Source organism: Pieris napi, chromosome 13 (genome assembly GCF_905475465.1).
Source record: "Pieris napi chromosome 13, ilPieNapi1.2, whole genome shotgun sequence".
In the NCBI taxonomy this organism is placed as follows: Eukaryota; Metazoa; Arthropoda; class Insecta; order Lepidoptera; family Pieridae; genus Pieris; species Pieris napi.
This window is the reverse complement of record NC_062246.1, coordinates 4,373,305-4,496,002: the sequence shown is the minus strand read 5'-3', so window position 1 is coordinate 4,496,002 and position 122,698 is coordinate 4,373,305. Positions and strand designations below refer to the sequence as shown.

Below are 122,698 nucleotides of genomic sequence, written 5' to 3'. Positions count from 1 at the left end.
TGTTTACAATTTTACGGTGACATCTATAAGCCTAAGGCCCAGCGACCTCTCATTCAATAAACATTTATTATAAAAGAAATAGCCATGAATAGTATATAATTAAAACATGTAAATAATTAACACCTTATCAGTGAAATGTAAAGTCTTAGCTTAATCTTGTATTTGTAACGCATTATAATAATTAGTGTGTATAACTAAGCGGTAGAGTTTAAATTATTCATTGTTTAAATTTTATGAAAAAATTATATTTTATTACCGAATAAAAAGATTTACGAAATGATTTCAAATAATACAACGAATTTTTACCAAATTAATAGTCTCGTCTTATTCGAATTAAACATAATAGTCTCGGCAAATAAATTGTCCAGGAGATACGCGCATTTTAATACGTAGTTAGTATTTTTAGTAGAAATATCCTTAAAACCACATCTTACGATAGTGGGCAAAGTATTTGCCGAACACTGTTTTATCGTATTTAACAAACGAAATAAAATCAGTACCGTTCAATTAACCGTGGTACCCTTTTAAATATAGAATTAAAAACGGTACCGTGTACAAAAAAGTCTTTAGTCCACATGTTTTAGCGCGTAATAAAGCGGGCCATAGACGGACCGCATGTTGCAGTCAAGAACGACTGCAACGTGCGGTTTGCTCAGGAGCTGCTCGAGCGGTCCGTGTATTGCGAATATGAATTTAGTATGGAAACTGCAGATCGCCGTGCGGCGACCGCATGTTGCAGTCAGTCTTGACTGCAACATGCGGTCCGTCTATGGCCCGCTTAATTCTTGTATTCAGTTGATATTTCAATTATTATGTAAAAATATCTTAGTCACACTTATAAAATTTAAAAATCAATTATTCTTATTAATAAATAGTACCTATAAATGTAAATACTTTCTAGTTATCTAGTCAGAGATGAGTGCATCTAGTCATTTGTAAATAGTCGACTGCGGTCGTAAAACTAACATAATTAAATTAAGTTATGTAAATAGTTTATAAGTAAACATAGAGTTAGTTTAACCAAAGACAATTTATTAAATATTGTCTTTATTGAAAATACTGCCATGACTTGTCAATGTTGTAATAATTTTAGTTGCTTTCCTATAATCCATGTTGTGTATTGGTTATTAGTCGTTCCTCAAAATCATTGATCGTCATAAATCTTAGGCGTGAATCATAATACTTTGATTTACTTTCTTTCTGTATTTAGCTCACATATATTGGCTAAACTATATTAATTACAAGAAAAACCGACGTAGAACTTTGTGTAGCGAATTATAGATCTCACTTCCTAATAATCTCAGATTTAGATAAATTTAAACAAACAAGATTATGCTATACGTCGCAAGATAATTTTAATCTATTTGTCTTCTTTCTTACATATATTATAACATACCTATGTTTATGATACGAAAACCGTAGATAAAGAATATTCCTAAAAACATCTCAAGATAATTAATTTAAATATTGTCAAATTACTTCAAAACATGTTATAATGTTATACATACATAATAATATGTGAAATATATTATATAGAAATTACGTCATGCAATGACAAAAGTATAAGTTTTAGGGTCTGTTTCACGATGTATGGATAAAGCACCAAATAGCTATGCAACACATAAATTATTTGGAAGATAAATTGTGCTATTTGACACTTCATCGGACTCGTAACTTATGAAGGACTTTATGTGACGAATAGCGCCATCTGACAGTCGTGAAACGCAACAATAGTGTTTATCCTACCAATAAATAATAAATAGCTAATTTGGAACTTATGTAGAACTTACCCGTACATTGTGAAACAGACCCTTAGTTACATAAATAATTAGTTGTCACCTTCTTTAGATGCATAAACAATTGAATTTTTGAATCATAAATCACTGTAGTTTCTCATTAAAGTAAGCGTTAATAATTTTGAGGAATTTTACGTTCTCTATCTCTTCTATTTTATTTACGTCATAACGGGTCTGTAGATAGAAACTATTAAGGAATCGTTAAGATTACATTTTATATTTAAATTATTATTAACAAATGGCGGTAGAAACTTCTTTAATGCTAGTGTACCTCGCTGAATTGTGATCCGGTTATGTTACACTGCCCGTCAAGCTTTTGTCATTTGATTTAGGTTCGAGATTACGGCTTTGTTTAAATATTCGTTTGTTTCATATAGCGTCAAGTTAGATTAACTCGTAAAATATATATTAAAAATAATTGAATATTTATTTGTCTCTAAAGAAAATTACAGTGAAATGTTAGTCTAGAGATGGAAATCGTTTAGTGTATGAGAGGAAAGTTTTTTAAAACGTTTCTTCAATACATTGTGCTTTACGTACTAAATGGACGATCCTTTCAAATATATCAGAATTTTTTATAGGCATGACTAAGATTATGGATAATTTAAGGCATATCCATAATATATTGATGGTTCGCAGCGTCGCATTCACCATGGATGTCTATTTTTTTTATTTGCGTAATCAACACTCGCTGGTAATGTGAAGGTATACGTGAGAAAGCCGTAGCAAGACCTAGTCCCAAAAATCGACGTCAGACACTGATGTCAGATCACATACTTTCATATAAAGAAAAACTGATGCATTCTGAATTAAAGGGTAGCACATATAGACATACAACCCTTTAATGTAGCGCCTCTAGATTATTATTTACATAGACGTACAGGCTTCTACTTACCTATTAGATTGACAATTGATCACGAAACAGGCACAGAAATTTGAGGCCCAAGACCTAAAATGATTGTAGCGGCACTGATTTATTTTATTATAAAATATATATTTTTAGCAAAAAAATATTTTTAAACATTGGTATTGAAGAAACATTCTAGAAAGTATATTAAGGAAATTTTAGTGTAATTTATGTTAAAATGTATTTGCATATAAATTCAACAAATGGCAATCAAAAAGTTTCAATACTAAAATATACTGCATACTTTTTGTGTGGTATTTAATAATTTAATATAAATTACGCCAAAATTTAGATTATAGTACGAAGTCAGAGCACGATGGATGTTACAAATTTGTGTAGGAATAGGATACGTGTTGCAAAGCACTAGGTGGGACGCACTTGCAATATAAAAATATAGTTTTAATTGTACAAAAAAAATATATATATATATAACATTTGAATATTATCAGTATTATGTACGTGTTTACAATAAGTTTTTTAAGTTTATAAACGCTGAATTGTTTCAGGATTTTATTGGCTTAAATATCTTTGTTCATCACAGCGTAAACATCAATTCTTATTTCTGAATGGCGATAAGCGCTCTTATACATTTTTGAAATTTGAATATGGATGTCTACTTTACTTTTTAAAAAAGAAATAGTTAGTAATAATATTTATAACAAATGTTTTCTTGGTCACTTTATACTTTGTTTTTTTATTTTAAATATGTATACTACAAAATTAATATAAGAAATAATTGGCTTTCACAATGATCTCAAATGTCTAGTAGTTTGTAATATTATCTCTAACATGAAAGTATGTTAAAATAAAATAATATGCACCTACTTATCATTCATTTTACCTTGGAATACAATACAGTAAAAAGCAGATATCATATCTGTATACGAAAAATATTATACCTCGTGTATAATAGGTGCAAAGATAAAAAAAATTTAATTACGTTTCATAAATTGTAACAATTGTCAAAAACATTTTTATATAAAATTAAGTTCAAAATAAACCTTAATTATACGTTTATAGCCTTTAGGACACGTAGAGCGTAGCATTTTAGTTAAAGCACAGTTTGTATCAGATTTTATTTGTGTTTTGTTTATACATTTAGTCAATTTAAATGAAAATAAAATGATTACTGTAAGAATGTTTATATAAAGTTTATTACTCATAGCATGTGAGTTCTACAGCTTCATACCAAAGATAAAATAGTTGTAAAATATTTGTAAAAGTTTTTTGTACATAATACCTGTATATACAATCTTCAATCGCTATAGATAAGCAACACGAATAAATTGTTTTATAAGTATTAAAGGTATCTGTATATCCGTAATCCGTATATCAAGCATGTCGTTTACTAGTCACATTATACAATCTATAAGAACTCTGGTATTAACCACTTGTATTGATCCCTCGATAATGGTAAATGAAAAGTATTATTATCAATATTAAATTGTGAATCGTCACATGTTGATTACTGTATGTATGACGTATGAATAATATTTGGTATTACATAACAATTAATTTAATATCGGTTTTAAACCTATTTTTATTCATTCCGTTTATAACCTAAATCAATAAATGTGTTAATTATAAGGATCATTATATCAACAGAAATCAGAATACAACTCGTAAACTTAATTTATACATTTATAAAAATATTAAAATAAAACATGTGGTATACAACTATAGTCTGTAAATAAACGATGTACTTGGTAAATCAGTAAAGTCCGCAATTTTATTGTAAAGTAGTGAGAGTTAAGAAATTAAAGAGTAATGTACGCAAGTTGAGTTTTATTTTTTTGTATAATTTCTTCTATTTTTTATCGAGATTAATATCAAAATCGTAGAGCAAGATATACCTTGAAAAATCTATTTCAGAAATATAGTGTACGTACGTTAATAGATGTTATTATAAGATATTTATATATTTTTTATTGCGTAGGTATATACACTCGGCGTCAAAAAAATCGCACCTTTTCTAAAATTCGTGTCAAGCGATTATAACTCCGAAGATCCTTCCTGTACCCTATCATTATTAGTATCATTTGAAAGCTAATGAAATCCCTTATTTGAAAACGGAAGGAAATTGGTAACCACCCCCATAAAAAAAGAAAATTCTGGGAAAATGTGAAACAATGTGTATTCTGATCAAAATTACAAAGAAAATGAACAATACAAAAATTCAAAATAAACAATAACAATAATTAAAAATTAGTCTTAAAACCTAGTGTTTCCTCCTCTAGCCCTCCGGCCAGCTTCCAAGCGGCCAGTCATGGACCTGATGAGCGTCACGACGTGTTCCTGGGGAATATTGTCCCACTCCTCGATGACGGCATCTCGAAACTCATCGAGAGTGGCAGAAGCTGGATTACGGGCCCAAACTCGCCGTTTCAGCTCGTCCCAGAGGTGCTCGATAGGATTGAGGTCTGGGCTTCTTGCTGGCCAGTCCATAACCTTGATGCCAACTCGACGTAGGTAGTCCTTCACAATCAAGGCTGTGTGGCACCGGGCGTAGTCGTGCATGAACTCGAAGTTGGCGCCGACAAAACCTGCACATGGGACCACAAGCTCTTCCAAAATCTCGGTGATATACCGGTGGGCAGTCAGAGACCCCTGGCCGCGACCATCTCCAGCTCTGGAGACGCACACGAGGTCTGTTTTGCCGTCGATAGAAATGCTGCCCTAGAACATGCAGGATCCTCCTCCATACCCGACGGTTTCCACGGTGCAGGCTGGTGTGAAACGCTCCCCTGGTCGCCTGTAGACTCTCTCACCCATGTCTAAGCTGTACAGGCACACTCGGGTTTCGTCGGAGAACAGGACATTCCTCCACTGGTCGAATGTCCACGGCACGTGCGTTTCGTAAAATCGCTTCCTGTTCGTCCGGTGGATGGCAGTCAGTTGGGGGCCTGTAGCAGCTCTCCGGGGCAGCAAATTCTTCACTCACAGCCTTCTTCTGATAGTGGAGACGCTGTCTGCTGTCCTTCGAGTAGCTCGAAGCCACTGCTGCAGCTCCACAGCGTCGGAGAAGCGGTTCCGCAAAGACGTCGAAAAAAGTAGCGAACATCTCTGACGGTAGTGCAGCGACGTCTACCGGATCCATGTCTCCTCCAGTCCTCCAGATGTAACCTCCAGTCTCTTGGAACCGTTGGTATACCCGTTGCACTCGAAATCAGCTAATTTTCAGTTGCCGAGCAACTTCAACCTGCCGTAGTCCGGTTTGAGGTAGGGCCTCCACTTGAGCTGCTTCTTCTGCCATGGTATCCATTTTCACTGGGTTTTTTATAGTCGAAGTTCTTCAGGTGTGACCTCTGTGACGTCTGGATAGCGAATAACCCATAATTGACTTTTACTCCCTCGTTTTATACGCGTCCAGGGTGGTACAATTAGTGAGCCTCCAAATGCGTACATCGCCACTTTTTAATCAAAGTGCTGGCGATTTGTGGTTTTTGATTTTACGTAAACAAATGATTATTTTTTTGAAAGCTTATTAATTGAGCTTTTAAATGATATTAATAATGATAGGGTACAGGAAGGATCTTAGAAGTTATAATCGCTTGACACGAATTTTAAGAAAGGTGCGATTTTTTTGACGCCGAGTGTATAACAGATATGTCAACTCTAAAGTCTATAGAACAAAAAAGTAATGCTAAATGTCCCAAGGCTGACAGTATTTAGTGTCAAAATTTTAGTGTTGGATAATGAAGAAATTTACTAAAAAATAATAGTGATATGGGCATAACTAAATTTTAGTGAAAAGATTTGGATTACAAAATTTATTTTTTGATCAAGGTTATATTAAGGTAAATAAATCCCCTACAAATACTTTTTTTTATAGAACCTGTTCTTACAAGCAGCAAACGGGCAGGAGTCTCACCCGATGTTAAGTACTCGTAAAAATCACGGAAACTCTGCCAGAAGGCTCGCAATTGCGTTACCGGCCTTTTAAGAATTGGTAGTTCAAGTAACAACAGTTTTTATTGTTTTTTTTTCAGTTATCATTATTAATGGCGACCGCCGCTATTTGTCTAAAGTTTACATCTCTCGCTAAAAATAGATCAAAATGTTGTCTTGAGATAGTACCAGAAGTTACTAATTTACAAAATATCGACCAAATAAAATGGAAAGAGAGCACTGACTCAATCGAGTATTTGGTCCCCATTACATATAAAATTATACTAAAAAAACACAATACTCTAAAAGACAATGACGCAGTGAGATTTTATCACTCTTGCGTCGATTTAGTACCATCATGGTCTCATGAAGATTTAGCTTATGGCGATATTTCAAGGAACATAAGTGACCATTTAATCCATAGAAGCTATAATAAAATAAATGCATGTGTATCTCTATCTAGGCCAAACGCTTTAAATATGTTAAATGAAAAACCTAATGATCTAGGAGATTTAGAAACAAAACTTGATAACATATTACATAATATACACGGTAAAGTACTGATGAGTTTTATTTTTATGTAATTTTGTTTTTACTTATTTATTTTTGTTTTTACAGTTAAAAGAGATTTTGGTACATGTATAAGTGAAAGTCAATTTGAAAACTCTAAAAAAGAGAGAAACTCCACTCTTGAGTTGAATAATAAAACCACCATTGGTACATTGACGGATGCCATACCGCAACTGTCTTCCAATGAAAGAAAAACCTTAACAATAGTTCCCGTTTGCAAAATTGACACATTTGAAGATATAGTTAATAAATATCCCCCACAAGCGTTAGAATTACCTAAATCCATCGTTCGTTATAACCCCTTAGCAAAAAGTAATCCAAAAGCAGAAAGAAAATTTGTATGTCAACCTCCGCTGTGTAATATTTCGTTCGATTGTAATCCAAATAGCATTGTTAACTTAAACGCACGTGTATCTTATTTCAAAAGTGTTATGGAGAAAGAAATATTACCTCTTAAAATAATTTTACAAGATATTATTACAAAATGCAGTACATTTGGGTTACTTCACAATTCTAATTACTCTAAAAATAAATGTATAAATGATAAAATTGCACTTGAAAATAAGAATCATTGTAATCGTGTAGTGTATTCTATCGTGTTTGATGAATAAAATTAAATATATGCCATATTTTTTCATTTCTATTCCTTATCAGGAACGGGTAATTTTTCATTACGGGTATTTTATAAACACAATTACTTACATTTTATTTAGTTTTAGTAGTCAGTTACCTTTGATTCTTTCAGGGAAATGGATTCTACATTCAACAAATTAGTTGAGAATTTATCATTCCAAGTGGTGGCTGGACCTTGCAATCAAAATATATTTGACGATATAACTCCAAAATCAGTAGGTACGCCGGTTAATGTGAAAGTAAAATTTCGCCATAAGGATGATGTCCATAGAGGAGTTATATCCGTTCCTAAATTTGAGAACATTAAAATGTCTAAAAACTTACGGTTAATTAATAGTGATCAAACTATATTGTCGTTTGATTTTCTTATGGATATGAAATCATCCGAAAGGCCAGCTAAAAAGTCGCAAAAGAAGGTTTTCCAAATTTTTAGACCAGGTATTCGTATAGTTCTCAAAATAGATTTTGAAAGTAAACTTGAGCTACTATAAAGCATAAATATTGTTTTGTCATAGAGTTTTTTGGTTTGTTTACATGTTGTGATGGTTTCAGGCATCTGTTTAGGATCCAAAAATAACAATGATGATGATGGATATCCATACGTACCTCCTATTGTAGAAAATGAAAATACGACATTTAGCGCAACAAAAGTGAATCTCACGAATAATGGAAGATGCTATGGGTTAAAGAAAGATACTGTACGCCAGCCGCTTGATACTAATCGAGCTCAAACAATGTTTCTAGGAAAATGTAAGCCAGGTTAGTATAAATAGGAAATAGTGTTAATTTTTTTAAATACAACACATACTATCGCTACTAACATATCAAATTTTTATTGTAGGAGGATGTCTTGATCCCCCTTTCGGTGAAGAGAGATATGCTTATGAACCAATCTTAGATAATGATGACATTGTAAAGTACCAATCCCTAGATGATGTAGAAAATTATCAAGTATCAAGTCGGTCTTACAATGCGCAACTACGTTCAAGAAGTCCGTTAATAGAAAAAGATAAAGATGTAGAAAGTAAATTATTTGATGAGCTTCTTATAACATACCCATCAATCCAAAATTGCAACAATGACAATCAAAACATTTTAAGGACTAATAATACTATAGAAAATAGGTCAATAATAAGTGCTGATACATGTATACAATCTTACTATAAACCACCTAGAAGTAAAGAAACTAGTATATCAAGTAACATGGAAGGACAAGAGATACAAAAAATTATAGATAATGAAATGAAAATAGAACCAACCAATATTATTGCCACAAATTTCAAATCGCCTTCTAGGGACAGTATTTATATACAAACAGGCTGTCCAGCAGAACCTGTTCTACCCAAAATGGTAAATTTGTCTCCAATCGAAAGTGGTTTAACATCTTTTGAAAATAATCTACAATCTGACATACAAGAAAATGTAGAACACATCAAGGAATGTTTGGGAGATCAGAACATTTCTAAGTTTGAGACTGGGGCTGGACAAAATCAAGAGGAAAATCTTTTACAAACACCAGATACATTTTCATTGTTAAAAAATTCACTTGAAAAATCTTCTATAACAAATAATATACGTATACATGAAGACATAAAAACATCTCCTGAGATAATTGATAGTATTCAAAATAAAAAAAACAATATACAAAATGAAGCTCAAACAAACAAAAAACAAAGCATAATTGTGATTACTCCAGTCAGGGTAAGTACAGGATGGTTCCCCTTTTGAAATGTATTCATAATCGAATCAATCAAAACATTTTACACAATTTGAAACTATGGTACAACGTAAAGTAAACAAATCTAATTTGATTTCTTTCAGGATCTTGAAGAAACATTGACAAATGATGATGATGCTGAATATTTACCAGATTTTTATGACGAAAATGGAACTGATCGCCCACCTACTGAATTTAGCGAGAGTTACAGCGATACACAATACTTCAATCAGAAAAATGATATGGTTGACAAATCCGAAAGTCAACTTTTATTAACTAATTTGCAACAAAAATCATCAATACTTCAAGTAAATGTTAGTAATGTGCCGATTAACAAAGCTATTTTACAAAACAATCAAATATTCCTTTATTCATTTCAGAAATTAGAAATTAAAGAAGATGATACTAATAACTTAAAAAGTAACCTTGCTAGCCAAAGTAATATTACAAATATATCTTTGGGATCTAATCAAGTAAATAATTCATCTATTGTTATACTTGAGGACAGAATTCGTAATGTGGAAGATTTTAAAATTAAAAACGATGGTGAAGGATCACAAAAAGTTTACGATCTCAATATGTCACCAAAAATAAGCGTAACGGACGACAAGGAGTCAAATTTAAAAGAAAACATATTATCCGACAAGGATGTCGAGAATCGGAGTACAGTAAGAGAAGAAGCACACGGAAGCGTAGCCAGTGTAAATAATATTGGAAAATCTTTTAAACCCAACCAACAATCAATTCAAAATATTTCGTTAACATCTTCAAGACATAGTGTGCCAGAAATAATGTTTAATCAAACTCTAGACCATGTAGAATCTACAACCCAAATTACTACATCACAAACCCTACCTGTTTCAACAAATATAATAGTTGATTCTCCTCAAGCTACACCGCAAGAATTGCAGAAGAGATACGATAATGATAATCTTACTATAAAAAGTTCAACACAAGGAATTATAAATAAAAATTATTTGGAAGATGATAACATAACGAGAAAAAAAGTATCAAACTTCTCTAATTCTAGCATAAAAACACCTAAAAATAAGACGATGTCTAAAAGTCGTGAATCGAGTTTAATTAAATTTTCTGAAAAGTCTTTGAGTGAAATCATTAATGACAAACATGAATCAAACATAGAAAATAAAAATAAAGAAATTGATATGATTAATGATTCTTTTAGAGACACTAATATTACACAACACAATAATTCTCAAATTACTGAAATTTTCCCGATTCCTGTAATTACAGATTCTATAGAGAAATTAAATCATGGTGGAACCAAAAAAGATAAACTATCAGAAAAAAATTCCCAGGAAATTATGGAAAAACCAAATACTTTTAAGACAGAATTGGGTGAAGTAGTTACAACAAAATTAAGTCAACATTATGAAACACTAAATGACATGAAAGAAAATAATGCTGAAGCATTCATAAAACCTCAGTTAATACTTAAAAATTACGCCAGTATGGAAAACGGTTTCCAAAAAACGAGTAAACTTAATATAATTTCTAATGAAAATATTCATGCACCGTTACCTAGCGCGAACAACAATAAAACAAATGAAGACACTAAAAATGATGAAATCAAGTCTTTTTCTATAAAAAATGAATCGAAGCACTTGGAATTGAAACCGACGACAAATACCAATAGTTCAAAAGATCGTTTAAAATTACTTTATAACAATCCTAATGACGAATTTAACAATAGCGATGTATTTCAACTTGATTTTGCATTGCAATCTTATGTTAACAATGACAAAGAAAGAGCTTTCAAAACAATAGACTCGGCTACTGCACGTGACAACGATAAACAAGAGCCTATATTATTATTTAAGTCAAAATTACGAGTTAACGAAGACGAAATGAAACTACCAATAGATCCGTACACGGATTTTGTAGTTTTATTAAAGAGAAATAACCTTATAAACACAGAGGATGCAAAAAAAATACTTTCTCGGGGTATACAATATACATATACAACATTCTTAATTAAGAACTAACTAATATATTTATTTTAACTTTACAAATTTTCAGAGGCACTTCACATTAAAAAGGAAAAACATTATGCGCGCGTTTTGAACGAGTTTCAAGAAACTATGTCGAAGGTTTACGAACAGACTTTGATTCCCGTACAAAACATGTTACAAACTTTGAAAGAAGAAGTTGACATTTTAGCTCGTAACCAGATTGTAATCCGAGAAATGTTGAGAAATAAATCGAAACCGACAAGGCTCATAAACGTCAATAGAAGATGTTCATGTTATCGCAAGTGAAGATGACATCTTAATTGTATATATATCACAAAATGTTTTAAGCTTTTTATAATTATTTGATCAATATTCCTTGTTGTTATAGATACATCACAAGCATGGAAATATATTAAATGACAAAACATAATACTCCCTTTTCCTTACGATATCTATTAGTCTTTTATTATCTTCATTAAAACATGTTGATATCGGTAATATAAAAACATTACTGATAAGTATACTGTACTGCGGAAAAAACGTAATTATTATATTATTAACAGATTAGTTTAACAACGCGATTTATTATACAGTGCTTAAGTGGATCGGTCGCTTTACGCCATCTGCTAATATATTTTTACTATACGATATAATATTGAAAATGTACAGTTATAATTTGTGCAGAAAATATTATTTTTAAGTGTATTAATTAGTGTGAATGTGGAATACATTTGGACTTAAAGATGGTTAATGAATTAAAAACAGTTTCCGGTGATGTTGCGAATAAAGAAAAAATTGCAGTCGATATTGATTATGCTCTAGATGTAGCGGGTAAGTTGAAAATATTGTTTTGAATATTTTTTAAATCAATTATATATATAAATACATTAAAAAAATTACTATCTTTGACAAAAGTATCATAAAAGTAATTCGTAGTCACGAACTAAGAGAAATATGCAAAAACTGTTAATTGTTTTTTGACATATTTTAAATAAAATAAAAACATGTATGTTTTTCTGTGCTTTATTTTATTTGACTTGTACAGAAATATGACAATTATGATTGTGGGTCAACACATGAAAATGGAAGCAACATTGTCTCCACTGGCATCTCGATAATTTTGTTGCTAATCATAATTTATTTAATTGATAAGACAGGCGCAAGCTTATTTATGTAGTATTGTCCTAAATATATAAAAAATATCATTTTAAAATTAGCTGACACAATTTCATATTGATTGGACATAATCTTATTATCGCTTACGACTCATTACTAATCACAACTACGTCTACTATACTTTTGCTCTTCACGTGCTATCATCTATAAAAATATTTAAAATAGATTAACTAACCAAATCACAATGCCACAGAAGAAAAAAAAGATTCGTATAAGCTTTAATTAAAGAAAGGGACATTGTTTTATAATATTTGTGAAGCAGTGATTACACCTCTGTGTAATCTATATTTACTCAAACGGATATTTGACGACAGTTTTACATAATTGATCATTATAAACGTTTATCTCCTCTGAATAGTGAATACGTAGAATGATCATAACCCTGAACGGTACTTTCTTCTTTTATTTCTAAGGGATTATGACCTGTTTTGCGTTTTAATAACCCTTGTATAAGAAACCCGTCACTTTTAATAACTGGTGGTATGTAACCTGTAGGTAGGTAGTAGATACATATAACTAACAAGGGAAAACTATTTTGGAATATTATGAGAATGCATAAGTCAGTTTTTAACCGTCTTTCCATATAAATATCTTTTTAATATCAATCTATTATCTATAGAATATTAAATTTTTAGAAAGTGTACTATGGAGTGTTGTTTGTGTTGATCCCTCCTGCCTCACTGTACGAGTCGTATTAATTCAAAATGTCATTCGCATCACCTTGATCAGTCTTCCACGGTTCGCTGGGAGATACGACCTCCATTTGTTTAAAGAAAGAGTATGCTCCTCCCTCAAGGGCCCGCAACCCACTAAAATGGGTGCCCATAGGCTGCAATGACTATCCTTTTTAGGCGTCGCATAGGCTCGTCTGGTTATATCCCACAAAGAAAATATAACAAAAATCATGTAAATAATTTTAACGTAAATCTATAGGAAAAATGATAAATCTCAAAACAATTGCATAGTAGCACCTTTTAATGTTAATTTTATTCTAAAGGAAAATGTATTAACTCTATAATAACTGTCGCATAAATCTTACCGCTATCAAACTAACAAATGTTTAGATTACTCATCATGTCAAATATAATAAATCACAATGTATACACCATTGCCTTATATGTATAAAGTACATGTTTTAATCTCTGGTTTACTAAGATAATGATGATGCTAAAGACATATTATCTAAAATGTCGTATTAGGAAAGTAGTTTGGTAACAATCTTCTTGGCAGGGAAAAGAGTTCCCGCGTACGTCTAGTAGATACACAATTACAAATATGAAATTCTTCACATTGCATCTATATGAATGTTGACACTATATGCAGATTTGAGGATAAATAAAAAAAATGGGTGAAGGTTTCACTTGAATGTTTTGTTCTCGTATAGGTTGTAATGTTTGCTATTGGTGTTTTATTAAGGTTTTTTTTAACATAATTCACTTCCAGTCCCTATTCGCTTAGCTCCTTCTCTATCTTCCTTTAAATTTCTTCTGTAGAAACATTACCTGTCCACATCGTATCCCTAACTTTAATAATACCCACTAACTGACATGAGACTGATCTTAAATTAAATTCTTAAATTAAATCATAATGATTCATGTGCACTTTTTATTATTAGGTATTAATTTTTTTTTTCATGTGTCCTTTATTAGTTTGCTTTTTTTGTTCGTGTTTAATTTCTTTTTCTCAACAACTATATGTAATACATGTATTTTTGCACTTCTTGCCTACCTTATGTAAGGTAATACTTTTTTTTCTCAATGTGGTTGCCTGGAAGAGATCGCTCGAAAGCGATAAGTTGCAGTTGCTCTCCTTTTTATTGAATTAAGTCAGTTGTACTATATTTATGTATATTCAACGAAGTGTTTATAAATAAATAAATAATTTGTAGGTCTCGGGTGGTATAACATTCGCTACAGTCTCTGCCTGGCTCTCTTTCTCATCGCCGTTATCATAGAGCCTTTAGGTTACGCATACATTCTCCCGGTAGCAAGATGCGATCTACAGATGACGGAGACTCAACGTGGGTTCATAGGATCCATACCGTACATCGGTAAGATCTTTATAACATTCACAAATAACACATGACCGAAGAAAAAAATATTCTTTATCTCTACACTAGTGGACCCGACAGACGTTGTCCTGCATGATATTTCAAGCAATTAGTAAAGCAAAGTATGAAAGTACCGACTGCAGCGCCATCTGGCGGGCTGATTTGTGAATCTAAACCATTCCCAGATCCCCTTGAACACACACAAAAAATTTCATAAAAATCGGTCCAGTCGTTTGAGAGAAGTTCAGTGACATACACACTCACAGAAGAATTATATATATAAAGAAAGATACGCACACTTTTAATACCATATTTTGCCATAGATATTTTCACTCTTTATTTCTGATAGATTAAAAAATTAACGTATTGCTTAATGTTAAACACTTATCCATCTTAATTAAGACTTAATTTTAGACTTAATTAAATGAAACATGAACTTTTTAGGCATAGCACTCACGTCGTTTCCATGGGGCTACGCGGTAGACACGCGGGGCAGGAAAAAAATGGTTGTGCTTAGTTCAGCAGTAGCAGGCTTGTTGGGTATCCTATCGGCTTTTATGCCAGATTTAATCTCATTTACTGCTATTAAGTTCCTCATGTCTCTCTGGTAAGTTAAAAAAAAGGGTGCGTGTACTTATGTACGCGCGTAAGAAGTTCTTTGGCATTATTAAAAATAGTTTTTGATTGCATGCAAATAATTAATTACAATTAAATAATCAAAGACTGGAAAAGGAAGTCAGTATAGTCAATAAAGTTCAGTTTACATTTGAAAAATTAAATAAATAAATATTTATTATTATTCTCTTACATTAAGTGTAACATAAATTCTATTATTATTCCAATGTTGTTTTTAAATTATGTCCAATGCCGTAGCATCTTCCGTGGGCAACTTCATGTTAATTTTGTGTCACGGTGCGAGCGCATCGTAAAATTTCACTCTCATCAATTTTTCATAACGCGTCTAAAGAAGTATAACTTCAAAAATTTACTCCAAGGCATACGTTACAATTGTGAAATCGGCAAAGTATTAAGCAATACTTTTCAAGTAGAGTAAAAAATCTTAATAATATGCAAATTTTTAATTTTATATAAAAGTATATAATTTCAGCCTGGCTTGTCCCGCCGCAGTGCCCTATTCGTTTATTGGTGAGATCCTGCCCAGCAAGTACAGAGATGTTACTCTATCAGTAACCAACGCAATGCAGATATTTGGATCAGTTTTTGTTCCTTGTAAGTAGCAAATACTGTCAGCTTCATTCACAGAGATCTAAGATGTGTGATATGAGAAACGTTTAATATGAAAGGAGTTGTTGAGCGTAACGAGAATACTTCGATCTCTACCAAGAGTCTGTTAAGAGAGAGACTGTCTTTGCAATACGATTTGCAAAGGCTTTCCTATTTTCCAATAATGAGGCAAAGTTTTCACTTGCTTTATACAACTAGTTACATCCCCTGTAGCTACATCTCTACTGGCCCCTTTGCTTTGTTCCCGGCTAGTAATTTGATAAGAGATGTTAGGTGCGCAGAAGTAATTTGTTGTCAATAGTAAAACCAAAAAACTTGGCGATTAAAGAGTGGCGGAGAGTTTATTGCCAGTTCTTCTCTTCCGTTCTACGCCCTTGAGAACTGGCAGTTAATGTCAAATTAGAAGCATTTAATGTATAGTTCTTTTTTAGACGTTCATAAGTGTACATTGTGTTACCTATATGAATAAATGATTTTGACTTTGAGAAATGCACCACCATGCAAGAATCTTGACACCAATACTTGACTTATCGTCGAAAGAAAGAATTTCAATACTAATTATGCCTAATTTTTCGACTTTTGTGTAAAGGATATAGAACAAAGTATGTTTGTTTAACAATTTTTCGTGATATTTATATATTATATCTTTAAGATTAACTATTTATTTTCAGTATTGGGATGGGCAATCCTACCTCTCACGTTTAGAGTTGATTTTGGCCTCTACGAGTTCAAGCCATGGCGACTTTTAACTGTTATCTACGCACTTCCGTTTCTATTGGGTGCCTTCTTGATGTATTTTGGCCCGGAAAGTCCGAAATATCTCATGTCCCAAGGCCGGCATGATGAATCTTTAGAAGTATTGAGGACAATGTATGCGGTGAATAAAAAGAAATCACCAGACGACTTTCCAGTAAGATTTCTTATCACCTATCATAATTAATAACAGTGCATCAATGAATTTTCCATTTTCTTGCTAAATACGCAATAAAATGTTATTAATTTATTTATAAGTCCTAAAACAACATGTATGCTTAAAATATACTAGAAACTATGACATCACAAATTTTACACAATAATTATAGAAGATAAAAATTTAACACAAGCAAACAGCAAAATAAAACTTAAACCAAACACAAACTAAGTAGAATGATTGTTGTATGTATTTATTGTATATAAATTATATCAATATTTTCATTAATCTTAGTAATTAACTTGTAAGAGTTGTATGCAATTTACATTAGATGAACCCATAATAAAACCAGCTTTAAATTAGCGACATGCTAGTACAAAAGGATATCCAAATTAGACTTGTGGGTATCCGACTATAGGTAAATATTTAATAGGTAAATATTTACAGATAAAATATCTACGGATGAACGAAGTAAAGGAGGAAAAGCCACCGTTCTTCAAATCATTAGCCATACAATCGGCGCCATTGTTAAAGCCACCATATATAAAATGGATGGCCTTAATAGGATTTCTGCTATTAGGAATTTTCGCAAAGTAAGTTTCTAATAACTCATGAGTGACTCAGAATAAAAATTATATAATAGAATTGAATATTCGTAGATACTTAAATACGTACGTTTAGTATGGTTTCGGCTATTAAATTACTCACACATTACTATATACATTATACATACATATACTATATTATAATATTATTGTAGACTAGATGACCCGGTGAACTTAGTATCACCTACATATATTTGTGTCAAAACTTAAAACAATTTTTTTAAAACAGCCGAAGATCGGATCTCGATATCTACAGCTATTAAACACAAATTTTAGAAGCTATCTATAAATATATGACTCAATTTTTGTTAGTATTTTCTTTTAATTATTATTTGTTGCCCACCGTTTAAGCCTTCTATTAACTTCCACAAATATTTCAAGATCATATTTAGTCAATTCTGTCCAGCCATTCTCGAGTTTTAGGGAGACAAACGAACAGCAATTAATTTTTATATAAAAATTAATCTTCTAATATATAAAATTGTCGTGTCATAATGTTCGTTCCCACACTCCTCCGAAATGGCTCGACCGATTCTTATGATTTTTGATGCCTATTCAGTAAGTCTGAGAATGGGCTACTATCTATCTTTCAAACTCCTAAGTGATAAGGGTTGTCCAACCCAAACAATTTTTTTTATTTTTTAGATATTATATATTTTTTGTTTTTATTTTTTTATGATACAGTATATAAAATACAAACAACCCTTAATTTTCATCTACCCTCTACGATCAACCCCTATTTTTTATTTGTTAGTTAAGTTATAACTTGTAAACTTATAACTTGAACTATAGAGAAATATCACAGAAAAACCTAAAAAGTTTTGTTTCCGGAAAACCAAACAGTCTCTGGAGTAGCATAGCAAAATGTTCCATGTTGGTATGTACTAAAAAGGTAGGCTAGGCATTAAGGAGAAACGAATTTCGCGGGGGCAGCTAGTAATAATATATAGTTTAATATTTGATTTTTTCATCAGACGATGGTACGGTTAATAATTTTTAGTACACTCTTATTATACACACTAGGTTACATATAATACAACATATATGAAATAAATGTTATATATTTTAGCTTAAATGGTTTATACGTATGGTTACCTGCTGTTTTGAATACCGTATTGACTGGCGGAGGAGACGGTCAAACAGCCTGTCAAGTACTTGCTGAAAAACGAAATCAGGTAATTCTAAAAAATATCATCTGATATATAGGTCGGTTATCGAAAGCTGGCGGGTTCACAGTACTCACACTAATGCAATTTCACATACAGTATGTTTCAAAATATGATTTTTTTGCCATGCTATACATTTTAGTCCACTCTGGTTTTAGTAAGGTTGGGTGGGTTGTAAATAAATAAAAATGTGTCAAATACATATAAATATTAGGTGCATACGAGGGTGGATCCAAAAGTTCTAAGCCAGACCAAGAACGTGAAAGAGTAGTTCGTGTAAATCATTTTTCATTTTTCGACATAAGCTCCATCTAGCTCAACACACTTCACTTTTACTTCACTAACTATTCTTTCAATACTCCTCTTAGAAACCCCAGTCGCATCTGATGTCAAATTAAATATAATTTTTTTTTCATTAAACTGTTTTTATTAAGATGCTTAAAATAATTAAAAACATTGTGCACCATTTCACGAGATTGCCCTGGTAATGTTTGAAAAAAGATCAACATGTATAAAATAATAATAATATAAAACAGTAAAGATCAACATAAACAGTAGCAAAAGAAAAACAATAACTGTCTCTTTTATACTCATAAGCTTGACCGAGCGCGGAAGAGACGGACAGTCTTTTCGTGATGTATTTGTGATTGTATTTCAGTTTGACATCACGTCTCGCGCTTATTCACAGACACTACACAAGCACAAAGTGTAAATGTGTTGAAGCCGCCAGCTTTAGATAATATACCTATACAAACACCACCTAAATGAAGGCACAAAGTAGTTAGTTTAGTTTATTTAATCCCGCAAGTGCATCAATGGACTTTTCTTCCTAAGTGCGAATCTTACACTCGCTTGTACTATAAATGAAATTATCGTGAGAAAATCGGGAAGCCTTCACCTTAAATTTTAAGTAAATTTTAGTTTTAAAGACCGGAACGCATCCACTAGTTAAACGATAAAATATCTTCCCTTTTAGACAGACGTTGGTGTGGAATGCATCGAAACAATTGATTCAATGACGTTCATCATTAACGCCCTCTCCAGTCTTGCGTGTGCTGTTATTGCAATAGGAGTCAGTAGTATAGTAAAGGTTATTGGGAAGAAAAATCTCTTAATAGCTTGTTACACACTCATTGGATGCGTGTGTGTAGGCATTAATTTTGCGACGAACCAAATTCTGTTTGCAATTCTGGTGTCTTCGTTTCCTATCTTGGGTCTGTGTATTGGACCAGTTAACGCTTTCGCTGTGGATATTTTCCCGACCAAATTGAGGTAAGTTTAAAAATGCGTATGTGCCTTACACGCAAAATCCGGCCAATTTATATGTCATAATATCTATAATTTTAGATGGTTGCAAATTTTTTAAGTTATACTTCTTTTGGTGCATTAGGGAAAAATGATGAGAGAATTTTTTACGACGCGCGCGCCTTCTCAAAACACCGACCTTGAAGTTAGCTATTGTCAACATTTTAGTTTTTTCTATTGTTAATATCGTTTTTTCTGCAAACGTAGAATAAAACTTTTGAAAAGATTTTTATCTTGTTACGACAAAGAAGTATAACTTCTAACGCGTGTACATACTCCACTCCAAAAACCCAAAGGAGGAGTTCAACGTGCAATTCTTTTGAATGCTTAGTTTTTCTTTATACTTATACCTACTTAATCGTTGGATTTTTTACTGAGAAATGGGTTAATATTTTCTTTACTTATCTGGTAAATATACAACCGAAATCATGATTTATTGTTTGCTTTATCCTATAATATTACACGTACATATTAAATATATAGAAGAAGTACTGATCCATTATAAATATTTTGCAGAGGTATGGCCGTCAGTTTGTCTATGATGGTTGGCCGTTTTGGGTCGGTCGTCGGTATGAATATTGCTGGAACATTGCTCAGTACGGCCTGTGAAATCACGTTTTATGGATATGGAGGATTATTGTTCTGTAAGTTATACTTCTTTACTACATAATTTTCAGCCTGGATTTGGGGTCATAAAGTAAAGAATCTCATTGTCAAAAATGGATGTAAACAAGTTTTGTTTATTTGGACCTGACTTGACATGTTCCTATGTTAAGTACTAAGCCCTGACTTATATTTGAAAGATTTAGATTGCAAGAGCCTTTCTTTTTTTCAGTATGTGGGTTGCTGAGCTTTTTACTCCCAAGACCAACAGCGCAGCCGAGGCAAGATACAAAAACTATGTCAACAAAGTTGTAGGGAGAATCAACAGGCTTGCAAAGTTAGCAGGCACTTTGACAGTTGACATCTTTAAAAGACGCTCCAACATCTAGTAGGATGTAATAAGCGAGCACCTTTAACAGCCGATTGGTCGTTGTATAAAGCTTTAATGTGATTTGTGGACGTTAGTCGATTTTTTATGCCCCTATTTTACCTATTTAGTGAAACAATGTTTAAATTTATATTAAATGTTAAATTATATTGGTACGTCGAAGTATTATATATACAATATAAAACCAATATGCCTCATATTTGTATTATATTTTAATAATACTTTGATTACCTACTACATACTCACTACTACGTCTTACTTTTTGTGGGCACCACTACAAATGTTAATTAAGTAATTATAAGGTAAAACAATCCTCATTGTACAAAGAAGATTTAGTGTATTAGATGTCTTCAGTTTCTACCATACGTCGTGTTTTGTTAAACACTGTTGATTATGTACAAATAAATGTGAAATATAATGTTTTATTTCATTATTCCTTCAATGAACATCAACAAATTCGTGCGACGTTATTCTAAATCCAACCCTTCCTGTTTTCGGTGGAGTGGAAATGTTGGTGTTTATTTTGGTGTAGTTAATGTTTTCGTTTTGCTTCTATTTATTTTCAGACTAAATTATTTGGAGACTCCCAACTTATTAAAGACATAATCAAATTTAGCAGAAGTATCAAGATTGTTTTTTTAGACTATATGCAGAGTTAACAGCTGAAAGATTTTTAAATTTGGCGCCAGAGGCTTGTGCCACGACTCGCTTGTCAGACTAGATATTATAATATTATGTATAAAAATTGACTTACTTCAAAAAAAATCGTTAGCCTGCTTTGCCTAAACGTGTGCAATCGCAGATAATATTTTTCTTATTTATTTGTTTTTCTAATAAAGTGCTTCAAATTGTGATGAGGACCATGGCGATTGAACCTATTTCTGCCTCCGCGTCATTTTCTATTTACATTCTCATTCCCCTGACCCTCTATCTGCCCGTTCTTCTCTGCTGCGAAATACAAAAAATATAAATATAGGATTTATTTTTATCTGTAAGAATGTAGACTGTAACCGTCGGTAAGAATATGTTTTCTGTAAAAAAAAAACATTGAATGTGCGTTTTCCAATTACAGAGCATAATGCGACTCAGTGCCGCACAATGCCGCATAATGCTGAAGCTTAATTGGAACGTGAATTATAGTGCTTTTCATGAAAGAAGTCCCGCGGTGATTTTTGGAACTAAATTTGACAGGTCGGCAATGTTGTCATTAGTCGATGTTATCAAGTTCGTTTGTTGTGATAGATTTTTGTGAATTATTAACTAGATTAGTGCATTTTGAAGATTGATTACAATGCCAAAAGTTGTAAAAAGTTCGGCTCAAGAAATTATATTAAAGGTGAAAGAGTTCTGTGAAGCGGAACATAATAATCAAGTCGTTTTAATACCACTAAACAATGTTCGGAAGAGAGTTGCCGACATAACAGGTACTTTTTAGAGTTGCCATTTAATTTTTTTTTGCTGTATTGATGGGACTTTTATGATATAAATTCGTTTTTGCAACAAAATTGAACAAATACATAACGTGATGAAACTAGGTAACTGAAATTAAAACATATTATATTACATATTACATAAGCATTATAAACTTAAAGTTACTATTATTTTTAAATGTTCATAATTTTATTGCAGGTGTGTCAGAGAAAACTGTAACAAGAATTACAAACGAAGGTATAACAGCGGCGTGTATTTCGAAAAAAATTGTAACCCAACAATTATGCATTAAAACTCTGAATAAAAATTGTTTTGTTTTTCTTTACCCTATTTTCCCATCTTTTCCCTGTAAGTAGGTAGAACACCGCTAAAATAAGCAAATAAAAATATACTTTTTACATAACAGAAATATTGTTTCATCGAAGTATGCAGAAAATAGTATTATTGGATAAATTACATCTGCTAAATGTAAATAAAATAGGTAAATTTTTTACTCATAAATGGCAACATTACGTCATGCGATTGCAGCGCCGCGTCTGGGGGACTTCTTTCATGAAAAGGACTATAGTTTTCAAATGCATCAGCAGAGTGCGCTAACTCAGTGTTGAAAAAAAAAAATGTTCGGAATAGAGTATAAATAATGTAGTTAACAATAATAATTGATTGAAAACTTTTTACGCTTATTTTAATAATCAAATAATTTAATGAAATAATTAACATTTTTTTACTGAAATAAGAGAAAATCTTTAAAGAATATAAGGTTTTAACAAGCTAAATTAACAGTAAAATATTTAGTTTCATGTAAGAAGATTTACGTTTTGAGTAATTTTTTTTAAATGATTTCTAAAAAAATTACTTATATACTTTTTCAAAACCATTGCAATGTTAACAAAAGTATAATCCTGTGAAATAAATTTGTTTACAGATTCGAATTAAATGTGGAATATTAAACAAATAACTATTAATACCTTCTTAACTTTAATTACTATCAAAATCTACGACGAAACGAAAGCCTTACAAATTTTTCAACAATAAATAATATTTACTAACGAAAATTTTGATAAATGCCAACTTAAAGAAAAACACTGGTCAATTTTCTGTCACTGTGTTGGTATTTATTGCGAGAAGCACGCGAGAGCATTAGTTTTGAGAGTGCTCAATTGTGCGAAGCGTTGCTGTAGTTGGAAACTTGGAACATTCAACGTTGAGCATTATGCCGCATAATGCGCTCTAGTGCTGTAATTGGAAAACGCACATAAAGTGCGTTTTCCAATTACAGAGCATTTTGCGACTCAGTGCCGCACAATGCCGCATAATGCTGAAGCTTAATTGGAACGTGAATTAGTTTTCAAATGCATCAGCAGAGTGCGCTAAGTCAGTGTTGTAAAAAAAATGTTGAATTTGTATGAATTGAGTTAGCAACCTCATTAATGTATAAATAATGTGGTAAACAATAATAATTGGTTGAAATCTTTTTACGCTTATTTTAATCATCAAATTATTTCATTAACATTTTTTTTATTGAAATAATAGAAAACCTTTAAAGAATATAAGGTTTTAACAAGCTAAATTAACAGTAAAATATTTAGTTTCATGTAAGAAACATCATTACGTCATCATCATTATTCATCATTTACGTTTTGAGTAATATTTTTTAATGATTTCTAAAAAAATTATATACTTTTTCAAAACCATTGCATTTTTTTCTAAAGTATAATCCTGTACAATAAATTTGTTTACAGATCCGAATTTTAAAATAAAATTGTATTCATATTTTAAATGAGGAATATAAAAAAAAGTAACTATTTATCATCCATACTAATATTTTTTTTTAGCAGTTTGAAATAACTTTAATTATTTTCAAAATCTACGACGAAACGAAAGCCTTACAAATTTTTCAACAATAAATAATATTTACTAACGAAAATTTCGATAAATGCCAACTTAAAGAAAAATACTGGTCAATTTTCTATCACTGTGTTGGTATTGTTTGCGAGAAGCTCGCGAGAGCATTCGTTTTGAGAGTGCTCAATTGTGCGAAGCGTTGCTGTAGTTGGAACACTCGACGTTGAGCATTATGCCGCAAAATGCGATCTAGTGCTGTAATTGGAAAACGCACAAATATATTATTGAAAATTACGCAGCTATGGAAGATTTGTGCTTAATTTGAACTGTTTAAATCATGTTTATATTTAACTTCATGATAATTGGTATTGTTTTATTTATACATATTAAAGCTAACCCATCACCCATGTAACATAACTATAGGTCTACCAGGATCTGATGGCAAAAAGGGAAAAAAGAAATTGACGCTAGCAATACTGGGGAAATTGGAGTAAAACGTTTTGATACTTTTTTTCCCTTAAAGCGGCTGATTGTATGTGATACATACAAATATACAAATTTATCCAATGATCAAGGATAATTTTTGAAAATTTTACAGTGACGAATTTGGGGTTTGAAATTTAGATGAAAACTCCAATTATTCTGTTCATGAGTTTATTAATTAATTATAGGCTATTAGAACTTGAAAATGGTTCCAAATACTGCACATCCATAAAAAAGTCTTCATATGAAGAGGAAGACGCAGTATTTAAGATAAACCTATCCTCCTGCATCTCAATTAACTGTTCTTGTTCTATGAACTGATTTTCAATTTTTATTAGACGTTCACAAGATTTTCGCCATTCATCGATCCCTACTTGAGAGTAAGCTTCTTAAATCTCTTCTCTGTTAAAAATTTTATGTTACTTGCAGGTATAGTAACGTTTTTACCCGTTTCATTATTCCCCAGATTAATTCTATGGGGTTTACCGTACAATGATATGGTGGGAGCCTCAAGACTTCGTGGCCTTGTGATTTAAAAATCTCATCTATCTGATATTTAGTTTTTTTTTCAATTCTAAATCAAAACCACCTTTCCTCTTTTTACCGGGCGTACTAAATACGCCTCTGTTAGATCTGCCCTCGGCAACAATTCATCTTATGGTAGTATTAGAAACCCCTGAAATAAACCAAAGTTTATATAATTACATAATATAATACACACGAAAATCCAATAAACCAAAGTATCAAGACGTATCATTCCTACTAACCAGTCAACACTTGCACATAGCTCAATATCGATGATTGTGCATGTTCTGCACCTTGTTGATCAAGTATTCTTTGATAAACATTGAAAACAATACTTCTTGCTTGCGATCGAAGAGGTTTCTTCGACATTTTCACCACTTTTTAAAGGAAATTTGAAGCCAAAACAAAAACAATTCCTCGAAATTTCAGTTGACAACTGAAATTTTTTTTTTGTTGCCATATGAAAATCGCTAATTTTTAAAAAAATTTTTTGCCATCAGATTCTGGTAGACCTATAATTATTTATAGCATCGCTTGGCCTAAAGGTCTAGATACCAGGCCATAAACTTAAAAAAAAAAAGATAATTAAAATCGTTATTTGGACTTAGGTTGAATAAACTGTTTTAATAGTTTTAAGAAGTATTGAAGTTATCAGAATTTAACTAGTACCTACCTAATCGTATTGTGAAATTTGGTCTATGTCGGTGATAAATATTGATAAAGTAATAAGATTATTTTATAAAACAATTAATTTTTTTTGTAAGATATTATTAATGCATCACGTAATAGATTCCGACAGTGAAGACGAACTGCCCTCTGGTTGGGAAGAAAAATCTACCGAAGACGGAAATGTTTATTATGTTAAGTAAGTCCTTAATGAAGTAATTTTTTTTCCCAAATTTATACTATTATTAATATGTTTTAGTATTACAGGCCTAATTAAATATACAGGGATGAATTATAAGTGATATGATGTATATTTTCAGTTCTTGCAATAAAAAAATTCAGTGGACTCATCCTCGAACTGGCAGAAAAAAGGTTATACCTAAAGATTTGCCTTTCGGATGGACGAAAATGACAGATGAGGATGGTAAAGCTGTGTATGAACATAAAGAAACAGGAAACACAACTTTAGTTGATCCAAGATTAGCTTTTGCTCAAGAGGAAAAGAAGCATATTAATGACTTCCGTCAAAGATTTGATAGTTCTTCAACAGCTTATCAGGTATGTAAGTACAGAACTGAATATTAATATGTATTCTTGATAGAATTTTGAATTATTTGGTTCTTTCATTTAACCATAAAAATAGTCCATTGATGTAAATAATTATTTATTTATTTTTATTTATATAAGTATTTTCAGTTGTCTGTAAGAAAAAGGGTATTATGACCTTACCAATTTACACTTTTTGAAGGATGAGAATTAATGCAGCTTTTAATTGTCAGTCTCAAGTATTCAAACATGCTTAGTTGTCATTAACATTATTAGATCAGTGACTAATAAACTAACTAAGCTTTTAATATAAACTAACACTTTGCAAAAGAAAACTTTTGTTGCTAGTCTTATAATAATCTCTATTTAATTTAATAAATGCTGTACCTAACAAAATTCATTATTAAGTTTCATTTTTAAAAAAGTTGAAAAGATGCAATAATCATTATAACAAAGCCTTTTATTAATCCTTTCAGATACTACATGGAGTAGATTTATCTGGAAAGTATGCCCTTATAACAGGCTGTAATGCTGGTATTGGGTATGAAACTGCCAAGTCACTGGCAAGGCATGGGTGTAATGTCTTACTTGCTAATAGAAATATGGAAGCAACAAAGAAAGCAATAGAACAAATTGTAAAGGAAACAAATGTGTCAGAGGATAATTTGAAAACAATTCATTTAGATTTGATGTCCTTAAACAGTGTAAAGAAATGTGCCTTGGCTGTAAAGGCGGTGTTTTCTGAGTAAGTTAGTATTTATTTAATATACTTAGGTATGGAAATAGGTACTTTTTTCCGCTCATTGAATGAATTAGAAGAATGGTTCTTTTCTATAATTATTGTATCCAGGAACATGTCTTTTTTTGCCATAGGGAAATGCATTATGCATACCCTCCTGAGGCATGACCTTTCCACCTTCTATGCTGTGCACTCCTATAGAGTGTAGAGCGTGTTATAGAAAACGCACAATGGTGGCAGGTTGGCCCACGTGTGCCTAGTGCAAATAGGTGCCTAAACAGCCGTGTCTGGACAGTATCTGTATAAGTTGGTAGCTGAGGCCCTACTGGCTCCACACCTATTTCTCCTGTAATCCTCTCCTTTCTTTTGTTTGTACTTAGAAATCAATAAATATCAATAAGATTAATATGATTCATACACTCACCTAAGTCGAAGGTGTGTTTAGAACTGTTTTAAAATATCCATAGTTTCTTGAATGATGTATTAACAGAGATTTTATTTATTATTATTTTTTCAGCCACTTGGACATGTTGATATTAAATGCTGGAATTTTTGGTCATGCATATGAAGAGACAGAAGACAAAATTGACAAGACAATACAAGTTAATCATTTGAGCCATATGTATTTGGCTCTGTTACTGGAACCATTATTGAAGAAGAATTCACGAGTTGTGTTTGTCTCTTCTGAATCACACAGGTATTTTTTTAAATGAAAAATCATTCATAGCTGATTACCAAACTTTCTGCCTATAATTATGTTTTGTTTCAGGATGGCAAGTTTAAAGAATGTATTTGTAAATCAAAATCTGTCTTCTCCAAAGGAATGGTTCAGTGCAATGATAGCATACAATAATTCTAAATTGTATAATGTTATTACAGCTAAAGTAGGTTATTTCTAAAATTTGATATTCTTTTAAATATATAAACTTACAGGTTCACTCTGAATAGTAACTTTGAAAATTACTTAATAATTTTGTTAGATTATTGTTTTAAAATTTTTTAAACCAATCAAATGTGTTTAAATCATAAATACTATCTATTTATAATTTCTTTTAATTGTATATGTAACATTACCTTCCTTATAAATTAAAATATTGTTAATAATTATTTTATGTAATATTTTAATTGTTCATATATTATTATGGCTTGCTTTTCAGGTTTTAAGTGAAGAATGGAAAGACAAAGGTATATTGGTAAATTCACTCCACCCTGGAAACATGGTCTCGACAAACATCAGCAAGAGTTGGTGGCTCTATGATCTATTATTCTTTTTGGTTCGTCCATTTACAAAGTCATTGGTAAGTTTATAATATTGGTTTATTTTCTTCTTTGGCTCCACCACCAACCACTGTTGCAGTGTAAACAAATGTTTTTATTAGTTTTCTGCACTTCGACCTTGGATTTGCTAAATGTGTACAAATACATACCATACTATGTAACAACAGATAGATAATGAAATTTCATGATTTATTACCACAAGTTAAAGATCAGATAAATGAGATGTTAATTTATTTTAGCAACAAGCAGCTGCAACCACTGTCTACGTAGCAACAGCTGCTGAGTTAGAAGGAGTAACAGGCTTGTACTTCAATAATTGTTTCTATTGTAAAGAGTCAACATTGGCCCGAGACAAAGAAATAAGAAATGAAGTTATTTCGATATCCCTTAAGATGATCCAGCAGCGAATGGGTGTAGATGATATACAACCATATTTAGATAAATATTGTTGTTCAAAATCTTAATTTACCTGCAGTTAAAATATTTCATTCTATTGTTTGTGATAACTAAGCTGTAACTTATATTTTATTATGACTAAGATTACATTTCTGTTAACGATTTTGGGTATTTTTTATTTTTCCTATTGTTTTTGTGTTCACAGGATTTAGTAGGTATCTTCGGATTAAATTTAAATAAAGGAATGGGTATGGTCTTAGTTCAATATCATAATGTATAGCAGTGTGTCCTTATGTTTTTGAAATTGGAATGGCTTTATTATACTTTTACAAATCTTCGATTTAAAGTGATGTCCCTCAGCGTAGTCAGGGTAATCGAAATACGAGGCTTCTGTTGACCGAAGATATTATATTTTCAATATTTTCTGTGGTCAATGTGAAGTTTGCGATTAGACATTTTGTCTTTCGTTTACCTGATTCCGAAGTTCACTTGACGTTGAAGTTTGTTTACGTTTTCATTCTTTGAAGAACGACTTCAGGTCCGACAGTATTTTAAAATAAGTAAATTCCCGATGGGATATTTGTTCATGATTATCGACTTAGTCGAACCTTATTTGATAATCTCTGCGAACAGATAATTCCAACGATGCCTCGTAAAAATACCCGAGGAATTAATCCATTTATCAAGGGAAAATTATATTATAGGTATTCAATTTCTTTAGGAACTATTAAGTCCTTATTATGTAGAAAATTCATTGGTAGGTTTTTTATTACATATTTTTAAATATGTATAAGCTTACAGATTCTTAGGCCTTTATGCGATAGGGAGCAGGAGCTGTGTGGGGTTAAATATGGATGACCTTATGGCGCAGCCTACTGTGTCAAAACTAAGTGATACCTCAGGAGCTGGCTGTTAATAATGGTTTCCTTTAAATTGGATCAGAGCGATCGCTTTTTTTTAGGGATCGGATGTATTAAAGTGGACTTCCAGCTTTTCGGGACAGTGCCGACCGAGTACAGGTACCGGAAAAGGCGCGTTATTACCGGAGCCAACCCAGGAGTACCTACAAGTACGGAACACAATTGCGCGAATGCCATGAGGCCCCCTCGACTAATGAATGTCCAAGGAAGATAGAGCTTTGCGGATGGCACAAATGGGGATCAAATTATTGCTTTTCGTCGATATTTACAAAAGCCTTCGACAAGTCAAGTCAAACTTAACAACGATTTTGTCAGTTTCTGTCAGCTCAATCGTGTCGTTCATTTTCACACATAAAACTGGTAAAATATAATAGCAGTTTACTACACAAATTCAATTCCAAAAATGCTGTTCGTGAATTTGTGATACTTGATAGTTTTTATCCCATATTATCTGTAAATAGAATATATCCTATATAACTGAAGACATCTGTCACGAATATGACAGATTCCGATGCTGTCAATTATCAATATGACTGACAAAGGAAAAATGACAGTGCATTGACAAGTGCTAAAGAGTATCGTTTTCTGTTCAGTATCTAGAAAACAGATATTGAAAAAAAAGCGCGGGAAGTGTTGAATTAGGCGGGCGCCTTTTTTGGCTAAACTTTTGAAAATTAAATAAATTTAATATTACAGGATCAGTTAAGTTGTAGAGTGTATATATATTACTAGTTATTGTTGATTATTTATATTTTTAGTTTCTTTCGCCTGGTTGGTAAGTAATTTAATTGTATTATATGTAGATAGGAATTTTCACTTGGTGTTCATGTTGGAGCCCGAAGACCCTGGAGGGACATCCCTCCAGGTGTCTCATGTAGTTACAATAGATCAGTCGGGAATGGAAACGGAAGGTTCCATTATAGATACTGATTGTTCGGATAGCAAGAAAAATGTTAAAAGAAAGAGAATCTCAGTTAGAAATTTAAAGAAGACAATTTCCTCTAATAATTTAAAAGACAATGTTATTCATAAAGTTCTTGACTCTAATGATAAAACTGAAATCCACCATAATGAAGCTGCTCACTCCAATAATATCCCAAGTAACCCTCGCGCTGCTAGGTCGCTTTACCAGGCGTCAGACCCAGCGCCTTATGTTGTCCATGTCCAAAAAATATTACAAACAAATCAAACCGGATCAATTCACCCTGTACATTTTGGATTTTTCCTAAAAAAAAAATTGTGTAAAAAGCATTGTAGAGGGAAGCATAAAAAAAATTGGCAGGAACATGTTGTCCTTACAATTCGAAACTTTTCAAGACGCTAACACATTTTTAAACAACAAATCTCTTCATGTTAATAATTACAAATCATTTATTCCTGCCTTCACTATCACCCGCATGGGAATAGTGAGAGGTGTTCCATGTGAATGGGACGAGAAAGACATTTTAGAAAATATTGAGCTTCCGCAGAACTGTGGAAGCATTTTAAAGGTTCGAAGACTAAACAGAAAGGTGTATGAAGGTGAGACTCCCAAGTTTATTCCGACAGAGACCGTAGTTTTAACCTTTGATGGGAAAGTATTACCTCCCAGGGTCTTTATGTGTTTTAACTCCTTACCCGTAGAACTTTATATTTACCCCACATTGCAATGTTTTAATTGCTGCCGTTTTGGTCACACCAAAATGCAATGCAGAGGCACTCCAAGGTGTTACAAATGTGGTGACAACCATACAAGTACAAGCTGCAAGACTGAAAGAGATGATGCCGTGTGCATCTTATGTTCTGGTTCCCATTTTGCAACAGATAAAAAGTGCCCAGAGTACGCTAGGCAAAAATCAATTAAAGAAACAATGGCTAAAAAGGCTATATCTTATTCAGAAGCCAGTAAAGCCATTCCACCAGTTTCTAAATCTTATGCAGACGTTGTTGCTTCTGCTTCATCGGCCCCTTCTGGTCCGAATATTAAGTATTCCAACCCCTTTAATGTAATAAGTCCTTCTAACACTCCCACTCAGTCATTTAGGAAAACATTTTTCATGAAACCCAAAGCTCGTCCCAGAAATGTTAGTAAGGGATATGATCAAAAAGCACATACAGAGCTTATTCAAGATTATAGCAATATTCCTTCCTTTTCTACAGGTTGTCTTAAAAACTACAATGATTTGTCAGAAGTAATAACCAAGGATCTCATCATTGATATAATTCAGTACCTGTCACAATCTGACATAATTAAAATACCGACCAACGATGCCCCTTCTTCAAAAACTTATTTAAATCATGGACAGTCACACAGACCATCCACAAAACCAGTCTCTGGTGATTCAGTGGAATTGCCGGAGCATTAATAGTAAAAAAAGTGACCTAATTTACTTATTAAACAATTACAAACCATTTGCCGTCTCTCTTCAAGAGACTTGGCTTCGTCCCGGATTCAATTTTAGAATTCCAGGACATATCTGTCTTAGAGAAGACAGAACTGATGGGTATGGTGGAGTTGCACTAATTCTTAGAGGAGGTGTGCCCTTTGTTCACATACCCATCATTAATCACAGTGATAAATTTTCCATTATTGCTGCTAGTGTAAATAATATTTGTATTGTAAATATGTATATACCTCACCCTTCCACTGAAGTCTTTGACGATATTTGTAACATTCTATCTTCCCTCCCGCGCCCTATTTTGGTCATGGGAGATTTCAATGCACAACATACTATGTGGGGAAGTTCTAAGTCCGATCATTATGGGGCTAGAATCTTAGACATCTTAGATAATAATAATTTATGCCTTCTAAACTCTGGTTGTCCTACTAGAAGGACACAGCCCCATGAGGGTATGAGTGCACCAGACCTTACCCTATGTAGTCCTTCCCTTACTCCTACATTAAACTGGTGGCCTCTATCGTCTTCATATGGAAGCGATCACTTCCCACTAATTGTATCATTTCCCCAAAAAATTGGAGAACAAACATCAAAGGCTCCTCCCCGGCTAAAATATAGACTTAAGGATGCCAACTGGTCATTATTTAGAGATAAAGCTCAACAAAATTTATCATCCATACCTCTAGTAAATGACAGCAATAATCATCTTTGTGCTGAAGCTTTTACACGGGCCCTACTTCAGGCTGCTGAGGAAGTTTTTCCAATTAAAAGTAATAGTGGCAATGGTTATATTCCATCACCTCCTTGGTGGGACAGTGAGTGTTCTGCTGCTGTAGCTGAGAGAAAGAGAGCTGAAGGAAATTACAGGAAAAATTCTACAACACAAAATTTTAATATTCTTAGCAATCTTATAACTAAAACACGTAAATTATTAAAACAAAAAAGATTCAATGGCTGGAAATCTTTTTGTGCCTCAATTTCACCAGACATTTCTCCATCAGAAGTTTGGCAAAATATTCGGAGATTCAGATCCGCCTTTAAACCTCCAAAGTCTTATTTTATAGATAGCAGTACAGTTGATTTGTTTCTTGACAAATTAGCTCCACCATATGTCCCATCTATAGATAATATTTCTTTTGACTCTCAGCCTTCTCTCCTCTCCCAGCATAATAGTAGCAATTCACTCATTTCCTTTAGCCTTTCAGAACTCAAAGGGGTTCTTTCAAAACTTAGGGACTCAGCTCCAGGTTGTGATGGTATTCCATATTCTTTTCTTCAAAACCTAAATGACTCCTGCCTTTCTTATTTTCTCAGTTTAATTAATTCAATCTTAGCATCTGGTAATATACCTCCGTCATGGAAAATTCACGAAGTTATCCCAATTCATAAGCCCAACAAACCGATTAATGATCCATCATCATACAGACCAATAGCATTAGCTTCAGTTATCTCCAAAATTTCTGAACATTTAGTTAAGAATAGACTAGAATGGTTTGTTGAGAGTAAAGGATTACTATCTCCAAACCAGTTTGGATTTAGGAAAGGCAGGTGTACTATGGATAGTCTTAGTATTTTTATGACAGACTTAAGATTAGCATTTTCATACAATAAGCCTGTGTTAGCTGCATTCTTAGATGTGTCTGCAGCCTATGATAATGTCAACCTTTCAACTCTGAAACAAAAAATGATTAATTTGGATATCCCACAACTTTTTATAAGCTTCACTATCAATCTTCTCTCTGGTAGAATGCTTAAAGTAATATCAGAAGGCTCCTACCAATCCCGTATTGCCTGGAAAGGTTTACCCCAGGGCTCAGTTTTGAGTCCCTTACTTTACAATATATATTCTCATGATCTGGAAGCCTCCCTTAAGGGTAAAGTTAATACACTCCAATATGCAGATGATTTACTCTTATATATTTCAGGTAATTCTGTTGACAACATGTCTGATACTATGACATATTCCCTTAAGTTGCTAAAAGTCTGGCTTGACAATAACTCTCTAAGCCTTTCAGTTGCTAAAAGTATGATAGTCTTATTTTCACGTATGAGACTTCCTCCATCAGTGTCTGTATTTTATAATAATATTAGAGTTTCCGTTAAAAGTGAAGCAACATTTCTTGGAGTAATTTTAGACTCAAGACTTACAGGAAGCTCTCATTGCAAATATGTAAGTGCCAAATGTGAGAAGATTCTAAATATATTGCGTTGCCTCTCTGGAGTTTGGTGGGGAGCCCACCCTTTCTCTTTAAAGCTTCTATATAATGCCCTAATAAGAAGTATTTTAGACTATGGAACATTTATACTTGAACCCTGTAATGCAGTAGCTCTCCATAAGTTAAACATTATACAGTCTAAGGCTCTGAGAATAATTGCTGGGGCTATGCGTTCAAGCCCTATTAACGCTTTGCAGGTCGAATGTTCTGAAGCTCCCCTGCACCTCAGACGACAATTTCTTTGTGACAGGTTCCTGTTTAGAGCATTCCAAGTCTATAATCATCCTCTTTACTCTAAGTTACGGTCTCTGTTGGAATGTATGGATTATCCGTACTGGGATCATAAATCGCCGCCATGCCTTATTATTAGTTTCCAAAAATACTTAGCTCTTCAAGCTCCAACACATAGATCACAATTCCTTCCTATATTTTGTGTTAACTATGATGCCTTAACATTAAATCCTTCTATTTTATTTGATTTCGATATATGTAAACAAGATCCTTCTGCCAATGCCAAATTTATTAATATTATTGACAGTGACAACCGATGGAAACATTGCCATTTAATTTTTAGTGATTCTTCCAAACCCGGCTCCGATAAATGTGTGGGAATTGGCGTTTTCCATCAACAGTTTGGCATTGTACAGAAAATAAAATTACCTCCAGAGACTTCAGTATTTACTGGAGAATGTTTTGGTCTGCTGAAGTCTCTGGAGTACATTTTAATAATGAAGTTAAAAAGCTCAATAATTTTAACCGACGCTAAAAGTGCCCTCCAAGCCTTGGAAAGATTTCCTTTTAGCAATAACAGAAATAATCATCCAGTCATTATTGCATGTCGTGATTTATTGCATCAATGTTACATCAAAAATTACACAGTTTCTTTTGCTTGGATCCCGGGGCACTCAGGTATCTTTGGCAATACCAAGGCCGATAGCCTTGCCAAAGCTGCGGTCAATGACGGAGATCTGGTTCCGTACAAAAACTTTTGTTGTGATTTGGCTCTCCTACCTAAATCCCAGTTATTGAATTCTTGGACAAACATTTGGCGTTCTTCAAGTCAGACTAAAGGTCGATATTACAGCACGATTCAGGAGGATATACCTTCTACACCATGGTTTTCAAATCTGACGCTTGGTAAAGCTATCACTTCGACCCTTATACGTATGAGGGTGGGCCATGCATGCATTCCTTTGCATTTGGCAAGGCTTAATATTTTGCCTAACGATATTTGTGAGTGTGGCAATGACGTTGGGGATTTTAATCATATATTCTTCGCCTGTACTCGATATGACCGTTCCGCTTTTATTTCCTCACTTTTATCCATTAAAATTCCTTTCCCTACATCAATTTCTGTCCTATTATCTAATATAAATATTGATGTATATAGAATTTTAGCCAGTTTTATTTTTCATAACAATATAAAATTATAACCATTTATGTACTTATATAATAAATTTATCTGATCCTTTTCCAAATTCCGCTCCAATTTCCAATCCAATAAAACATATCTAATATCGCACTTCCTAACTTTTTTACATGGCTGACGCACAAACCGTGCAGGCCAAGAAAGGGAAAAAAAAAAAAAAAAAAAAAACAGATATTTCAAGTTGGGCTTTATAATTATTATTTTATTTGTAATTTATACAATAGAATCAATTTCGAAGTGAAACAACCTTCTACATATTCAAATTTCCTATTGATCTATATTTTAGCCAAAGTAACAACAAAGATGTTGCTCCGGACGCTCCCAAGTGTCAATGATATTTCGAAGTGAAATTTCTGTAATGTATTCAAGTAATAAAACTATGTGACTTTGTTTATTAGTGAAAAAGTAAGAATGAGTGACAAAATCAATAGGGAATACTTTCCTCCAGGAGCTCCGGCTTTCAACTATAATGCGGTAAGTTATTTACACTATTTGAATTGGGAGTACCCAATTTTAAACTAATGAGGGTGTATCATTTGCATAGTAAGGCGCTTCAATATAACAAACAGCATTCATCACATCTCTATAGGTTATATAAAAACGAACTGCCTTCAATATCTATTATTCTACTTTTAAACCTTTTTCAATTGAAATTTTAGGTGTTTTAAGCTGGAAAATAAAGGACAATCACATTTCATCAGATATCTTATTTCAAAGAACAAAATGTCTATTGAATATAACAAGTATAATAAAACTGTAACTAATAAATACATGTCTGTAATATATAAACATGTACATGTTTAACAAAACCAAAAAAATAGGTCATCGCAGATATTTAAAGACTGAAAATTAAATTCAACTAACAGGTTGCAACTTTTTTTTAAATATGGCACAAGTAAATACTTAAAAAATCTAATATATGTACTTAATTCTGATTACACTAATAGTATACTTAGAATTTCTTACATAAATCGTATATTGCTAAGTATTCTTTTGCCGCTTATCATACATTTTTTTTGCTTATAATAAATTATATTAGATGATAACTAATTGTTATCATCTAAATTTGTGATATTTAGGTTTAAACTATTTAATTATTCTTATTAGTTATTTTTAACCAATTGAACTAAGAGATCTCTAATTTTGTAATTTCTTAAAAGTTTATTTATTAATTTTATATTATATACATAAAATATATATTTATGTATATAATACATACATTCATAAATATATATTTTATGTATATAATATAAATATGTATAAATGTTTTCTATGTAATAAGAAATAAACCTTCTCATTTTTAATACATATTAGACAAAGAAGAAGCTTTATTCATTTGTACCATTATGGTACAAACGGTAGTATTTTCATTACAGTCAATATACAGATTTCAATAATATGTGCCATAAAAATTGTTATTGGGTTTCAAATTATTATCTATGATAATGACACAAAGGTGCAGTCATAGACAATTAGAAGAAAGTGTTTCCTTAAACATGACATCAAAATTATTAGGTTGATTCCTTATTAAGTTATTTTGCTTGATATTTTTAATGATAATAATGAGTTACTTTTGGACTAAAAAATCCATAGAACAGAAATTGTTCTCAAGAACTATGTTAGTATTTTTTAGCTATTTTTATTACTTTAGTAAGCCTGATAGCAAAAGTAATTCAGTACTGTTGAAGATAAGAATTCACTCTATCAATAATTCCCTTTAAAATACTGCTGCTAAGGTTTTTTGAACATCTTTTAGTTTCTTAGTTACTGACAACAAATATAAAATGAAAAGTCCTTCAACCATATTGTAACTGTACACTGCATGCATATGATTGAAATCTGTAATTATGCGCGAAATCCGCATCGATTCCGTGTTTCAACGCGGGAAGTTAAAAAATAACATTCATTGTTCACCATTTTCTATTTTATCAACAATTCACTGGTATGAACAATAAGTGACTCGATCCCACGTAAACAATACGATGTGGAGTAGGCATCTGACACAATTTAATTTGTGCGAAATAATAATAATTTATGATGTATTAATTCTTTCTTAGTCTCTCACGTTTCTACAAAACGCGAAATTATATTATCTATATTTAAAAACGCTAATTTGTTCATTGTTGTTGGACTTGAAGGCGACTTACGTAAATAATTTGTAGTGACAGCGCAGTTAATTATTTGGCTTGCACAAAACAAAGCCTTATCGTGCCACGGGGCTTGATTCGTCGAATTGGATTTACATATAATAGGTTCTCAATAATAAGGTTTATTAAAACTAAGCAGAACTTATCTTTGGTGTGTTCAGTTGAGTTCAGTAATGCAGCAGTAATTGGATCGGGGAGTTATCTTGTAAGTTAAAATGAAGTGTCAACAGTATTGCCAATTCTCCGTATCAGACATAAGATATTATGAATATGGTTTTCACTGTAGTTCGTTTATTGCGATAATATAATCGCGACTGCATTACTAGATTTTAAATAGTTTCTATTACATACAGTATAACATTAAATTTATACCAACGAAGGTTGCATGTTCAAGGCGAACTCGTACCTGGTGCCGGCTGGTGCTTGCGTGAAATCTGTTATTATTTGAAGTTATGTTTCGCTGTCGTAAAATGTTTGATGGAATCTAGGACAGATCTTCAATACCTAATTTGCAATATATTATCGAAATCTAAAAATACAAATTCGCGTGGATAATGATAAACAATATGAACATATTAGAAAATAAAATATATGTAACCGTTTCTTTACACCAGTGGTATTACAACATAGTTTTTATGTCACACGTATTGGGTTATGTGAAAATTGTATTTTACATTAAACCGTAATGTCTTTTATGCAACCGCAATATGATGTTGAATTGCCTCATTACAAATGCTGGCTAATATTCGTACTTTTTAAAGCACTGTGTCTTATGGCCGATTTACATTATCTTAGTGTTTAGGAGAGTGCTTTAGGATAGTACTTTAGTTGAAACATGTAAACGGTACTTGCTTTAGTAAACGCTACGCTAAAGAACTTGCCTTTCAAGTTGTACTAAAGCACTCTCCTAAACACTAAGATAATGTAAATCGGCCTTTAGAATTAGACTGCACTAAATTATAACAATTTTTCTTATGTTCTAGAATCTAGCTTGAATCATTTCAATAATTTTAGAATGGATCAAAAGCCTGATATTTTAAAGATATCTGTGAAACGGGCGGAGAAATATGTGAGCCTCATTTTATAAACACCGTCTATAAAAGATTAATAATGAAAATAAAAGTTTAGAATATTTTACACAGCTTTTTATGAACGACCAAAACAAAAGAAATTATTCGTCTTGTAAGACAGTCTACATCTTATCTAAACTAAAATGTCTCAGTTCAATAATATCTCTCTTTTACTTATATTCAATGCCATAAAAGCGATAAGGACAAAACATACAATAGATATTTGACGCTTACGAATAAGGATAGTGGTAATTTAGGCGTCATATTTTCTTGTAATTCATGTGTTTCTGACCGCAAGTGCATTGACGTTTGAAGTTGCGGCATCTATGTCCTCATTAGATTTTCAATGGACGATACCATTTTAGGAGCGCTGAATGTGACTATACTAATTCCAGTCAGGTTTTCCATCAAGCCTTTGAAAGTTTCTCTTGAGAATAAAACCCAGTTGTCAGCTGTCTAAAAGGTTTAAACAGTTTTTAACTAGTGGTTAGTACCCCTGACTGCGAATCCATGGGTCCCGGGTTCGATCCCCGGCTGTGACGAACATCGATGTGATGAGCATTTGGTGTTGTGCTTAGGTCTTGGGTGTTTAAATATGTATTTATATGTCTATCTATGTATAATATGTATGTATATCCGTTGTCTAGTACCCATAACACAAGCTTCACCAGCTTAGCATGGGACTAGGTCAATTGGTGTGAATTATCTTAAAAAAAAAAAAATATTGGTTGTTTGTAAAGTAGGTTTACGATCGAGATGTTTACGTGATAACGTCTTATTGGTGATATAAGTTTTTGGGAAGTAAGGAATTAATGAAGATAACAATTTTTTTAAAAATTAAATTACATCTATCGTTTTATTCACACTTTTGATGATAAATTTCGGGTGTAAAATGACAAGTTTACTTATTCGACTATGATATACATTTTTCTTCATACATTCACGGAATGACTGGCAGCGCTCGAGATGAGACGGGAGATCGGTCCGTCTCTCTCTCGTTATACCTGCGATCGCGCTCGTGAGGTTTTGGTGTGACACAAGTTTCTGAACATGTCACCCGACTAAAACGATTTTAAAGACGTTATCACGTCAAAAAAAAGTTATTCTTAGTGTATCGATAGTGAAAATTTATGTGAGTTCACAAAAAGAATTCCGAGTTGAGTCCTGCTAAGTATCTTTACGCCAAAGAGTATTAAATTTACTTTGAGTAAGTCTTAAAACTTCGGTACGTACCTACTCAATGTTGAGACTCGGCCTGCTCTGATTATAATTAGAAAATTGAAAAGGTCTATTTGAACGGCCGATCTTACAAAATTATTCTATAAATGTTACATTTCGGAACTAGATACATATCATTAGGTTTTCTATAAAGTTATTATGTCTTATTTTACTACATTGGTGATTTTCATTTATAAAATTATTTTAAGATGTCCATAAAGTTGATAATAAACATATTTATTAGTTTGACTTGTTTCAATTTTATTCGCTACCCGAGTCGAATTGGAGTTACGAAATATAATTATGATTTGTCTTAGACTCAGTAGTAACGATAATTTTCACAAATTGATAACATTTAAATAACAGGTGGCCAGTTAGGTAAGGAGAAAGTAATAACTAGCTTTTTGTAATGTATTAGGAACTTTTGTAATCACACAAATTATGAACACGCAGTATGAGAAAAGTCTAGCAGTTCGAGCATTAATATCTTATGCAATTTGTATTTTGAATAGCAGACTATGATGTACTGTGTGTATTAATTATCTATCATTTTACATGAATTATTCTTGTATCAGCCCCCATGAGCCCTTTTACATGGGACACACATAGGATCTGCACTTGAACGAAATAAATTATGATGTAGAGAAACTGGTTTATAATGAAATTTGACATATGTAAGATTATTTATGTGTTAGTTAGAGTATGCAATGTGAAGATTCGTTTTATTAGACTGTTTATATTCTATTGATATATCTGAGTAGATTTACGGGTTTTTTTATATTGATTATTTATTAGGTTTTGTCCTATTACAAATGATTCTTTACGTAGATATCTGTGGCATATGAGATATTTTTATGGTATTAATTAGTTTATATAACCGTCAGATTTCCTGACGAACGCTCCATGCGCTGATCGTAAAAGAGCGAAAACTGATTTCTAAACGGTTACCCGCATTTCCTCGTCACGCTACTTAGTCCGGCCTCCCGTCACGACCTGACGAGCGACATAACTTATCATTTGATTTATGACACGGTGTGAACAAAAATTAATATATGATAAATGACAAGGATTTATTAATGTCTATGCCCAATAAAGGGATGACTTATAAACATTACGGGCCGTTCAGAGACCATGTAGAGTCTGGCTAATGAAAGAAGATAATTGGATTATTTGAAAACTTTCGGATGGCAACACAGAATGTCATTGAATTTCTTAGGTTAGTATGATTTATTGTCTTGATACTTCATGCAATAACACATTTTTATTTCTATTATATATTTTTTCCGAATAGTTAACAGGTATAATAGCCTAAACTTTGTTTTATTGATTTTTTTGATTCTAATTTTGATTATTACGAATAAAGTTGTGTTTTATAATAATTAATATAGTTTTAGTTTTCCATGCAATGCTAGTCATTTTAAGTATCAATAGTAAAATACTAAATACGTATAGTTTTTAAGTTCATAGATATACAGTTACTATCAATATAAAAATGATACAGTAAAATCAAGTATCAAGTAAGTTTAATCCACAAAATATCAAACTTCTAGGGATACCATACTAAAAAAATTAATTTGCCGCGCTTTTTCTTTTGTTGTTCACAGATTACACTTATGGTGTACGGTGGAGTACTATCTCTGTTACATTAGAACCCGAGTGATCCTTTTTAAGATGTAATTATTATAGTTTTTAAGCGTTACATCATCGACAATAGGCAAGCGTTCACCTTCAGGCAATCGCGAATTTTGACCTTGAAATTAAAAAGCCTGCAGGTTTTAAGTAATGCTTATCCCTACCACGGAGTTATTGCGCTGCTTATAATTGCAAAGACCTAATGTTAAGGAATTCTTCATAAGACATTGTGATTGTAATCTGAATGTGATTTGCATTTTATATGTAAATTCTTTTATCATTTTAAGTTTCAATGTCAAAACCATCTCAATATCCATATATTAATTTTATTTAATTCTTAATTAAATAAAGGAGAAACCGGCATGACTTAGACCTTCAAAGTCGACGGCGAGTGCCAGGCACAGACGGCTTACTTCCCTATGTGATAAACAAAATATCTCCAGTTCAAACAATTTGTATGACAATACTTGGCGATTAAAAAGAGTGGCGGAAAGTTTCTTGCTAGTTCTTCTTACCCGCTCTATGGCCTTGACTTGCGAACTGGTAGTAAATATACATTTACAATTAATTTAACTTCTTTCTGACAATTCATAAGTGTACTCGTTTACCTACATGAATAAAGATATTTTGAGTTTGAGTTTGATTATAAATTATTATTTGTGCGTTTTTGAATTAGTGAAATAATGGTATAATTATTTTTTTATGTAAAAGGAAGCGTTATGTAGCCTAGGCATCAGGAATGCTTCTCTTTGATAGACATAATAAATGATGAAAGTCGTCGTGTTAATTAAGTAAATGTTTTAATAAACATTATCAATACATTATAACCAAAAATCAATATTATAATTTTTCTTGTCAAAATACAAATTCTAATCCAACCAATCGCTCCTCTTTGTAAAGCTTAAACATCTTTTTCAATGGAACACCCAAACCTTACACACACATATACAAATTGGCATAGTCGTTGTCGTATAAGTTACTATAGTGATCGTGTTTCGCACCTCCTTATAAGTGCCTCTTAGCCACTTGAACAATCACTAGAAGATTTTTTTCTTGAAATTATATAGACAAGCCCTTTGAGCTGTTGCAATAGTGCACTTATGAGTTTCATGTCTGCAAGTTGAGTGTCCGACAAAGCTGTTGTCGTGACATAAAACTTGACACTGTAGGCGTGCCAGTTCGCATAGTAAAAGTTGTATATTGTTACAGTATCATAAATTATATCACAAACTAGATTATAAACCTTATTGTCTTTGGTCATGATGTGTAAATGATTTGCGTGACTGCTTATAATCAAGATTTCTTATATTTTTTCTACTTATTTAAACTTTTATGGCAATTCTGAGAAAAACATAGATTATAGTTTTAATGGTAACACAAAATTAATCGAATAAGCTATCAACAAGTTTTTCTTACCATCAACAAGTTGTAATAGAAATGTGTTGCATAATCGGCGATGTTATCTGAATCTGTCGATTTTATCACGCCTATCTAGATCTCTGTTAAGTGGTCTCAACGTTAAGCCTTAGGCCCAAACGACTGAACCATAAACTAGAAATCTAGGTTTATTTATTGACTAAAAGTTTTTTAAAGGCTCAATGCACTCCTGAATCTTTTTTGCGAAAGTCCATTGGTGTGCATAATTCAACATTGGGCCAACACATTGATTGATCGTTATTACCTCATTTTATATTATATTTTGATCATATTCATCAAATTAATCTTTCAAATCAGCTCAGTGGTTATTCTAGTTCATAAGTAGGTTATATAAAGTAAACTTTTTTTCTTTTCACCGTGTCTGCGGTGGTCTATCAATGTTAAATTTTTATATTATTATAAGAAAGTGGACTAACTTTCAGATTTGATAATTATAAAAAACTGCGCAATCAGCCATATAAAAATAGGCATACAAATGTGATTTATGTAATGACAATAAGAGAAGTACTTTCTCACACTATAAAAGCACCTTTCCTTTAAAAATTCAATCACCTTCCCCTTGAAAGCATTAAACGGCAGTGATCTAAACTTCTGAGAAGGTGATTAAATAGTTTGATTGCCATGGCGTAAGAATTTTTTAAATACACCGTGGTGCAACATTCTGATATTTTTTTAAACCAACAGATTAATTTATTTTAGCACACATTCGTCAAGCTACAAGTGTAACGCAAATCAACATGGAGATCTAGAACGTTCCAATTTTCAGTGTAGATTATCTGAAGTAACTTGAACTTGAGTGGTGTAACCAATATTCATCGAGGTGTATTCTATGTAGCGGTTTTTAATGTGATATCCCTGTAATACGATTCAACGTTGGTCTTATAGCAATGGCTTATATCTGTTTTGTTATAACCAGGTACCTTAAGATAGATGTAATATTATGGTGACATCGTGATTAAACCGGCTTGCCTTAGACCCAAAAAAAAAGTCGAGGGCGTGCGTCAGGCGCAGAAGGCTGATCCCCTATTAGATCAACAAATGATCATAAAAGAGATACAGAAATCTGAGGCTCAGACCTAAAAAGGTAGTAGCGCCATTGATTTTTAGTTAGAAAAGGTTAATGCTTAGTGCTATGGGTATACCATAGCTTCATTGTTTACATTTACAAGAATGCAGTTTATACTGGAAAACAACTTTATGACATTGTAAATATACGGCAAGGAATTGCCATGGTATAGCAATTCACGCTTGCGTTACCATTGTTTTCTTTGTTATGGTAACGATGCATTGTATGTATTTGCACTTTGAAGTGCGATATCGACAAAACACTATAAATTAGAATTTATTTTAGGTAGCCAGTATAAACAAATCTTTTTTCCTTCATTAATATAATGTAAACAATAATTAATACTCGTATTCAAACGGACGGTACTCGTTTAAAGAACCTTATTCTCATTAACAAAATGATAATAATTATTATGCCAATTCCGCGTCGTCATCACATTTTGTAATTTGGTCTAAATAATGTGTAATTTTAAAGGTATTTTATATGTATTAAATACAGTAATGTTACGAATTTTTGAAGGTAACCTATTTAACTGAGACAGCGTATACATTATCGGTCTTTTTTGAATATATGTGTCTCATTGACACAAAATTTGAATTATTCAACTAACTAGACCTGGTATAATAAAAAGTTTGTCAAGTTTATTGTAAGGATATACATGCACTTGTCTTGTCATTGAAGCGTTCTAGAAACTCAATGTAACCGTTTCATGACCACAGTTACGTAAAATCATAAATTTTCGTTAATTGAAATAGTCTTTTTTTGCTTTGAGTTGTGTATTGTTGCTAAAGTCAAGCTAAGGAATTACGTTTTTAGTTTCGTCAACCAAGTCTTTGAGTCCTTAGTATAAGTTACAGCTCTGAATGTTAACCTTTATTTGCAATGTAAAATCATTGTAAGTAAATTAAATGGAAAGTGTGTGTATGGATTTCTACAGACATTATCGATTAATGATGCCATAAGTTGTTCAACATCCTGTCACTACTCGGAAGATTAAACCGGCAACGAAACGACTTAATAGATAACTTACTTACTTAGTTAGAGAAAGTAAATTTTGTTTATAATATATCAACTATTGTATTTAAATAAAGATAAGTAGCAAAGGTCAGGAGTAGGTTCAGTAAAAAGAAACAAATAAAAATCTTAATTTTTAACCGCTGGAATAGTTATAAGATAATCGAAGAAAAAACAAAAGACGACGCGACGTCGAATGGAAATACGTCTCTGATTGGACTACAGAGGTCTTAGACGTAGTTTTCAGGTTTCACTTGTTTTTTTATAGACAAATAGTTAAATAATCGAACTTGACTAAACTCCGCATACGGACTCGCCTGTCTTGTATGCGGACAACGAATTATATCATATTTCGGCCATAAAACGCATTTCATCATTTCATCTCTGCGCACAGAGAACTTGGAGAAACTGATTTGACTGACGGTTGAAAAACACAGAAGGCAAAATCACGAGGCCGATGGACCGATCAAGTGATAGACTCATCGTCCTTAAAACTGTACAATGTCATAAGAGAAGCGCTGGAAAAGCAGCCTAATTTTCAATAAAAAATTCACCCGTTAAAATATCAGCTTTTTGTTCTTGGTGTGCTTTCTGTTCGTTGAAATCTCTATTTTCCGATGGTAAAAAAAAATATTACTATAGTAAATCTTCTCAGAAAATGAATGAAAGAAAGTGAATTTTCGATTGAAAATTAGGGTGCTTTTTCGATATTAATTCAAAATAAGGTGAAAAAATAAATATTTCAAATCAAATAAATTACAGTGTATTTAGGACATAAAAAGGTATGTTTTCATCAAATTTCGTGGAAAAAAAATTCTTTGTAAAAAATAAAAAACCAAATATGTACTTGGTTTTTGAATTTTTCACATAAATTTTGAGGTTATGTGAAAAAAGTGTAAAAGTTTTAGATCTTTTTATTATCTACAACTTTGCCATTTGACTTTATCCCATAGGACTTTTAGTTTTGCCGGACATCGAGATAAACTGTTTTTTACGCTTAAAAACTCACCCTCTTCCCCTTCCCGACCTCAGATCGCCCGTAAATTATTTTTCCTTTCATTTTTATAATATTCTCCTCCTTTTCCAATGGGTTCATTTTACGATTATTATTTTTTTACTTTTTATTATTTTTAATGGCTGGTCTACTACCCTGGATAGAGATAGATTATAATATTCTGTGCTTTGCAATAACAATTATTGTTTTGTGGGGAGTTGAAATCGTTGCTCGCAGACGATGAATTGACCAATTAATTATTTTTATTAACAAATAAGATGCGTCTAAATTGTTTATATTGCATCGAAACTAGTTCGGTGAAAGTGGATTTTAAGTATGAAATAACATCGTTCTCATTTATTTAAGGAAAAACGTGTTCTTTTTTTAAACTTTATCCACCTTTTAAAGACTTCACGCTGTAGTAATTCTACAAACCTATTTTTTATGCATTATATAATGGGTTTTTTGTGTTGAACAGGAACAAATAATAACGGTCGGCCTATTTTTATAAAATATAATGCTTATTGTTCTGTAAATACTGGTTATAAAACGTTTTAATTACAAATATAATTGGGTTATTAGTGCTCGGGGTTCGCATTTCAAATTGATACCCGCAATACGTTTTCAGACCATTTTGTTCTGAGATACCGTGAACGTTATCGCAAGATTGATACATTACTGATAATCAAGATTAAAAGACATAATTACGTCACTAGAATCCACGATTTAAAGATGAGAGATAATGCCAACATTAATCATTAATGGTTTTCAAAAATTTATAAATTATATTTTTTTGAAATTTTGGCGAAACAACGACATAGTCCCGTCAGTACAGAGATATTTGCGTAATACACGAGATAAAAGAACGATCATTTATAAGGGGAAGACACGCAGAAATTTTGTACGATGTCTTCATGAAAATTGGCACAGCATAATTTTAGTAAGGTAAAATTTAAACTCGATTTGACGATATATTTAATATTAGGATACGTAACAATAACAAAAACATTAACCAATTAGACACACCTTGAAATGACAAACCCTTGTTGAACACGCATAAAAGTAATAAGTAGTAAAGTAGGTCATTTCATCACAATATGAGGACGTACTAAGGTAGCGTTTTTTAATCTCGTGTTTTAATTTTAAGAGACTTCCAAATTTTTTTAACAAATCGGTGTACTACTACTACTACAAGTACTAAGCCGGTATTAATTTCATTTATTTATATTAAAAAATATAAAAAAATATGACATTACAAATTTTATATAGGTACACCATTATACCAGAGCATAGAAATTACATTATTTAAAAAAAATTGTGAAAAACACAAAAGTATGGCAACAGCAAATGGTTGTTCCTTCGCCCCATTACAACGTATTTTTTATTGCAAAGTCTTCTGTATAAACAATGTGTGTTACGGCTACAAAAACGGTTATTTGTTTAGTTGTGTCAATTTAGTTTTTTACGGCAAAAAATGTGCGCGACCACAAATAAAATTGTATTTCCACTTATTCAATACTCGGGGGTTATCTAGTTAATAAACTGCGTAACTTTGACGTCAGTAACTTCAAAGATTTGCTAAGTTTAGATTTGTTTTGTAACAATTTGTGTTTATTTAAAATGTTTGTTCTGCGTAACTTATTGTGAAATGGAGTCGATTGGGTGCGTCTGTATGAACACGATAATATCAAAAAAAATAATTTATTGTGTAATTCCTGAGAAAGGTTTAAGTATATATAAAATAAATTATCTATTTCCGTTGGTAATATCGCGCGTGAACGGATTTGAACAATTTCGCATTTTTTTTTCTGTTGTGCTTATTATTGTCTGAAGAAAAACTTAAGGAAGTTGACATGGAACATGAAAAAAATTAAAGAATCAACGTCATAACAATTTTATATAACAGTCAGTTGTTTCACTTTGTTAGCAATTGACAGAATAAAGATAAAAAAGAAGAACTCATCCCAGTTATTGAATAATTATACCAATTCGAATTCAATACGTATTTATAAGACAGGACAATGTCTGTCGAGTCAGCTAGTTAATTATAGTTTTATGTAAATTGATTGGAATATAATCATTATTGTTAGGCAACAAAATCAAAATCAAACCATAGTACTGTACTATGATGTATTAGTACATGATGCACATGGGCCAAGCGGTAATAGCATTAAAAAAATTCTAACAAAACTTAAAACATACGAGTGATGTATCACTAACTATTCCTAAAGTTTGAACTTTTATGAAACATTAGTATTCACGGGCATGGTAATGGATATGTTCGCGTGCAACGAGTTAGTTTAAAATATCTGTTAATACATAGGCATGTTCTGTAATAAGACATAAGCAATAAAAACAAATGTTTGTAACGGAACTGGCTTTCTCAGTATAGGAGGTTTCTCTAATAAGGGCACCAGACTTATTTTGATGTATTTCAACATTATTATACCTACAATCAGTACGATGACGTCATCACCCAAATCGTGCTAAGAAAGATAGTCCGACCGCTAAGGTTGTATATGCAACTACTAACCACTTGAGCCTTCGGTCCGGCCAGTGGAAGCATATAACACCCTTCCTTCACATCCCTTAAACGTAATATTGTATTTGTAACTAGCGGCCCTTCCCGGCTTCGCACGGGGGGCCCTTTATTTTAAAAAAAATTTATTGATACGTTTTTTTGTTCTATCATCAATAGTTTTCGCAGCGCATGCGATGAAAGATATTTTATAGGCATTTTATTTACACCTGGGGTAACATTATTGTAGTTTTAGTAGGGATGCTTATTTTTTTTTTCTTGCAAGTAAAATAGCCTATATAGTTTTTGAGCCAATTTTTGTTACAAACATACTTACAAAGAAATCTTTCCTCTTTATAATATTATTAAAGATAAAATATGACCAAAATGTTCCTGATACACATGGCCGATCTTTCTTCGTAGTCGATAATAACTTTCATTCGGTTTCGTAATAACCATTAATTGGACGCAACGTGCACACGAGTGAGCACAAATTCCATAAATCCGATATCATCGTTATTGACATTTTAAATGAATCTATTGTCTTATCTATTGTTTTTAATCTATGAAAATTAATCACTCCAATCGGGGAAGATTATGTCATAGGTTTAAATTAGAAAGCGTTGATAATCAAACATAAAGAAAATATTATAGTCAATATACGATAATAAATACAATATAAGATAAGAACGCGTTATTTAATATAAAATATTAGGTACTTACTGATTTCATAGTTGAAGCTTTTTAAAGTTTTTCTACCTCTTAAATATATAATTGTATTTTGGCTAAATGTATCGAAGATCCTAAAGCTACTCGTTTTACGGGCGGGTGGTAAATTTTTTTTCTTTGAATAGCACTAAAATGACGGCCCTACCGCTATTAAACCACTTGAACAATTAGTAATAAATATTATAAAAGTGTGTACGTGCTAAAAAAAAACAGTCTTTGAACACAAAATAATACAAGTTTAAGGGTTGTTTTCAAGCGGGCCAAAAATAAATGAAAACTAGCTAGCATCATAAAATTAAAAGTGATAGTCGTAACAGCCTACGTAAATTACAAAATAGAAATCGCTTCAATTGTTCGGCGCAATTAAATTTGCATGATTCGAGTACATAAAATAAATACACCCACATTAATTATTTGCCATACATGGTATCGATTTGACTCAATAACAGTCGTTTTCTCAATTCTTCCGGTTATAAAGCGCTTTATTACTTTATTGTGTAATTTTGGTGTTTATGGCATTCACTTCTATATTCATATATTATCTTTTACTGTAATGAGGATTTGGGGAAGTCAAAATAAATTGTAAACATTTTTATTCTTTCAAGACTTAAATGAATAACTTATATATATTAATAATAACTAATAGGATGAACCTTTATTTTTAAATATTTTTATTACAAATTTAGTTTATGTTACATAGGTATTAAGTAAAATAAAGTCTAGTATGTGATGTATAGAATTGTAATGGTGAAAAAATGTTTAAGCTTCTTCAATACTTTTTTGCTTAATTCGTTAAAATACAAATATTTCCACTCTATAATAGAAATAAAATACCCCACTGCTCTCTGTTCCTTCTACATTTCATAACTACACTAAACATTCATTATCTTTACCTAATTGGCGATTTAAAAATTATTTTGTATTATAGTTAAGTTAGCTGTAAGGTTTGCTGCTGAAAAGTCAAAGTCTAGTTTTTTAAAATAATGTAGTGAAGAAAAATTATTATTGTGAATATTAAATGTGTACGTGAAAAGAGAGTCAAATAAAATCTTATCTTATCTCATAAAATCTCCATAGACGTTGACATGATAATCGTATTCGATAATTTTTCTAATCGAAAATCGACTTTAATTTTATAACTATTTTCAGTCTATATAAATATATAATAATGAGGTTTTTCCACCAAATTTAAATTTATTTTACGAAATTGTATTCGTCTTGTACAATTAACGTCGTACTGATTTAAATTTAAATTTATCTCAATTTACATCGTACTCATTTAAATTTAGAATAATCTTAATTTACATCGTACTGATTTAAATTTAGAATGATTTAAATTTACATCGTACTGATTTAAATTTAGAATAATTTCAATTTACATCGTACTCATTTAAATTTAGATAATCTCATATTGTTATACAATATGTGTAGTTACCAGTATCACATTGTTTCCTCGTTTAAATTGTGATCAACCATCAGAGTCAACGACCGTGTCGTGCAGCAACATTACTTGCATATTTATACTTGGCGGGTATGGTCTGGAATGCCAACGTTTTCTTTATATATCACTGTTATATGGCAAGAAAATTAATAAGTGCATTACATTGAGTCATCAACCTTAAACTGTTGATTAAGTGATTGTTTCATCACAAGACGACAATTCTTAATATATTTAGAGGAAAAACTGTCTTCGTGCGACTTGATCCCTGAGGTCGTAAGTATGTTGATGCCAGCAATGGACTTTCTTTCTATGTGCGCATTTAACATTTGCTCGAACGGTGTACGATGTCGATGACGTGTGCCAGGCACAGGAGGCTGATCACCTACTTGCCTTTTATACTTACAAATGTAACGCCACTGAATTTCTGACGTCACTGACTGTCTTCACAACATTAATGTATGTAAACCTGATGTTCTGCGTTTGAATTCCAGCTGCATAATGAATTCTTCCATGAAAGTATTACGGTGCAGGAAAACTTCGTGAAGATATAGGCACGTCTAAGACAACAATAATCACCTACTTGCCTATAAAGATGAAAATATTAAACTGCAGAAATCTATGGCTAAGAGCAAGTGCTGTGGCGCCGATGGTTATTTTATATCCTACAGTGTTTGACTCCAGGAAGTGATATAATAATTCCCTTATTCTCTGTCTGCCTTTGACCCTCCTAAAGTGTTCAATTTATACGCTGCGCTAGGTTATGCGTTTATAATATACAGAGGTAAAGAAAAGATATGATCAACTTACTAGGCCATCTGATACAGATACAAATCTGTCGCGCTCGCACTTAGATGTCGGCGTTTATCGGCGAAAGCAGTTGTAAAATGCGCGTGCGCAACTCGATCACGACTCCGCTCTGCATTTCTATTACATTTTCCATGCCACAATTTCCAAATTTCAACATTCGGTATAACCGGAGATACACCAAATCGCGTGCCGACACGAACGGTCCACGTGTTAACAAATTGTCTTCTAAGTTCTTGAGTCGCTTATCGCGCCTTCAAATAACGATATTGCGATATAAATTGTTCTCGTGTCATTACGGCGTTTACACAATCGAATTGTCCGACAATTGCGGCAATAAAATTACTTTTCATAGTGCCAAAGGAGGTTTTAATCAACATTTCTAGTTTGATAGTTTTTGTAGTGAAATATTCCTTTGTGAGTCCCGCCGACCGTTTTGGCCTATTTTGTCAGGTCAGCAGGGCGCAGCTCCATTAATTATTACGTGACTGGTGACTTGTAACCTGAATCGACGTTTTTTTTTTTATTGTAGTAGAAAGCAAACGGGAAGTAGGCTGGCCTGAGTTAAGTAACTTCTACCGTCACCCATATACACTTACATTGCCAGAAGGGTCGCAAGTACAGTGCCGGCCTTTTAAGAATTGGTACGCTCTTGGAGGACCCTAAGTCGAATTGGTTCGGAAATACCTCAGTGGGCAGTTGGTTCCACATAGTGGTGGTGTGCGGCAAAACTGCCTTGAGAAACGCTCAGTTGTGGAACGACGGACGTCGAGGTGATACGGATGGTATTTTGTATTCTGCCTTGACGTCCGATGATGAAACTCAGCTGCAGGATTCGAACAGTGTGGAACAATCTACACAAATGTCTATGAACATAAAGTATGGACAATATCTCATGAAGGTATAATATTGGGTGCGTCCGGTAACATCGATTTAGTAAATTACTCTTACTTAGGGAGCTCTCTAGAGACGAGGCATTCGTGATTGGAGTCCGTGACTTAATAACTTTGACGAAATAGCATTTTAGACGTCATGCCACTTCATTTTATTATCAAGTTGATACAAGGTAATGAGATAACTGGAATTGTGCTATTAAATCTTACCGTTATGATTCTTTAATCATTATGCTTGGGGCTCTTTTTGACTACTTATAATTTGCCAGTATGCTCATGGTTATGTCTTTAATTAAAAACTGAGTGTTGATTTTTAATTCAAACTTAGAGACTGGAGAAATAGGGCACCTCTCAAGAGAATAGTAAAATCAAATTCTTGGAAGTCCAAGCCGAAACGAATGGAACCTTTCCAAAAACTTATTTACGAAAAAGGTCTCTAGCAATCTAATAAAGGTAAAGTTAAAAAGCTTGTAGTCAACATGCAACAGACGTTCAATAGCAATTTATCTATTTAATTACAAAAAACGGACGCATTAATTAGACTAAGAGAAATGATAGAATAGCGAAGATATTGTAGTATGCCTTTTAAGGCAGTTTCTGTCCTGCACCACCACTATGTGGAACCAGCTGCCCACTGAAGTATTTTCGAACCAATTCGACTTGGGTCCTTCAAGAAAAGAGCGTACCAATTATATAAAGGCCGGCAACAGACTTGCAAACCACTGCCAGATATCTGTATCTGTTTCATGTTCTTTTGTCAATCTAATCTATCTATTTAGGCAAATAGGTGATCAGCCTCCTGTGCCCAACACACTATCTACTTTTTGTGTCTAAGGCGATTCGGTTTCCTAACGATATTTTCCTTCCCCGTTTGCAAGAAAACAAAAATTATGAAAGACACGTAACAAGATACAAAACCAAAGAAATTATATTGTGGTTTCAAGCTTGTATATTTATAGCCTTTTGTTTAATACTGGAAATAACCTACCTACGCATTAAGCTATCACAAAGGTTAAATGATTACATATTCATTTTGACATGTATTGACTGCCGATCACTCTCACTTTAATGCGGATGCAATCGGGTTATCGTGTCACTTTCTTCGTCTACCGTCAGAAACAACACTTAAGCCGACATGTTTAAGTGTTCTAACATAACGCAAAACACCTTGGGATACAAATGTAAATACAAAGTACATGTACTCTGTGACTTGTAGCTTAATTATCAACGGAATGTAAAGGGAGTATTGGTCCGTGACTTAGTTAAGTCGGTTAGGTTTTTGACTAAACACTATTTAAAAAGATCTCAAAACAGACACTAAATTTAAAGCCATAACTAAGGGTTGTAGCGCATCTAGTTTAATTAGCAAAGGCATATAAAGATATTCGAAGGAGTCATGTGGTCCGTGACCTAGTTAAGTCGGTTAGAATTTTAACTAAACAATATTTATTCCGGGTAGTTTAAAATGATTACAAAACTGCTACTAAATTTAAAGCCAAAACCAAGGGTCGTAGCGCATCTGTTTTAATTACCAATAAAATATAAAGATATTCGAAGGAGTCATGTGGTCCGTGACCTAAGTCGGTTAGATTTTTGACTAAATAAGATGACTAAACAGACAGATATTTTAGACCAATACCAAGGGTTGTAACGCAACTGGGTTTTGACGTGATAACGTCTTTAAAATCGTTTTAGTCGGGTGACATGTTCAGAAACTTGTGTCACACCAAAACCTCACGAGCGCGATCGCAGGTATAACGAGAGAGAGACGGACGAAAAGTGTGAATAAAACGATAGATGTAATTTAAAATTTGAAAAAATTGTTATCTTCATTAATTCCTTACTTCCCAAAAACTTATATCACCAATAAGACGTTATCACGTAAACATCTCGATCGTAAACCTACTTTACAAACAACCAATATTTTTTAAAAATAATATAATGCTGATTTATTAATAGAAATTAATAAAACATACTCAAAGGTTTCTAAAATTAAGTACCCCACACTTATTCTATAAACATAAAAAATTCAAAACTGAATTGTATTCACCCACTATTTGTATTTCGAACAGAAAATTATAATTTTGTTGGAATCAATGAAAGCATTCTCCACTCAAAAACATGTTTGTTAATCATGTCACGAGTGCTCAGTAACTTTCTTTAATGCATTGTCAAATTTCTCTAGCGTCTAATGAGTCAGATGCAAATTAATGTCTGCCATTGTGAGCAATGTTTAGATTGAGACAGTGTTTATTTTTCATTCAATTTATTTGTTTGTTATGAAACTGTGCACAAAAAACAGTTGAGAAATTTTACGTATGACTCACTTACCGCGAAATAATGCAAATTAATCTTGTGAAATCGAATGTATTAATTGTAAGAGGATATGATGACGTATTTATATGGTTTTGAATGAAAGTATGTATTTTATTGTAATTTTCTCAAGGTTACTTGTGATAGAGTACGTAGGTATCAATATACCTTAGCTATAAGTTACGAAGATGGGAACATAAAAAATACTAATAAATATATGGTAAACTTGAGGTTCGTTTCAAATTGTATTTTTAAATTATACCGAGAAATACACAGTGTTAGTGCAATCAACAACTACGTATTTGTATAGAATACTTAAAACAAATACTTGAAGAAACTATAGAGTCGTTTCTACCTAAGATATCAGTCATAAAATCTTATATGAATGGGATTTCAGCAGTAGTAAATATTTTCCCAAATTTCAATTTGAACACGAGACAATTCTGGCTCGAGTAGAAAGCTATGGGATATTCAATAATAAGTTAATGTAAATAATTTCAGTGAAGTTAAAAAGGTTTATTTAAAAGAATTCTTTTTTTGAACTTAGGTTATGCATGTGCAAGTGTTTAGGGTGAACACTTTATAGTATTTAAAAATAATCTATAAATATTAAAGAATACAATTCCTATTTAATTATTAAAAGTTCCTCGGATATAAACTATAAATATGTATGAGTCAAATTCTAGTGTAGTGTTTGAACTTTTGAATAAGAGCATTGACATTTTGTAATATCACACGATGCAAAGAGAACGTGCTGTAAGTATATTTGCATCAGAAATGAGATCACTTTCGGAAATCCTAATGTTTTTAATTTTATGTATGAACTTGGAATTTACATGAATTATTACGTAATTGTCTGTATTACAAAGGTGATGCGCTTAAACAAAAAAAAAAATCATTGAAATAAACTGCTTTACGTTAAATATATGTCTTTAATATTGGACCTATATGTATTTTATGTCGTTTTCATGTACTTATTTTATTGTAAATACTAGCCTATGAATAATTTTTCCTGTAATTAGTATTAAAATAAATTCTATACCATGTCTTACTAATCATAATAATAATAATGAAACTTTATTCATGACAGAAACATGGTTGTGACAAAATTGATTTAACACTAGTCCCCACACTGTGTTGTGAATAACTAGAATACAATTATTCCATGGTACTTTGGGCATGTTTTTAAACTATCTTTTAAAGAAAACTTTAGTCTTACTAACGTGTGTGAGTATTAGCAATATTATTTTTTTTTTTCGCCCTTTTTTGAAGTTTTATTTGTATTTTAATATGACAGTCATGAGAACTCCGAATCAGTCTGTATTCTAAACATATATCAAGTCGTAATCCCGTTTATTAAAATTTATTAATGATTAAAAAAGAAAAAAATGCTTTGTGAGTTATTGATTCAATAGAATCATACTAGTTTGATTGAAGAATCATATATTTATTAGATAATATAATTTCGTTACAGTCTATACAAAGTTCCCATAAAAACAGGGAAAGTATGTAATCTATGGTCAGGCAAGGCCGTCGCGTCACGCCCACGACATATCTGGAGAGAAAAGTGAAACTGGCGGTGTCTTTAATGTATGAGGAATATATAACGATAGTTTGGGGAGCTGTAGACTTACAAATGTACGTCTAAAGTCATGTGGAAGTGACCCTTCAAACAATTGCCATTTATAATGTATTCATAATTGTTTGTCTATGCCTGATTGATACGTAATGATGAAACGATGAAAGCGATAATTAATTTATATATTTTTCTTCACTCGTGAATTCAAAATCAAATTTGTGCAAGCTGTGAATAATAATTAACCAATTTTTAGGCAAGCTGCAAGCGAGTGCTTTACGCACTCGTTTCAAGGTCTAAGACGGTTAATCACGATGGTTTCCTTCACTGTACTAGCAGGTATTTAATTCAATAGAAAAATCTATTGGTGCACAGAGGAAGTAATGCTTAGTGGGTTGAGAACAACCTGCTCAACGTATAGGCTAACAAGCGATTTTTTTTAAGACTACCCTCAATCGGTTTTCTAAGATTTTATAAACTGTTCACATTGTATAAAGCTTGCTGTATGTCTTCTATTTTATGTTGTCGGGACGTTAGTGGCAGGCACCGAAAGGTATACAGAGATAGTAAACCAAATATCGATTTGGCTGCGCAATAATTTGCATGTCTAAAAGGCGGTATCATTTTTATTCACTGAAGGTCATAAAGAACTCGCAACATGCTCGAAGTTTAGGGTTATTGATGTGGTAAGTTGGAAAGTAGCGTAAATGCTACCCACTGAAGTTTTTCCGTAACAATTCTAAATAGGCTGGCAACGCACTCGCAAGCTCGAGGTATATTACCTTATCAGATGAAAGATGAAAGATAAACATGAAAGTATTGTTAAAAGTCCGAAAAGCAGCCAACATTTTATTTCTCCTAGTGGTTGCCTTATGATATAAAAATTTAACAAAATTACAAGTAATTGCAGGCAACCACTGTGATAAAAGAAAAATAAGAAAATGTATTAAATTACATAAGGTAGGCAAAAAGTGCAAAAATACATTTTTTTGCACGTTCATTACTAGGAACACAAGCAACTAATTACCTTAGGGCATTGCCTTTCTCGTGTACCGTCTTTGTAGTCATTGGTTAGATTTTATTATTATCTTAGATTAAGTTTGGTATATTTTTCAGTTTACTTGTAATTATATTTTTGTTAGCTGGAAGGGATCGCTTACCGCCGCCCGTTGCATCCCTAATAACTTATGTTACTTGTTTCTATTTGTAATGCTGCGAAGTTTTAGTAAATAATTATTATTATTACGCGAATTACAACACCCTATTTGAATTCTGGTGAAGCATATTGTAGCGCTTGTATACGACATGGAAATCCATAAATCTAGAATGCAATTTGTGTAGGAATTTCACGCATTATTTGAAGCGCACGTTAGGTAACTTAACTTAATCGATGATCTTTCTTATGCGTAACTAGTGCGGGAATTGTATGAATCTGGGTCGGTGTTTTGTTGTAATACTGTTAGCTTAATTATTTATTATTTAACACCTCGTTGGATAACAAAACTAGTACAATAAGACTAAATAATTTGGATAGATCTTTTATAGGCAATCGCTGGAAAAATTATATAGAATGTGGTTAAGCGTTAGATGTGCGAAACTATAAATAATTAACTTAATAGAAAGTAACAACTTAATAAAGATTTTTTTTATTTTTTTTGTCTACATTGAGACATCATGGAACATTACGTTCTAGCCTAGGGCTAATAAGTAATATAAGTCTAACCTAATTTACTTACAAAAAAACATAGGCAAAGTAAAAGTCACATAACACCATAAATTCCAAAGAAGCTCTTTCGTTCTGTATTTAAACCCATTAACCCGGTCAAATTAGACTAAAAAATAGGGGTAAGGTTACAAAAATTCCCACTTGGCTGAATATTGGTAGGATTGTTCAATACACTATTATAAAGAAAATGTGAAAAGTCCTCATCGATCCGGCACGTGCAAAAAAATTTACTCGGGGTCTAAGATCACAAAAACGGGTTTTTCGCGATTTTCAGCAAAATGGTAAGTTTTTCTCATAAAATTAGTTCAGACAAACATTTTGGATGTCTAAATTGACCGGACTACATATATTTATTTAATATTTCGTTGCATAAAAGTACGAAAGAATAAAAAAAGTTACATGAATCAGTGGCTATTAACGAATACATCAAAAAACCATTTATACGTGTATATCCTTGTAAGAGAATAATATTTTTAGTTAGTGCTGTCTTTTTAAAATAAAATCTGTGGAAATATTTTTATTCCGCGATGAAGCACGATGTTTCATTAGTCAGGATCAAATGAAAGAAGATAGCTCTCTGTTCGTAAAATGATAACACTGACCGACCAGACGTTATACAGAAGGGTGTTTTTAAAGTTTCATATAGTAATTACTATATGAAATCAGTGTTTTAAATATCCAAAAAACAACCTCAAAGACTGTACATTATAATGCCTGAATTTTGATTATATAATCATGCAAATAACGCTTGAAAAACTTTGTTTTATCTCACTGAAGAATTTTAATTTGCTTATAAGAGAAATCTGAATTTATCGTACGCCAAAATGTTTTTCGCTCGGAGCGTAAAAAGTAGTAGCGATGTTCATTGCGCAAACGTGAAGTATATAACATAATATGCTCTAACAAAAGGTGGGCTACTTCCATTCGGCGGCTGCATAATTTCATTACTTCCCTTATAAATGATGTAATCTTAAATCGCCTATTGTACGCTATAATTATAGTATTTAATTATTGTACAACTGGTCTTTGCTCTGGGTATCTTAAAATTGTAAGTAATTAGAAAATAAATATTCGTCTGTTTTGTATCTACTAGAACGTTTTATATATGCGTATTAAATATTTTATATGATGAAGAAAACAGCGTGATGAACCCAACATGTCTATGACCAAAATTGAGGGCAAAATTATAAGCAAGTAGATGTACAGCTTCTACAGAACAGCTACAAGACAGAACGCGATGGAGACTCATTGTGGGCGCCATCTGCCCCAACTAGGGGTTATAGGACATTAAGTCAAAGTCTAGTAAGTCAAGATACAGCTTTCTGTACCTGAATACTTGCTTATAAAATAACGAGAATCAGAGACCAAAACCATAATCATGAAAGAAAATCTATGTCGAATTTTATGCAGTCGTAAAATATGAGCAATATTGGAACGCGTCCGGTCTCGTCCAGCCCTTGCTTGGGTGCGGTACTGTTAACCATTAATAAACACTGGATCAAAGAGGGTGTTCCAAGAATGAACTGATACATCATTTATAACCAGGTATTTCTATGAACGTATGAAGCTATATTTGTAGTGCTATTTTATCGTTTGTTTCTATGTCAATAAAATTCTTTAACCAAACATTTAATGACGTGAAGTGGTCGTACTGTTATTACATGTTGTGTTCTGGAAATAAAATTGCCTTTAGTACTCGCTCTGTCAATTATCTGAAATGATTTGAGACGTTATGATACAGTATTTATATTACAGATGACGACGAATTAGAGCTAAAACAAATTAAATATGGATCTATAATATTGCAGCAGTGTTGGCCTAGTAGCTTCAGCGTGCGACTCTCATGCGTAGTACTCTCATGGTCGTAGGTTCGATCCCCGGCTGTGCACCAATGGACTCCCTTTCTATGTGCGCATTAAACATTCGCTCGAACGGCGAAGGAAAACATCGTGAGGAAACCGGCTTGCCTTAGACCCATAAAGTCGACCGCGTGCGTCAGGCACAGAAGGCTGATCGCCTACTTCCCTATTAGATTAACAAATGATCATAAAACATACAGAAGTCTGGGTACCGGATCTAAAAAGGTTGTAGCGCCATTTATTGTTGTTATAATATTGCATGTTTATCTATCTGTCCTTTAAAATGTATTGTTCTTCGACTATTTAAAATCGTTTCCACTTATAATTACGAACTCTCGAGCACACAAAACACAAACATATTAATGTTTCAAAATTTCTATGCACCTATGAACGCAATATTGCTTAATAAATGTCATGTCATGTCTTGCATTTCTTGTATTGCTATTACATTTTTCATAAGGTTCAGTTTGGTACTTGTCAATTGTCAGTGGTCGTCAATTGTTTCTTGAACTAATGATAGAGAACTCTATTAACAAGTTTATAAATTGTATGAAGGAAAGTTGACGATAATAACTTATTGACTTTGACATACGATTAATAATGAGTAAAGGCCTTGCTTTATATATTTTAAATAAGTTTTTATTAAATTATGTATGTTTACGGTCGGTATGACTTAATGAAAAGTACAAGGCGTTTTCACTTAAACTCACTCTTAAAGAGTGAAACACGAAATTAAAATGTTAGATTTTTTGTTATTAAAAAAAGGCAAAAACATGATTGCTCTATTGTTTCAAGCTGATTATGGTAGTTCAAAATAACAACGTACTTCCGTCGACTCTCATGTTTCAAAACTGAACAGAATTTAATAAAATCTATTTAAACAGTTTCTTTTATATATATTTAAAAGTCCCGTAACCACTGGGGGCAGTCACGACATTGACACAGATTTGATTAGGTAATCGAACCGTCAGTTCAAATGCAGCCAAAGAAAAAGACCTGAGAGAATAAGTAGTTATCCGCAGATAAAGCGGTCGGTAATGCCCTTGGAAGAGTAATACAGCAACTTCAAGGGCATCTTGATTTTGGGTTTTGTTGGAACTACAGTCAAAACCGTTTACGACGACATCGTTTAAAACAACATACCGGTTATATTGACCAAAATCAAAGGTCCCGGCTGACTTCTATTGTATTATGTATACTTAATAACAACATCATCGGCATTTAGACTATCGGTTTTTACGACCAAATATAAGACGTCCTTTCGATGTCGTTATAACAGATTTTGACTGTATTTGTGGTGGTTTTAGTGGTTTTTGCCCATCTGGAACTGTATCAGTGGGGTTGGAGTAAGGCCCAGTTTCCGCGTCGCCGTAGGAGACCACAGCGCCGCCGTTGCACCGTGCAACCCCGTGTGTAATCCTGGGCACGCAGTTGCTCCAGCGGGGGAACAGGGGTTCATGCTTCGAAAAGAAGGGATGCTGACGCATCCCTGCAAGCATCGTGCCCGACCTCCCCCAGCTTTATAAACAGGGTGAATTTGGCCGATGTGAAAGGCCCTTGCTGTGCCAAGGTCCATTCCACATCATCTGTGGCCGTAGAGGTCCGTGATACTAACGGCTGATCGCGTGGCTGGATGCGGACAAGGCTACGCTGTTACCGTGTCCTGCCCCGGGCGATTGCTGGTGGCGCCGTGGGGTTTTAGTGGGTATGCACTGTTGTGCGAGTCCCACATAACCCTTTCCCACCAAGGTCAACCGTGCCGCGGTTCGTGGGGAAATGCGTTACGCATTTCCCCACGAAAAAAAAAAAAAAGGCCCAGTTTCGTTTAACGGGGCGTAAATATTTCCACTTGGACTATATTAAAAAAGATTACCGCAGGCGATATAAATCACTTAAAATACACAACCGGTTCAACAACATTTGATGACATTAACAATATCTTAACCAGTCGCGACGTATTCACAGTGGGAAAAAGAAAGTTATATGGAACTAACAATTAATTAAAACACTTGTTCTCAGGATTATTAGTGAATTTTTATTTCCATTCTTGATTCGTACTTCTAAGATTTTAAGTTTCTGAACTAGTTTGCAACAAGGATTAGGGTTCTTAACAATATTTATCTACATTTTATTAGTTATTAGGGAAATTACTAATTAAAACATCGTTTACAAAAGTAAACAGTAAGTAAAGTAAATAAATTAGAAAACGAATTTATTTATTTATAAGTAATCTTACAGCAACATATATATCTTATATATATAAAATTCTCGTGTCTCAATGTTAGTTACCGTACTCCTCTGAAACGGCTTGACCGATTTTCATCAAATTTTATATGCATATTCAGTAAGTCTGATAATCGGCTACTATCTATCTTTCAACCCCCTAAGTGATAAGGGGTGTCCACCCTAAAAAATTTCTTATTCTTTAGAAGTTTTTTTTGTTTTTATTTTTTTATGATACAGCATAGAAATTAATTTTCACCCCTCTACGATCAATCCCTATTTTGTATTATAGTAGATAGTTATTTTTATTGAACAAAAATTTTTTTTCCTAGAAATAATATATATATGGCACAACGACGTTTGCCGGGTCAGCTAGTATACTATGAAAGAAACACTAAGACAATATACAGTGCCAAAACACTGTTAAACAAAATATACGAAACAGAAAATATAAGTCAAATAAGTAGATTAATAAATAAAAAAAAAATTGTTACTACTGCTAAATAAAGTCAAAGTCTTCCCGTTTCGTAACATCGTCTTTGGTAAGGTGGAAAATGTGTACATCTTCATAAATTGTATTGTAGTTAAAACCCGGTACATTGGCGAAGTAGGCAGATAATTACGCGGTACAAAGGCACCCGAAACAATTGTAAAATCTTCTCGCAATTTATATAAAAGAATAGTTTTTTCTCTAAAGCCGCAGTAAAATATAAATAGCTTTAATGCCTATAAAAAGCTAGTTTATTACCAATGAACAGAACAATACTAGAATCAACGCGCCCACTTTATTGATCTGAGTCTGGGAGACCTTAAGTTGGAAGTTTTATGGTTTCTTACGTCACTGCCGGTCTTCCTACACAGTGAAAATTATAGTATTGGCAATGTTTCGAATAACTGTATAGATCTACCTCTGTCATAATATTTCCTATATTTAAACAATTTCCTGCGACGTGGTGTTTATTGACTTCCATATATCGCATTTATCGTCTTGCAATCCCATCTTCCAATTTTCAAAAAACTTGGATGACTAAATAATAAAATAATTTCTTCCAACTTTGATTTTGTTCCCTTTGTAGTATAGACTATTGGACTGTGGGGTTCAAGTGCACAGGCGCTAATTAAGAATTAAGTTGGTTCCTGGTAGATAGTACAACAGTAAAGCAGCAATGTTAATATTTTTTGTTCCAAATGACGTAAGTCCAGTGTAGCGATGGTAATCTAAGAGTTAATACTCGTTTTTTGGATGAATACTGATAACATTTAGATATTAAACCAGTTATACTAGCTGCTTAAATAATGCAAAGCGAAGTCAAGAGCTTTCGCTCAAATTGTGGCTTTGTATGCAGATGATGATTATCTCCTTTAAAGTCGAATGTCAGGAGTGTGACCAGAATTTTTTGAAAATAGAAACTGTCTTTATAACTCGCAATTATAATCTGTTATACATTGTGAAGGAGAATGATTTGTTTGCATTGAAATTTTTTCACCATTAGAACCCTACGTTTATCCCTAATGTAGTCTAAGTCCCTAATATAGTCTAAAATTCTAAAATTCCTAAATCGCGTAGCTGCGGAAATTGACAACAGAAGACGTCCGAAAGAAACATTTCGCGATACCAAAACAAAAGACAACTACAAAAGAATGTTCTTTTCGCATTTAAATGTCTATTTACCGAGGAAAGCTTTTGGCTAGAGAATATCGTGCGTCGTTAATGCAGGTGGTACCGCAAAACACAGCTCATCTGTCATAAATGGCAGTAAATAGTACTGTTAAGTGTAATTTAATATATATACGTAATGTACGACATTCAAACGATTTTGTTGTGTAAATGATATAAACATGTACCTTGATAAGTCATAAACGGTTTTTAATACTTTATTTATATCATTCGAGATATGCCGACGATAGCGTGTATTTATTACATTTGATGCTTTTAAAACCGGGAAGTTAGCTAATATCCCTGGCTGGAAACTTTATCCATCCGTAATGTTGGAAGCCAGTGCTTGCATGTTATCTGAAAATTATAAAAATATTTAAAATTTAGCACCTTAAGAGGGACTTTTCGTCCAGTGTTTATTTCGACTACCGTTTTTGGTATGAATTCTGATACAAAATAATCTGAAAAATGTAATTACATATTATATGAATTACATTAATGTTTACTTGACCTAGTCTTAGACTAGTTTTTAAGCTATGAGTAACATTCAGTGTTTTATTATTGGATGTAGTATTAAAAGGTATAGGCTTTTGTAAGAAACATGCTGCTATTGCGATGCAAACCAATAATTATGATGCGTTTCGTGCAATATATGTATTGCAATGAGAGTATTTGTTGCGCAAATAGTTTAGTTTCTATGTTTACCCGTATCGTTACGCTCCATTGGTACGGATGCCAGGGGAGAAATCTTTAACAGAGTTGCGGGTCAGATTATTAACGGAATTATATATGTACTAACAAAGCGACGTCTTATAAAAATGATTCATATTAAAATTGTCTTATTTGAATTATTAATTACTATCAAATAGATACGATTAAAAGACTGGCTTCTGAACACACCTTAGGTATTCAGAGTTGGAGATACTACTGAGACCTAACATGAATGAATGAACACATTTTTATAAAATAAAATAAAAAATAGTTTGTAACATGTACGAAGTGTAAAACCTGGATATATGTTCTGTCTGATTCACGGGAAGCGGCTGTGTATTTTTATACACCTTTCTAGGAGACAGACATGTTAGAATACATTTTCTTTTGTTGAAAATAGAATTTCTGTTTTTTATTTATTTGCTTCACATAATTATAATTGTCAAACTAAATAACTCAGTGCCTTCAAAGAGGATAAATATACATATGGTTGATAATTTCCTATGGTGTACATACTTTCTTCTACATATATTTATAAAAATATCCACTTATTACTTTACTATTCTGTGAAATTTATACTAAAACTTATAAAAATAATGTTTATTTATTTATTGAAGTTTACCACATCATACATAATACCATATTTACGGTATGCTACAAGCTATCTTTTCTAAAATAAATGACAATTTTGGTAAACATTTTCAAAAAATTAAAAAAAAATCACATAAGATAAAATAAAAATACTAGTAATTTTGTTAAGCAAAGAAAAAAAAATACCAGATTATGTTTAATGTTAAAACTTCTATGCTTTAATTGGAAGTTTGTGTGGGTGACACTAAATTTTAATTGCTTATCCTTTATTAGGTTTTATTTATGTTTCCGAGAGACATTGCAGTAAGTGTTATAAAAAATAAACGTCTACCAAAAATAAAAGAATTCGTTGGATTATGATAATATAAATAATGTATATCAAACGGATATAAAAGCGAATTTATAACATTATTTACATAACTCGACTTTCGAGTACTTTCCAGCATTCTTGATCAGCGAGATACACAAATAGTTTAAATTTATCTTAATTTTTTTATTATATCTAATAAAATATTCCAGTGTTATGAAAATATAACCACATTGGTAGACAGTCTTATCTTGATAATGATGGATTAGGTGTTGATTTATGGTGATTGATTAACCAAGTATTATTTGGATTTTAATTAAACCATATCCTTATATACTGTTATCGAATACATATGTGCCCGTCTGTCTAGTCTATGTTACACGTGACATTAGCCGGCCTTGCCCATTGTTGCACCTTCGGAGCCTTTCGCACAAAATGTTTCGATCAATTGCCATCTCTTTCCTACTCAATGAATATTCTGTCTGACTCGATTCGAATTTCCATGCAACGTTCGAGGAAACTGACTCAGCTGACTCGTAGTGATAAGCATTCAAATGTTTTCCTTAGCTGGTAAGATTTAAAGCTCTGTTTCGTATGTAACGCAGGCTGTAGTTACGTGGTAATAAAATATAGTGCTCTTTCCTTCTCTTTTTGTCGGTCTCGCACAGCTGCCTCCGGTCAACCGTCAGTACGTCAAAGGCCTCAACAGTATACGGACCGCGCTCGCGTTATCAGTTGCTATCGTCTAACGAAAATTGTTTACGATATCGTATTGCTTTAATTAGCAAAATTAATACAAAAGTGCTTACGTATGACATTTTGCATGCGTTCGATTGTTAAATAGGTGTTTTTGTCGTGTCTAAGCAATAGTGCAGTGACTGCATGTTAAATAGGGAGCGGTAACAATTACCAAGTGAAGTGCGTAACGTGTTGTGTTTCGCGATATCCTCGTGAGCAGAGTGACTGATGGAAAATTGTTTTGTTGTGCGTCAAAGAGGGCGAAATGCTGGCCCTCGTGGTTGCGACTAACGAACGTGGATACCGACAAAACGGCAGACACAACGGTCCTTGCCCCACAGGTTTGTCTACAAATACAAAATTGTAGTGTCTGCAAAAAACTAAGGATCTAGGCATATTAATGTTAATTCTTTGACGGTAGTAGGGACCTATGAAAAAAAAATCTGTGGCGCTACAACCTCTTTAGGTCTTGGCCTCAGATTTGTGAATCTGTTTCATGATCATTTTTAAATCTAATAGGCAAGTAGGTGATCAGCCAGTTCCTGACACACGCCGTCGATTTTTTGGGTCTAAGACGTGTCGGTTTTCTCACGATGTTTTCCTTCACCGTTCGAGCGAATGTTACGCGCACATAGAAAGAAAAGCCATTGGTGCACAGCTGGGGAACGAACTTACGACCTCAGACCTCAGTCGCACGCTGACGCCACTAGGCCAACACTGCTCTTATAGTAGTATAGTAGGGACCTATGACTAAAAATATTATTTATTCCGAATCTCAATTTTTAGATAATTATAGCAGTGAAGGAAAAATGTGCATAGAAATTACTGATATTAAATATATAAATGATTAATAATAAATAATAAATAATGATTAATATTAAAAGTAAAATCATATGTAAAGAGTTGTATTCCCGGTGTTACAAACGAGTAACGTGGGACGTAGTTTCATTATATGAATTACCAATATTTCCATAGTCTGGCCTAGTGGTTTGAGCTTACGTCCCTCTCTCTGAGGTAGGTTCGGACCCCGGCTGTGCAATAATAGATGTTTGTGCCCATTTACCACTAGCTCGCGGCGAGGAAAATTATCGTGGAAAACCGGGTATGTCTTACACTTCGTCAGCATGTGTCAGGCAAAGAAGCCTGACATACTTGTCTATTTAAATAAAATCACGAAATAAATAAAACAGATAAAAGGCCGGCAACGCACTTGTGAGTCTATGAGCGGCGTTATCACTTGAGAAATTAGATGAGCCTCTTGCTGTTTGCCAACTGTTACAAAAAATATATATCTGCTACGACTACATTTATAGGTTTATTTTATTATTTCTCTTACTAAGATCCTCTTGGTAAGAAGCTGGGCACTGGTTTATACACGTCTTTTCCCTATAATGCATTCCGCGTGTAGCGTTGGTCCTAAAATCTATATTGGGTAAATTGCAAACGTATTATAGAACGGTTTGTTCAGCCAAGTCAATCTTTATAGTAACACTTTCAAAATTTCTATTCTAAAAATCGGAAGTAAAAAATTAATAATTTCATTCAACGCCGGATGACCTACTATTTATGTTTTAAAAGCGACTACCGGAAAATGTTTGTTTTGTTGTGACGCCCACCTGCCAAGCTTAAAGAAACGTTGTTCGGTTCTAAGCAAAATTAAATGTGAAAACATTTTCTTGAAGCGTAACCAATGGTGGTTAAATAGCTTCAAGTCGTAATAAAGTACTATTTTCGGTCTTCATAAACGCCCTGTTAGTTTAATATTAATATTGACTTTGTTTTACTTGCGCTTCACAGATAAAACATCTTTATCATAAATGTAAACGCGAATTTTACATTTCTCGAAGTTTCCTTATTTTTGTTTTAAAGTTGTAAATTTGTATTTCATCAGAACTAAATTATTCTTATTAGACCGTTTTAACTGAGCATTTACCTCTTTATAAACACAATTTGATATAATAAGTTGTTACTGATTGTGTAATAAAATAAAATAAAATAAATTAAAAAGTGAGGTCGTAGGACGACAATAATACGACTGTATTGAAAAAAAATACTCTAAATTTATGGTACGAGGGTTAATTCAGATTGTAAATGTTTACTTATAAAAGTACTCCAGAAGTACGTTCTTGAAAATTATATTCCAAAATAGAATTTGATCAAAAACCAACATACCATACAACGAAACCAGCCCTGCGATTCTGTAACTCACTTTTCGAACTCACACAGCGGTTTTCGCATCGGCGGTCGCTCTGAAATCAGTCGTGAAGCAGTCATGACTGCGTGAGTTACAGAATCGCAGGGCAGGCTAGCGCACTTTAAAATGTTGTCATTGAAGAATCGTAGATATTTAATTGATGTATCGTTTGCATAGTAGTTTATTTAACAATCAGGCCGCTTGCTCCAACCTTTTAATAAAATTTAAGTTTCGTGTACCCTCTAGGATACCTCAGGCATCCCATCATTCCATTTGTCCCTCCTTTCCGGAGTTTTTGACAAAACTCACCGATGTCTAGGTTGGGCATTCTAATAAACGAGCTGGGTCTGGGTATCAATAGATGCTTACCTTAAAATCGATTTTTGGTTATTTTTTGTAGTTTAATTACTTTTGTTTAATTTATTTTTATTATCTCTTCGTGTATGTTATGTTTGCCTATAAGTGCTTGTTACATTAAATAGTGTATTTTATTGTTCTTGTACCAATGTATCAGTGTGCCGAGCGTTGTCAAGCTTTTATAAATAAATATAAAAAAAAATATTAATTACCACCCAGTCTAAAATTATTTAACGTTCATTATGATAGCAAAAGCTGGCCAAATAAGAGAGGAGAAATAAGAATGATTCTCGTGGTACATCAACGACGCGTATAAAATAATATTAATAATCTATAATTGAAAATATTACATTATTTATTTTTATTGTATAGTTTAATCTTTACATAATTACGCTTTCGCAATGAGTATTAAAACTATATTGGCAATGTTTTGCACGTGTAATGCGATAACAAAGGCTTGAAAACGTGGAAAGGAACCGACATGTTACTGTGGGTTGATTTTAATTAAATAAATAAAATTGTTGCCATTATGATGGAATCGATGTCGGACGGGGCACGGGGCCTGATTATACTTGAAACATTTACGTTTAAAAAATTGTCTTTATTTATAGCTACTGTGAAATTACCTGTTTGATAAAGTTTACAAACTGAGTGATTTGAAGTAGACTACGCCTGTTAAACATGTAATCGTATGAACGCTCAAGTATAAAAATAAAATAAATCAGTGGCCCTACAACCTTTTTAGATCTTTGCTTCAGATTTCTGTATCTGTTTCATGATCATTTTTCAAATAGGCAAGTAGGTGATCAGCCTCCTGTGCCTGACACACGCCGTCGACCTTATCGAGTCTAAGGCAGGCCGGTTTACGGGCGATGTTTTTCTTCGCCGTTCGAGTGTTAAATGCGCACAGCCGGGGATCGAAGCTACGACCTCAGGGATGAGAGTCGCACGCTGAAGCCACTAGGCCAACACTGCTCGCAACCTGAACGCTCACGTATACAGTATTAAATAAATGACCAACTGCCAAGGTGCCGATGTCATGGTGTATTGAGAGTCGCGATGAAGAACATCAAATAAAAAATTACCAATTCAGTTTCATTGATCATGAAGGTTGCGTTTGCCAAATTTGGTTATAGCAATTGAAGTAAATTAATTATCTATTCATCTGTCTTGTGTAGGTGTGAGTGGGAAAAGCATTACGCAAAATTGAAATCAGGTGTCTATAGGCGTATATGACCTCGTAACTGACATTGAGTACATTTTAAAAGTATTTTAAAGTTAAGCATTCATGTTTGATTTGCCTCCTATCGATTCGGTTTTTTTACACACGGGGACTAGACTTATCTGATGTTATGAATACCGGAAGAATCGGGAGTGCGTTGTCTACCTTCTAAGAGTTGACACGCTCTTGACATAATTTGGAAACTTGTTTGTCAGTACAGTAAATAAGCGAAATGTCTGTTGACTAATCTGTGTTACTATTATGCGTGACGGCGGTTTTAGCGGGCTAACTCCCGAACTCTATAATCAATCTACAATCTCAGTCGATCGATCTCCTATCTGCAATCCAATAACCAAACCCTACGAAGACAATCGAATTTGTTTTTTTTTAATTATTTAAAAAACTGGTGTAAGTTAAAATCTGTTAAAAAAATTAACTGATGTAATCGAGCTTTCGTCAAAGGTCGTTTTCATACAAAGGTCTATCCACAGACACCGATACGACCTCTCATGGATAGCTTGTATCGACAGATGGCTATTACAATCTGTCGATTCCTTATTGGCACACTTTTTACAACATTTGGTTGTCAGTAGTAAGTAAGGTTACCTCAGATGGTGGATTATAGATTGACATAGGTTATTGGGTTCGGGCGTTAGGCACGTCGGTACTACGTCATTAGTGATAATAATATCTTATAATATTTTTCTTCGTTGTTCTACCGGTTAGTTGGCTCAAAGCGGTCGCTTCGCCTTATTTGCGCCCGTAGCCACAGCCGCATCGGCGTAACGCGGTTGGTGTTTAACGGCACTTTCTATCTGTTATCTAGAGATCGCCACGAGGCACTCCTGTATTCGATAACAAATTGTGATTGATAGGTCTGATTTATAGCGTCGAAATTGATTCCCATTTGTTTTACTTGACGTCTTGAATCATATCGGTGATTGTTGTATTCATCTGTTTACAATGTAAGTTTAAATTGGTTTTTGTTTTTTCCTTCGATCGTTTTTATTATTTATTTGGATAACAGTTTTGCTTGGCTTGGCGTCGGCCGTAATGTTTAGATTTTATTATTTCCAGCCAGGTTTTTATATGTTTCAGATTTTTAATTAACTTACAAAATATTAGACATATTTGAATATGAGTATATACTGACCTCATATAATCTGCTACTTGCGTTAGTGTTTTTATGTTAATGCGTCTTTTAATAGCAGTACACAAATCACATTATGTGCCATTTCAACTGCGTAATGTTAGCCTTCAGATTGAGAAATCTTGCGGTCGTTTGCTATTCACGGTTGTCATGTAAGCTACTTTTTTTTATTTATATACAGATAATGTAAAAAAGGTAATACTACTACTACATGGTAGGAAAAATATTGTGTTATATGTACAGTTTAGTGGTGTATCACAAAATTCATATAAGAAGATATGAATTTTCTGTTTTTCCCGTACCCCGAAGCCGATGACTCATAACTAATTAAAGCATGCGAAGATTTTTATTTAAATTTCTTTATTCTTCATCTACAGGTACTACTGGTTTTTATAACTGACTATACTTGTAAATGCGAACATACGTAGACGACCTTGTGTTTCAATTTACTAGTATTGATTTGAGAATAATTTCCGTTGTGAAGGGAGACCAAAGGAGTGTTCGCGAAATCACGTCACGTTTGATTGAATCGGGCGAGGATATCGTTCAAGCATGACAGACACCATAGGTTAACCAAATCACTCGACCGATTGCGATTTTAAAACCTTAATACCTGGTGTACATGGTGAAATGTTTGGTGGTTTGTACTGTTGGCCTAGGTTTTAGCGTGCGACTCCCATCTCTGAGTACATACGGAACGAACCCTGGCTTTGAATCAATTGACTTTCTATGCTCACATTTAACACTTGCTTTTACGGTGAATGAAACATCACGCACACACAAAGTCGACTGTGTGTCAGGCTGATAACCTACTTGCCTATTAAGAAAAATATTATCATACAGAAATAGGAGGCCCAGACACAAAAGGTTGTAGCGCCGGTGGATTTTTTATACTTGGCTGTAAGACAAAAACAAGCTTGAAAGGTAATTTTAACCGAGGTAGTTCCTGCATAACGCATTGCGCTAACCTAAAATTTTATTCGATTGACCTATTTGTCAGTTGTCACCACATTTGACAAATGACCATTGACTTGTTTTAATGTTTATTCAGTTGTTTGTGATATTTTATAAAATATTCGCTTTATAAAGCTTTATTAGAAACTAGAAAATAATTATCTTAATTACACCGATTTAAGAAAGACGAGGATTTTACTTAAATCTAATATATATATATACCTACTTCTCCGAAACGGCTCGACTGATTCTTATGGAATTTTTTATGTTCATTCATTAAGTCTTAGAATCGGCTACTATCTATATTTCAAACCCCTAAATTTTGATTGTTATTTTTTAGAAACATTTTTTTGTTTTTATTTTTATATGATACAGAATACAAAAACCCTTAATTTTCACCCCTAGATCGTAGATAAACCTCTATTTTTGATTTGTTAATTAAAATCTTATGACTTGAACTCTAAAGTTTATATACGTATAGAGAAAAATTCACAGAAAAACCTGAAAAGTTTTCATTCCAGAAAACCGAACATTCTCTAGGGTAGCAAAGCAAAATGCTCCATGTTGGTATGTACTAAAAAGGTAGGCTAAGTAAAATCACTTTAAGGAGAAACGAAGTTCGCGGGGGCAGCTAGTAATTATATAAAGTTCAACGATGGCTCCCAAAATTCTTTATTTACATACCAGAATAAACTGTGAAAATGACAAATTACAATCACCTGAAATGTTTTCTGCTCACGGGTTTGCACGGGGCAGTTGTATAAACTTAAATTCAATATAGTAAACCGTCCATAGTTGGATAAAACTGTTTCGTTTAATAAATTTTCTCATAGTATCGAGTTTAATGTAAATTTTGATTTGTTGACTTCAAAGAACCGCATTGTCACAAAATCTCGCGTTACAATTCTTTATGGCTGACCACAGAACAGATTATGTTTTGATATGAACAATCCAAACGTTTCGATTCACTGATTTGACTGACATTGTTCGCTTTATGAAGGTCACGTTACTCTTCCTCAATGAGATATACCTACTCTGTGTGTTACTGTAATACGTTAAAATTGTCGCTAGTTGCCACAGTTTGTTCTTTGTACATACTTAGCTTAAATATTGGAATAGAAAAAAAATCAGTTTTTTTTGTAGTGATTGTATTTGTCTCATAACTCTTTATTTATTTATTAACACTTCGTTGCATTAACATAATAAAAATTGAACATAATTAAATGAAATAGTTGTCTTATCGCTTTCGAGCGATCTCTTCCAGGCAATCGCTATGAGAAAAAAATGTATTAAATTAGATAAAGTAAGCAAGAAGTGCAAAAATACATATTACATTAAGTTATCGAGACAAAACTAAAACCGGGACAAAAAAGGATACATGAATCACGAGAATTTTAGATCAGCCTCACGTCAGTTAGTAGTTAGTACGAAAGTTAGGGATACGATGTGGAAAGTTAATGTCTGAACATTACAAATATCTTTATTTTCTAATTATAGGAATTTGAAGTAGGGCGTGTAGTGTGGCCCTGCAGGCACCCCGTAGTGGTTTTATGCTTTTAGTTTTTTTGGGGTAACAAATTTAAATTAGTATATTTAATGAATAATCTAATTAAATATATTTACGATATTTTAATAATTCTTAAAATACAATGTAAAATTTATAATTGTTTTTACGTTTATGTAAATAAATTAATCAAAAAACTAAAATCGTATGTTCAACCTAAAACAAAAAAATTCAATATAGAAATGAAAGATTTTTTACGTGATTGTTGTTACGTCATAGCTTAATTTCGTTATTTTATATATTTTGACAGCAAAGTATTTGAACCACCAAACAAATACTATTATACCAATATATTATACTAATATACCAATTGACACCTTTAACACTCGCTTGTAAGGAGAAGGAAATCATCGTGAGTAAACCTGGCTTAGGGAGCGTTCAAGTATTACGTCACGCAATTTTTGGAGATTGTGCCCCCCCCCCCATGTAACGCGCCGTAACGTTTTTCCACAGTACTGTTCCCAAGTATAGTAAAACGTTTCGTAACCACTTAGTGAATCTTTATACCTAAAAGTTACCATTATGTGGTGTAAAGTACTGGAAAGTCGATCCCCGTCCCGCATCGTAACGTTTTACAAAAGGACCCCCTTCCCTCAAAATTCGTTACGTAATACTTGAACGCACCCTTAGACCTTAAAAATACGACGGTGAGTTTCAAGCACAAGACTGATTATTGATCACCTACATGCATATTATGAAATTCTAATAATTACAAATCAAATAGAAATCTGAGACACAATATTTAAAAGGTTGTAAGCGCCACTCGTCAACTGTGAATATTAATTTTAGAGTATCGTTTTGATCCATTAAAATCAGTTGAACTAACAGGTAAGAAAAATTTGACCTACATTAGATACAATTAATATTCACATCCCGTTTTATGACAATGAGTTATGTTTTCGTATAAGGAGAAGTAGTGCAGGTAAAGAATGGTTTAAATTTTAATTATCGTTGACTACCAAAACAAGCTTAAGTTTTATACTTACTCTGACAAACATTAGGGAATGAGAATGTAGTAGTAAGGCGAAACGATTGTGATTGGTGATGACTAACTTTTGTATTTTTCCGTGGTATCAAGAGAGACGGGGTAGTATTATATTCTTCTCTTCTTCTTCTTCTCTTCTTCTTCTCTTCTTCTTCTCTATCTTCAGCATGTCCCAGAGCATTAGGGCTATAGAGACCAATAATTCTCTTAACTTGGTCAGACCAACGGGTAGGCGTTCGATCCCGACTTTTCCTGCCATCACTCCTCCCTACCATTACCAGTTTGTCGAGACCCGATTCTCTCTTGGTTATAAGGCCAAAGTAGCTAAGCACCCGTTTGTAAATGATAGTTGGCAGTCTTGTGGTGATCTTTAGTTGGTTGAGAACTTATTGTTTCCTTTTAACGGGCTAGTCAAAATCCACTAAACCAACTTGGGTAGGTACTTCCGATTAAGGATGGAGAAGCTATCGCATTACCGGGGATGATATAATTACCCCCTAATGTTCGGGTTTGATACTGAAATAAAATTTAAGTGAGCTTATTCAGGCACGCACCACCTCTTTATCGAACCAGCTGCCAGTAGAGGCATTCCTAAATACGATACGAACACATATATACATTCCGATACGAATTAGGGGCCTTCATGGAAGGAACGTACCATTCCGTGAACGGTCGGCAACACACCCGCTAGCCCCTGGCATTGCAGGTGTTCATGGGCGAAGGTTATCACTTTATACAAAGTGACCCGCTTGCACTCTTTGCCACCTGTCCCATAAAAAAGAAAGGGTGTGAAAATTCAATGTCACTGTTTATCCTTATGTCCTAATACCGCAGGCATATTATATATATTTGTATCCTTTACGAATCGAACCTTTCTGCGGTACCACTAAGTCACGGAGGATATTAAGTAGGTACTATTATGACTAAGCTCTAAACAAATAAATAACTATTTTATTGTTTTATTTTCAGGTAAGCAACTATACTGTTACAAAATATAAGAATAGAACGCTTACAAACGAAGATTATGAAGTAAGTAAATGTAAAAAATGTTCTACTTTTAATTTACCTAGATTTGTTGCTCTTGTTTGGTTACGGTGAAAATTACAAATTCAATGTAAATTAGACTGGTTCAGTTTGTTTTATAACTAGTAATGTAACAATGGATTTAAAGTTTTGTGATTAAAAAAATTGTGAGGAAATCTTTATTAGATTAAATTGTGTATTTTTTCTTTATCATCAATAAAATAGATGCACCGGTATCAAGACTATTTTAAGTCTAATTCTGATCGTATTTATTTATTCGTAATCCTACAGCTAATGTGAATTATATACAACAAAAAAATTTTTAAACTAAATATATAGCCAAAGATGGCTATAATAATAAATGTTCAAATATTTACGAAAGTAAAAATTCAATACAAAATATTAAATACGTAATTTGACTGTGCTGTGTGTGGTGTGTATGTGAGGGTGTATGTGTGGGACTTGCTCATGATGCAGGTGATTTAGCTATGGATATTCTTAAGGCCCTATCCCAGCACGAATTGCTGTGTCAGTGTCTCGGGGTGGACTGCGTTGCGCAGTGGAGAGCTGGAGTACTGAGGCGCGCCGGCCCGTAATAACAATTATGTAAAACATTAGATTAATGTAATTTTATCCATTTTTTTCTGAAATGCATTGAATGAACTGAATGCGATAAAATATGTCGTGTGAATTTCAAAATCATGTTCCATATACATTTTCGTCATAAAATGAATTCAATGATTTTTTTTCTATCGAGCGAAATATATAAATGGATACATAAACTACTCAACTCCACCATATATTTTTTCCATTCGCCATACTTCAAGAAACGATGACGATAAATGGAAAGAAACAATGTAGGTCCTCAATACGCCTTTTAAGCATATTCCACGATAGCTTAAACAAGTCAAGGCTTAACCCAAAATAAATCCAATATTCTTGACACACGGAAGTCATAATTAGTACTAAATAAATTGTGTTTAGTTATATAAATAATTTTATATGAATAAGAGGGTACATATATCTTTAATTCTGAATTACCCTTCGCCTTGGAAAGATTCAAGAAACTACCGCGCATTAACAGCAACGCAATATGTTACGTAGTTATTATAATAGTTAAATATGAAAGAAGCCGGGCCACTAACCCATTTATGAGTTGTGGGCGGTAATGGAATTATGCTTTTGACGCCGTGTTTAGAAAAATGAGTCTTATTGTAATCAGTATGGCCCTTGGAGTTGTAATGCAATGATAATCCAATTAGGCTACTCAATGTCAGTTTGACGTTTGGTTAGCAATGTAATTTGTATGAAATATATAGTTTTTTATTATGTAATAGGAGGCAAACGGGCAGGAGGCTCATCTTATTTTAAGTGATACCGCCGCCCGAGGACACTCGCATTACCAGAGGGCTCGCAAGTGCGTTGCCGGTCTTTTAAGAATTGGTACGCTCTTTTCTTGAAGAACCGTAAATACTTCAGTGGGTAGCTGGTTTCACATAGAGGTGGTGCGAAATTGTTGTACCTTACAGTTTAAATACCTGTATATCTTAAAGTTATGTGGAACCAGCTACCCACTTAATTATTTCCGAACCAATTTGACTTACTTCGAGCGTACCAATTTTTGAAAGACCGGCTACGCACTCGCGAGCCTAAGTATTGATTGTCCGTTGGCGGTATCACTTAACGTCAGCTGAGCCTCCAGCTCGTTTGTCCCCTGTTTTATATAAAAAAATATCTAATGACTCTTATGTATAAGAGAGTTATAATTAACATAAAGGATATAAGATGGTATTTGCAATAAATGACAAAATTAATCTGTTATTAATAGCAAAAGTGCTTAAGCAATTTAGTTCTGCTTCAAAAATCGTAACAAAAATTATAGGGTTGCCAATAAGTAAAATTAAATATACTTATTCTTTCAGTTATTGTATCATAGCTTTTTTTAAAGTTTGTATAGAATGTGGAATTGCAGTTTTTATATTTAATCTATTCAAACAATTATTAAAAAATCAGGCCTTAAACCTGTAAACTTACTTAAAGCACAAGGAAATAAAAGTAGTTTCCTATCAGCTGTTATTGAACGAGCTCCAAAATAGTATAAAATTAAAAAGTTATGTAAGTTAGTACAATTTATATTACGTATCAGCATCGTGCAATTCTGAGCGAAATACAATAACGTGATAATAGTCGTAAATTGAAACCAATTTTCGAATCACTTTTACTATTTAATGTTTGATGGGATGTTATCGCATCACATGTAAGCAACAACCAAGTAAAACTCCGACTGAAGTATTTCCTGACCAATTCGACGGTCCTACAGGAAAAGAACCTTCTGGTAGTGTGAGTGCCCATGGGCGCCGTCATTTGTTTCTATTTTTTTTGCGTATTTGTTTTCTTGGTCTACTTTCAAGATTCTCTTCTGTTTTATTTTTTCTTCTTTATCACTTAACATCAAGTGAGCCTTCTACCCGTATGACAGCTGTTCTAAAAAAATATGCGCAGAACTTTTTAGGTTCTTTGTAAAAAACCTTTTTATAAATTTTGTGCATCTCCAGATTTATCTTTACTATAAATACTGAGTCTTGTATTTTACTAGTAATAGGACTTCCGTATCTAAAATTTGATAATTGAATTAATCTTTATAAGTATACGTGCCCATTCAAACGTTGGACCGAGTCTCTTTCTCTGTCGCTAGTTTAGTAATAGTAATAGTCCCAAAGCTATTGAAGTAAGGAAATCGATTTACGATACTCAAGACTTAACTCGTTATTCATCAAAAACCTATTTATGTACAAATTATTACATTATTTTAACAAAAATATCCATTCGTCCCTTTTTGTCAAATTTGATTCTCCTGTGATGAAAGGAGATACATTATTTCTTCAGTCCAAGACATTATTTGTATTGTGTAGGTATATTTTGGTTCTACTATAGCTGATTGTATTTCAATGTTGAAATTATTTATTTTATGTTTGTTAGCTTCTTAAGTCTTGTTGGTTTTATCACAATGGAGTCTTATCGTTCACTTAAGATCTTGACTTAACCAGACAATTGTCAACGAGAGCGCATTGTTTTGTAAAATGAATATGGATTTAGTTCAAATATCTTTATTTTCTTTTGTAGTAGGCACGTCACTCGTTTCTATAATATGATTTTATTTACGATTTCTTCTGTATATTTTTTGTTCCTTGTTAAATAATTACTACGTTTCCTTGTAAAATACTTTTGTTTAAGATAGTTTAAAAATAATATTTGTATATTTATATTTGTTATTTTACTTTAAATCTTATGAACAACTCTTTCGCATATTCCTATTTTATTCATATTTCTATGGTATATAGATTGTAAAGAGTTTGCGACACAACAAATCATATAACATGTGACATCTGTTGCATAACCGTTTGAAATAACATACGACACTTTAAACGAGATAGTCTAACACAATATTTAAGAAATGTTACTAAATCCTCTTGTGCAAATACAAAAGATATTATTTGGTAACAACCAAATTTTATCTTTGTGCTGTCATATGTATGATTGAACGTTGTGAAAATGTTAACAATAGATTTCTACATTTTTTAACTGATTCGGGAAAGATAAAGGCTTACATACCTAAGCCTTCGCGGTTTGTAAATAGATTAGCATTCGATTTCCAAGTAATTGTTAGTTTTATTTCAAACTTTCAGTAACACCAATCACTACATACATACAACGAATGTGATAATTTGGAAATGCTGGCAGCATTAAAGATACTGGATAGATTACAATCTACCGAATAATAATGCGTTAAATTGTAAGCAGTACGTTGAGTTCACAATCTGTCGACAGTTTAAAATCTCGCGAGATAGATTACAATGTAACGGTGTTTACAATTTTACGGAGACATTTAATTTATATTCCACTATATTTATAGTATTGTCGACAATAGTTCAAACCTGCTGCACTAGCCCCACCGAGTATGATGTCGTCACATCATGGTGCGCACGCGCAGACCGTGACACCACTTCCGTGGATACTTCCGTCCCCTACTGCGTAACATACCAACGGAAAAATCGATTTATAAACGTTTACCATGCTTTTGCGATTTGTCTATTGAGAAACTTACTATGAATTTACCAAATAAATAAAAACGTCATTCTTAAGAAAAATTAAATCTTACTTTACATACATACCTACACAGAAATTCTTAAAGCATTAAGAATTTTGCTCTGTAAAACCAAAGCATACTGATATATTTTTAATTTTAGAATAAGTTAAGAGAGAAAACTTTGGATTGAAGCGTCTAACTTCCGTATAAATTTTAAAAAATAAAAACAAAATATATATTATATCTACACGTTAATTAGTCATAACTTAGGCCACACTGGTACACATTTATCCATATTGTTTTAGTTATCAAGTGTTCTCCTCCTCCGAACTCCTTGGGTTATTCATACTCAGTAGGTACATGTTAATACGTCTACGTGACTATTAGGACGTAGGTATACACTTGTTATTTAATACTAGAATCTTAAAATAGAAGCAATTTCAAATACCCAATTTATTTTATTCATAGAATTCTTAATGCCGACAGGTAGAAATTCCTCGCCATTGTCAAATATAATTAAAGAAATTCTTACAATTGTGAGATAGATAATGTTTAGACGAGGTTTAAAGTTCATCATTTTATTGCTTGTAGATAATAATTTCCATATTAATTTGTCTTGGTTTCGTCTTGATAATTGTTTGATACTTATAGTTATAACCTTCATTCACCAGCGAACAAGAAATTGACTGACCTTAAACTGTATAAACGAAAATTAAGCAATGCTACGTGGTATATTACGTATTTATTGTAAATGATACGCCTTTTTAATGGGCGGAAACAATTACCTAGGTTTCGTGATTAAGACTCCTATGATACGTGATCCATCTTTGCTTCCTTCCTTTACAATCTCACGATGTATTGTTTATTATATAGTATTTCTATTATTAATGCTCATATGTACACATTAGGTGCAAAATATATACTACCACAGATACAAAGGTTTAACTGTTTGAAAATAAACACGTGAATGGGTTGCACGCATAAACGCAGCAATGAACATTTGCCGTTACGATAAATTCAATATTTTTCGTCATGGATCAACTGTCGTTGTGTTTGTGGGTATGTTAATGATTTACACACACACACACTCATTGACGTCCTACAGATGAAATAAACCACTTTATTTAAATTCAAATAAACGAATTCAGAGATAAACATGCATAACAGTCAGTTATAGGGCAGTAAAAGTAGCGAAATGCATATTTTTAAACAGATTTCCTACAATTGCATAAAAATATGTAAAATTAAAAAAAAACAAGCCTGTTACTAAAACTGATTGACTCATTTGGGTCTATGAACTAGTTTATTATACAAATTTGCATGATCTGTCAGACAATATGGTAATTATCGACCCAAAAACAAGCACAATCAAAACGGTTCTCGTTAAAAGTCACGCGTAGCGCACGTACTAAAAAAGCAGTAAACTGACGCTGGTCCGTTTGGTCCAAGGGATATTATACGTCGTATAGTACTAACTCACGTTGAATTGGTGGTGCTACTCGAAGCGTAAACGCAAGGTGACCGCCTCGAAGTGAGATATGCGCATTTAATGTTAATGAGAACCGTTGTAGTAACCCATACGGAATAGAAAGTGTTGCCTAACAATGCGGTGTGTGCAACCTTTATAAGACACGACGCGAATGCGCTTTAATATATTGCTCATACCGATAATAATCCGCAGCCGATAGAAATTTAGATCATAGTCTGAATTAGAGAAAGTGAGCTGGTTTGAGCACAATTGATTGTTAGCTGGGGTGTGACTAAGATACATTGCAATGAATCTGTCTCAAGCACTATTGTATTTTCTTGGTTCATTATGCACGTGGAGTCTAAATAGAATTTCTCCAAACGTGTTATTTCGGAGCGTCTAAATATAGTTTACTACATATGGCCGTACTGTTTAAGGAAGTGTAGTAAAGCTTCGTTTTGGAGGTGAAAGAGTTGCATTAAAATTTTGAAGTCGACCTAGTTTGGACGAATTGTTCCTTGTTTACGTGTTCTATGAATAATCATGACATTAAGAATTTCGTTGTTAAATGAAAGCTCATTTGAAATTCTAATTGAGATCTCCGTTAAAGTATCTTAATGGTGAAATGTGTTTGTTTCTTTCGTACTTTTAGTTGCGTTATTGAGCGTGAGCACACACAGTTTTTTCTCTAATTATCTACTAAGTACAATATGGCGTGGTATCGTAAGTATCAAAATTTATGACCAGGTGTCTTGGTAATTAAATTCAGGCGTTGCAACCAAATCTATTTATACCTTGAGAGCATCGTACCTTATACGTGAATCCATGATTATGATTCACTCATTGTTCGCCTACGTATCTTGTACCATATGTTGTCGACGTTTTTAATTAGTTAGTAATGAAGCCAGTTTCAATGATAAATGCTAATCATTAGCCTTCATTTGAATATGTTAAGTGTCTATGTGATGTGATTAAGCTGTGACATAATGTTCTACGTGCTTAATGCTTGTACGTAAGAGCTGCAATAATTTTGCTTATCAAACTTGTTTAAAGTGTTAATATGAAGTATATTGTAGTAAGTAGACGTGGTTGATGGTATAACTGGGATTAACACTAATGAATTTGAAGATTGCGAATATTTATCATCATTTATTATAAGTAATAAATTTTGTTCGGTAGCGGTAAATCTTAACGCGGTCAGGAATCAGAATCGTTAGCTTTGACATGAATTCTTGACACAAAGGTTACTTTTACTGCCTTACTGAGAATCGGTTGTCTAGTATCAATATTTATCTGACAAAATAACGATATTACAGTAGTAGTTTATTAGTTGTATTCGGTGCGTGTAAATTTAAGATCTTGCTAAGTAATGGTATGGATACATTTAAGGTTTTCATTCATGTTAAATTTTCGTTTCCATTTAAACTGATAATCCGTATGTCGAAGTCTTACAAATAAGCGTTGAATTTGGACTTAACTTAAATCTGCAAGTCAACTTGATCTTAATGTTGATCTAGATAAAACTAATTTCCCTTCAATACCGGTTGTTATCGCATCAAAGTGCAATGGACTTAATTTGTATAAGTCGAGACCTCCGGTTCAAGACGCCTTCGCTATTAAAGCATACATAAGTAGGCAATGCGAGGTTCACACTCACATTATGTGTCAGCTTATTGACTATAAATGAGGTTATTATATGGATGAGATTTATTGAAATGTGAAAAGACCTGATTTGATTTTGTTCTTTAGTTGGTTAGTTATTTAAGTCTATTGATTGGAGTATTACAAATTTTACGTGATTTAGTAATACTAACATTAAATCGAACAGTAATAGTGTTGGTTGCTTTCAGCGTGTGACTCATCATCCATGGGGTCGTAGGTTAGAACACCGAACCACCATCACTTTCTGTCTATGTGCGCAACTAGAACTCGCTCGTTCGGTGAAGGAAAACATCGTGAAGGAACCGGCATGCATGACTTAAGCGGGCCATAGACGCACCGCATGTTGCAGTCAAGACCCACTGCAATATGCGGTCGCCGCACGCCGATCTGCAGTTTCCATACTAAATTCATATTCGGACCGCTCGAGCAGTTCCTGAGCAAACCGCATATTGCAGTCGGTATTGACTGCAAAATACGGTCCGTCTATGGCCCGCTTTAGACCCAAAAAGTCGATGACGTCTGTCAAGCATAGAAGGCTGATCACCTACTAGTCTATTCAGATAATGATCACGTAAAACGGTTTTTAAAAAAATAATAGAAATTCGAAACTTGGGATCAGTGTATAGAAACTAAATAAAAAAGTTAATTGTTTTAACTAAACAAACATTTGACTTTTTCTGCCAAATTGTCCTTACATTGAAGATACCTACATTTTAAGAAGTGAAGTAGATTTTGTTTTTCCGCCGATCCCATAGAATACTCTCTTTATTTTTAATTTATGTAATCTTTAATAGGTTTTAGTAAATGTTATTTGGTTGTAACTACCGCAAATTGTCTTTTCAATATCTCGAGGCACTTAGATGTTTTTTTTTTTTTTTTTTTTTAATGATATATCACTTTTCTACTCCCCTGCCATTTTGTCCAGGGACCTTTGCACATCACACGTCTCGCGAAAGACGCCCCGGCTACATCTGTAATATTTTTGTTAACAATATTCATGGGCGAGCCGGGACGCAATTCCTCGCGAGACCCGTTCTTGGGGTTTTATTTGCCGCCTTTATATATTCCACAATTTTTTCGCAGAACCGTTCCAGGCACGATCTGTGCTTTATTAACATGTCCTGTAGGCCGTTACGGTCTACAGTCATCTGCATTTGTTGCTCCAGGTCGTGCCTGGACGATGCGAAAATAGGGCAATGTATGAGCACATGTTCTACTGTTTGTTCTTCATCGCCGCAGTCACATGCTGGGCTTGTCCTAATTTTAAACCTATGAAGGTAATGTGCAAAGGCTCCGTGCCCTGTAAGAATTTGCGCCATCTGGGGTGTGAAACGCTTCTCTTTTATTAATTTGTACGCAGTTCTAACATTTGCGATAAATAATTTTGTAGTTCCAGCTGTTTCACCCCCCAGGTAGCGTTCATTCCATACATCTAGAGTCTTTTGCCTTATCTGATGTTTTACATATGACAGGGGGTATGCGGCGTATTCAGGTTTTGACCTTAGTCTTTCCGCCGCTTCTTTCGCTAACGTGTCCGCCCTCTCGTTCCCTGGCGTACCAACGTGCGCCTTTACCCAGAAGAGGCTTATATGAGTTCCTCTTTTGCGGCACTCTTCCAGGCTCCGGCGGATCTCGGCTACCTGGGGATCGAGAGATCGTCCACTCACAATAGCATCTAATGCTGACCTAGAATCACTGTATATTTTAGCGTCACGCTTATTTTTATTTATGTGGCTAGTCGCGTTTCGTAGTGCCGTCAATTCAGCTTGAAAAACTGTGCAGTGGGGCGCCATCTTAATCATCTTGCTATTTATTTCCATTCCATCTTTCCATTCCGTCCAAGCGGCACCCACTCCTATACTTGTTTTGCTGCCGTCCGTATAGATTTGTGTGCCGCCGTGTCCTTCGATTTCTTCCGGATTGGTGAGCATCTTGTAGTCCAGTTTTGTTTGTTTCGCCGGGTGTGGGAGATCTACGTATTTCACTCTCCTCTCTAATTCTTCGCCCTCCAGTATTTCCGTGCTGACCCCCCTTCTTATCTCGTATAAGGCAGCGGCTTCTTGAATACGGAGGTCTAGTGGAAGTATCCCGGCCAGTAGGGTTGCTGCGTGTAATGATGTCGTCCTATAAGTTTTTGCTACTTTTTGGGCAAAGCCCCTTTGAAGATGATTTAGTTTTCTGCGTACACAGATTTTATTTGTCGCGGGAGCCCACACCGCGGCCGCATACATTACGATTGGTTCAATAACGGCAGTGTACGCGGTCGCGATAACTTGCTGGTTTAGTCCCCATTCGATCTTCGCGGCTTTGGCCAGCTGCTTATATATCTGGATGGCCTTCCGGCATACCCTCTCCACATGTCTGTTAAACGTGAGTCTAGCATCCACATCAACTCCGAGAATTCGAATGTGGTTATCCATCTGTATCGGTACATTATTCATATTTAGCCGTGGGGTATCATACTTCAGTTTGCGCGTCACCACCATGGCTTTGGTCTTGTGTGGCGCAAACTTCAGTTTGTTTAGGATACCCCATCTATGTATCCGGTTCAATGTTAGGTTGAGGTTCTGCTGGATCTCACTACCGGTCTCTCCTTCCGCTATCAAAACGACATCATCCGCAAAAGCCTGGACGTACTCACCACCATTTCGCAAGTCCTGTAGGAGCGGGTCCAATATTAGATTCCACATTGTTGGTCCCCCTATTGAACCCTGAACGCAGCCTTTGTTAGTTACTTTTTCAACCGTTTGTCCAGCGTAGGTTAATTTTATTTGTCTTTCGTGTAAGTAACTATCCATTACTTTCCTTAGTTTAGCACTTAGATGTTACAACGATGTCATTCAGTTCACACATCGAACGTTGGATAATGGTTATGATTCATAGAATGTCATTATTTGGATTAGCCTTATCTATAAGGAAGGCAGCTGTTTGGTTGATAGCTTTTGTGAGTATAAGGAACTGTTTTCGTTGTAACTCGGTATTAGGTAACATTTTCAAGTAAATAAGCAAAAAATATAGTAGTAATAAGTCAAAAATGCTTCCGTTTAAGACTTAAAGTATGAGGAAGGCAAAATTATTTGCTTTGAAAATATATATCTTAATATATATATTTCTTGTGTGCGTGTGTATGTGACTGAACTCCTCCTAAACGACTGGACCGATTTTGATGAAATTTTTTGTGTGTGTTCAAGGGGATCTGGGAATGGTTTAGATTCACAAATCAGCCCGCCAGATGTTAAGGGTAGTCCACCCCTAATTTTTATTTTTTTATTTATAGATAAAATTTTATTTTTTATTTTTTTTATGTTACAGAATTAAAAAATACATACAACCCCTAATTTTCAACCCTCTACGATCAACCCCTATTTTTTTATTATAAATGATATACATGGCAAAACGACGTTTGCCGGATCGGCTAGTGTATTTATAAATTTGCTAAAAATATATTGTTATCAACGTTTTTTCTATAAAGACTAATCTTAGGCATTAATTAATTATCAATTCAATTTTTGCTAACATAAATATTATTATGAATATTAATACTTGCAACTTTTGACCTCAATATTTTATTATATAAGTACTTATAAATTATCGAATAAAAATTAAAAGATAATTGCATCATATGTTGAAGTTCGACTTGTTTTATGTTGGCCTTTATAATCTATTAGTAAAATCACATTGTTTTATCATTGCGTAATTTTTTGTTACGTATTTAGAAAAATACTACATTAAATGTTTTATTTTTATACGAGAGTCAATATTTTTTCAGTTGGTTATTATAACAACTTATTTCTGCATTCTTCCTTTAGTTTCGTTAAGAGTGTGGCTTGGATTAGGAAAGTTGACTTAATTGCTTTGACTTAAAATAGAGTGAACGTTGAACTGGGATCTACTAGCTGCTATTTATTCTATCTTTATACATTCGGCAAAATTTTAACCAAGGCTTATAAGGTTTCAATGTTAGCCTAGTGGAAGCCTGGCTACGCAACCGTCAACTCGTCGAGGTCGTGCGTTCATACTCTGTTTGTGCACCAATGGGTTTGTCTTCCGTAAGCGCAATTAAAACTGGCTCAAACTGTTATAAAAAATGTTACAAAAAGAATCAGAAGGCCGATCGTCCACTTGCGTATTTATACAAACAATACGAAACATACAAAAATCTGAGGTATAGGATTTTAGCGCCTCTAATTTAAAAGACTTAAGGAGCGTTCATGTATTACGTAACTCAATTTTTGGAGATTATTGCCCCCCCCCCCCCATGTAACTTGCCGTAACGTTATTCAGTACCCAAGTACAGTACTGTACCCAAGTATAGTAAACGTTTCGTGACCACCTAGTGACTCTTATGTGGTGTAAGTCGAAAAAAATATTAACAATAACGCGTAATTTAATCCCCGCCCCGCATCGTAACGTTATAAAAGGAATCCCCCCTCCCAAAAAACGTTACGTAATACTTGAACGCTCCTTTAATTAAATTTTCCTTCGTCGCTTATAATCTAAGGTTGCTAAATATAGATATAAATTCAGACGAAGCAAACATTGTCAGTCAAACGTTGATTAACCTTTACCAAGAACCAATTTGTTGTTTATTTAATTGCGCTAATTTAACTGCAATTTAGCAAATCAATAGTAGTTGCCTCCCACGGTTGATAGAGATTAGATTCAGCATCAAATGATTGGTCTTGGTACATTCAGTGGCTGAAGTGAATTCCCGTAACCCACCCGAAGAGTGTAGACTATCGCATAGCAAGTACTTGCTAATCCCATACTATGACCACTATTAGCAAAATGATTTGTTGGAATTCACGTACATAATATTGCATTAAGGCGTGTTTTATAATGCATATAAATTTAGACGTCGGCTGTGAAGCTCACTTTTATCGTGTTTTTAAATTGTAATTTATAATTGTCAAAAGCGTATTGGTATAAAGTATCGCCGTCCGTTGTTCCACAACTGACCGTTTTTTAGTAACTTTTTGTCGCACACCACCACTATGTGGAACGACTTAGGTTCCTTCAAAAAAAGAGGGTACCAATTCCTAAACACTCGTGAGTTTAACAGTGTGAGTGTTCATAGGCTCAGTATCACGTACAGATACCGGCAAACATCTTGAACATTAGACAAGGGAGTGGGGGAAAGTTTGCGCAGCGCAGGACACAAACGTCAACAGATTTACCAATCACGCGATCGATACGTCACTCTCCCGCCGCCTCCCCTCCCAGTGATACCTAAAAATCACTTCAGCGCAGGCAAGGACGTTTGTTCAAGATGTTTGCCGGTATCTGTAACATAAGATGACCCTCCTACCGGTATATAAAAAAATCTGACATTAATTTATCTCAGCATTAAATTAGCAATAAAAAATAAAATTATTTGTCTTGTTACAAACAAGTGGTAAATTTTAAAATACCCCCGTTATATTAAGATTCAATTATAATACAACTGACATTACGAGTCAATTAACTGCTAATTTTGGAGTAATTTATTTCGAATAACCCATAATTTGTTTTAAATTGACGTTCATAATGGGCTTACGTTGGTTTTTATGTGGTAAGTTGAATTTCATAGCTTTTATAAAATATACTTTGGGTGCCAAATTAATTAAACATTAACTCATTCGAGCCTGATAAAAAGTATTAAATCCTTTTTAAACTTTGAAACTAATCAGTTACGGAAAGTTATCGGACGGTACGGGATTGGGAAGTTTTGAAGCGAAAAATTTATTTTCAACGACAAACTTTAGGCTGGAAGCAACTACAAAATAGAACCGAAGTTTCTTAGGGTGAGATCTATAGTCCGCACTTGGACTTTGCTCTGACTTAACTATCGAGCTAAGACACAGTCGGTATTTATAGAGCAAACTGCGAATCCCTCCCTAGTGTTGGCTTAGCTTAATCTCAAGTCCACGAAATCGACGACTTACCAAAAACTTTGACTATAAGCCTAACAAAAATAATGGCCTAAAATTTGCTTTACCATCATATCTTTTACTGGACTTTTTATTTTTGTCGGTTTTTAATGAACGGTGTTGCCATTTTGTATCGGAGTTCCATAGACTTTGGGAAAAATAGAATTTGAATTCAAAGAAATTATAAATGATCTTGATAAATACCTATGAAATACATGAATTAAAATAATTACACATTATTATGGTATTTATTGTTGTTTATTTATATTATTTATGTAATTGTTCAAACCCCATTTTTGAGAAATCTTAAAAATAACTGGTGTGATTTTGTATGTCACCTGGCAGCCCTGGCATATTATAGTGACAACGAAATTCAAACTATAACCTAACCGATGTCTCTCGCTTCACATCTGTTATTTTCGTTTCCCTGAATCTTCTACCATTTATTACCTGACCACACTAAAAAATTGAGATAGAAGTGGAACATATGAAATTAAAAAATCAGTTAGAAATAGAATTTCTTCAACAAAAATATAAATTAGTATGTATTAGAAATTTTACAGTTAAAAAAGAATCAGAAAATAAATGATTAAAATGAAACAAGTTTTGTTTTGATATTCTTTATTACCAAACCAATTACCTAGTTAAATTGTGCAATCACAGATTGCCAGAATGCTAGACCTGTAGGAGATCTTTCATTGTTTCTGTGTTACTCAACTTCTGGTGTCAGCAAGATCACCATCGTCATAAGCATCCCCTCTCTGTATACCTATATTATGCAATACAGCACAAGCTATAATTATATATAACTAGTATTTGTCAATTTTGACTGTAGTCCTAGCTGTAAACATGGAAATTTCCTTTTCCACACTCCGAAAACCCTTTCAACAATATGCCTAGTTCTTATTTGAGATTAATTATAATTATTGTCAGCTCTTGTCGTTGGAATATAAGTGTTGTTAACATGAAGTTAAGTGCCGGATAACCGCTGTCACCTACTAAAACTCCTTCTAGTTCACCATTTAGCAGCCTTGCATACGCCTGGCAGTTTCTAAATATCCTGCTGTCGTGTGAACTGCCAGGCCACCTAGTCACTATATCAAATATTTCCATATCAGGCCCTATTATTGCTTGCACATTTACAGAAAATTACCCTTTTTTATTTCTGTATGCTTCAGACTGAGCGATACCTTTGGGTCTATTAATTTTTATATGGGTGCAGTCAATAGCTCTGATTATACTGTTTAGGTCATGGTGAGTATTAGATCTTCCTAATTCTTCAAACTTCCTTTTGGCTGTGTTCATATTTCTTGGAAAATTTACAAATCTAGGAAGTAATTTACTCAACTCTGCAGAGACTTTATTTATAATTAAACAGACTGTAGATTGGCTTATGCTGTTCAGATCACCACACACCATCTGTAATGTCAATGAATTATTATTAGTTACATATATGTTATGTTTCTGAAAGTCAGAAGACAAATGTCTTCAACATATTATGTATTTAAAATCATTTGAGAATACATAGGTATAATATTCAAATCGAAAAACCATACATATTTATAACACAATATTACCTGAAAACATCCAGTTGCATTTTTATGCCTTAATGCAATAAGTATTTGCAATTGCGGTAGGTTTGGCGATCCTCTGTTGTTATAAGGTTGCAAGTTTGTAATGATCACTGATCAGCGGTAGGATCACATTTAATACCGTGTGTTTCAAAATACGGTTCCTTCTTTTGAATTCATTCACACCGTACAGGATAGAAGGATTTTGGTTGTATTCGTTCCGAACATATACAACACTTTAGGCAAAATTTTCAATTGTTGATATTTGATACAAGTGCTCTGTTGCTGTTGTCAAAACAATGCGATCCGTTCTACGTAACAAAATTATTGTCATCTTTAAATAATTAATACATTTTCTAAAGGTTACTCGTAAATTTCTAGTTATTGCAATAATAAAATAAATGATTACATAAATAACAATAAATTGGAGATATATTTGTACCGTTTTAGATGTTTAAATATTTGTTATTGTTTACTTTTTTAAAGGATAATAAACAAAGTATTGCATGAAATGAAACATCAATTTGTATTTTGACATTTGCTGTCTTAGCTTGGGCTTAGCTTAATCTTACCGTTAAAATGTCTATAAATACGAAATCATAGTTTAACCTTAGTGTACACTAAGCAAAGTTTTTCGTAAGGTAAGTCAGAGCAAAGTCCAAGTGCGGACTATAGATCTCACCCTTAGTCGTGGGTCTTTTCTATTTCAATTATTCATCCAGAACGCGCAGCAGTTATGTAATGCAAACTTGTTTGATTAATTGTACAAAATTATGATAACCTTTCAACGAATCAGAGTTAATTATTTATTATTGAAGTTATATACTTCTTTAGGCGCGTTATGAAAAATTTATGAGAGTGAAATTTTACGATGCGCGCGCACCGTGACACAAAATTAACAGAATGAAGTTGCCCACGGAAGATGCTACGGCATTGGACATAATTTAATAATAAGAATAATAATAAATATTTATTTATTTAATTTTTCAAATGTAAACTGAACTTTATTGACTATAATGACTCCCTTTCCAGTCTTTGTTTATTTAATTGTTAATAATTATTTGCATGCAATCAAAAACTATTTTTAATAATACCAAAGAAGTATAACTTCTTACGCGCGTACATAAGTACACGCACCCTTTTTATAATATTAATTATAATTATTTATTAAATAATTGGTCCTGGTTAAAGACCGCAAATAATTAATTTTATTAATATGAGTTCGTATCGTGTACTGAGGGAAAGTAAAGTTTTCCTGTACCCTTTAAGGTTATAATTACTTTTGAAAGTCAAGGCAAAACGGTCTTTACAATAAGAAGGTATTTACTAATGGTAACTAAAAGTATCCCTAATGATCAATCACATTTAAAAGTATTTAAGGTTGCAGTTAACAAAATATGTGATTGCTCAAATGGCGGCGATTAAATTTATGCGTTACCTTACTTGCTAACTTTAAGGTAACATTCCATTCGTTTTGAGTTACAAAAGGAAATTGCAAAATATGCCTCATGTAGCCATCGATCATCGTTAATTTAATGTAGGTTCAAAAGTTATGTCTGTCTGGTAAATGTTTACTGATGATTAGTTGCGAAATTAGACAAATTTTAACCTCGTAGACACTGTTACTACATAGTTTAGTTTTTTAATAGGACGGTGATAACTCGGGTCTAATTTTTAGATCTTTAACAATTTGTTTCTTTTTGGTTTTGTAATGTTCTTTTTTATTTCCTTCATATAAAGTTTTGCGATGATTATTTATGATACGTAACAATGTTGGAAAATGTTCTTTTATTGTTTATTTTAAGATACATTAATATTATCTTTGCTAGTATTGTATATGTTCAGATGTATTTTATCATGAAAATTCCCATGTTGTGAATCTATGAGTTTTGTTTCTATGTTCTATTTAGTAAAACATAACGTTGCTGTAGAATGATAACCTCGTATGTCCTGAGGACCAAACATTACAGGAAACGAACAAAATGTTTCATTTCGTCAATGTTTGTTAAAATATTATTATGTGTTTTTGTATATAGTTTTAAATGGTAAAAAGGACTTATTTATTAATAACATAAATAAGTCCTCACTTCATGATTATATCAGTTAGATGACATAAGAGTCTAAGAATAAAATATAAATATTTTTGATATACGAGGTTATCATTATACAGTGACCATAACTGATTATTGTTTCTTTAGTTTCTAAAATAGCTACCTACATTGTAGGTTTAGTTACTGTAATTGAATTAATGAAACAATGTTTTAATAATAAGAGTTATAAGGTCGAACAAAAACCTTAGACACGGTAATACAGGAAGGATGTAAGTCACAACTAACAACTCGTAACCTTTACAAACGTCAACATAGCTTGATTGCAATATATCTTTTTTTCTTGCAACCACAACCGGAAGGCTTTAGTTTTTTATCTAAGGTTGTATCAGGTGTCGAGAAATACTTATATCTAATACAGTATTGTGGTATATATAGGAATCTAATAGGGTCAGAACATCGTAATACTGATTAAGTATTGAAAGCAATATTGTAAGCTAAAAAATATCAGTGTGTGCGTGTCTGCTGCTTTATGTTGCATGTTTGTATGCCTGTATGTGTGTATATAGTCCCATAACTTACAAGGACCGCCAGTTTTAACCAATTAAACCAAGTGCATGACTAACCCGAAGTAACGGTCGGTAGACCAATGACATGTGTTATCTAATCTAATAAAGTAACTTTTTATTCTCTTTTTAAATATGTATGTATATGCAAGCTAAGGATGACACAATATTGAGTGTACCCGCATACTATATTTGTTTGCATTTACGGTTAACTGTATTATCTAGTACAAATTTATGTATAAATAAAAATAGACTTTACGGTAAATAAATACGGTTCCCGTTACAAATATACAGTACACATTAATTACGTAAAACAAAAATATAATTTTACGCCGAGGGCCGCCTTTTGTATGTAAACACTCGGTGTTTTTGAGTGGCAGGTGAGGCTGTGCAGTTCTATAGTGCAGCTGTCTTTGTTTATCGAAGAAAAGGGCGCCGATAATAGTATTGTTTTTGTAAGAGAAAATTGGGTTCCCAAGTTGATACGTTGTATTTGGTATCACGCTAATTAGACATTTAGCGTGCACTGATGTCTACAATTAAAGTATCGAATTGGAATAATACTTTGTTTTATGTTAGTATCGCATTTAAATGATAATACATTTGTTTATTAATCAACGTGGTTACGCTTGTGGTAAATCATTCGAAAAGTTGGAACATTTTTATAATATAAATATAATTGTAAATATTTATTAGTGTTGTTTAATTACCAGTAAAAATAATTTTAAGATAAATGTTTTAATAAATTAACTCAATTATTAGTAAACCTTTAATTTGTGTTAAGTGTAATTTTAGTTAAATTATATTATTGTCTAAGGATTTACTTTGTAAATAAAATACAATCGTCGACTAAATAATTACAATATTAAAGTAGTATATATGGGTGCATCATGCCTTGTGTACTTAATCCTATTATAACGAGTGCATACAACATAATCCTCACAAATTATATTAACGTACATTACCTCCTTCATATACTAGTTTCAATTTAAATCTATAGCTACTACTACCTACGTCAATTGGTGACGTAGGTACTAATTTATCGAAAAAATGTAACATAGAGGCCCTAGATGTGATCCCTATGCTGCATCTTTCTCTGCTAAAAAAGGTAAAAAAAACATACGAGGGCTTTCCAACACAAAAAGTTGTAAAACCTAATACAATTTTCTTAATTCATATTTGGTGTAGTTTATTTTAATATTTAATTGTCTTTTGATTGACGCAAATCATTAAAATTTACATATATTTCTTCAATATTACATGTAACAATTATATCCAATAAGAATTCTTGCTGTACTCTACTAGTCTAATACAAGTACGTCTGGTAACATAAATGTATACTTCCGACTCTCATTTAAGTGTCTAAGTATCTGATCACATTCGAAACTGAAACATACTTTATAGAATTTGTTTTGAAACTGGTTCTACAAAAATTTGAACAAGTCTCTATCTTATATTCCATATTTTAACCATTCTCTTTACTGTAAATTTTTGTTTTTTAAATGTTTTTGCTTTTTCACTTTTAGTTGTCATTTCGCCTGCGTTATTATTTAGTGTGTCATCAGACGTGATTGCGCGCACGTTTTAAGATCACGTACTTTAATTATTTAACCACCAAAATATAGATATTTCGTAATGTACAAAGTGATTGCTTCTAGTTGATTGTGTGAAATAAATTATTATAGTAGTTTCCTATAACTATTTACGATTTACGATTTGACATGTTTGGCTCTGTATTTGTATATGGTTCCCGAACACGTCAGAGATTTGGGTGAATCAGTGCTTTATATTATTGTCTTATTAAATTAAATATTATTAATAATGAAACTAAGAAAACACGTTTTAGTTATGTAGGTATTCATAGTCAATAGGTATAGTAACTAAAGGTAGGTTCACTGTAGTAGCAACGGAGCTTGTCAAGGTGAACGTCCTATATAGGAATAATGGAAATATAGTATTGTAGTGATTAATTAATTATAGACGACGGAATAGAAAATAATCTTGCATATAAAATGTCCATAATTATTACAAATAGGTAATTTTATTCATGTCCTTCCGCTCCTAGCATAAGGAAATATTGCTGATTTTTCCATTTTTATACATTGGCTTGTTCTGAAAAAGATTGTTATACTTAGAACATATATTTTAGTGTGAAAACGTCGCTCTATTGTCGCATAACTAAGATAAGTTGAATTGCACAGGTTCCCATGAAATAATTATCGGATTTTCCAAGGTTTTCAATAGACGTCAAAAATGTATAAAAATACTAGTGGACCCCACAGACGTTGTCCTGCATGATATTTAAAGCGATTAGGATATTAAGCAAAGTATGAAAGTACCGACTGCAGTGCCATCTGCCGGGCTGATTTGTGAATCTAAACCATTCCCAGATCCCCTTGAACACACACAAAAAATTTCATCAAAATCGGTCCAGTCGTTTAGGAGGAGTTCAGTCACATACACACGCACACAAGAAATATATATATTAAGATTTTCAACTCTTTTTGTTTTAGTTTAGTTAGTTCTTTAGTATAGCTTATGTATCATAAGTAAGCTTAAAATAGCATAACATCTGTCAATATCCTTTAAAACACCTTTGTTGGCGAGATAAATTATAGCTTCAAGTTAAACACCTGCTTGTAACGGAACAGTCACTTCGCATGGTTGCTTGTGTCTGTACAATTAGTTTTTTTATACAATATCATGCAATTAGATAAGCGTAGCTTGGTTCGGCTTCACGGCAATTTGAAACATGAAAATCAAAAGTGCTACGCTCACGTATTTCTTTCGGATCGCTAATTTTCGTAATGGATTGTATGAGTGCTTATGTTGTCTTTGAACCCTCTGAAGATGAACGCTCCGTTAAGCAAGGCAAGGTCTGTCGGATTTCGCTTATGATTTTATCATGCCTGTGTTATTAAAAGGATTTTGTACAGTGCACAGAGTAGGCACTCGTATTCGTATTGGGGCACACATTTTAGGTTTAATGCATTTCGCTCTCGTATTTTCAATTTGAACTAGAAACATGAATACCGGTTGTATATTTTTAAAGGAATTTTTAACGATCATATTATTCATTTGCTATGGCGTATAAAGGAGCGTTCAAGTGTTACGTCACGCAATTTTTGGAGATAATTGAGCCCCCCCCATGTAACGCGCTGTAACGTTTTTCTGTAACCAAGTATAGTAAAACGTTTCGTGACCACCTAGTGACTCTTTATACGTAAAAGTTACTATTATGTGGTGTAAGTCGAAAATAATATTAACAATAACGCGTAATTAAATCCCCGTCCCGCATCGTAACGTTTTACAAAAGGACAAAATTCGTTACGTAATACTTGAACGCTCCCTAATAACAATTCCCTGGTAGCAAATTCGTGTACCATTAGCAGATGAACAATTTCGTTTTCGTTATTTATCAATACCGGATACTACGAAACTCGTCGTTCTGTTATTTTTCTAAACAAAAACAAATCGTATTGCTGTTGACGTTATTTCTTGCTATTTTGGTTCATGATAGTGAAAGCGCGATACGCTTCATTGAATCCAGTAGAAATGATTACTTTATAAGGTTTGATAAGAGCACAGATATAAATTATTATTTCTATATAAGATAAACTAACTTTCTTGTTGTTATTATATATGAGGAGGATATTTTGGGTATTAACTTTGGGGATAGTTAAATTAAAAAGAAATTATAGTTGATATATAATTATTAAATCTGTGAATAAACTTTAAACGATACTTTTGTATTTTTTTTAAATACCTTCATTTGTACTTAACGATCCCATCGTTCGATTTTCAAAATAAAATCCGGTTTTTGCGTAAACTTGTAACGAAGAAATGCTTTCACTAATTTATTTGAAATTCTTGTCAAACAAGATTTCTAAGTGACGGTTTCTCTATAACTTATGTTCTATTTGTGTAAAAGCGTCACAGAGTCACCTGTCTATATACGCGTAAAAACGATTGAAAACTTGTTTTCTTTCTTTGGACTCTAGTTTTCATAGCTGGTTCCTAACGGCCGTTTTTTAAGTTAGTTGTAAGATGAATTTAGTAGATAAACTTATTGAAATGGTATATATTTTTAAACTTGAAGCTAACTTGTATTGCTCAGAAATAATCTTGAGAACCGATATTAATAGGCGTTTTTTAGGCAAGCAACCTTATGTGTCTTCGAACCTGATCAATTCCGATTTTGTAATCCAAATTTCGGATTTATTCATAAAAACCATGTGTTTTGTACAATACTATTAATTAAATAATAAGAGCAGTGTTAGCCTAGTGGCTTCAGCGTGCGACTCTCTTCCCTAATCGTCAGTAAATAATAAAGTCTACGGCGTGTGACAGGCACAGAAGGCTGATCCTCTAGTTAACATATATACCCTATATAAGAGTCTCAGTAAGAGTGCACTTTTTAAAATTGTAATATTTTTGTTTTCATGCAAGTGGCAACTCTGAAATTTGACAGCTGGCACCTCTGTTTATTCCGATTATTAAAAATGGAGCGCTTTTTGAAAGAACAACTCGTTATAATTGTGAAAACTCATTACAAAAATGGGGAAATTTACGCTGAAACCGCTCGCAAACTTCAGCCGAGAAAGTGCACCTAATGTGTCAACCATTCGAAGAGTGGTCAAAAAATTTGATGAAACTGGGTCAATTATGTATGATAAGAATCCTTTGTGTCATCGTACCGGTCGGTCTCTTGAAAACATTGCTGCTGTAAACGAGGGTGTCGCCGAATACCCGAAAACATCAATTCGACGCAGAAAATTTTGACTAAAGACCTCCACCTTCATGCGTACTACATTCAGTTAGCTCAGGAGCTCAAACCAGCAGACCAAGGAAAGCACCGGCAAATTGTTCAATGAGTAATGGAGCAAAGTGAAGTTGATGCCAATTTTTCGAAAAAAAGTCATTTTCTCCGATGAACAGAACACATTATCTCACGAAATTCTGATGTCAACTGGCCACCAAAATCGGGCGATTTAATGCCTTGCGATTTTTTCTTTGGGATTTTGTGAAATCTCGAGTTTATGCGAATAAACCCGAAACCATTCCTGAGCTCCAATCGGAAATCCAACGCGTCATCGGTGAGATACAGCCACATCTCTGTGCAAAAGTCATGGAAAATTTCATGAAAAGTGTAATGGCCTGTCATCGGAGCCGTGGAGGTCATTTGCCGGATATTTTATTCCATACTTAATCGGAACATGTCTTCTTTACAATACAGTAAAAATATCACAACTCTGTCATAAAATACTTGTCTTTATTTAAAAATGAAAAAGTGCACTCTTACTGAGGCACACTTACTGAGACACCCTTTACTATAAACATATACTTAAAACATATACTTTAGTTTAGCACTTTAAAACTCTGTATAAAAGTAATTTGTTAAGTAAGTTTGGGACTAAAATCTCATCTATACCATTAACTAAATCGGAATATGAGTATTCAAGCACATAAGTATCACACATGTAACATTGTGTACCGTATTGACTACGAGGATTCTAAAGAACTACTTATGCGCATATAAATGAAGTGCTTGTGAAATTATCGATAGACGTGAATAAACTCGTGGTATTTAAGATTTATTCCAGTCATTAACGAGTAAAACAATGTATTTTCTTACCATTAATTACTTACGACAATTTTTAAGGCTTTTGTATTTAAATCAAACTTAAAATAACTTTTTTCATAGATAAAAAGTACACTTATGAACGTCAACAGAAAATATGTTTAATTGAAATTTACATTTACTACCAGTTCGCAAGTCAAGGGCGTAGAGCGGGCAAGAAACTCCGCCACTCTTTTTAATTGCCAAGTTTTGAGTTATACAAATTGTTTGAACTGGAGCAATTCAATCCCAAATATTAGAATCATTTAAATAATCGTCAAATTTATAAAAAGCTTCATTTATTATTTATCGCTACTCAGAATAGAGTTATGTAGGTATCGCAAGAGTTATGTCCTGCAGAGGGTATCTATACTAATCCTCACTCGGTCGGTCTTTAGCACCAGACGTCAGACGCCAGGTCTGTATACAAAAGCCACTAATTGACTTAGTTAAGGTCCTTTGTCCTTTGGCAGAGAACAAAAGCCACTAATTAATCATACGTAATAGCTTTGAACATACCAGAATTATTAAATACAGAACATACGAGTACAATGATTTACATAATGTGATCTTTAGTTTCGGAAAACTCTAGAGGGCGTACAACCCGAGGACATAATAATATAGAAATTTTGAAGTTTTAAATGACGTAAGCCTCTGAGAATATTAATGCAATAATTTCTTTTCACATTGAGGTAGTAAACGGTAAAATTACCTTTGCAACGGTAACTTCATTAACGTCATTATAATAGTGGCGTTATAAAAAGTATTTGATGTAACATAAATTGTGTTAATGTTGCTTTATTGTGTCAGCTGACTCCACTAAAGCATCTAGCTTATGTTTGTTGACTAACGCCCGAACCCAATAATCGATCCACAATCTCAGATTGAAAACAATCTGTGATCAGACTGTGACAGTCGATCGATCTCCTATCTGCATCCCAATAACCATAGACAAAGACAATCCATTTTTGCGACGGATAAAATGCTCTTTGTTGTTCTATTTTACCGATCTTTCACTCACATTTGATAATCAATGTAAACCGTACAAATATCATTAAAATATACATGTGTATGTTTAAAACATAACAAACAGTTTTTTAATTATTTAAAAACTGGGGTCAGTTAAAATCTGTCAAAATAATTAACTGTTGAAATCGAGCATTCGTCAACTGTCAATCGTCAAAGGTCTATCCACAGACACCGATACGACCTCCCATGGATAGCTTGTATCGACAGATGGGTGTTACAATCCGTCGATTGGTTTTTGGCACACTTATTACAACATTTGGATTAAGATTACTATCTCAGATGTTATTGGGTTCGGGCGTAAGGTGAACGACAGTCAATGTCAAATTGTATCCAAATTTGTGTATCTAGGCTTATTTTCAAGGCCTGGGTCGCGAGTCTCATTATTCCAGCGTAGAATTTTCAAACGGTAGCGCGACATTCTTCGCTTGGGGGTAGACTGTCGTAGGGTAGTCAAAGCCCACAAAGCAACCCCTCTTTATGCATACATAAATGTTTGCCAATATAGTTCTGATACTATATATTATTATTTTATATTTTGTGTGTATGACATCGTTCCATTTGTAAATTAATTATGTACATGGACACAAGCGATATGAAGGTTCACAATCATGCTAAATATTGTGTTTTATTCAGTTAAACAATAGCGGCAAACATTTCTAGTTATTAATATAGTTCATACATAGGTAACGAAAAAGTGGAATATATGTTCCAGTTTTAATATCTTAACAAAAAGTTCGTAGGTACAAATAAAATATTTAGCTATAGCAATATACACAAAGATTGATGGATGTAATTTTATCACGAGATTATATAGCACTTTTTGTGATACTTTTTTGTGACTACACGGTCGAATGTAATTTCTACGTTTCCTAATTTTTTTGTTGGTAACGACGTGTATGACTCATATTTCAATGTGTGCGAAAAAATCTACACAGGTAACATAACTCAATTGTACACCAAGCGATATCTATATATCTGCTTGTCTCAAAACATTGGCAAATAGGTCTGATGAGTCAATAATTCGGACGTAGAACCTCAATGTTCCTGGCTTTGCCGAATTTAAAGGGTAAGGTACGTTTGCAAAGTTGCATTAATCTTGATAAAAACACTCCTTGTTGATAACTACGATTCTTATAAGCAAAAAGTCTAAATAAGGATATTATCAAGGAGAGATACGCTTTATTAAATACATTTTTACATTGATACTCATAGCGCAGTGTCATTGTTTGGGAACACTTAAAACGCGTCCGTTGACCTATTTCTAACCCTTATTTCCATACGGGTGATATCGTTATCAATAAGCTTGTGTCATCGACAAAACAGCAAGATCTCTCAGAGTCAGATATAGTATATTTCTTGCCGAATTCAACTTATAGCTTGGTTTAGCCCACAGATTTGCGAATACTTTTTCAGATCCTGTGGGGTGGTTTTTCTTAAAAGGATTATCAAGAAAATCACCTGCATCATGAGCACACCCCACATATACTCTCTCTCGTACATACCCCTCACTTTAAATGTTTTTTTTTTCGTTTATGTTTGAACCTTTTTATTATATATTATATTATGTATAGCAGTGTTTGGCTATATCTTTAGTATAATTGCTTTTTTGTTATATATTATAATTTATGTTTGCTGTAGGATTACGAAATACATAAATAAACGAAATAGTAATGATCCGTGATAAACTACAAATGATAACGTTGACAAGTATTAGCTAATAGTAGTTTATATTAGAGAGTTGAATTAAGCTAGCTTAATTGAGTATAGTTTTAAGATTTTTGTGCTCATAAAAGACATAAGGAACGTATTAAAAAATTTGGTAATAACTTGTCTATTGATACAAAGTTGAATGAGTGACTCTTATGGCGATAATTGAAAAGCTTAACCTAATGAACTCAAAGGCCGTAATATGGTTGGTAGTAAACGCTTTGTCTGCGCACTTTTTTAAAGAATTACTGATTCCAAGTGAAGATGTATTATTCAAAAATCAGTGGCCATTAGCATTGAGCACAAAAAAAAAATCCTTTTTCCGGTAAAAATTGGTGTTCTTCTCTCATCAAGTAATTTAACTCTTTGGGATATCCTAAATATACTTTCACTTATAATAGGCGCCGGAGTGTCGCAAATCCACCATCCGCAAATATATTGGCGAAAGTTTCAGGGTCAGTTGAGGTCAAGGACCAGTTTGTAAACGTTTCGCAATCGAAGAGAGTTGTATCTGGCAATTAGCGCCTATGTTTTTTCTCTAATTGAAGTGTATGGCCAGTCCAAATAACTTCTTTCATTGGGAATTCACAGAACACGAAACAATGAATTTGAGTTATTGAATATATTTTTTATTAGTTATTAGCAAAGGCCTGTATTTCTTAATATAATATCGCTTTAAATATACACATTACGTAAATAAAAATTATTTATTCATGTAGGTAACACAATGTACACTTATGAACGTCAAAAAAAGAAATATATGTACGTTAAATGCTTCTAATTTTACTGCCAGTTCTCAAATCAAGGGTGTAGAACGGAAGAGAAGAACTGGCAATAAACTCTCCACCACTTTTTAATCGCTACCTATAACGTAAATGACAGATGAAAGAATGTACATGTGACAGTACTTCATGTTTGAGTACCTACTTTTTTTTTACTGTACCAAACTCTCTTACGTTGTGCCTATAGGGGGAGCTATATACCATCGTCTCATGATCACCTTTTGGTGATGATTGCGCAATAGCTAAGCTTATCTCACTTTCCAAGAGACATCTAAACCTAAATGGTTTCCTTGTTAAATATATGTTTTTAGTTATGAAATATACAAGAAACTACTAAGAAAACCTCTGATTTTTAAATAAACAAAATTAGTTTTTGAGATTGGTCTTGTTTATAATATAAGCGAATGTGTGAATCTCTTTCATTTATAATTAGAATTTAATTTTCGCAGCGCTTTCTAATTTCTTTTGATTCTTGTGTGTTAATTTAGTTTTATATTACAGTGAAATTTACTCCAAATTACCTAAAATTTTATTTTTAATAAATTGTTTTATTACTTTCAACCTCATAAAGCATATTGAGTAACAGTTTTTTTTCTTTCAAAATTTTACACAAAATTCTCTCTCCGCTATCTGTAAGTAAATATATACAACTATGTATATATGATAGATTTGTATGCGGTTTTTATGAATATACTGATTAGAGGCGAATCTCATTCGTATTGATTTCTTTATCTTATAAATTTACTTTTGGAGAAAAATATATAAAATTCTGCGTGAATTTAAATTGTCTTACGAAATGGATCATGTCTGAGCTATTGGTTTTTTTTGTCCAAAGATTAGGCACCATTAGTCAGAGGATATTTTGTAATGTTCCGCCTTATTGTCTGCGTATAATTGGTTTATCCTTGTGCCTATTCGTAATATTAAATGTTTGTGTTCATTTAATGATACGGTAATTTCAGTTGTGCGTGGACGTACGCGTCGCAAGTGTTATAATGATTGTAGTAATTTTGATTTGCGTCACGAATATCGTATTGGTCTTACCGGATTGCAATAGCATGCCAAATGTATTTGAAATTAAGCTTAATATCGATGTGTTAAGGTTTATTTTTCAATGTACTAGAAGTCGTGTTTATAGTTCTCATGGTTCACGCCTGGGAAGTAGCGTATGTAAAAAAAATTGATTTGGTAACAACGTGACAACATTTTGATATGGTAGGGAAAAGTCATTTCAAAGACCCTAAGTCAAATTGGTTTGACTTTTTTCTTTATTCCTTCAAGAAGCGTACCATTTCTTAAAAAGCCGGCAACGTACTCGCGAGCCCTCTGACATTGAGAGTGTCCATGGGCAGCGGTATCACTTTACATCGGACGAGCCTCCGGCCCGTTTGCCCCCTGTTCTATCAAAAAAAGTCAATAGTAAATGATAAATAAAACGATTCCTGCGCATATGACGACTCTTGAGACCCACTCAGCCGGGGAGCCTAAAGGAGTGTTGTTTCCAACTCTGACTTGCTCATAAGATAAATAACATTACTATAAACATTATTATGAAAATAGCGTGCCCAAATAAAAATGATTAAAGTTATCATTCTAGTGCCAGATTGATATATGTATTAATTGAATTATAGCCGATGAAGAGATCCTTGGACCTTATGAACTAGGAGGTAGGTCGGTCAGTACAGTTCTTTGATGCCTTTTAACCCAAAATATTTATATTTCATATCGACTATTATCTCATAGATATTAAATAAGCGGAACCTATTAATGTTTGCAAGTAATTGAATTGCATTAAATATATATGTGCAGTGGCGTAACAATAGGGTGGCAGTGCTGGCAAAATGCCACGAGCCCCCGACCCAAGAGGACCCCTCAAGAGATATTCTATGGATGAATGTGAAGTCTCCAATACGCATTGGGCTAGCGCGGGGACGACAAACCATTCCCTCTCGCTTAGAGAGGAGTCTTATGGCCATTAGTGGGACATATACAACGTGTAATTGAGTACTCTGAAAATCTCGAAGTTTATTAAAATTAAACTGAGTACAACGTGACGATTTTTCTGATAGGGTCCCATTAAAAGAATTTTCTACGGACCCCGGATGGTAAAGCCACTGTATATGTGTGCAATAATTGAGTTTATTATAGAGTTCGCGTTCTTAAGTGTCAACCCTTTGACACCCAACACTATTCACCTCGTATCGTCTTACCAATGTCATTCAATAGTCAATACGAGTCATAGATAGGATACCTTGATACCAGCGTATAGCGAATAGAAAATCTCTTTAGGGGTAAAACCAGTGGCGCCACAAATTAATAATCTCATGGGAAAGTGGGTCAGCCTTCTGTAACTGACATAAATCGATTTTTGTGTTTCATGCCTCCTCGCGATGTTTTCCTTCACAGTGAGCGACTGTTAAATGCATATATAGAAACATACATCTATTAGTGTACAGCCGTGATTCGAACACATGATCGAGAGGCGCACGTTCATGCCACTAGGCAAACGCTGGTCCTATCTTTATCTATACTTTCATAAATTTATTATGGCTTAAACAAATGCAAAGGCAAAATTTATGACAAATTGTACAAATCTAAAGAGCTAAAGACTGCATTGGTCTACGATTATAAGACAAATATCAAAGCTTTTATAAAATCCGACGTTATTTTAGCGTCCGCAGACGAGTGATCTAACTAACAAATATTATATTAAAATCTTATAAAAAAATAAATATATTCTGGAAGCAAAAATAAAAAGTGTCTTCTTTGCGAGCTTGTCATTTATTTTAAACAGTAAATTTGAATAAGTATGTGCCACATTTGCGATGCAAAGGTATCCATAAAAAACAAATATTTAGTCAACGTTTTATAATAAGAATGTTTTTATTAAAAAAAATTACTACAAAAACCTTTAAAACATTAAACCTCTTTCAAGCTAGATAAATATTCATTTTTAAAAAACAATTTAAGTGTATTTACTATGGAGTAACAAACATAATGATTAGATTTTCATTATTCCTTAAAATCAAATCTTACTTCCGGTCAAATCACCGCTACCGCTTATGACTACGTCTTTATTGTCTATGCCTCACTCTTGAATGGAGCCTCGTTCTCAATACCCAATACCTTTCCTTTTGCGTCTTTTCGCACTTATCTATGTATTTGTGTCATTGATGTTATCACGTATATTGAGATGACACATGTCCTTAAAATATTGATAAAATAAAGATCTTTGTTTTCGTCCATATTATCAGTATGTTCTTATCAATTACTCATACATTGCCAAATTTGTTTAATAGTCATCAAAATAATGGTTTTAAATTATTGAATTGTTCATGTATTCACACTTTTAAATTTGGAAGACACATCTCATAGACAAAGAAGAGGTCTTTGATTTCACAATAAACTAAATACTTACCTGCTTGCAATAGTACTCTAGAGTCGTTAGTTAAATTGTCTCTAAGGGACCCTTAAGTAAATATACATCTGTATAACGGTGCATCCTGCTACAAAATTAATCTTCTTTTAGCTTCCGTTTGGATCTTTGATAATCAAAATCAAAACACTTCAAATATTCCCTCACGTCCGATTTGTATATATTAAAATGAGCCGTAATTTTTAAGGTTCTTTCAAGTCAAAGCATTTCTTATCTAGTCAAAGTTTTTAGATTTAAAAATCGAACACATTACATCAGGTGTTCGATGCATATTCTAGAATGCTATTTACCATAAATGTCGTTCGCGAAGCATATCTAAATGGACATTACGAAAGTATCATTAGCCATTTGGAATTTCTACGTGCGTTTACGTGTTGCGTCTCAGTGAAAAACAATTGACGGTAGTTCCGTTTTGTTATGTGATTGTGGGCCTTAATGTGTTGCTGCAGAGTGTGTAACTATTACATTAGAGAGTTTAACATTGTAGCAAGGAAATGTTTGCATTACAAACATATTAGACTCATGTTTCCCCTGTTGTTAGCACTAGTAGGAAGAGAAAATATTTTTGTATGTTTAAAACGAATTTACTATTAGACCGATTTTAAAATATCACACACTTCTACAATGCTTCATTATACAGTAACATCTGAATCAGCCATACATGGTGTTTTAGTATGATTTCCAAATATTCATTGAAGACGTCAAGCTATCTACAAATATTCCATTTCGGTATTTGCTTGTAAAGACTTGCTTGACTTCCTTTAACTCGGTTTAAAATCACCCCTTAGAGTCTATCTACTAATTCTACATTATATTTACGCGTGCTAAATGTAGGATTAATTATTAATTTTTAGTTATGGTAAAACATATCTTAAATCAAAGGAACAAAGTTTCTATTACAATTCAAGACAATGTTTTTGTTTAGCTTGATTTTTTATCTTCTGACACCACACACCATATGAACAGTTTGAATCTATGACGGTAATTGTAGTTTCGTGACGTCATAAGGAAAAGTGAAACTAATCAAAACGCGTTGGCATAATAATGGTGTGTCACTTTGATTCCATTGTGTTATTACAATATTAGATTAATATATAAAGGTTTGCCGAATACATAATTACGTACAATAATTAATATTAAATTATAAAAATATTAATAATAAAATAACCTCTATTTCTTCCACAAATTTTCATAACAATAGTTTTTTTTATGCAGTATTAATCGTGACAAACATATTTTTTTTATAATATAGATTAATAAATTTTTAACTATTTCTTTAGGTAGCTGTAGCTATAGTGTTATCTGGGTTGGGCTTTTATCACATTATTTCACAACCAAAAATATAAAAAAACACTTGAAAACAAAGCCTATTATCAGATGTGACAAGGTTGTTATCAGTACTTGATACCTGCGACATTTTGTTTTGACTATCAATGATAAAAATGGAATTCGCATTTTAGCATATGCATATGCCTGAAATACCCTCTTAATATAATCAACACTTTATACATTAAATTCTGTATGGCAAGATCAATCAATTTAAATATAGAAAACGAAAACTACAAATTTCTAAAAAGTATTTAATAACAATATTTCTTATTTCTATTTATTAGTCTTGTCCATGAAAAATAAATGTATTTATATAATAAATTTTTAAGGATATTTTGGAAGTTGTTAATATGTTCTTGCAACAAACATAAATAATTTGTGAGTATTTATCTGAAAAATTAAAATACTTTTTGGTTGGTAGTGGTCGGATTTGCAAAGCCAGACGGAGAATAAACGGTGGAACGAAAATGTTTCTTACGCACACTGTCTTATCGATGAGAGATATATAAAATAAAAAATAAAATATGTTTATTATGGAACATAAGATACACGTATCACTTATTCCACGTCATTAAATTTAAATTTGTAGGCATCCCTACTCATCGGCAAAGAAGACAGAGGGTGTAGGCCGAGAGAAAAAGCCGGCGTAAAAAACTCTCGGTATATGGTTGAGTGGTAGAGGAAAGGTGTAGATCTTGATAATGCCTACAAAAAGGGTTTACGTCTAACTATTACATTACATAAAACAAGTCAAACTCAAAAACTTATGCACTAGAATGTGTTGCACTAGAATTTGTATCACTGAGCGGAGCGTTGGCAACCTTTTATAAATAAATAAATTCCTATGGTAGGTTTCGGTATATAATTTTTCAAGGTTTACCAGTCACGTCAAATTTTTAATTGACGGCTCATTGGTCTAGTGGTTAGTACGCCTGACTGCGAATCCATGGGTCCCGGGTTCGATCCCCGGCTGAGACAAACATCGATGTGATGAGCATTTGGTGTTGTGCTTAGGTCTTGGGTGTTTAAATATGTATTTATATGTCTATCTATCTATAATATGTATGTATATCCGTTGCCTAGTACCCATAACACAAGCTTTACCAGCTTAGCATGGGACTAGGTCAATTGGTGTGAATTGTCCAATAAATAAAAAAAAGCCAAACCAAGCTAGGGCGGAACGCTAGTTATTAATACTAGTATTAACGGTTTGTCTTTAACATTATAAAACCAGTGAAATACAGTATAATATAGCTGACAGTAACGCCATTGCTCCGATATACATTTTATGCACTTAGTGAATTAGAGAAACAATTATCTTGGCAGTTGTAACGCAAAAGTCATTTCTTCACTCAATTAACACTAATGTATCCTGTTGAATACAAAAATAAGTTTTTAAGTAAAGCTATTAAACATAATCACGGAGTAAGATATTTCGTATGATTACTTCATAAATGATTGTAGCTAATAACAGAGTGATTTAGAATTGAAAGCGAAACGGCAATTTAGAATTAACATAATCGTATGGATTTAGCTAGACTAGAAACTTTCGTTACATATTTTACTGGAACAACCCCCCAAGCTCCTAAGTCGTTAATAATTGCGCAATACCATAGAGAATAAACGATTGTAAAAATTTTGTTGATAAAGTAATTATTAATAATAATAAAAGTCCGTTTAATTTCCAATTATTATTAAAGTAGAATATACAGCTTAGATTTGTTATACACATTTTTTTCTAGTTATCTTAATATCCTAGCTTCTTTCAGTACCGTTGATCGGAACCTCTTCACGGGTAAATGCCTCCTCCAGCTTTTTCCAAATATCTCTGTCTATTTCTTCTATCCACCTTTTTTGGAGTGCCCTCTTTTTCTTCTTCCCCTAGGTCGTTTCCATGTAGTTGTCTATATAATTAATCTACGTCGAATTTTGTGTTCTTCGGTATTTTGAAGTCATTTAAAATTAGTTAAGTCACGTCTTCACGATTCGTAAGGGCCTTTTCAAAATGGATACCACGTTAATGATTTCCATTAACTCTGCTAATTTGTGCTGCTCTCGTACTTAACTACGAGCTAAATCGACGTTCAACAGCAATTACAATTGAAAACACAAACGTCAATCGAATCACGACTTGTTTCATCAATCGTTTAAACGATTTCAATTGAAAAATAGGAGTCAATTTACGGTAATAAGAAACGCGGTCAGTTTAATGTATACAGTGAAGTTATTAGAAAATGTGGTTTTTGAATTTGGAATACATTAAACATTATTGAATGATATAGAATTTGGAATACATTGTTTTCTTTTCTTTTTGTCTTAATGTATATCTCTGTCAATTAGGTAATTTTTGTTCTATGGTCGCATGGTGACAGATAATTGGAGGATTGATCGATAAAAAGTATTTTGTGCTATGCCAGTTAAATTGTTATGGAAACAGTGACATAACAAGCGTATTCCTATACAAATTTTATTGTGTTAGTCATGTCTACTGGTTAATTATTTTATATCAGGGGGCCGTCTACTAATGTAGTCTATGAGCAATGTTCGAACTTTATTTATTTATCAATAAGGAAACATGACAGACACATCATAAATACAAGTTATAATTATAGAATTGTCCTTGAATTCCTTGACAGATAAGTCTTTTTTTATATGAGTAAGACAACTAAAATAAAGATTTAAAAGGCGATTGAAAGCAGAATGGGGGAACGAAAACATATAAATTGAAAAAGTGTTAGATATTACCTATTCTATGAATTGGTTGTTAAAGTAATCAAATAGTTAACTTTATAATGTTCTATAGAGTTTAACAAACATTCTTCAAGTACCCGAAATATTTAGAAGCATCAGATCGAAACTGGAAGATTTCTGCAGTTATATAGTGAAATGCGTCACTGCAATAAAGGCGTATAAGAGGCGATACGATGGGCCCCCTATTCTAAATCTAGAATAGGAATACATATTAGGAAATTTCTTAATATGTATTTTTGTACAAAATGTATAAAATGTACAAAGTGTATAAAATTATGCCACTTAAATTAAAGCTATAATAATTTTATGTTGTTTACGATGAAATTTCCACAAGCATACAGTAAATAAAATATATATGTTATAATCGCTGATAAGTGATACTGACTGATCAAACATACTGTGTCCACTTTTAGTTTAAAGAATACGAATATTTTGACAATGTCGTTTCTGGGTTATTGAAACATATTGATCACAGAATGACGCATAAAGTGAATTTGATAGCTTGAGCCGGTGTTTGGTTTTCCCAAGTAAATCCTCTTTGTACTGGTAATTGTATACTCTGAAACAAATGACAGAAGTTTTTATGGAAAAGGTATGAATCATTATAGTGAGGCGAATTCACCTCTGAGTATTAGTTTATGGTGATCTTACACTATTGGGTAGACACTAAGCGAGACTTAGCGCTAAGTATGACTTCCATAAGTCAAAATCTAATGTCTATGACACACGGCCTTGGTATCTTACCCTAAGCTTTTACCTAATGAGGACTTTGAAGTACGAGTACGCAATATGACCTGGTTAGGATGACTGTTTATTATATGTAATTAATTGTTATATATTGTATTTCCGCACTCCTCTACTGCTTCATTTAAGAATAAGTTAAAACTCTTATTATCTTAAGCTTTGTGTCGTCCCTGTTTTTTTTTTTGTAGCTGCTAGTTTAGTGTCAAATTTTGCTGTCATGTTTGGTCTTGTCTTACTTTGTATTGTATTTTTTATTAGTGAAACTTTTTTCGAGGATATGTCCAATATGTCTATTTATTTTATGTTTACATTTATTTTTATTTTTTCTATATAGTGATGTATCTGTTTAGTTTCCAATAAATAAATAAATAAATTTCAGACGGGCGGTGCGGACAGCGCAAGCGGCGGGTCTGGCGGCTCGGGCATGGAGTGCATGCAGTTGCGCTCACCGCCTGGACCCTTCCACTACCTCATCTCGGAGCAAGTTAAATCCCTCGTCGCACTACAGGTTGGTCCATATTACACTGCATATGAATTACGCTATACCATAAATATTATAATAAGTAGTAAATTAATCATCCCTCATCCCTGTGGTCGTTGGTTCTATCCCAGCTGTGCACAGTTGGCTAATTGCTTATTAGAATACGAAACAGATACAAACATCCAGTATGAGGCCCAGACCTAAAAGCGGTTGGAGCTCCATTGGTTTTTTAGTAGTTTAAATTTAATGAGATGCTAACAATCTTTTTTATTGTTAGTATTGTACGAGGTGGTAGTGCCACCCCGATATTAACCAAGTTCATATAAGACAAATCTAGAGACGTAGTTTAATGCATACAAGAATCCGGTTTATTGTAACCATAATGTTATCAGATGTTGCAATCAAATCTTGACATAAACATCATTGTTTTCAGTGTCGTGTCTGTCCAGGTAATACATATTTTTATAGAAATAATTGTTTCACGTATGCACGGACGCAAACAATCTCTCTATGCACAGAAAAGCAACATATTTCCATCAACGTTTACACTATACAGTATATATTTATTTATTTCATTATTTTGACGTTTAACTTAAAATTTCCAGGAACTCCAGAATGAGGTCGGCGCTCTGCTCGAATTCCGCGACCTCGTCATCGAGACGTTTCCCAACTTACGCTCGAAAATGGCGCCCTCTACGCCGGCCAGTGGCACCCGGCGAGATTGGGAACCTGGCGTCCGAGTACGACGCAAACTTGCGGCTGGCAGCAGTGATTCAACCCGCGCCAAACCCCAACCGTCCGTGCAGGACTCCGGCTTCAGCACCGAGACCTCGTGTAGCAAAGACGCCCATTCTTCAGCTTCAGCGCCATCCGCATCGCGCTCTCGCCCCGTCGAAGACGAATTGTGGGCGCTGCTTGACGTCATCCAACGCAAGGGATCACGCCTGCGAGATGAGGCGGAGTTACTTAGAGGGGAACTCGATGAGAGGCAGTCGGACACGGCGGAAGAGTCGTTTGCCCGCCACTTGTCACATGGATGTGCGGATGCAGATGTTGTGAGACTGAGGAGTGAGAGAGATGCACTGTTGGCTCGCGCCGCTCAGCTCGAAGCATTAGCGGCGACCAGTCCTCCTCCAGTACTTGCCACACCGTTAGGAAGACTGGACACCACGTTAGGGACTCCACCTAGACCACCTAGAGTCTCTATCACGGATAAAAAGAAGTTCACGGCGATTCTCCAAGAGAGTAATCCTGTCGAACTGAGAAGACAACTACTTTACTCTATCGCTCAGAATCAGGTGAGAGATGGGTTTTTATCGTTGGTATTTTTAAATTGATGCTGTTTCATTTGTTACGAGAGTAATAGTGAGTGAATTTTAAATGACATTATGTAACTAGTGTACATTATTATCAATGACCAAGTCAACGTAATAGACGCAATTACATAGATTCATGATGACATGTCGAAATTTCATATAGTGATTATGTATGTGATCAGTGTTTGCATTGCGTTTTCTAATATGAATTACAAGTTGCAGTAGAAACTTTCTCTTGTGACACGAAAATTTCATATAATTCATTTGTTTCTATAATTCCCATAGAAATTTACGCAACGTAAAAAAAAGGTGTAACAATTGTCAACGACCGCTCCTAATTTCATTTCTAGTGAGGTAACAGTACGTGCGGGTGATAGGGCTGTTATGCATTAACACAAATCTTTGTTTATTTTGATATTTATATATTTATTGCTCACTTAAGCTTATCAAACACGATAATTAGGTTTCTTTGTCTCGACTTTATCATTTTTATATTCGTGTCTAATCTGACTCAAACTGTCATTGAAGTGATATTAATATACCATATCTTCGCACAGAGTCAAAACACATTTACTTAAAACTGGAAAAAGTATAATCTATTTTTACTGATGTCTCTGACCAAATTCTCGAACGAATTTTTGGGGCTTTTGTGTTACGATGCTGGGCGGGGATTGCATTATGCGTTATTGTTAATATTATTTTCGACTTTCCAGTACTTTACACCACATAATGGTAACTTTTAGGTATAAAGAGTCACGAAACGTTTTAGTATTGTGTACAGAAGAACGTTACGGTGCGTTACATTTTCCATAATCTCCAACAATTACTTGAACGCTCCCTGATCTAGATAAAGTTGATTCTCTTTTACCGGAAAAAACTGCTCTCTTATTTAATCACTACATTGTTAACACTTAGACGTATGACATGTATAAAGTGTGACATTTGACACCTTGCAAGGAGCCAGCCCTGGTCCGTTTTGCTAACGAGGTGGCAATGACGTAATCTGCTTTCGGCAAAATTATGCGGAACAGTGGAATTAATGGACCGCGGTGGGACTTAGTCAAGCATCACCATTAGCACGATGTACACAACGTGCTTCGAATCACTATTAATGACTGCCTAGTGTCATAAATTCGGTTGTCTTTGGAGCGGTTTTATAGTAACACTATTCGCGATATCTACAGACCACTGTCTGAGCTATTGGCGTCACTTGTATTTCTGATACAAAATGATTAATTACTTACTTCTAATTCTAAGAGTATCTAGTCTCGAGTCTCTATATTTGTAATATCTTTAGTTGCCGATGTAGGATGTCGGTTAAATTTTTTAAGTATGGCAACTTGGATTTTTAAAGTTCGTAGTAGTTATGCTCGCAATTTTTTACTATATATTATACAGACATCCTAACACTTTATGACTTTTGACATCTATCAAAGCTTATAAACCCATTAAGCCAAGTAATAGGTACATTAGTACTCGTACACATTGCGTGAACCATATATATTGTATATCTTTTTTACTATTCAAATATATTTTCGAAATATGTTACCCTAAAGTAGGTTTTTACTAATTAAAGTAAATTAATATGAATTATTTTGGTGTCTAATTTATACTTTGGTGATATTTCAGGTGTACAGTGAGCAGCTAAAGCGAGCGGCCGAACAGCGTTCGTTGCTATTGGAAAAGCTCGATAGAGCCACTGAGCATAACGAAGATTTGAAATTTAGGGTAAGAAAATATATTTAAAACTCAGAAAATGTGGAATTCAAATTGTATCTATGCGTTTTAAGGCATTATCACAAATCTACAATTTTCGTTGGTACGTTGGAATCACATGGGGTTCCCAAACATACTGTTTTTTATTGTGGATTTTAATTGTAGCACGAAACTATCTCTTCTATCTCCTTAAATTAGTAAAAAAAAATATATTGTATTCCAAAACACTTCTTGAATATTTATAAACAAAGGCTGTGACGTCAAACCACATTTATTAAATAATCATAACGTCATCAACGCAGGTACAATAAATGACGCGTCATTCAGTGATAAATTTATCGATAACTGGATAGGGTAAGCCACGCTCAAATTCCGATCTCTATCACTAATTATATCGATAAAAGTTTTTGTTCACTTTTACGCTTGTAATTAATTGCCGTTTCATTTTCACTTTTATCTGCTTTGACATTATCAATTCATTGGAAAACGCTGTATTAAAGGCTGTTACACAATATATAAATACAATGCATTTTGGATCTTGCAAGCTTCGGATATAAAATCCAGCTTAAACACCATTAAACATTTCAGCTTGAAGAGAAGAGTGTAGAGCTAGACAGCATGAAATCTAAACTTCAGAAGAATAGTAGCGAGAGTCTAGAACGTCGCGATCACAATAGCATGCGCGACATGGAGCCTCTGAACATGCCCGATGAGGCCAAAATTACTGAGACGCCGCGCCGCAAGCCTAGCAAGATCCCCCTCCACACCGCTCACAAGGGGGCAGCACCGCGGCCACCCCTGCCCTCGGCCCCCCCTCGGCCATCCTCGGCCCACAGCAGCCGATCGGCGAGGTCGACCACCTCAGCTCGCAGCCGGACCTCAAGGGACACATCGACGGTCAGCCGAAAGGAACACAAGTCCGCCGTTCCCGTCCGACGGACGCCGGACAACAAGGTTCGGCAATTCTGGAACAACTGGTTCCCCTTCACCGATCGAAACTAACAGTGCCCTCTAGTGCTAATACCCGTGTGATTGCACCCGTGATATAACGGTAACGGTCGCCGCGACATGCCATTATGTCGATCGTAAGTTTTCTTTTCATTTTGATTTTTTTTTCTGTGCTGGAAAGGTGGTTTTGTTCGTAAATTTTCATTAAAAAAAATTAGGTGCAGGCAACCAACAAGGGTAAACAACTATGTGTAACCTTGTATTAGAATATTCATTTAATTAAAACAAAGTGTTGAAGTCCGAGATATTTTGATATTATATAATATGTATGTAGAATCATAGGAAAAAGCAAAATCACCTTTAACCACACTGATGTAGTTATAGTAGCTTCCGATCATAAGTAGAATAAAGCATGGTACTAACGAAACTAACTTTCATTCTCATACTCTCCATTGTTCTAACTTTCATGATAAGGTAAGTATGGTTTTTGTTTAAAATTTGTGTTATAATTTTATGATAAAATGTTTGTAATTAAATAATTTAAATTAATAATTTGTTCTTAAATTAATAATTTGTTTTGAAATTAATAATTTGTTCTTAAATTAATAATTTGTTTTGAAGTTAATAATTTGTTCTGAAGTTAATAATTTGTTCTCAAATTAATAATTTGTTCTGAAATGATAATTTAAATGTTTTTGAAAATATTATTTAATTTATTTTATTTGCAGTGTCTTCCTCTGTGCAACAGCTTTAAGTGGTATGGGTCTAGTACATTGTTTTTTAATATTTTATGCATATACTTTGCTTGCTTGACACCCTTGCTTTTTGTTTAACTAACCATTTTTACAGTATGTAACGAAAACCTTTTTCAGTACAATTTACTTCTAATTCTGGAGCCTCGAATCCATCTCTTTCTGTCAAATTGTTTTTACGTTGTGATGAAAAGAGACAGTAAATTTGTTAAAGGGTGCAATTAGACCCATATGTTTTCTATTATTTCTCCCTAAAATTGTAGGGTAATTAATAATTGTAGGGGGAAAAAGCGATAATTATACACTAATACTGGATAAATTCTATTGGTTTTTAATACATACTGTGTGAATAATGAAATAATTTATAAAAATATTTAACCTTGCATTTTAACCAATTTTTTATGTACTTTTTATTACACTTTATATATTACATGTATTCAGTACATTATTTAACGTATAAATTTGTTTGCACTTAAATATCACCTCATTTCACTATGCTTATACGTAGTTTTATAATTATATATTTAATTATATTGACATAGTGGCATATCGGCTACTAACCACGTCACTTCAAACACTTGGCTGATGCACTGTTGGACAAAAATATTACATTTCTTCATAATTTGATTTTTAAATAAAGTACTCATTTCCCCGTAAAATTCTAAGAAGATTAATGTCCGTACTCTATAACTCAATAATGAAGTTCATAAAGCAGTTTTGGCCTATTGGTGTCAGCGTGTGACTTTCATATCTGAGGTCGTAGGTTCAACCCCTAGCCCCAATGGACTTTTTTCTATGTATACTCACTCGTAAGGAAGAAAAACCGGCATGGCTTAGACCCAAAAAGTCGACGGCGTGTGTAAGGCACGGAAGGCCATCACTTGCCTATTAGAAAAAACAAATGATCACGAAAGAGATACAGAAATCTGAGGCCCAGACTTAAAGGATGTAGCGCTACTGTTTTTTTTTTTTTAATTTGGAATTAGAAAAGTTCAATATCGTCAATGTTGTATTGGTCTTGGATTTATACACAGATATTATAATTGGAAACGGCGAAGATATTCGTCAAGTTAGCTCAACTCAGCATAGATGGCGCAATTTGCATAAGAAATGAATATTTTTATGTCATAAAATAATAGTGTTTATCAATCTCTTAAATACATATTCTAATTCGTATCTCAAGCGACAATCTTGCCTTGAGCGCTGTCAAAAATGTCAAACTACACACAGAAATAAAAGGGTTTTGACAGCTCTAGATTTAAGTTTGATTGACATTCTTATATGTGCATTAATTATGTACCTTTGCAATTTTTTTTAAAGAAATTGGGTTTCTGTCAATTATTGAGAGTTACAGAGTACGGGCACAGGATGGTGAGAATTTAAAACATTGCAAGACGAAACGTTGCGTTTAATTGTGATTTGTCAAACAGACGTAACGTGACGCATCATGTCGCGTTATCACCATAAAACGGAGCGCACAATCCTTTCGTGTAATTGTGATTGGTCAAGCATATTTAGGAGAGTTCTCGTCCGTTCTACGTTCTTGATTTGATAACTAGCAGTACATTTTGATGAGTTTCCTCTATAAATTATATTTTTAAGTCTAATTACAGACACGCGACACAAGCGGTTTCTTTTGACCAATTACAATCAAGTGACGTCGTTTCGTCTTTCCTTTTACATTCTCAACCAAGTAAAAATTTACTCGTTTCGTTTATATGAATAAGACCATAATATATTTGTTATATGTTGGGTTTTTACAGTGCTTTAAGTAAGTCCTTTCTACGGAATTAACCGTATATTGCGTTTATTCGTTTAAACATTATACAATATGTACCACGTCCACTAGGTAACGTAAAATGTCATTTGAGTCTTGTCACTTAACACTTACAGCTTAAAAATCGGAATTTCTCACGTTTTGCACAGATAGTTGTGTTGTATTAGTGTATTTGGAAGAGTTAACCGAGCATGTGTGTGAGTGATGTGTTTTAACATATTTGTACTATTTAAATCATGTTACATCAAAAACCGGTGAACCGATTCAATGAAATTATCCCATGGTTTTAAGGAATGTAAATTGAAATTTTAATAATACTTTGTTATTGTGTATCTGTATTATATACAGTATATTTACAAGTGATAACGAATGTGCTATTTATTATATGTTTATGAGGGTTAATATTCTGGAAATTTGTAATATTTGTATCTTGATACTTTCATATATGATATTTGACACGTATAATGAACTTTAACATAACTAATTCAAACTAACACGACTATCAAACTACTGTTAAAGGTTTTGCAAAATTTATTTATAAGGAAAATCGTTTTACTTTACTTTTTAGAAGAAATTTTAAAATTTGTTAAACCTTACATCGGAAAACTTGATTTAAAATAATCATATATACATTGTTTTAATTTGTGCACTGTCTCTATTCGTTAAAACATTAAGACCGTTTGACAGAAAGAGACAAAGCATTTTAATTGAAACAGTGCGAATAGATTATTTAATAAGACGTTTCCTAGTAATTGTTGATTTTACATACGTAATAACACTTTAATTTTCCTACAGAAGCAAGATGTGCATGTGGAAGTGAGTAGCGAGGCGGACCGCTACCGAGATTCCCTTGACGCAAAGCGGATCGAAGCTGGCACCAAATTGGTGGCCGAATATCTAGCCAGAACCGATCGCTTGGCACCTCTATTCCCCAAACTACACACGGTGAGAACACGGCCCCTACCAGAAAACCTCCTACAGGATTGCCGAATCGCCTACGAAACCCCACAGAACTTGGCACTTGAGTTATCGAAGAGCATTCTATACGATAACTCAGATTCGATCGACCTGAAAACACTGAATATCAATTCCGACGCGTCACTGTGGGACGGCAAACCTCAACAGTACTTTGAAAGTATGAATGAGAATTTAAGGGAATTCGATGATGATTCACTCGCTTCCTAAGTAAGTTAATTTATAATCTGTGGAATTTCGCCCATAGATATTAAAATGTTTATGATTTTTAAATGTTTCGAATATTAATCGTGGGCACGGGAGTGTAAGACAAAAATGCTATAATTGAACTGATTGTATTGCATTTGCATGTTTTTATGAATTTTCAGCATGTTTGTACAAACATTTCGAATTTTTCTGTATGTTTTTTAATGCGTTAGTGAATTCTCTGTATATAGTAATATCTGTGATAATTTCACATTATTGGTTTTTTGAATGTGTATGAAATTAATTTGAATTTATTCTTTAATTGCGGATGTTAATTGGTGTTAAGTAAATTGATGATACCAATATGAGATAATTTTTTCAATATAAACAGTCATTCCTAAGCCTTTGGCTAGACTGTGAAGGGTATGTTTGAACGAGGAAGGCTGTGAAATAGCGTAAATGCTATCACTATTAGAGGTCGAATAAATTATAAGTATATTCGTAAGCTGTCGCATAAGAAAAAAAATCTGTACGCCTGTAAAAAAGCTAAATTCATAAATTAAGTATAATTAAATGTTGTAGACAATTTGAATTGCTCGTCAAAAAGATTAGTGAAAAATTATTTAACATCAATTGTGCTATGAAACAGCTTACAGAATACGGTGACACGGTAGCTTCGTTATCTAGCTTAACGTCCAAACGTCCACGACTTTATAGTGGGCTATTTAAAGGCTATTTCTTTTTCTACTAAAAAATATCAAAAAAAATCAGCGGTACCTATATAGAATAATCATTTTAAAATGTTACACAATCACAGAAAATTATTTTTATTTTGTTGTTAAAAAAATTAAGAATTCCCTCATTTTTTGTATTTTATTTTATTTAATACTGTACTAGTGAAAAAGAAATAGACCTAAGCTTGTTAACACGTAGGAGACTGATTTTGTATAAAGACATGTTTACCATTAAAAAAACTCCATTAAGATATCCTAATTATTATTTTTATTGTAAATTGCTCTTTTTGTTTAATGCTGTAAGTAATATTCCATTTCTTCGACTGTATTTTATGTAAATTAAGAATTAATTTAGCAAAATTTAAGATTAAATGTACAGCTTCATGCTATGTAAATTATTAAGAAAATATATAAATTTAAGTCATTTATGATGGACTTGTGTAAAGTTGTACAGAAATCATATCATTATATACAAATTACTTAAATAAATTGTTCATATCAATTTTTGTTTTATTAGAAACTAGCGACCTTTTTCAGCTTCGCACGACTGGAAGACGCAACGTTTTAAAATATTTTAAAAAATATATCCTATGTTACTCAGGGTTAATGTAGTATTGATAGTGAATTGTTGAAATTGATCTAGTAGTTTTGATTTTATTCTTCACAAACATTCAACAATACAATCCTTTTTTTTTATAATGATGACGTTATTACATCAACGCTTCAAACAAGTAAAGTATAGTTAACATTAATACGCAGCTGTAAACGCGATTGACGCCATACCGACGCAACATTGCAACTTTTATTTAGGTTTATCACACTGTATACGTATACTTGTGTGATTTTTTTAACCCTGGTTTTGCAAGTTTATAAAATACTATTATCTACTTAATCTTATCACAATATTTCCATTAGAAAAGACTAAGCTATTCTATCCAAACTTTGTACCCAGAATATTAACACATTAACTCATTATTATCATTTGTTACTATGTCACACTGTTTTAAATAGTCACTTACGACTTTTAATCGCTTTATTTGGGTCCACAGCTCGATGGCTGCGACATTTTTTAAGTCAAAATGACACGTTCAAAGATAAGTATTGATACGTAGTAGTAACGCTGTCTCTTTGGAGATCATGAAATTATCCAAGTTCGGTAAAAATAGGTACAGAGTGGCCCTATGGTAGGGGAGCCCAAGAGGGGATTTCGGGATTTACTAAAGCGCGGCAGATTAATATATAGGGGGATACTTTGTACCCGGTTAAGTACCTCCACAAAATATGAGGCCCATATATAAGGCCGCCCGTGAAGGAGACAGGATCAGATTAGTAAAAAAAAATTGACCATCAGAAATTCCCGAGCGCGTCAGATTAAGGTAGGGTGAGTTAATTACATCCTAAAAAGTGTATATTCCACTAATCTGACAATTTGAGAGTGACGGAAAAAAAGGGGAGGGCAACAAAGTTGTAAAAAAAAACGTCATCTCGACATTCTCGAGCGTAGCTAATTTTTTTTTTATTTTGAAGGAAATAATTCAAGAATAATGAAAAATATATAATCTGACGATTTCCGCAAGCCGAATTAACAAAAATTCGTCGATAAAGTTAAATGCGTGCAGCTGCGTGATGCCTACATTTCCTTAAACCGATCGGAATCTACTAAACGGCGTTCTAAATATTTCCCTCAAAATTACATTTCCTGTGAATTTGAACCGATTCGGACCGATAGATTTTGAGAAATTTTGAAAAATCTTAAAAACATAAGAAATATTTTTTTTTAAAGTGGTTTCTTTATCGATCAACTTCATAAACTAATCCGCCTTTGAGCTTGAAAAACCACGTCGATCACCACCAAGCTGGTCAAAAGCGGTTGATTCGTTCGAGAGATATCGTGAACGAAAGAAACCCGAAAAGTGTTTTTTCGGGATTACTCCGAAATTTGTGGTTCGATCAATTAAAATTGTAAACTGTACTTATGAGGATGATAAAACTGCGTCGAATGCCGTCAACCGCGTGAAAATTGCTTGATCCATTCGAAAGTTATTGCGGTTTGAAAATTCCAAAAATAGTGTTCTATGAAACTTCTATCAGACTTGCGAGCTGGGAGAGCTCAAATGCATAGAAATGTTATTTCTCTGAACTCAGCGAGCTCAAAATATCAATTTTAAGCGCCCAGGATTGGAATTAGCGGGAAGTTGCAGGGATGGCCCTTTAGGTGAACCGTTTTTCTAAAAAAAATTTGTCAGATCAGGCGAATCCCTCTAGATAATCGTCAGATTATGAGACAGTACGTTTAGAACATAAAGATGAACCACATATATCTTAATCTGATGCGCTTGAGTATTTCAAAATTGCGATTTTTTTTTACAAATTATGAAAATGGCCGTGGGTTTGCGTCCCATCGAAATCGTCAGATTAGTGTATAAGACCTTTTTTTTGGTGCACTTAACACTCCCTTAGAAAATCTGACGCGCTCGATAATTTTTTTTTTCATTTTCAACCCTTAAATACAACCACCCGCATCATGCAAACGATCAGATTAACATACGTACATTATTAAAAATACGTAGGGCATTGATGCTATCAATATCTGACGCGCTCGAGGATGTCCATGCAACAGTTTTTTTTTACATATTTAACAATCTATAGCCGCTTTCCCCACCGATGAAAAGGTATATATCATATAACATTTTTTTCTTCTTATTATCTAAGCTTTGCATCCCAATAGGTCTCTACGACGCTCGAGTAAATCCCTATTTAGCATCGTGGGCTCCCCTACCACTAGGACATAGGGCTTTAAAGCTTTGCAGGCTGTGGCGCCGCTTTTAAGTGATTTAACTTGTACTGCTAGATCAACTCTATCTGATCTTTGCCGGTACTCTGGGACTTCCAACTGTGATACCCCGTTGCTGAATACAAGTTATCTTAATATCCGTAGTTCTGAAGTAGCATCATTGATATTGCGCGTTAGAAATAACTCGGAATCGCATTCACTATTGCGAGTTACACAGAACCGGCACTGTCGAGACTGATTGGTGTTCAGCTACAATTTGTTGACGTGATAACGTCTTTAAAATCGTTTTAGTCGGGTGACATGTTCAGAAACTTGTGTCACACCAAAACCTCACGAGCGCGATCGCAGGTATAACGAGAGAGAGACGGACCGATCTCCCGTCTCATCTCGAGCGCTGCCAATCATTCCGTGAA

General features: G+C 33.3%; 6 protein-coding genes and 3 long non-coding RNA genes across 13 annotated transcripts; 6 read left to right on the top strand and 3 right to left on the bottom strand.

The window, feature by feature from the left end:
* Positions 1-6,361: 6,361 nt before the first annotated feature.
* Positions 6,362-10,436, top strand: LOC125055561. Its single transcript, XM_047658021.1, has 6 exons — positions 6,362-6,500; positions 7,907-8,232; positions 8,347-8,553; positions 8,636-9,495; positions 9,616-10,304; positions 10,403-10,436. The coding sequence occupies exons 2-6, from the start codon at positions 7,911-7,913 to the stop codon at positions 10,434-10,436; spliced, it is 2,112 nt and encodes a 703-aa protein (XP_047513977.1). The 5' UTR covers positions 6,362-6,500; positions 7,907-7,910.
* On the top strand, positions 6,697-7,790 carry LOC125054969. Its single transcript, XM_047657103.1, has 2 exons — positions 6,697-7,143; positions 7,210-7,790. Exons 1-2 carry the CDS (start codon positions 6,705-6,707, stop codon positions 7,770-7,772), a joined length of 1,002 nt encoding a protein of 333 aa, XP_047513059.1. The 5' UTR covers positions 6,697-6,704; the 3' UTR covers positions 7,773-7,790.
* Positions 10,330-11,805, top strand: LOC125055411. Its single transcript, XM_047657870.1, has 2 exons — positions 10,330-11,476; positions 11,552-11,805. Exons 1-2 carry the CDS (start codon positions 10,567-10,569, stop codon positions 11,788-11,790), a joined length of 1,149 nt encoding a protein of 382 aa, XP_047513826.1. The 5' UTR covers positions 10,330-10,566; the 3' UTR covers positions 11,791-11,805.
* Positions 11,806-12,061: 256 nt separating this feature from the next.
* Positions 12,062-21,350, top strand: LOC125055474 (synaptic vesicle glycoprotein 2C-like). The gene is made up of 10 exons (XM_047657936.1): positions 12,062-12,315; positions 14,549-14,710; positions 15,155-15,317; positions 15,819-15,940; positions 16,627-16,865; positions 17,313-17,458; positions 18,540-18,645; positions 19,613-19,908; positions 20,458-20,585; positions 20,777-21,350. Exons 1-10 carry the CDS (start codon positions 12,228-12,230, stop codon positions 20,857-20,859), a joined length of 1,533 nt encoding a protein of 510 aa, XP_047513892.1. The 5' UTR covers positions 12,062-12,227; the 3' UTR covers positions 20,860-21,350.
* Positions 21,351-24,848: 3,498 nt separating this feature from the next.
* On the bottom strand, positions 24,849-25,690 carry LOC125055627. The gene is made up of 2 exons (XR_007117933.1): positions 25,459-25,690; positions 24,849-25,367 (listed from the first exon to the last, which is right to left on the bottom strand). It is a non-coding gene; the product is annotated as an uncharacterized LOC125055627 (long non-coding RNA).
* An 84-nt stretch (positions 25,691-25,774) lies between these two features.
* LOC125055457 (WW domain-containing oxidoreductase-like) lies at positions 25,775-29,004 on the top strand. Its single transcript, XM_047657922.1, has 7 exons — positions 25,775-26,081; positions 26,203-26,440; positions 26,905-27,173; positions 27,685-27,864; positions 27,937-28,051; positions 28,325-28,465; positions 28,685-29,004. Exons 1-7 carry the CDS (start codon positions 25,915-25,917, stop codon positions 28,907-28,909), a joined length of 1,335 nt encoding a protein of 444 aa, XP_047513878.1. The 5' UTR covers positions 25,775-25,914; the 3' UTR covers positions 28,910-29,004.
* Positions 29,005-30,376: 1,372 nt separating this feature from the next.
* LOC125055607 lies at positions 30,377-35,242 on the bottom strand. Its single transcript, XR_007117930.1, has 2 exons — positions 32,820-35,242; positions 30,377-30,986 (listed from the first exon to the last, which is right to left on the bottom strand). It is a non-coding gene; the product is annotated as an uncharacterized LOC125055607 (long non-coding RNA).
* Positions 35,243-35,955: 713 nt separating this feature from the next.
* On the top strand, positions 35,956-119,993 carry LOC125055604. Of its 5 annotated transcripts, XR_007117928.1 has the most exons (7): positions 35,956-36,258; positions 110,986-111,114; positions 111,693-112,385; positions 114,033-114,131; positions 114,708-115,204; positions 115,796-115,824; positions 118,392-118,505. XR_007117928.1 is itself a non-coding variant. In XM_047658063.1 (6 exons), the coding sequence occupies exons 1-6, from the start codon at positions 36,196-36,198 to the stop codon at positions 118,779-118,781; spliced, it is 1,740 nt and encodes a 579-aa protein (XP_047514019.1). In that variant the 5' UTR covers positions 35,956-36,195; the 3' UTR covers positions 118,782-119,993. The 5 variants fall into 5 exon arrangements, 3 of the variants coding, with proteins under 3 accessions (XP_047514019.1, XP_047514020.1, XP_047514021.1); XR_007117927.1 differs by lacking the exon at positions 115,796-115,824 and having other exon boundaries at positions 118,392-118,529; XM_047658063.1 differs by lacking the exon at positions 115,796-115,824 and having other exon boundaries at positions 114,708-115,073; positions 118,392-119,993.
* On the bottom strand, positions 90,359-91,007 carry LOC125055606. Its single transcript, XR_007117929.1, has 2 exons — positions 90,601-91,007; positions 90,359-90,442 (listed from the first exon to the last, which is right to left on the bottom strand). It is a non-coding gene; the product is annotated as an uncharacterized LOC125055606 (long non-coding RNA).
* Positions 119,994-122,698: the final 2,705 nt, after the last annotated feature.

Bases quoted from the DNA above. Each gene is read 5' to 3' on its own strand.
- LOC125054969 (XM_047657103.1), top strand. From the start codon at position 6,705: ATGGCGACCGCCGCTATTTGTCTAAAGTTTACATCTCTCGCTAAAAAT. The intron at 7,144-7,209 runs GTAAAGTACTGA...TTGTTTTTACAG, and splicing joins CATATTACATAATATACACG to TTAAAAGAGATTTTGGTACA.
- LOC125055474 (XM_047657936.1), top strand. From the start codon at position 12,228: ATGGTTAATGAATTAAAAACAGTTTCCGGTGATGTTGCGAATAAAGAA. The intron at 15,318-15,818 runs GTAAGTTAAAAA...ATATAATTTCAG, and splicing joins AAGTTCCTCATGTCTCTCTG to CCTGGCTTGTCCCGCCGCAG. The intron at 16,866-17,312 runs GTAAGATTTCTT...AAATATTTACAG, and splicing joins AATCACCAGACGACTTTCCA to ATAAAATATCTACGGATGAA.
- LOC125055604 (XM_047658063.1), top strand. From the start codon at position 36,196: ATGAGTGACAAAATCAATAGGGAATACTTTCCTCCAGGAGCTCCGGCT. The intron at 111,115-111,692 runs GTTGGTCCATAT...TAAAATTTCCAG, and splicing joins AATCCCTCGTCGCACTACAG to GAACTCCAGAATGAGGTCGG. The intron at 115,074-118,391 runs GTTCGGCAATTC...ATTTTCCTACAG, and splicing joins GACGGACGCCGGACAACAAG to AAGCAAGATGTGCATGTGGA.
- LOC125055561 (XM_047658021.1), top strand. From the start codon at position 7,911: ATGGATTCTACATTCAACAAATTAGTTGAGAATTTATCATTCCAAGTG. The intron at 8,233-8,346 runs GTATTCGTATAG...TGATGGTTTCAG, and splicing joins TTTCCAAATTTTTAGACCAG to GCATCTGTTTAGGATCCAAA. The intron at 8,554-8,635 runs GTTAGTATAAAT...TTTTTATTGTAG, and splicing joins TCTAGGAAAATGTAAGCCAG to GAGGATGTCTTGATCCCCCT.
- LOC125055411 (XM_047657870.1), top strand. From the start codon at position 10,567: ATGTCTAAAAGTCGTGAATCGAGTTTAATTAAATTTTCTGAAAAGTCT. The intron at 11,477-11,551 runs GTATACAATATA...ACAAATTTTCAG, and splicing joins AAAAAAAATACTTTCTCGGG to AGGCACTTCACATTAAAAAG.
- LOC125055457 (XM_047657922.1), top strand. From the start codon at position 25,915: ATGTCGGTGATAAATATTGATAAAGTAATAAGATTATTTTATAAAACA. The intron at 27,174-27,684 runs GTAAGTTAGTAT...TTATTTTTTCAG, and splicing joins GTAAAGGCGGTGTTTTCTGA to CCACTTGGACATGTTGATAT. The intron at 27,865-27,936 runs GTATTTTTTTAA...GTTTTGTTTCAG, and splicing joins GTCTCTTCTGAATCACACAG to GATGGCAAGTTTAAAGAATG.